We start from the raw sequence: 144,179 nt of genomic DNA on the forward strand, positions 1-144,179 counted from the left end.
ACCTATGTGTCAGTTGGCCATTGCCATACTAATGTTGCATAATAAATTATCCCAAAATTCAGTGGTTTTAAACAAATTATTGATTTGTATCGATGTGTGATTTACTCACAGCAGAAAGACCAGCTGATAGATGAATGCAGTAATCAAAAGTGAAGTGATGGGGGTGACTGGGCGGCTCAGTCTGTTAAACATCTGCCTTCTGCTCAGGTCATGATCCCAGCATCCTGGGATCAAGCTCCTAGTTAGTAAGGCTCTCTGCTCAGCAGGGAGCTTGCTTCTCCCTCTCCCTCTGCCTACTGCTCCACCTACTTTTGCGCTCTTTCTCTCCTTCTGTCAAATAAGTAAATCTTAAAAAAATAAGAAAAAAGAGTGAAGTGATGGTGGCTCAGGCTAGGATGATAGGAGCGAGGACTTGCGTAGTGACTGGATTTCAGTATATAGGTCAATTTTGCTTCAGACTGTGGCAGCTCAGGGCCAGCTAATCTGGGTTCCATTCACCTGACACTCTACTCTGTGTGTCTCTCATCTTTCTCATGGGTCCAGTGGGCTACACAAGGACCTGTTTTTCTCATAGTGATGGTAAAGGCTCTGGAGCATAAGCAGAAAAACTGCAGGTATCTTTAAGCCATGGCTCAGAACTAGCATGTACTATCCACATGCCCCTGGCCTAAGTAAGACTGGAGGTGAGGAAATAGATTCTAGTCAGATTGATAGGGCTGTATATTAAAAAATAATAATAATTAAAAAAAAAAGATTTGGGCCAGTCATTCAATCTATAACACATTTGGAAGCAATGAGCTCAAAAAGAGAGATATTTGAAATTTGCTGTGGTCACACATAATTAAGGAAATCCCTAAAAGTACAATGCTGTATAGTCAAAATAGAGGATGCAGATGTCAAAACTAACACATTTTAAAGTTTGTTCCCAGAGCAAAGTACTGTGGGGGATAAAATTTGGGGGAGAAAGCTGATGTTAAATAAATGGAAACATGCCTCAGCCTTAAAGTACATGCTTTCGTGTGCTACTCATTAGTAGGATTTTAAGAAATATTTGAGGCTTGGAAGACAAAATTTGTAAAACAACCTAAAAGGCCTGCAGTTTAATTGAACTTCTTTAAAAACAAGTAAACAACAACAAAAAGCCTCTAAATTTGGCTTGTATTTTGTACAAAATTAAAGTTGAAAATACTTAATGCAAATTAAACAATAAAAACCTTCAGCTTTTCAAGGTTTTATAAAAATAAAATTATTGAGAACAATGTTAAAATCGGGAAGGTATTACCATGTATTTGTACAAAAGCAAGGGAAAGACTGAGTAAATTAATGATGAGAGCTCAAACAGGGTACAAGATTTATGTTTTGAATTCTTTTTTTTTTTTTTTTTTTTTTAATTTGTATTTATCTATGATAGTCACAGAGAGAGAAAGAGAGAGAAGCAGAGACACAGGCAGAGGGAGAAGCAGGCTCCATGCACTGGGAGCCCGACGTGGGATTCGATCCCGGGTCTCCAGGATCATGCCCTGGGCCAAAGGCAGGCGCCAAACCGCTGCACCACCCAGGGATCCCTGTTTTGAATTCTTTAGTTGCACTTTGGAATATGTCGATTTGTGGGGTGAATCGTTTGATAAAGTTCTTAATTTCAATGGATAAATTTATAATTTCTATCAAAGATGAATGAAAGTCCTACAATCTTTAAATATGGTGAAATAACCCAAAAATAATAAAGAGAGAACTTATCTGATAAGTTTTTTATGACAAGTTTTTTCCTATAAAATATACATCAAAGAGAAGTTTTCCAAATGGAGACAAAAAGATAAAACCTGTCCAAATATTTAGGTTAGATATTTGTACCTTTGCATTGCAAAAATAAAGGAATCGACTGTATCCTCCATTTAGCAAAAGTTGACCAAGTCTTACAAGGAATCTGAACATCTGTAAAAAGATCATTTGTTTAATTAAAAAGATGATCTACAGAGAAATAGTAATCTAAATTGTCAACAATTTCAAATTTAGTAATCATAAAAATTATATGAAAACTGAAAATAATTAAGATATTCTTTTAAAAATGCTGAAAAATACATTCTTAAGAAAAACATCAATGGGGGTGCCTGGGTGGCTCAGTCTGTTAAGTATCTGCCTTCAGTTCAGGTCATGATCCCAGGGTCCTGTGATGGAGCCCCTGTCTAGCTCCCTGCTGAGCAAGGAGTCTGCTTCTCCCTCTGCCCCTCCCTCTACTGATGGTCTATCTCTCTCACTTATTCTCTCAAATAAATAAATAAAATATTTTTTTTTAAAGAAAACCATCAATGGCATTATATGACAAACCAAAGAACATGAATATGTGCCAAGAATAATTATTTTGCTTACATTTGTAATATTCACATAATCAATATAAATAAATGTTAAATTTTTTGCTTTAATGAATATGGATAGATTCTATTTTTATTTTTAGAAATCATTATATAGTTTCAGCATTATAATGAAATAATTTTGGGGATAGAGAGGAAAACGTTTCAAAAAACTACGTAATTATCTTGGCACCCTCTTTAAGTCTCAAAATTATACCAGACTGAGATTTAAAATAAATGGGCAACCTGTATTTCAGTGATATAGGAATGACAATGATAGTTGTTTGCACTAGATAGATAGATGATAATTGTCAGAACTATAGAAAGAGTTTGATTATATTTAAGAAAAGTCAATAGGAGGTGAAGTAGACATCTCTAGGTTTTATATTTTGATTAGTAGAACTAGTAGGCTAGTAGAACTAGTTCATTATTGGAACTAATCAGTTAATAGACATTGTTGGCCTTCGTAGGATTTTTTTTTTTTTTTAAAGGAAAGGAATAAAGGTATACAGTTTGGCAGGAGACCATTTTCAAATGCGAGCCTCAAGAGATGTTGAGGCTCTTGATGGTGGTCTGAAGCCTCAGAGATGATCACAGTTTTGATATTAATTGAAGGGACAGATTCTTCCCTAACTGACCATATCAAAGGCATTTCTCCTATCAAATGTACAGAGTTTTGTTCATTTTAAACCTCTGAATATATTTACTTTAGGTGTTTTGAATTAAGACTAGGAAAGAGATAACATTTTCTGTATTTCTGTTGGTATGCCAGATAGGTTACAGTTCATTAAAAAAAATACTTTCCTATATACTAATTTTCTATGAGACCTAGGCAAATCAATTAAGAGTCCAATGAGATAATATAAAGAATTTTATAATTCCACTTACCCAGTAAACATAATGCATAATTCAACTAAGTAATAAATCCATTAGAATTCAATGCACTAAAGAAATTAAAAATTAATATATTTGCATTCTCTATTGATTTATTTTGTTACTCACGAAAACATATATACACACACACATATACTGAAATCACAATCCATATATAATATTCCAGTTGAAAATTCACAGATACAGCCTGTAAAGCTGGGTCAATCTGGCCTTGTAAAAGTACTTTTAGAAGACTTTTTACATCTTAACCTGGTTAATTTTATTTATCTGATATATTTAGTAAGACAGTATATATTGCTTTAGCACACATTAGGCTTTTTATGATTTTCTAAAATCCATGTTTTTATGATTTCTATCCTTCAAGATCTTAAATTACTGTACGGTTTATTTTATTGATTTATTTGCATATTTTGAAAAGAAATTATCATGTGTGTGCATATGTGTATACTTTGGAAAAACCTTGTGGAAAATATGATGCCGACCCTTCAATAATATAATGCCTGAATTGACAGGACAGTAAATGGTAGTTCTAAGACTTCTCATTGTATCTGAGGAAGTGTATTTAAATACTCCTCTTTATTGAAGATATTTAGACATTTAGTCTGGCCAGATGTCAGTACATATGGATAATCAGGTGCTTCCCAGAGCACTAGAGATTGATTGGAAAATAAATGAGCTACGAGGAAACAGAATCGATTGGATTCTAACAGTTATTAGAAAGCTAATTCTGGAATTAACATGGGGCTTTAGTTTTCTGAACCTTTAAAAAGATATCAGTTGTATTACTTGATGCACTCATGTTTTCTGTCTGGAAAAGTAAGTTATTCATTATGACATTAAAATACAACAGAAACCTCTCTTCCAGTGCCTGGTGAGAATATGCCCTCCCCCACCACAGTCATCACTTTATACTCCCCTCTCCTCTCCCACAGCCTTTCCTTCTCAGCTGATGCCCATCTCACCTCCTGGTTCACAGAGAAAAGTCACTTCAGGGAAACACCCTCACATACCCAGTGGCCAGTCTACCCCTTTCCTTGGCCGGTTTCTACAGATACAGAGGTGCGGCCCTTTCCAATCTACTCTCCTGAGTATTGGATTCCATTCCCTCTTGCCTTTTCAAGGACTTCACTGCCTCAGTGAGCCTTCTTCTTTCCAGCCTCCTCCAACTCTTCATCTTTCCATCATCCATCTTTTTCTGCCTGTTGGAATAATTCCATCAGCACACAGATGTTCTCTACTATTTCCATTCTTAAATCTATCCCCTAATCCCTCATTTCCTCCAGTGCCTGGCCTGTTTTCCTAGTCCTCCTCCTGGCAAAGGTTCTCTGTCTGCCTATCTATGTATTTTAAATATTTTATTTATTCATGAGAGACACAGAGGCAGAGGGAGAAGCAGGCTACCCGGAGGGAGCCTGATGTGGGGGGGACTTGATCCCAGGACCCCAGAATCACAACCTGAGCCAAAGGTAGACACTCAACCACTGAGCCACCCAGGTGTCCCCAGATGTTCTCTATTTAGTTGCCTTATCATTTCCAACTGACCCAACAGTTTTGGGCTTTTCCTCCTGCCTTCCTATGGCCTCAGAGTCAGCCTCTGATTTGGTCCTTTCTTCTATTTCTGACCCAAGATTGAGTTTGCCACCTCTTCTTTATCATCCACATCTTCCCTAGGCTTTCTTTCTCCTAGCTCTCCATAGCATTTCTGTGCTTCCCCAGCCCAAACGCACGTGTCCAGGTCAGACCTCTCCCCCCTGTCTGAATTCTAGGTCATGCATTCTAGACTCATACGTTCACCTGCCTGGCATCTTCCCTTAGATGCCCTTGAATTTGTCTAAAAGATGTCAGTTCTAATTCTGAGCCGCACTTATCCTTTTCTAAGTTATCTTCCTGTGTTTCCTAAAGTAATGCAAAAACTTTCTAATTATTCTCTCTGCTCTGATTAACAATTCTTACATTCTCCAAATTGTGGCAAGAATATTCTTTCAAGATGAATAAGATCACATCACCTCCCTGTTTATTCTCTTCTAATTGTTCCCTAGTTTGTCTTTCCATGATCCAGCTCCTGCTCACTTCTGCAAACAGGTCTTCTGGATCCCCCTGGGCTCACATTCCATGCTTTAGCCGCCCAGCCTGCATCCTGCTCTTCCAATGTCCAGTGTTCCTATCTCTGCTTGACATAATCTTCCTCCCACCTTGACCCTTCACTGGGCTCATTCTCATCCATCGTATTTCACCTTAAGTTCTCATTTTTGAAGAATCCTTCCCTCCCCCATACCACTTAAAGTGTCCCCTGTCTACTACTCTTTATCTTCTCTGTTTATTTTGCCCTACACTTATCACCACCTAAAAACATTCTGTTTGGTTTCTTGTTCATTGCCTATCTATTTGAATGATCATTTCAATGGAAGTTCCCAGAGAACAGGGACATTATTTCATTATTTCTCTGGGTCAGTATTATATTTCCTTAGGCCCAGGCCAGTGTCTGCTCTGTATACCACTGGTAGGTAATTACTGAATAAATGTATGACTAAATAAATAGATTATTTATAAAGCATTTTGTTACATGAAAAAAGTCAAGGAATGTGAGATTGGATAGTATGACAGCCTAACCCAAAGTAAGTGCCCCAATACCCTCAATTGTGTCAAAAAAATCAGAAAATAAAAATAATCCAAGAAGACATGGAATCACAGCATACTTGAGAGAACAAAAATAAAACAAACACATGTATTAAGTTTAGAGGGATCTTTCTCCTCCCTTTTTGAAAAATTCCAAAGAAATGTATATATAATTGCAGAAATCTTATATATAAGAAAAATAATTAAGATTACCTGCTAATCCATCAACTGATTAAAGCCTCAATTCATATTTTATTAGACATTTTCCAGACTTTTCCCCTGGAGATGTACATATAGTTATTGAGCACTTGAAACTTGGCTCTTGCAAATGAGGAACTGAATTTTTAGTTACTAAGTCACATATTTATTTTTAATAATATCAAAATTGAAACTAAAGCAGTATAAAATGTTTTTTCCAAAAACCACTTTATTATTTGGTTTATGAGTACATTTTGCTTTAATGAAAATATAAGATCTGACTTGAGATGTGCTGTGACTGTAAAATATACACTAGATCTTAAAGACAATATAAAAAAATAGTGCCAAGAATCTTACTAATAACTTTTTTTTGTGGATTACACAAAGAAAATTTAAATTATACATGTAACTTACATTATATGTATATTTAATGCAAGTACATATACAAATACTTTTATATATATTCATGTGTGTTTTTTATAAAACATATTATTTTATGGATTATTTCCTTGGTTTAGTGCTCTTGTATAAACATTTTCTGAAGTCAATAAATATAGGTCTATGTTTAGCCTGTTTTGGATGATTGTTTAGCATTTCACTGTGTGGAATACTAGATACATACGTTTTTACTGAACATGTAAATGGTTTCCAAATTTTCACTTTTATATACAAGCTAGGGGAAACACATTAAGGGATATTTTTTATTTGTGAGGGATGGTTACAGAAGACAAGTGCCTTTTAGGATAAATTTTAAAAGAATTGTAGAAGGCCAGGAGAAATATTGAGAAAATTATTAAAGCAATGAGAATAATGGAAAGCAAAAGCAATAGTGGATTACTGTGTATAAAGAGGAAAGAATGGGATGCAGGAATTGGTCATGATGGGTTTCAGGAGGAGCATAAGTGGTTGCAAAAAGAGTTTTCAATGGCAGAGGGAGCAGTAACAAAGAGGGGGCAGAGGGGCTACAGGAAGTGGTCTGAAGACATTAGGTTCAAGTGACCTTACCCAACTCTTACACGTATTATTGTAATAGAAGGAAGTTCCTAAGGATAACAAATGAGATCTGACATGCTTCATACCTTCTGCTTATTAAGATGTAATGTAGTCTCTAAAGGCAAGGGAAACAAAAGCAAAAATGAACTATTGGGACTTCATCATGATAAAAAGCTTCTGCACAACAAAGAAAACAGCCAACGGAACTAAAAGCCTATTGAATGGCAGAAGATATTTACAAATGACATATCAGATACAGGCTAGTATCCAAGATCTATCAATAACCTTTTAAACTCAATAGCCAAAAACCAAACAATCCAGTCAAGAAATGGGCAGAAGGCATGAACAGACATTTCTCCAAAGAAGACCTACAAATGGCCAACAGACACATGAAAAAATGCTCCATATCACTTGTCATTAGGGAGATACAAATCAAAACCATAATAAGATACCACCATTGGCTAAAATTAACAGGACAGGAAATGACAAGTGTTGGTGAGGATGTGGAGAAGGGGAACCCTCTTACCCTGTTGGTGGGAATGCAAGCTGGTACAGCCACTCGGGAAAACAGGGTGGAGGTTCCTCAAGAAGTTAAAAATAGAGCTATCCTGCGACCCAGCCATTGTGCTACTGGGTATTTACCCCAAAGATACAGATGTAAAACAAAGGGGCACCTGCATCCCAATGTTCATAGCAGCAATGTCCACAATAGCCAAACTGTGGAAGGAGCCAATATGTCCCTCAACAGATGAATGGATAAAGAAGCTGTGGTTTATATATACAATGGAATATTACTTAGCCATCAGAAAGATGAATACCTATCATTTACATCGATGTGGATATAACTGGAGGGTATTATGCTAAGTGAAATAAGTCAATTGGAGAAAGACAATTATCATATGGTTTCACTCATACATGGAATATAAGGAATAGTTCAAGGGACCATAGGGAAAGGAGGGGAACTGAAGGTGGAAAAATCAGAGAGGAAGACAAAATATGAGACTCTTAAATCTTGAACCAAAAAGGTTGCTGGATAGGAGGTGGGCAGGGAGATGGGGTAACTGGGTGACAGGCATTAAGGAGGGCACTTGATGTGATGAGCACGGGGTGTTATACTATATGTTGACAAATTGAATTTAAATTAAAAAATGCAAAAAGACAATGTAAATAGCACATATTATAAAGATTTCTATCAATGACTACATTTATAAAAAAATCTATGAAAGATATCTCTAATTAGGAAAATGTGCTATACGATGAGTTCACCACTCTGAGAATACTTCAAAATAATTTTAGATAAATACTGCTATCTAAAAAACAAAATACAGGTTCATGGATATAAGAGACTGAAAGCTCTGGCCTATACCTATCATTTTTGCCTGTCTCTCCTGAGTACAATCTCAGAAGACAAAGCCTACCTGGACTGGTACCCTGGTCCTGCCCTCCTGAGAAGTGTGTGTTATCTCTATTCTGATGCTTACCCATTTATCTAGGCCAGCCCCAGGGGGTGGTGGAGGGATGTGGAATGGAATTGTTCTCAGACCAGCTCAGGAGGCTTCTACTCTCTGTTTCATTCTAGAGATCTACTTCAGTTATCCAGAATCTGGAACAGTGTTACCTGCAGAGAACTTACGATGCACTCCATGCTAGGAGACATAAACAGGTAGGACTTTCTTGATTTTCCAAGTATATTTAGTATACCCTGTGCTTAGTGTTTCTGTATTGTGTGAATCACATATTCTCCATTTTTCAGGGCCATTGTTTGGTCCCTAGACAGCAAAGAATTCAAGTTTAATACAGGGAAAATCAGGGACGTCTGAGATTTGTTATCTCAGTGGTTGAGAGTCTGCCTTTGACTCAGGGCATGATCCCGGAGTTGGAGATGGAGTCCTACATCGGGCTCCCTGCGAGGAGCCTGCTTCTCCCTCTGCCTATGTCTCTGACCTCTCTCTGTGTCTCTCATAATAAATAGATAAAATCCTTAAGAAAAAATACAGAGAAAATCATAGATGCAGAAGAAGAAATAATTTATGGTATTACCTAGAAATAAAACATAAATACTATATTTGATATTGCTAGAAAAGCCTTTTAAAATTTGAACCAGTTATGCTACTTACCCTATAAATAAAATCATGTGATTTTCTTGAATAAGAGCAGTATACTAGAGTCTTTTTCATTCATTTGTCTCATCGGTAAAGGTTTTGCCTCCTATGTCCTACACTGAAATTTTATAACAACTTTCTGCAATTTAATATGTAATAAGTACGATTTAAGAATTGTTAAATTTCTAACAGTTAAACCTTTTATACTAGTATACTGGAAATTTAGTTAAAAACCACTCCTCTCTACATTATCTCTGGAGTGTCACAGTGCCAGAAGCTCTGTCCTCTCCTTCTGGCTCTGCTAGTTACTGACTATTTTACCAAGTGTATGTCAGTTGATCTCTCTGAAAGTCAATTTCCTCATTTTGAAAATGGGACAATAAATCTTATGCTGCCTATATCACAGGTTGTCATGAGAATCAAATGAGGTAAAACATATAAATACATTTACAAACCAAAAGAGGTATTATTCCAGGAAGCTTAGAAAAATGTTAGTAGTAATAGCAAGTTCTCATTTTGTAAATACTTCTATTAGGAATCTTATGATTGCAAGCAATAGACTTCAACTCAAACTTGCTGAAGAGGGAAGCAAAAGGGAAACAGAGCGTTGGACTATAAGGCTATGAAAGCATCTCTTGGTACCTGAAACCAGGAGCGCATCAAGTTCTTGGGAAAGAACTAGAACCAGTTACCTTCTCTCATCTGTTCATTCTGTTTCTCTGAAGCATTTTTTTTAAATACCTAAAGATATATTGTTTCTTCTTCTTGAATGAAAATGTGGCTACCCACAAAGCCAGAACATATATTACAGATCCAGCCACCTAAAAATGTTGATCTCTCATTTCCAACTACAAATTCACAGGGAATCTCATTACATTTGGGTTACACACCCGTCCATAGCCCTACATTGTGATGAACAACCAGGACAGGTTACAATGGCCCCTGAGAACTGCTCTCTGTTCTATTATCCACTAGACTGGAAAGGGAGACACGTCTTCCCTCCCAAGAAAAGGGACTGTCAAACATAAAATCCCTAAAGTATCCATTGCTACCCTAAACGTCGCAAAGCACTTTTTCATGTGAATGAAATGAAAAAAAAAAAATAGTATCATCTGAACAGATAGAAACAGAATTTCTCCGAGGGATAGAACTATTTTTGTAAAGGGGGAAAAATACCTTGGCAAGCTCTTTGAAAGAGAAGTGAGATCCTGAGGGTGTGGGTGCCAGCTGAGTCCCAAGAACAAAAGAGTGCTGAAGGGTCCTCTGCTTCACAAAAAGAAAGCCATTAGATTTTTCTCCTAGGAGGATTGGAGAGGACAAAAGAGGAGGTGGGGAGCAAAGAAACCAAGAAAGGCTGGGCAAGAAGCTGTAGGGGACAAAGAACTTGTAAAAAGCTCCCTACTCCTAGGATACCCCCAGCCCTCTCACCTGCCACCCACTGTGCCAAACACCCTTTAAGAGAAATAACCCATATGAATTTTTAGTTGTTTCTGTAGACATCACATGAATGAGGGTGTGTGTGTGTGTGTGTGTGTGTGTGTGTGTGTGTGTAAGTAAATTAAGTATGTCTGGACCAAATCAGTAAGAAACAGAGGAAACATGCAGAAAAGCAGAAGCAGAGGCACTCAGGGGCAGAGAGGGAGCAGCTGACTCAGGGTTATAAATGCATTATTTCCTATGATCCGCCCAACGACTTGTCAACTAATTAAAACAGATCTCATTACCGTGTGACAGATGAGGAAACTGGAGATACTTATTTGCCCAATGGCTTACAGCAAAGCAGTTTCAGGGTAGAACTGAAGCCTATGTGTCTCTCACTCCCGGGCTCACATTACTGCATTGGATTTACTTTGCTTCCTTCAAATGGTGTGACAGCAACGGAACAGTCAGTGGTGGCACACGTTACCGGCAGGATGCGAAGACATTGCTTTTAATGAAATGCTTTCAATGCTTTTTAATGCTTTTAATGAAACCACTAAGATTACCTCTTGTCCATTCATCCACTCATCTAATAGGTGTTGGTTGAATTCCTACTCTGTGACCAGCACCATGATGTGGGATAATTCTTTATTATAAATAAAAATAGTTTGACCAAAGTGAATCATAAAACTGAAAAAGAAAATGACCAAATGAGTAACAGAAGACCATGCAATGTACAATTTTCTTTTTTTCTTTTCTTTTTTCTTTCTTTCTTTTCTTTCTCTTTCTTTTCTCTCTTCCTTCCTTTCTTTCAGTACTCTTTGAAATTGCAGTGTCACAAGAAGTCTGATCTGGTTTCAGCAGCAGAACTAAAGTTACGATCCCAAACTAACCACATCAACCCTCATATACTAACTGCTGGGACTATGATGGTGCAGCCTCTTTGGCATACAGCTTGGCAGTTTCTCAAAAAGTTTATACTATAGAATTACCATAAGGTCCAGCAATCCTACCTCTAGGTATAAGCCCCAGGGAAAGAAAAACCGGGTATGTGAACCAATACCTGCACACGAATGTACTTATCAGCACATTTTGCAATAGCCCCAAAGTGGAAATAACCCACATATCTACCAACTGATGGAATGTAAAACAAAATGCGGTGTATCTATACAATGGAATAATATTATTGAACAATAAAAGGTTGTGAAGTACTGGTACAGCATGGATGAGAGTTGGAAACATTATGCTAAGTGAATGAGGCCCCATACAAAATGCACATCATATGATTCCATTTACATGAAATGTCTAGAGTGGGCAAATCCACAGAGAGAGTGCAGAGTAGTGGTTGCCGAGGGCGGGAGTGAGTAGGGAATTGGGAATGGCTGCTAAAGGGGGGAGGGTTTCTTTTTTGGAGTGATGAAAATGTCCTGGAATTAGCGGTAATGATTATACAATCCTGTGAGTGTATTAAAAAATGTTGCATTTTATACTTGAAAATGGTGAATGCTATACACAAATGATCTCTCAATTTAAAAACTAATCACATCACAGTTCTACATGTGTACAAATTTAGGACAAATAAAATTACTTTCAAAATGAACCACACTGTAATGGCAGCACTTTTGTGACATTTGTCTTCTCATTGTTTTCCTGTGCTATCCAAAATGCCCTTCAGTGAGTTGCTTTCTGTTAAAAGTCTCAATAACGTGGGATGCCTGGGTGGCTCGGTGGTTGAGCATCTGCCTTCAGCCCAGGGCGTGATCCCAGGGTCCCGGGGTCAAATCCCATATCGGGCTTCCTGCATGGGGCCTAATTCTCCCTCTACCTGTGTCTCTGCCTCTCTCTCTGGGTCTCTCATGAATAAATAAATAAAATCTTAAAAAAAAAGTCTCAATAATGTTATGGAAGCCACACTTCTAAAAAGGAGCCAATGCCCTACTTTACCTTTTTCAGCATTCTGGCTCTATCTCTGAATAAACTTTTTGTTAGTGAAAAAGCAATTGTTAATGGTTCAACATAGTATAGGTCACTTGTCCATCTCTGCTTTGAGAGTGCTAGAGATTAGGGTAAAGCTTTGAAATTATTTTAAGTTTTACTCTCCAGGACCAAGAAAATGCTTGAAAGTCCCCTGGCAATATAAACACTCTTCTTCTTCTAGGAGTTCCCAAAGAGCTGTTTTGGGAGGGAGTAGGAGCACTTAGAAATCAGAGCCCCTCAATGTCAGAAGTTGTGCAGCTCTGGATGTTGCAAGCAGAGCTTTGTAGAAGGATGTGCTTGAACCCGGGATGGAGGTTGAGGGCCAGCAGCACCTCCCAGTCAGCATATATTAAAAATGTATGTGGGTTTCTTTTTTTTTTGGGGGGGGGGGTGGGTTGCTCAGTGAGTTAAGCATCCAACTCTATTTCAACTCAGTTCTTGAAACTAGGGTTGTGAGTTCAAGCCTCAAATTAAAGCCAGGTAGCTCTTTCCTTCATATGCTTCCTTTGCTTCAAGCTTGGCCCAAGTTTCGGTTTATCCACACTGGCTGTGGAGTCCGCTTATATGGAAAAAATGGGGAAAAAAACTATAGGCCAGTATGGTATGTTCAGACTTACTTGTGAAAAACAGTGTACCGTAGGCAGGCCTTAAAACAACACGTATATTTTACCCCCATCTTTTCACAAGACACTTAGGATTTGATCTTCAGCATCTGACTAATTAACTCTCCATTTTGCCTGCTGCTCTAATTGGGTACATGGAAAATGTGGAGAGTTTCATGTCTTAAACTCCCTCGTGTGATTTTTTTTTTCCCTTATTCACTGACCTTGAAGTCTTACGAAGAGCTCAATTCTTAATAACTTAATATGAAACTTATTTTGTCCCATTTAGTCCCTAATCTGTACATAACCTAATAAGGTACTGATATGGAACAAATGCTTGCAAAACTCCTTACTACCATTATTTGGAATAATATTGCCAATAACTGTAATTAGGACAAAAAGGCACTCCGTGATTCTCTGGATCCCTTTGGCCTGGCTCCTACTCCCAGTCCTGATCAGTCCTTCTGTTGCATTTCCTGCTGAGCTGAACAAGAGACACACATGTCAGTTCCACAGCTTCAACAGAGAGCTAGAAAAACAACTGAGCCAGCAGGAAACATAAACTGAGGGGGAGGTGTCATTAGAGCTCTGTTTTAATCCAATGTAGTAAATAAACACATAGACTTTAATAAAGCCAGGTAGCTCTTTCTTGGATATGCTCGCCTTTGCTTCAAGCCTGGCCCAAGTTTCAGTTTATTATCAGAACAGCATTTTAGGAATTTTGGCAAAGCCACACAAATAGGGTAGAAAGAAAAAGATGGGCCCTCATTCATAGGCTTATTCTCAAAAAGAAAAGTAGAAAACTTGACACTGACAGAAAAACAAGGCAGATAAGAATCACAAAAATACATTAAAAAATTTAGCATTGTCCATCAAGATACAAATGGATACTGTGTCACAAATTTGTCGGTAACCTAATCTCTCCTCTTTGGATTTTATGCAAATCCCTTGTCTTGGCCCACAAAGCCCACAGTTGTCTTCTCTACCTTAATCTCTTCTCTTTCCAAGTCGGCTAAAGAGTGAAATACTTAAACTCTTGGATCTGACAAAGCAAAAAGGAACTACTGTAACTCCAAGCACACGATGTGCCAGGAATTAGGTTATACATTATGGTATTTAATCATCGCAGCACTTCTGCTTACATACGTGAGGCTTCCAAATTCTAATTTAGAATAAAGTTGTAATAAATTCTGCCCATATTTGAATGGTCTATACGACCCTGTAGGACCTGGCCCCTGCCTACCTTGCAGCCCTCATCCTTATCTCCTACACCCTCATTTTCACTTTTATACTTCAAACTGCCCTTTGAACTCCTTGAGTGGGCCGACCTTAGTTCTACCCCAGGGACTTTGCATTTGGACTTTACCAGTGAGGGAGATTAGAATCCTCTTCCTTAAATCTCTTGCACAACTAATTCCATCTTGGCCTCTTCTTCTCAAAAGACTTAAACTGGTGTGCTCCCTTATAAAACACTCTGTTTTGTTATCTTCACAATACTCATAACTACTTTTGAATGTATCCCATTTAATTGGTCAGCTTACCTATTTATTTAACATCTCTTTCGAACCACTGCCCCCATTCATACGTCGATGTAATACATCCTATTTACTTATTCCCAGTGCTAAGAACATTGCCTGGCTCACGATGGCCCTAGATTAATTTTGTCGAATGAATTAACAAATGGTTTAGGAGACTAGATGTATGCTCTAAATCCAGCTTCTTCCCTTTATCCATTTACAGTGGGTGTTTACTGTTCTAGCTATTGCAGATAAAACAGAAACAAAAAGACAAGACTGCTTTTTTGAATTTATATTCCAGTGAGGGAAGGCAGGCAATACACAATCAAAAATATGTGTGTTATGTGCTAAGAGTTACAAAGAAGGAGTAGTGCACAGGAAGGGAATGAAGAGTGACAGGTGGATAGTTAGGGAGTCTATTTCCCTAGTAAGGTGACATTTGAACAGAGATTTGAAAGCAATAAGGGAGCGAGCCATGCAGATATCTGGCAGGAGACTGTTCCAGTCAGGGAGAGCAGAAGTGCAAAGGCCCAATGATGGACTGTGTTTGGCACGTTCAAGGAACAGCCTGGAGGTAGTGAGGCTGAAACACAGAGCGCAAGGAGCGTGGCAGAAAATAATATCAGGGGTGAAAGAGGTAAACTTGACAAATCAGGTGACTCCTTGTATGTTATCCTAAGAACTTTCAATGGGACTTTTCTCTGAGTAAGATGGTAAGTGAATGGATGGTTCTGAGTAGAGGAATGAAGATATCTGCTTGACGTTTTTTTTTTAAGATTTTATTTATTTATTCATGAGAGACACACACGGGGGGGGGGTGCAGAGAGAGAAGCGGGCTCTTCTCAGGGAGCCCGATGCAGGACTCAATCCCAGACTCCGGGATCACGCCCTGAGCTGAAGGCAGACGCTCAACCACTGAGCCACCCAGATGTCCCTCTGATTGACATTTTTAAAAGATGGTTCTGGTTGCTATCTAGTCAACAGTAAGAGGCAGTGTTAGAAGCAGAGGCAGTAGGAGCAGGCTATTGCAATATCCCATAGATAATGTGAACTACAGTGGATCAGTGGACGTTGATATTTGGCCATTTTCTGGATTCATTTGAAGGCAGAGTTAACAGGATTTCCTGACACATTGGATATATAGGGGTTGGGGGAATGGGAGGAATCAAAGCTGACTTTGCATAACGGGAGAAATTAGCACGTGGCAGGGGAAAGCTAGGTGCTCAATGGATGGAAGGCCTCGATGGCATTGAAGAACTGTGGTGAGAAGGTATCACTGGGAGTGAGATGGAAAAATCAGAGGCTGAGGTCCAAAAGTGGCGCAGCTGTGTTGCTTCCTTTGTACCATAAGCTCTTCCATTCCTTCCCTTGCGTAACACTTGAGAAGATTCATGGCTAAAACAAAACCGTAAACCTCCAAACAACTTCTCCATCCATCATCCCATGTGTCTACCACCCTTCATGATTAAAATTCTTAAAAGTTTCCTCATTAAGCTCTGCGTCCACAGCACTTACCTAACCCGAACCTTGCATAGTATGGATTCCATTTGCAACAGTACATCAAAGTGCTTTTATATCTCTGCCAACCACCTCCTGATGAAATGATAGACTCGTAGGAACTCAGACTTATTGGGACCTTGCAGGTGATCTCATTCAACGAACTCATTTTTACAGGTAGGAATACTGCAGTTTAGAGAGGTGAAGGGACTTTCAAAGACAAATATGCAGTTGAAAACAGAGCTTTGAACTGCTCTAAGGTTATGAACTGCCTAGAGCTGCCTCTGCCACTACCACTATTGCCAATTCTTTTTCTTTATACTTGTCCCTCGGGATATTTTTTGATGTATTTGAAATCATAGATTACCCTTTTTTCCCTCTAAACCTCTCCCTCCTTCACTGTGTCCTATTCTAATCAATTTCCCCTGGCTCATCAACAATGACTTCAGGCCTTACCTGCCTTAGCAGGAACTTAAGCCTCCTGAAAGCGTTCCCCGAATATGTCTGAGAGTCCCCCAACGTGGCCTCATATTCACATGGGCTCACGGGCCAGCCTGTTGGTTGGTCATTTTTTTAACATCCTGCATGTTTTTCTCTTCTTGTCCAGGTCACTTTTGTCACAGCCACAGTCCACGAAGCTACTTGAGGGAAACTGAGTATTCCCAATGGTGCGGTGTCCAGCAGGAGAAGGTGCATCTCCATACCCAAAGCACTGTGTCTAGAGGTTTCAGTCCATCAGTGCCGGGTGCCTGAGAGGTGGTATGTGTCCATGCAGAGATGATAGAGTCCACATTATCTCTGCTCCACATATGTAACTTGCACACCCAGAGTGCTGCTTGTCCTATAAAGTCTCAGTGGGCTTTTCTTTTTCAATCTTTGCTTGGAATTCCACTTCTCTAATATCCCTTCTGTTTTTCTTTTTCTTTCTTTTCTTTCTTTCTTTTTCTTTTTTTTTTTTAGCTTCTCCCCAAACCAAACTCTTTCCTTCTCACACAGAAAGCAAAAACTCAATCTAGGAAATGGAAAAGTGTCCACGTGCCACGGCTGTTCTACTCTGCCAACCAAAGATACACACTGCCCTTTCTCTCTCCCTTTGTGTGTTTGTACATGTCAGGTTGTCCTGACTCTGCCTTCTATTCTGATTCCTCCTTATCGCTATACACTAATCCATCAACACACCAAGCCAACACATCTTAGATAGCTCCCTTTTCCCATTTTGCTTGTTTTTCATATAGTAGGATAAGTAGGGAAAAGGTTGGAGGCCAGGAGTTGCAGAATTTTAATTTCAGTTCTGACACTAATCCCATCTGACTTCTGAATAATATAGCATCTCAAGGTTGGAAGGGATCTTAAACGCTTATTTCTAGATCTCTCCCAAAATGCATTCATCCAGTCTGGGTGTAGACTAGTCAAGAATGAGTAAGTATCTAAGGTTGCCTATTTCCTTTGGGGGAATTGTACACCATTTTTCTCTACGTCAAAGTAAAATCTGTTTGCTACGGCTTTCTTCCAATACTTCTAAATATACCACCTTGAGGTCAGGCAGTCTTGAGTTATGACACAGTTTTGAGATACTTTATGACCTAGATGCTCTCAGCTGAAAGTGTCCCAACTGGTCTTTATAGGTCTTTAACTTTTTAAGAAATTTAATTCTAGTATAATCAACATACAGTGTTATATTAGTCTCAAGTGTACAAAGAACTCTCTTAGCATATGATGCTTATTAGTGCTCAGCAGTAAAAAGAAATGAAGTCCTGATCCATGCTACAACATGGATGAACCTTAAAAAACTTACGCCAAGTGGAAAGAAGCCAGTCCCAAGAGACCAGATGTTATATGATTTCTTTTCTAGAAAATCTCTAGAATGGGTAAATCTATAGAGACAGAAAATACATTAGTAGTTGCCTAGGACCAGGGGTCAGTGATAGAAAAATTGGGGATAATGGCTATGGGTTATGGGGTTTCTTTTTGGGGTGATGAAAATAATCTCATTGATTGCCATAATGGTTGTAAAACTGTGTGTATGCTAAAAGCAATCAAACTGTATACTTTATTTTATTTATTTTTTTATTTTATTTTTCAAACTGTATACTTTAAATGGGTAAATTATATGGTGTGTGAATTATATCTCAATATAGTTGTTTAAAAATACAATGTCCAGAAGGAAAAACAGTCCTCTGAAGAAGATTGCTTTAACTTCTGTAGTTCAGTTTCACTCTATCAAATAGATGAGTTAATAATATCTGCTCCACCTCATTGACAAGGTTGTTAACTCACACTTTGCAACATGATAATTACGTAAGTTATTAGTTTGAGTGACTCTCACCACCTCATATCTACATTACTAACACAATCCACTTACTGGTAACTCATTTGTTTTGTGGGGTAAGAGATGATTTTTTTTTTTAATGCCTATTACGCAACTTGGGAGAATATAAGGAACAATTAGCACTCGTTGCACAGTCTAACACTTCACCTTAATATTTAAAGCTTTCTTCTAACATTGTTTCACACCTTCTATCATTTTTTCACAGCCAAAGGACATCCCAATTATAAAACAATGGCTTTCTCCAACACATAGTAAGCCTTTTAGCTGGTTGTGCCTCTCAAAGTATACTATGTTGCAGATTGAGTATCTTCCCTTCCCCCTCTCCCCCAAATTCCCATGTTGAAGCCCTAACTCCAATATGATGGTATGTGGAGGTGAGCCTTTGTGATGTAATTAGGCTTAATTGTGGTTATGAGCCTGGGATTCTTTTTTTTTTTTTAACGACTTATTTATTTATGATAGGCAGAGAGAGAGAGAGAGAGAGAGAGAGAGGCAGAGACACAGGAGGAGGGAGAAGCAGGCTCCATGCCAGGAGCCCGACGTGGGATTCGATCCCGGGACTCTAGGATCGCGCCCTGGGCCAAAGGCAGGCGTGAAACCGCTGAGCCACCCAGGGATCCCCTGAGCCTGGGATTCTATGGTGAGATTAGTCCTTATAATGAGGGAAGGAGAGACTAGAGCTCCGAGCAGTAATGTATATAATTTTGTTGTACCCTCTTTTCTCCAAAATATGAATTTTATAAGCACTTCCACCAGTATCAAGTCATGGCAGCTTGGTCTTTTGCTGTAGTTGGCCCTACACTCAGTATGGCCTGAAGCCTGTAGGGCCAGGCCTAATAGCCAATAACCCAAAGTGGCTAATTCACAGACACTATGTTGAAAGTTCACTCCATCAAGTTTAACTCGAGGGTTTCTGACCAACATCTCAAGTACCAAGAAATACAAAGAGGGTAGAAGGTGATTACAGGTTAAAGGTTGCTCCTTTTTGCTGTTAGGTCACAAAAGGTCACAGGAAAAGTTGAGCCAGTTCTTGAAGTTACAGGTCTGGAGCTCAGCAGGTTGGGCCAGCGCGGGGCATGGGGCACGTCCAACCAGGAGGCCACCGGGGCCCTGCTGGCCCGCAGGCCTGGCGCCCAGCGCTCAGCAGCTACTCTGCCCTTGGCGGCGGCTCGGCCTTCCCTTCCTGGAAGACTCAAGCCGGTCGGTCTTTTTTACAAAAACTTTTAACAAAGTAAGACTTCCAGGTGGAAACCAAGGAGCAATTGCCTGATTTTTAATACACCAGAGCGGTTGTTTGGCTCTGTGCCACCGGCGCCCTCCTGTAACCAATGATCCTTTCCCGCAAGGCCTGGAAAGTGTGGTGTCGGGGCCTCAAGGGTCCAGCCCCTAAACCTGCGCTTCTTTGGGGGTGTCGGGCTCAGGCCCCCGCAGCTCCCGGGCCGCCAGCCCTAGAAGTCCGAGGCCCACTCGGGGGCCGGGAGCCTGAGGAAGGCCTGAGAAGGGGTCCTGCCGCGGCTCCGGCTCACCCAGGTGCCAGAGGGTCACCAGGTGCCAGAAATCCGGAGCCAAAATCTGCGCAGGGGTGGGTTCGGGCGGGGGCAGGCCCGGCTGGGGAGGCGCTGGGGGTTCGAGGCTCCGGCCTTTCAAACTGCAGGCTGAACAGCCAAGTTACCAGAAAATCCACGCAGATGGTTGGTGCTTGGAAACAACTGTGGGAATGGACAGGAGAGGGGAGGGGGGGACGGGGAAGGGAGGGGGAGGTACCTTCTGCGGGTCCCTGGCCCCCCTCCTCCCCCGCTCCCTCCCCTGCTCCCCTCCCCCCTCCTCTGCTTCCTGGTTCCCCCCTGCGCGCCTCCCCTGCTCCCTGCTCTCCCTCCTTGCTTCCCACTCCCCCCTCCCCTGCTCTCCCCTCCCCTGCTCCCACTCCCTCCTCCCCCACCCTCCCCTGCTCCTAGCTCCCCCGCTCCCTCCCCTGCTCCCCACTCCCCCCTCCCCTGCTTCCCACTCTCCCCCTGCTCCCGCTCTCCTGCCCCCTACTCCCCGCTCCCTACTCCCCTGCTTCCTCCCCTCCCTCCCTGCTCTCCCCTCCCCTGCTCCCTGCTCCCCCTACTGCCTCCTCTTCCCCTGGTCCCCTGTTCCCCCCCACTTCGCCCTCCCCCGTGCTCCCCCTGCCCCTCCCTCTCCCCGCCACCCCCCTCCCCTGCTCCCCCCCCCCCCGCTGCCCCCACCCCCTGCTCCCCGCTCCCCCATCCCCACTCCTCCCTCACTCCTCGCTGCTCCCCCGCTCCTCCCTGTTCCCCCCCCCCCCGCTTCCCCTCCTCTCTGCTCCTTCTCCCCCCGCCCCCCTCAGCTGCCCCCGTCGCCCACACCCCCCAGGCCGGCAGCCCCTTACCCCGGCCCCGCGCGGCGGCGGCGCAGGCTCCCACGCCCGGCGGCCTTTTCCCGGCTCCCAACTTCGGCGCCGCCCGCGGCCGCCCGGGGGCAGGTCGGCTCCGGCCGGGGGGTTCGGGGTGGGGGGGGGGCGCGCGCCCGAGCGAGGGGCGCTGTCCGGGGCACGTGCGCGGGAGCGCGCCCGGGAGTGGTCGCGGGGGGCGGGGCGGGGCGGGGGCGCGGGGGGCGGGGGGCGGGGCGGGGCGGGGCGGGGCCGCGGCGGCGCGGACGCCGGGCTGGGGCTGGGCTCGGGCTGGGCTCGGGCTGGGCTGGGCTGGGCTGGGCTGGGCTCGGGCGCTGGCGGCGGCGGCGGGCGGCGGGGCTCGCGCGGGGCAGCGGGAGTTGGCGCGGCGCTGCGGGAGCGGGCGGCGGGCGGCGGGCGGCGGGGCGGGGCGGGGGCAGCTCGCTGGGGCGCCGGCCCGGGAGCCGGAGGAGCGGCGGCGGCGGCGGCGGCGGCACCATGGGCTGCACGCTGAGCGCCGAGGACAAGGCGGCGGTGGAGCGCAGCAAGATGATCGACCGCAACCTGCGGGAGGACGGCGAGAAGGCGGCGCGCGAGGTCAAGCTGCTGCTGCTCGGTGAGCGCCCCGGGACCTCGGGACCTCGGGATCCCGCGCGGACCCCGCCCGGACCCCGGCCCCGACCCCGGACCCGGCCCCGGCCCCGGCCCCGACCCCGACCTGCGCCGCGCGGGCCCGGGGCGCGTCCTGCGGGGCCCGAGCGCCCTCCCCGGGCCGGGCTGCTGCGGGTGCTCGGGGCTGGCGTCCCGGAGACGCGCGCTGCGGAGCTCTGCTCCAGCTTTCGGAAAGAGCCAAAAAACAAAAAAAGAGTAAGCCAGGGTTTTGACGGGAGGATGCATTAGGAAAATGCCCACAGCGTAGGATTTGTGGATCTGACTTGGGGTTTCTTTTGTTCCCTGCCCCCCCCCCCCCCCAGCTCACATGCACCCTATGGCTACTTAGGCAGGTGCAAGGTTTCTCAGAACCTTCATTTGCCCCAGCAGCGACTGCTTCTGCTTTACACCAGCCATAATAAAAGAAATATTACACAAACCTGTTTTCAGTAAGCTCCTGTCTCATTGGTTTAATGACTGCAGGAAAAAATGGTGGTTTTTTTTTTTTTTTTCTCCATTACTAGTAGGCTTAGAAGCAGCAAACTTGGCATGACTAAAAGTAATAATGATCTGAGTCATTTTGCTAGCAAGCTGTGAAATAACTTTGCATCTTAAAGACCTGCTTGGTTTTCTTCACCCTTGTCCCCAGTATAGATCTTTCTCAGTTAGCGCTGTTTACCTAAGTTTTTATGTTAACAAGAAATACCATATTTGGCGGAGGTCAGTGTATTTTCAGTGTACGGAGCATAGAAGAAACACACCTTGACAGGGAAACAGGTAGGTGGTCCGCTTGTGCTGGGAATGTGCCTGAGACATAAAGGAAACAAAAGGAAGATCCCAAAGTTCTTTCCCTGCAGTTTCTGCACTCCTGCTCTGATACGTCCTTTCCGTGGATTTCCCTGTGACCCCAGTTTTGAGCCAGCCATCCACCATGTTTAGAGCCATTGGAAAAGGAGTCCTCTGCTGTCGTTTGATGCTTTCATTAGATGTCTGTTGGAAAGGGATGGGCTGGGATAAAAGTCAGAGGAGTTGGTGTTTGCTTCTGTTTGGAAGAGGTCGGTGTTTCTCAAACGTTAGCTCTATGGGCGTCTTAGGCTGGGTGGTTCTTTGTTGGGCAGGCTGTCTTGTAGGTTGTGGGATGTGTAGCATCCGTGGTGTTCTCTGGCATCTGCCCACGGGATTCCAGTAGCAGCGCCCGCCCTCAACCTTTGATCCTTGAAAATGTCTCCAGATAGTCGGGAGAGTCCCCTGGGGGTAAAGATTAACCTCTGATGAGCAGCGCCTGCATGGACAGGAATAGCTCAATGGGTGAGGTGGAAGTAAAAGTTGCACCTCTACAACCAGCTATAGTGAGAGTGAGGAGGAGGGTGTAGAAGAGTCATGATTTTCAGAAGACATTATGAGATTTTTGTTTTTCTGTACCAGCAATGTTAGATTTCAGAATGATTTTTAAAATTTTTTTAGGTAACTGGATTCCATCAGCTATGTTTTCTCTAGTGTTTTGCTTTTCCCCTTGCATCTCCTCTCTCTGTAGAAATCCTTTGCACCCCTGTCTTGTTGGCCCAGCTCTCCTCCTTACTCCTTATTTTAGTCCTACTCTACCCTTTTGCCCAGGGTCCCAGCACTCTAGTTCCTATAAACAAAATGCTGGCTTATTTCGTAAATGTTATTCTTGGAATGTTTCAAAACATTTTTTTTTTCCCTAATTTGTCTTTAGCAGTGAAGTTTTGACCTTCGGTTCTTTTTTAGATGTTTAAAGTCAAATGTGTAAGTAGCTCGATGAAATCGTCCCATATAAAACACAACTGAATCAAATAGAAATAGAAAATGGTTTTCTAGGTGGTCTATAACCATTGTCACTTCCATTTATATCAGGTCATCTTCCTCTTAATTATTTTAGTTTTTTTCATTACATGAATTCCATTTAAGGCAAAAAGCATCCAAAGTATATTTAAGATAGTAAATAGTTCATTATATTGCATTTTTAAAAAAGATTTCATTTTTTTTTTTCATGAGAGACACAGAGAGGCAGGGGCAGAGGCAGAGGGAGAAGCAGGCTCCTCCCTGCAGGGAGCCCGATGTGGGACTCATCCCAGGACCCCGGGATCACGCCCTGAGCCAAAGGTCCTGAGCCCAGGACCCTGGGATCACGCTGTAACCGCTGATCCTCTCAGGCGTCCCTGCATTTTTTTTTTTTTTCTTGAGGCATATATGTATCGTCTTTTAGACATCTGGGTTGAGAGATTCAGGTATGAGATGCACATTATTAGTAAAAAAAAAAAAATGGTACTGTCTATTATAATTAATTTTTTTTAAATCATATATTTTACTATCCATGTTAGGAGCAGTGAATTAGGCCTTCAAAAAGAGGGACTTAGTTTAATCATTGACCTAAAGGAAATTAGGTCAGGGTTTGAGTGGTTCAAGTCTTTAGGTTTAGTTTTCAGGCATTGGTATGGGAATGATAATCCTAAATAGAAAAACTTATTTTTATAATGACCGTTTCTTTCCATTAGAGATGGCCAATTGCCTGAGGGGAATACATTTCTTATAGTCATACCTTTGAGGATGTTATGGTCTCTCATTGTTTTAAGGGCTACATCATTAGGTTTTGGCTGTGTTTTCAGTGGGACTATATTGCACATATGGGTATTAATTAAATATTGGTATGATTTTCAAAGATGTAGAGGGTTAGATTTACAGAAGTTAAACATTCATTCATTCTTCATAAATCATTCTACTCTAAAATTATTTTAAATCTCCTTTAGTCCACCTCACTGTCCTCTGTACTCCGCTATCCTCACAAAGCCCACACCCTATCTCTTTCTGTGGTTTGTTTTAAATATTGTAGGTTGAGTGAAAATTAGGTGAGGGATAAGATCTCTTCTGCTTGGTGATTATTTTTCCATTGGAGCCAGCAACCAGCTCTTCGAGAAGCTACATCATTAATCTTTTTTGTTTCCTTTAAACTTGCCCTGTGACTTCCTTAGTTGGGAAATTCTGGCATTGCAGGAGTTTGGATTTCGAATTGCTTTAGCTATTTCCTTAGCATTGGCTCAGGATCTTAGATGTCAGAAAGTCTGTTTCCTTGAATAAATGGACCTGGTATTTGAACATGGGTTCTGTGCTTCTCTCTCACTCCCCTACCTTAATATTAACAATTACAATGTGGGCACTACAGGTGGTGTTAAAGTGTCTTTTGAAAGGGCTGATTTTTCTGTATCTTCTGTTTCTCATTCTTAAAATTTGCAGTTTCAAGTTCTCCGATGCCTCAGGCAGGCTAATTCCAGAAGACTTTCCTGCTTCTGTCTTTTGCATCTAGCCTACCCTTCCTATCATCCTCATTCCTTGCTCAGAAACCTTTGTTGACTTCTCCATTGCCTGCACAATAAAAACTTTCTTCCAGGCCTCGTTTCCCTGCATCCTTACGCTCTTTTCCTCAGGGTACCCTCCTCCTCCAGATAGGAACGGTTGGCATATGGCGAAGCATATTGCACTCTGGTTTCTAGTGTTGTTTAGCCCTGTGCCCTGCCTGTTTCTCTGACTGGTGTGAGCACTTCAGGGGCAGGATCATTCTAAGTTGGATTTGTATCCATCCCTAACAGCCATCCACTTTGTCGTGTGCTTAATTAATTCCTAATTATGTTAATACCTTGTATAGAATTAGGACTTCCCCTAGAATATAAACCATATACTTTGCCATTTTCAGTATTGATGGGAATAAATAATTACCCAGCCAAACAAAGTAAACCAAAAAGGAATGTTAACAGTATGTGATGACCAAAAGAAGCACGTGGTATCTAAAAGCATATTGGTTTAAGAATTGTTTCCGATTTTTGTGAGAACTTTTTACGAGTTGTATTATTTGTTAGAGAAGATGACAGTGGATATTCATTGGGGGATAGTTTGCTAAGTTGCAGTTGTAGTGTCATTCCTTAAGTTTTTTCTTTTCTTTTGTACAGCTCTCATTTTGTGACCTTTATTTTTGGCCTCTTTTAGCCATAAGTAAAGAGCATGAGTCTTGTTAAATGTATCCATGATAGGAAGTATAATGCCTGTGTTAGAGAATTTAGTTGAAGATGTTTGGAAATATAATGCCTACCTTATAGGATTTAGTGGGAGATGTTATTTAAACCTGAGAAAGATTGCTGTAATTTTTTAAACAAAAGGTGAACATCCAACCACGATCTTAATGTTTTTGTTAATGTGGGCCTCAGCCTTGGAAAGTTTAAGCGACCACAAATTCCCATGGGAGGACCTGGATGTATTTGTTGCACTTCTAGGTCACATATTTTTTGGTCACATGTTCTGGCATCCAGTTACCCAATGTGTGACTTCCCACAGCGTGACATTGGTGAAGCTGAGATCCCAGATGGCATTTGAGCCTAATGAACTAAGGTCAACAGTGCCTAATCTTGTAGTGTGTAGACTGGCTCCTGTTATAACATGTTAAATGCTAATTAAAAATCTTAGCAGAAATAGGCCAAAATTAGTTTTAAAGTGAATGTCCATTCCATAAATTTAGTGGCTTAAAATAAAGTATAACGTATTAAGTGTACATTCCTGGAGGTCAGAAGGCCAGGTTTCATCAGGCTAGGATCAGGATGTCCGCAGGACTCATTTGCTCGGGAGAACTCACAGGAGAATCTTTTTCTTTGCCTTTCCCATCCTCTGGTTAGGCGCTGTCTGCTTTCATTGGCTCATGGGGATCTTTCTCCATCTGCAGAACCAGCCATGGCTGGTAGAGGCTTTCTCCCAATGCATTGCTCCTGTGTTGCCTCCTTTTACTTACAAGGACCCTGTGATTACATTGGGTCCCCCTGGATGATTCCGGCCACCTACCTACCTCGCCTCGGGAGACTTGCCTTAATCACATCTCCGCAGTTCCTTTTGCCACGTAGGGTGACGTGTTCGCAGGTTCCAGGGATTGGGACATGGGCATCGTTGGGAGCTATTATTCTGCCTCCCACAGTCTGCCCTCTGGCTGCCAAAGATTTATGTAAAATGCATTTACCGAATCCCAGCATCTCCCACAGTCTCCACCCAGTACATCATCAGCGGTGCCCAGGATCTCCTGTACCTCAGTTTGCGTGGGCTTCTGGGGCTGGGCCAGCCTGGGCCAAAACGCATCTCTACCTGTGAACCAGTGAAACTTGAGAACCTGTCCTCTGCTTCTCTAATAAGATAGATAAGCCTGTTCAAAAAGAAAGTAGAACAAAAAAAAAAAAAAAAAAAAAAAGGGAGTTGTCCCGTCCTCTGCACTTTGCAAACTTAGGTTTCAAGGCCTGGGGGTAAGCCTGTGACCCGGCTCGGCCTTCTGGGTGCTCCGCTCCACCCTTCCTTCGGCAGGGAAGGTGGCACGTTTGCAGCTGAGTAATTCTATCAGCTGGTTTCTTGCCTCTAGAATTATTGTGACCTAACAGCATTCTGTCATTTTGGAGTCTCTTAATTTATCTTTGCTTCCTGTCCCGTTTTACTGTAACCCGCGAGGAAGGAAACAGCCTGGACCTTCCAAGGGTTTACTTGGGAGTCTTCTCCTCTGATATCCCAGTCCTGAGCTCACGCTCTGTTCTCCCACCCGCGGGACGAAATTCACTTGGGCTCCCTGCCACTAGGCAGCAAGGGTCCCTTTCTGCTAGTTGAGCACATCACGTTCTCCTTTGCAACCACGTCCTCACCGGCAGCACAGTTAGAGTCCATGTGTCCTGCGGCAGCCTGTTTCCTGGCATCTCCATGTAGGTTTCCTGGGATCTCCATGTAGGTTTCCTGGGATCTCCATGTAGGTTTTCTCTAATACATATTCACATGGGTGTTGGCATCTATAGTTCCAGTAGCACATTGGCGCAGTACAGGCTCTTGCTACCACGCTCCTCAAGATTTCAGCCTCTGCCTGGTACCTGATTCCAAACCCATTTCTGCATTTTTAGTGTTTTTTTTTTTTTTTTTTTTTTTGCTGCAGCACCCCACTTCCTGATATCCTCCTTGATAATCTCATGTATAACTTTAGAGCATGCAGAATGATTAGAATTTCATTTTCTTCAGTCCTTTGCCTGTGACTCTCGTGGTAACAGCAAAATCACCAGGTTCTAGTGCTTCATGTTGAACCCATGGTATTTCATTCCAGACATAAGTGTTAAAAAATAAGACTTTTATTTTTGTTTGCCTCCGCCTCAGTGAAGTTTTTCCTGACCTTCCAGTCTAAATCTGTCTTCCTTCCTCTCCCTTCCTAATTATACCATTTTGAAATCATCTTGTGCATTTACTTTTTTATTGTCTGTTGTGCCTCTCTGTGGGGCTGGCTTCCTCAGAGCAGGAATCCAGTTCGACTTGTTTATCATCTAAAGGCACAGAGTAGTCCTTCCATAAATGTTGTTTAAATGACTAGGTAAATTATTGAACATTAATTTTAACTAATAGTCTTTTAAAGTGAAAAAGTTGGTACATTTTTTTCTTGTGCCTTGAGTAATTTTAATGAGTTTTGGCCCAGTGTATTCTCATTTATTTCTTTTATATCTTGCTGGTTAGAGTAAGTAATACCTACTATATTATTACTATCTTCTATAAACTGAAATTAATTTAGGGTACTTAATTATTATTGCATGGTCAGAAAGATATGACTGTGGGTATGTTAGGTGTAGAGTGAAACGTGATTTCTATATTTGTGTATTCCAGACACTTTGTTTTCAACAGGATTGTTGTACTGCTATTTCCCATGTTATTTGAGAGCTTTCTTAAACTGCATACAGTCATACAAGGTGGCATCGCATGAATGCTCACCATCATATCTATCACAGCGGGGCAGTAAGATTGTAACTTTGGCTTTCTGGAGCCAGTAGGATGCTCAGAAACTGACCACAGTGTATTCTTTATGTCTTGCCTATCCTTAAGTGGCAAGAATTATCATTGATGACATTTGCAAAGGGCGTTGTATATTTTTTGGTTTTGAGTTATACCTTAGGTTTACCAAATCCTTAGGAGACTTTATGATTTACATAGGGAAATAAAATATGTACCTAAAAATAATTCCTCATAATGGCGACATAGGGAAGACATGGTATAGTAATAGCTGTGAGGGGAGGTAGGGAGGTAAGCTTTAACATTGGGGTCTTCATTGTTGATCAGAGATGAGGGTGGACGTCACATACCTTTCAGAAATTACTGTGGTTATAAATCTGTCTATTTCCGTGCATTTCTGAGCTTATTTTTTGATCCTGGCTGGCTGTACACTCTGTATTATATAGAAACCTGTAATCTAGAAGAGACTTTGCTCTCTATAGCTTCGTTTTCTTACATTTTCCACATATAAGGAATTTTGGCCCTCCAGGGTTTGTTTAGCTCTGTCCAGAGACTTGCTGCACAGGAAAAGACGGTTGACCTAGAACTCTGGCAGGAAAATGTTTTCCTTGAGAACTTGGGCAAGTTATCCTAATTCTTTAAGCTTTAATTTTCTTTTCCATAAATTCCAGATAATAAATGTACCTACCTCGTAGGACTGGGGGACAAAGTAAGCCAATACCTCCAGAGTGCTGAGAATAATACATGGCACAGAAGTTCTTAATAAATATAAGCTGTTACGATAAATACTTCAGAGATTCTTTGGAGTCAGCCTTCTCTGTCTCCTTCCAGTTTGATCCATGTATGGTCATTGAATCCTTTTGTTGGCTCTTCTTAGCAAAGGGTATGTATGTACATAGCAAAGATATCAAAAAGTATAAAATCAGTCTTAATTACTAGTTTCTGATTCAACCATGACATCCTTGTAGGACTTGGCTTTCTGTTAACAGTATCCCCATTGGGAAAAGACCAGGTAAATAACTGTGTTGTGTTAGGAATTCTAGAGAGAGTGGATTTCAAGTAATTGGAAAACTTTACAAAAGAGTTAAAGGTATTTTTTTCTCTCTTTTATTACCCATTTTTTAGAATAAATGTAATAATTTCCTGCAAACTTTCCTTTTATCTTCCTTGAAAATAAAACAAGGCTGTTAGTGTTAAGTCATGAAACATCATTTGAGTTGACTGAAATGAATGTGCCATCTCTCTGGGGAATTTATGATTACTTCCCACAAATTTAAAAACCTTTTTGAAACTTTCTGTACTGATGACTCAAACAGATTCCTAATAAAACTCCAAAATTACCATGAATTTACTTTTGAGAGAGAAGGAGCACCTCTTGAAAAGTGGTCTTAGCCTTGATATAGAAACAACGAAGCATGGACTCTGATAGTTTTTGTGTCTTTTACTTCACTATTGCAGTGAAGTCTTTTAACACTTAGGCTTAAATTACCTGGAAGTTCCTTTTGTTTACTGTGATTTTCTAAGGCACAGTCTAAAAGTTTTTCTACTAATTTACTTATCTATATCGTATGTTTTTTTTGTTTGGGCACATAGCTTTTATTTGACAGCTAAACATGGGATCTGTAATGAAATGGCACCTAAGATCAATATAATATAATGGGAATTAGAAGAAAACTGCATTTTTATTGGTAGTTCTGAAGTTAATCTAATTTCAGGAGTAACGTTTACATTTATTTCAGTGCAATTTAAAATTGATCTGTTGAGTTTTCACAACCTGAGCAGTCCATGTAATCAGCAACAGGATCAAGAATTATACGCAAGGGATGTGCTGTGACTGTAACCAGTCGTCACTCTGGTCAGTTAAGTTGCTGGAACTGATGAGCTGGTGCTCATCGGGGCCAGTGCTGCGTACCGCCTCCCCCCTCACTCATCCTCTCTTGCCTCCCAGAACCTTTCATGTACCCTGGTTCTCTCTGCCATCTTCACATTTCTCTAAAAACTACAGTGCCCTGGTCCATAAACATTCTTAAGTCAGTCCAGCATTAAAAATAATAAAATACAAGCAAAACTGTTCATACTCTCCTTAAATCATTTTTAACCTCTCATTTTTCATCTAAATTTTTTAAAATAGGCTGCATTCCTATTTTTACTTTGTCACTTTTTTAAAAGATTTTATTTTTTTATTCACGAGAGACGCAGAGAGGCAGAGACACAGGCAGAGGGAGAAGCAGCCTCCCCGTGGGGAGCCCAACGTGGGACTCGATCCCAGGATCCTGGGATCAAGACCTGAGCAAAAGGCAGACGCTCAAGCACTGAGTCACCCCGTGCCCACTTTTTCTATTCACTCTTTAAATTCCTTTTTCTTTAAAATATTTTTTCAATTATATAGGAGTATTGAGAAATAAAAGAGGCACTCCTATAACCCACAGGAATATATTTTTTTAGAGATTATTTTATGGTTGGTCTCTGTCTTCTGGATTTTCTTTTATAATTAGGTCAAGCTTCTCATTCTAACTTCCTGTCTCTTTTCTCATTTTTGTGAAGGTTTTATTTATATATTTGAGAAAGCGAGTGAGCACGTGTGCAGGAGTGGGGGAGGGGCAGGGGAGGAGCCAGGGGCCCAAGGACTGACTTGGGGTTCAGGGGCTCCATCCCAGGACCCTGGGATCATGACCCAAGCCAAAGGCAGATGCTTAAATCAACTGAGCCACCCAAGTGCCTCTGCAATTTTTTCAAATCTCCTTATCTTTTCGTGTTACTTATATATATCCTTTAGTTCACCTTCTCTATCTAGCGGTAAACTGATCTGCCTTTTAATAAATCAAGTTTTTAATTTTATTAGTGATACTTGTTTTTCTAGCTTTTTAAAAAAGTCACTTTCATCCTACCGTACTTAATTCATAGTCTCTTTATGAAATCTTTTTTTTTTCTTTATGAAATCTTTATAAAATTCTTAGGGTTCAGATAGTTGTAGGGTCTTGACTGTATTTCACGGTTGGTAGATTGTGTCCTCTAGTAATTTTTTTTTATTGCCAGCACATATTAACCAGCACATCGTCTCTGTGAATCACGTGCACCCCACGTTGGCTATAATTTTCTTCTTCGTCTCTCAGGGTTAGAGTAGAGGGCAGATGTCCTTCACTTACCTTATTAACACAGTGTTCCAAAGCAGAAGGCATCCTCTCTCACCCACTTACTCAGCTGCTTCCTCCTTCTCCCTGTTGCCTCTGTTTTATTGGTGGCCCCACTGATCCTTGATTTCTTATTTGCTTTCACACTCCGTCAAAAGCTCCATCAGCTTTGTTTTCTGAATATTTTGCTTATTTTCCTGTTTCACTTTTTTTTCTCATCCAGCAACGTTGAATGTAAGGTTTCCCTTCATTGCTGTGCAGGCTTTTTGCCTCCTGCCACCCTTTGCTCATGTGGTCTGTGCTTCTGAGGCATATGTGAGTGTGTGTGTGCGTGCACACGTGGGTGCGAATGTGTGTGAGTGGAGGGGGGATTGGCTCTCCCAGTACTGCCCTGGTGCCCCTGGTCCTGGCAGCCAGTTTTTTGCTTGCCTGCCAGCATGCACTGCTTATTGGTCTCTTACGTCTCATTCTGTTCACAGCCGGGACCATCCCTCTTACTGTCTTGGCCCTCCTTTGTGTCTCCTGGATGCTGTGGACCTCTTGATCCCTGTGTTTCCTGGGCAGCCCTCGGCTGCAGAGCCAGTATTAGTAGCCAGGCTTTTGGCTGCCTTGAACACCTGTCTTCTTGGTCCCATCAAGCATATGGTAAATTCCATATCCTGTCCATCTTGCAGTGGTGCCAGTGTGCCACCAAGAGATGACTTCAGCTGTTCTTCTGCTTAGCCAGCCTTTTCCTCCAGGCTCCTTGGGGGTGTTCATGCTGAGGTGGCTCTTCTCCCAGGACCTCAAACAGGCCTCTCTGCCTTGAGCAATCTCTTCATCGTTTCTGACATACTGTTCACCTCTGAAGCTGTGGCTCAAAGAGAGGAGAGCAAGGTAGAGGGGACTCCCAGCCTCTCTCATCCCTAGCTGCCTTCTGCAGTTGCCACTAGGCCACCAGCTGCCCTGTGGCTGCCAGGGTCTCTGCCCTGTGATGCCTGGAAAGTAAGCCACCTGTGCTCCTCATTTTCATCTGATGGCACTAATAAATCCTGTCGACCTCTTCTCCCATTATGCATGTAAGAGCAGAGGAGAAGAGAGAAAAACACATCTGTAATTTTAAAAAATTCCTCATGTTATATCCTCTATTGTTCTTTGCATCCCTGCTCTGAGGTTAGATTTTTTTCACACTGTCCTTATCATATGCTTTTGCTGGTCCAGGTGTGCTCACCTTATTTTCCCAGAGCAGCTCTTCTTAAATTCAAACTTCAGTAAGCGTGGAAATAAGCTGGAGTATTTTAAAATGTAGATTTTCATTCTGGGTCTGGGATGGAGCCTGAGATCCCGCATTTCTCACAGGCCCTCGGGCTGCCTTTGCAGCTGATCACCGGGCTGGTCCATATTTTGGGCCGCAGAGTCCTAAAGTAGGTGATCCTCCTGGATCTTTTCCATTTATCCATTGGATAAACGTTTTTCAAGACTTATCCTCTCTTTGCCACATTCACGAAATCTCCTATAACCTCGTCTATAAGGTATTAAAAACAGTGCTTTGCACAAAGTAAGAGCTCACTGTAATTTATACACATGCCTGTGTGCACATGCATATGCAAAGCCTATCAGACTTATATAGTTAAGCTCTTAAAGTTAACCTGAAATGGTTTTTTAGTAGCACATTTTGAGAAAAACTTCTTGATATTATCTTACATGGAAACATGCACTTCCTGGAGAGTGATCAAAAACTATAATTAGTCATAATGAATCTTCTGTGTACTTAGCAAGAATTTTTAAAGTGGACTTCTTCTTTTGATGATATGATTATTCAAGGTCAGGTTGAGTGTGACCTTATAAATATGTTTTTATGAACATTTTCAGCTGGTAATGTTCATGATGACATTCTTTTCTCGGAAGTAAATAAAGGGCGGTTGCAAACTCTGAGAAAGTTTACAGTCATTGGTCTTGAAATAACTGATCATACTGTTGTTATGTAACCTCATCTCTCCTAATCTGACTACATACAAGGTGATTTCCATTGCCTTTAAAAGGCATTTCTGATCCTAGAAAACGATCCTTTACACTCATATTTACTGACAAGTACTACAAAATATGAAACATTTTGTGATTAAATATCTCATAAATGATCTATCACTTCTGCTTTCGTTTGCTGGTTAGCCCTAACTTCAAGTTAGTTATGACACCTGGATCTTACGAAATGTGTAAATTCATTCAACAATATTTATAGAGGCCAACTATATGGCCTGCATTATCTAGGTATCTGGAAATGAAACAGTCTTTGAGAAGCTGTTATTAATTAAAATAGAGGAAACATTCTTTAAGTGTTTTACTATAGGATTAAAGCAATATGGTTATTTCGGCTTGTTTACTAATAAGTTTAAGAAAATGAGCTCTGGGTTTCTTCTCTCTTTTTGTCTTACTGTAGCTTCGTAGTAAATCATTTTAACTTTGTTTTGGATGATTGCATTTTATACATCAGGCTGAATTTTATTGCTTTTTGCTGAAAACTATTCAAAAGCTTTCAGAGCAAGGAATAAGTAAGGAATTCCAAAGTAACTTATACTGTGTGCATGGAGATACTTAGAATTTTAGGACTAATTTCTTGAAAAGTTATCAACCAACACTGCAGCCCAAGGGATTTTTAGCAGTCCCTTTTCTTTTTTTCAAGAATTTATTAATGAGAGACACAGAGAGAGGCAGAGACATAGACAGAGACAGAGAGAGAAGCAGGCTCCATGCAGGAAGCCCGAAGCAGTCTCCAGGATCACACCCTGGGCTGAAGGCAGACGCCTAACCACTGAGCCACCCAGGGGTCCCTAGCAGTCACATTTGAGATGACTTAAACTCTACTATAAAATGTAGCCAGTATAAAAAGAGTAGTTCTGAGGAATAGAAAGCTCTAACAGAATCTGAGTAGTGGCTCTGTTTGGAGAGCCAGTCAACAGAACTTAAGCTCTATAATCCATAGACTTGTGTAAATTGTATTTGGGTGTATGTGGATGTTTTGTCTTCATCAGTGAACAAATGTTGTTTTAAAAAAAACAAAACCAAAAATGTTAGAATATTCAAGCATCAGAATAAGTCTTTTAGATAACTCACTTTTTTTTTCCCTGAATAAAAGTAGAAAATGCTATAACATTTTTAAAAATGGATCCATACACCTGGGGGACTAGGTTAAGAAATCAGCTTTAACGTTTTCAGAGTCGTGTGGTATCTAGAAATTGTTTGGCATAATGGTTTGTCTGGATTTCTGAAAGTTAAGATTATTTAGATTTATTATCATTTTAATCATTAAATATCAATCAAAAAATCATTAAATATCATGTAATCATTTAATATCATTAAATATCATACGTTTGCAATGAAGATATCCAGCGCATCTGATACGACGTTTTGAGTGAGAATATAGAGATGGCACTTACTTGTCATTTATTTCTCTTTTACGTAGTCTGTGATTTAAGAAAGGTGGTCTTTTAATAACATATTTGTCATTTATCTTTGCAGCATTTTCAGGGATTAGTTTGAGATTCTAAAACTTGATATGTGTGTGCCTTAAATGGAAGCATTCAGCTGGAGCATTTCTGTTCTTATATTGTGATTCTGTTATTCTGAATATGTCTCTTGTAACAATGGATTATATGGTGCAGATCCAAGATTGTTTCATACTTTAATACAGCAGTAGTGTGATAACTTCAGTTTAGAGACTTCATAAAACATACATTCTGCAACTTTCTTGCACAGAAAATATTCACAAAGTTTTTCGTCCTCTTCTATTTTTCTATTTAACATTTACATATTATTCTCTGATAACAATGGCATATGTGCTGGTAGGTATGGTAAACATGTGGCATGGAAAGTGTGTGAGGGGTGCCTCTGTTTATAGATAAGGCTTTTTCTGTCTTAGGAAGAGATACCCCTTGAGCTAGCTCCAACAGAGAGTGTTTTATGACACAGCTCAAGGGAAACCCAAAGAAGACAAACATTAAAGCTGATGGGTTCAGAACCAGACGATGCCTTTGGCTCTGGAGCTGACGGCCTTGCCGTGGCGGTTTCCTTCCTGGCTTCTGATTTCCACACTCTGTTAAGTCTTATGCCCAGGTTATATCATTCACTGCCTCAAACTCATACCTGGTTTTCCAAAATCAGACAACTCTGATCTGCCCATCTCAACTTTTTGTCCCTGCAAGTACAGTCCTCAACCTTTGGCAGGTGGAGATCGAGCTACCTTTTGGTCAAATCCTCGCTCTCCTGTGGTCTGGGCAGCTCTGGTAGGAGAGAAATGCGGGGCCCTGGCACCTGCTCCTCAGGAAGCCAAGGGAGGAAAGGGCTACCAGACTCCGTTAAACAGAAACGTTTGGTGCTGCCTCCAAGCCTGTGTTACATCTAGTATCAAAAAATAGTTCGTTATACCTAAACAACAAAGAAGTGGCTTTTTCTATTAGACTGTTCCATCGGCGGTGGCGTTTATGTTCATTGTCCTACATGTTTTGTGTCGTGTAGTCTTGAGCCTTACCTGAGATGTTACTGATATCTCAAAGTAACTTGAATATCTGTGATTATATATAGCATTATTTTATTGTGGGAAGAGGCATTGCTCTGGTTTGTTCCAATATCTAATTATTTTCAAAGGCTGATTGTCTAGTTATTGAGTATTGCATGTGTTCTTTGAACATTTGGGAAAATAAACCTTTGAGTAAGTTTCTTTCCTCTGTGCATCTTGAATAGTTGACATGGTACTGTATATCGATATAACCGTGTACTTCTGTGGCTTATATATTTACCCATCATTAAATATTTTCAACATATCTCAAGTTTAGTGCCTACATAATGATCATCTTACAGATCTTCCATAATTTATTGAATCACACTGATGTTGAAAATTGAGGTCTTTTAGTTTTATAATCGGATATTATACCATGATGACTGTATTTTATGCATATATCATCACCTATATTCCTGATTATTTCCTTAAGTTCTTGAGTTAAAAGTTGGGACTTAACGATGTGTACAGCTAGATTGCTTTTCCCGCACGTTCTGGTTTCTACCCCTGCAGGTGTCATGTGAGGCTGCTGTTTCACCTCACCTTCATTAGCATTGAGGGTTCTTGTAATTATCTGTACTAAACTGATGAGTAAAAATGACTTCACATTGTTACTTTAATCTGCAATCTAATTTGCAGAGGGGTGGTGGAAGGACTGTCTCTTCTAAAGAAGTGAGTCTGGTCCATTTTGAGATTCATCAGAACCTGCCCTGTAAAACTTTGCGTATTTGTTCCATATAACGTCCCCTCTTGTGTGTGCTTCTTGATTTTATTACTTTGGACAGAAATTGCTTGTTTTTCTTCAAGTTCAGTAGGAAGATTTAGAATTGCTTAAATATGCCTTGAGTGATTTTGACAAATGATATTATTGTATTAAGTTAATTATATATGCATTTAGAATATATGACCTGAGAACCTTTTCATCGGCAATAGAGAAGACTTTCCTCAACAAGGAAAAAAATGTAAACTTTTGTAGACAAAATTGGTTATTTCATTCATGTTAACATTGATGACCTGTGCACCATAAACAAAGTGGGGCAAAAAGCATACTATGTACAACCTGTTATGATGGAAGTGCAAAATAAAATGAGATACCATTTCACGCCTATCAGAATCAGACAACACCAAATGCTGACCTGGACATCTTTAATATCCTTTTCAGTGGGAACATCAATTGCTACAAGCTTTTGGGTAAAGATACACATCCCTTCAATGTAGTAATCCCCTCCCCCCCATGTATAGACTCCAGGGAAAGTGTAGTAGTTGTACCAAAAAAAAAGTTCCCTGCAATATTGCTAGTAGTAGCAGAATTTAAAATAGCCTAAATTATTCACCATCGTATATGAATAAATGTGAGAGAATGAATAGGGTATATGTTAAAAATGACATACTTGGGGCACCTGGGTGGCTCAGCGGTTGGGCGCCTACCTTGGGCTCAGGTCGTGATCCCTGGATCCAGGATCGAGTCCCACATCCAGCTCCCTGCAAGGAGCCTGCTTCACCCTCTGCCTATGTCTCTGCCTCTCTCTCGGTTTGTGCGTCTCAGGAATAAATAAATAAATCTTTAAAACAACAAAAAATGAACTACTCTATACAATTATGCAAATGAAATATACAGAGAAATTGTGTGATAAATCTCAGTGGCAATGTTAAATATGCAGTTTGCAAGATGATATACTCTGACACTTCCATATAAAGTTAAAAAATATCCAAAACTGTATCATATGTTAGAACATAGGTAGAACATACTAGCAGAAGTATGAGGAAGTGCATGGGGAGGCTAAACATCAGAATCAGAGTGCTGGCCATTTTGGGGGGTAAAAAGGGAAGTAGATGAGGGAGGGCTGTCCGGGGCACTGTAATGTTTTATCTTAAACAGGATCCTGAATGGACAGATGTTCTATTATTTTCTGGATACTTTTGTATGGCTGAAATATTTCATAAGTAAACAAGTTTTGTTATTATAGGCTAATTTGTAGCAATTTTGGCATCTTCGTTTTCCGTGCTCCCACATCTGGTTATTTCCCAAGCCATGTTTACTCTCATTTCCATTGCCTTGTCCATCCTCCTCTTCCTTCCATTTTCACATAAATTAATCTGCTGTAATACCTGGTCTTCCCACCTACCTGGTCTTCCCACCTACACACTTTCCGCCCTTCATTCTAAATTAATCCTCCTAAATGACAGCTTTGATCTTATCAGTAATTTCTCAGAAGTCTTTAGTAATTCTGATTATTTACAGAATATCACCTGTTTATTAGTATAAACAGGAGAGTTTTGTGGTTTGGCTTCCACCTAGCCTTTCCATATTTCCCATGACTCTCCCTTGGCAAACTCTGGGTACATTCCATACTTTCTTATCTGTGATACTCTTGCTCATGCTGTTCTTCTCTCTAGGAATACCTTTTCATCCTTAGCAATTTCCAGTCCTGCCCACATGTATTTATGAGCTGAGTTTGGCCCAGTGTTTGTCAAAGTTGAGTAATATCTATGTCTTTAATAAGGAGGAAACAATTCTTACAGATTCCTCATATTGACTTACATATATTATGCTATCACTTAACTGTATTACAATTACTCAGCACGTAAATAAGTGTAAAAATCATACATTTCAAAATTCTAAGCAGTCATAAAGACAAATTAGAAATCTACAAAACTATACAGTTGTTATGAACATTACTTGTTCTGTGCTGATTATGATATGAATCCAGTAGAGACTGTTTTTGCATTTGGCCTGCCTGTACTACCAAATGCCACAAGATGTCTCAAATCTGTCCTCCACTTTCTGTAAGTGAGCTGTTGTAAAACCCTCATTCCCGTGGTGCTCCCACCTTCTTTGGAATAAGTGCCTCATTGAGGAATCATCTGTGAGTATCATGAATCATAAGGCTCAGTGATGTTCCTACCATGTAGCCTGATTTTATACATGAGGAAAATCTCTCTGGACCTTCATGCGGTATCATTCAATAAATGTTAAATCAGCTACTGTCTCCTGTGCACTATGTCAAGCATGTGGACCCAGACATGTGTCAAACATGGGTCCTGCCCTCAAGGAGTGTAGTGGCAAAATAAAGCGAAAGGAAACATTAGTTATGGGGGCAGTAAATGCTGGGGGTGGGCTTTGAACTTAACAAGGAGGGGCAGGCACTTGAATTTCAAGTTCAGAGATGTTAACTGTTCAGTACTTTCACTACTAAAGGGCACAAACAATATTAGATTGAAATGTTTATATTGAGTTGATTACTTTTATATTTATGTTCTTCATTCTTTTATTGCCTCTCCTCATTTCTCTTTCATAAACCCTGTTTCTTCAATTGTTAGAACTGGGGTAGGTAATATTAATCTCTTGTTGCAAAGTAGGAAATCGAAATTGAGGCTTAGATAGATAAGTAATTTGCCCAAGGTTATACTACTAGTAAGTGACCAGGCTCCGTCCTATCTTCTCATCAAATTCCAGGTTCTTAACCCTCTTCATATATTGCTTGTCAAGTACTTATTACGGTTAGATCTAAAGTAAGCTTCTATCCTTGCAGTAAGTGGGCTTTTGCATTTGTTAAGTTAAAGGTATTTTTCCTCCCTTAGGGGAACAGAGTCTGGTAAAGAGTAGACATTCAGTAAATGTCGGTTGAATAAATTAGTTATATCTTATGTTGGAAGAGTTAGTAACTATAACTTAAAATACCAGTACTAACTGATATATAATCAAGTGTTTTAACTGAATTTTTCTTAACTCCTACTGTACATTAAAATAGTGTCAGTGTTTTGTTTTTTAAAAATGAGAGAAACCAACTACACGATATAATCTGGGATTAGTATAGAGTCAATCTCATCTCATATCTTTATCTAGGGCTGAAATATTTCAAATGTAAAATGGAATATATTTTAAAAATAGAGATGCAGCTAAATATCCTAAATCTTTGAAGAAAGAGTTCAATCTATATTTACCAAAGAATTAAATGTGGATTATTATATTTTAGATTTTTTCTGTGTCAATGACTTCCCCATTAACCAAAGTAACTAAAATATTTTTTCAAGGTGTGCCGCAATGTAAAAATATCTCTATCATTCACAAACTGGCCCCAGCATGATGATGACAGACTCTAAGAGGGCCGATTAAATTAATCAAGCTTGTCATGTCAGATGTACTCTTCAGAAAGAGCCAAGTATTCATTTTAATTTAGTATCCTTTTTTTCTTTGACAAAGGCATAATACACAGCTTTACATTCCCAATTTAAGGTTTTGATTATAATGTGTGTATCTTCAAAATTGGGAAGCTGTAGTTATGCTTGTACAGTATCTGTCTAATAATTTGGGAAGTCTGTTTAAACACTGATAGGTCTGATTATCAAATTGAAGATAAGACCATTTCCCTTTCTGCCAGTTAGCCAGGAATATGTTGGTGGTACTCTTGCTTTGTTACAATTGAAGAAAAAGAGATGATTAATAAACAACTCCTAGGTGTCTTGCATAGACTGCTTATTCCATCCAAAATGCTAAAATATCTTAAATATACAAAGGAGTGCTTCTGGTCAGTTTATTCTGAGAGGTCATACTAGTTAATGGCCTTACCATCCTGAAACAGGGCCCTGGGTACTTCAGAAACTACAAAAGAAATCTGTCTTTTGCGCCATGGGCAAGAAGGAGAGGAAAAACTTTTTCTTGAACTGAAGATGCTTTATTTCCTTGCGTTTAGAAAATTGTCTAGTTTTCTTAACCTTCTTTTGTGCCATCTCTTCTGTTTCCTACACTGTAATTCTTAGAAACATTTCATGCAGCCAGCTTATATAAGCTTTATGGAAATTAGGTTTGTATACTCACTAAACTGATTTTTTTAAAGAAAGCAATAAAGAGAGGCACACCTTTTTTTTTTTTTAATTTTTTTTTAAATTTATTTATGATAGTCACAGAGAAAGAGAGAGAGAGAGGCAGAGACACAGGCAGAGGGAGAAGCAGGCTCCATGCACCCGGAGCCTGATGTGGGATTCGATCCCGGGTCTCCAGGATCGCGCCCTGGGCCAAAGGCAGGCGCCAAACCACTGCGCCACCCAGGGATCCCAAGAGGCACACCTTTATTTTGTTTTTATGCTTCTCATGTCTTGTGTTTGAGTTCTGGACTGTAAATGTTTTGTTAAGGGTGTGTTTTTAAGTCCCTGTGAAATTTGCATATTTTGTGTTTGGTACAGTTACGGTAAACTAGGATTGAACTCATTGAACCAGTGACTTTAGAAATAAAGCTTTGATCTTTTCTAAAGTCTTGGGAGTTTGCTCTGGAAGGAGTGTGGGGGGGAGGTCAGGGGATAGGATGATAGAACGTGATTCTGTGAACTCTAGTGTGTATGTTGATTTCCAGACCGAAATTATCTGGCGCTTTCATTCTTTATTTGGGTACTTCTTAGATAAATAAGCTTCTATCATAATTTATATTCTTTACTAGAGTAACGCTGTTTAGGTTTATGGTTGACAAGTAATAGTCCAATTGTTACATAATTGTTTAGGGTTCTTGTCTTTATAGTAAAGCAAACGATGGGTACATTTTACATTTGAGAGAAAACTATAAAATATCCTTTGAAAGTCGTATTTTCTCTCAGTTGCAAGAACTTAGAAAGATTTCAATTATTGTAACTAGAGCTTTGACCTCAGCAATAGCTTTCTGGGCTGTGTTCCAGAATTGTTTGTGGGATCTAGTTGTGAAAGATGGGGATGTACAGTTTATTAAGTTACAAATACAGTATTTTTTAAAGTAAGTAATTTTTATAAAATATAGTTGAATCTTTAGTGAGACATATTAGTGCAGCAAAAATACCTATTACATATTATAAAAATTAAATAGGTCAGTTTTTTATTTCATTTTAGTATGCTTTTGAAAATTCATTTATATATGGGTTGTCTCTGAATGTTGTATTTCTAACCAAAGTACAGAGATTTTTCAAAATTATTGACTCAATAAGTAGGATTATGAAACTTATGAATTATTGAGCTTTCCTTGGTGAAAAGGAAATTTAATGCTTTGAGTCTCCTTACATGATTAAGAACAAACCATTAGAGTTGCTATTAATCAAACATAAATTATTTGCTTTTTGGACATTTTAATCATAACTGAATTATTTTTTTCTTGCATAGAAAACGAAACAGATTTTTTTATAGTATTGCCAATTTAAATAATTTCTAATTCTTTATTTCTGTGACAATATAGAAAGCGTAAAAATGAATTTTGGGTGTGTATGCATGTGTGCATGCGTGCACGCCAGGTCTGCAATAAATGTTTTAGTGATTTCAGAATTGGATTGTTAGGAGTGTTGTTTTTATTTTGAGATCACATGATTTCGTCAAGGTTAAACAAAAACTCCTATGTGCTTACATTCTTTAAATATATTTTATGTAGTCTAGTTTTTAAGACTTTGCACTCTTAGTCATTAAGGTGTCAAAGTCAGTGAGTAGGCTGGTGTCTTTATTATTAAAGATCAGTGATTATAATTGAGGTTTTGAAATTTTAAGTAGCAGTGGCATTCCAGAAAGAATGATAACAGAGTTATGTAGTTAGATGTTTAAGTAAAAAAAAATTCACTGTCACTGAGTAGACTATTAGAAAGCTAATGTACGTACGAGCAGGCAAGTCTGTTGGAGCTTATCCTTAGTCTCTTAATGAAGGACTGTTGGAGCAGGACGTGGTTGTTGAGAATGCCATGTTCATTGGCATAATTTTCCTAGACACTTTTCCCCTGTCTTAAATACATAAGTTGTAGTCTGTAAGCACATATTGTGTGCTTATAACGTGTCATGTATCCTATTGTAAAAAGTGGAAGAAAACAAGAAAAGAGAAGGTGGTTGTACTTTGGGTCTAGTAGTGAATGAGGGATTTAAGGTATCCTTTGTAGGGTGAAATAAATCCCCAAGTCTGTATTATAAGTACACTTCTTCCTCGTCAACATAATAAAGGCCTCTGTGGAGCTAGCCTCATACTGTGGTGAAAAGCTGAAAGGTTTTTTCTAAGATCAGAAGTAAGACAAGGATGCCCACTCTTCCACTTTTCTACAATATGGTATTGGAGATCCTAGCCAGAGCAAGTAGGTAAGAAAAAGAAAAAGGATCAAATTGGAAAGGAAGAAGTAAAACTATTTACAGATTACAGATTAGATGATATTATATATAGAAAACTCTAGTGACTCCATTATGTAACTGTTATAACTAGTTAAGTGAACTCTTAAAATCTGTTGCTTTTCTGTACACTAATAATGAACTATCAGAAAGGTAAATTAATAAAACAGTCTCATTTGCAGTTGCATCAAAAAGAATAAAATAACTAGGAATAACTTTAACCAAGGAAGTGAAAGACCTGTGTATTGAAGACTATCTCAGACATTAATGAAACAAATTGAAGACACAGATAGATATTCTGTCCTTACAGATTGTCAGAATTAATATTGTTAAAATGTCCATGCTACCCAAAGTAGTCTACAGATTCAGTGCCATCCCTATCAAAACTCCAATGGCATTTTTCACAAAACTAGAAAAAATATGTATATGGAAGCACAAGAGACTCCAAATAGCCACAGCACTGTGGAAAAAGAAAAACAGAAATATCATGTTCTCTGATTTCTATGTTACAAAGCAATAGTCCTCAAAACAATACAGTATTGTTATAAAAAAGAAAAAAGACACCTAAATCAGTGGAACAGGAGAGAACCCAGAAATAAACCCACACGTATATGATTAATTTATGATAAAGGAGATGAAAATATACAATGGAAAATGGCCAGTGTCTTCAGTAAATTGTGTTGGGAATATTGGACAGCGACATGCAAAAGAGTGAAACTGGGCTACTCTCTTAAACTATACCTAAAAATTAATTCAAAATGGGATGCCTGGATGGACCCGACTGTTTAGTGTCTGTCTCTTGGTTTCAGCTCAGGTCATGATGTCAGGGTCAGGGAGTCAAACCACGCATCGGGCTCTATGCTCCGCCTGGAATCTGCCTTGGATTCTTGCTCTTCTTTCCTTCTGCTCCATCTCCCTGCTCGCTTTCTCTAAAAACCAAATACATCTTTTAAAAAATTTATTCAAAATGGATTAAAGACAGGGCACCTGGATGGCTCAGTTAAGCATCACCTCTTGATTGCAGCTCAGGTCATGATCTCATGAGATGGAGCCCCATGTGCGCTGCATGCTTAAGATTCTCTCTCTCCCTCTGCACACCCACCTCCCACTCTACATGAGTGCATGTGCATGTGTGTGTGCGCTTGCTCTCTCTCTCTCTCTAGAAAAAGAAAATATTAAAGGCTTGAATTTAAGACTGGAAGCTGTAAAACTCCTAGAAGAAAACTTGTTATAATTGTTTGAATCTGATACCAAAAGCCAAAATAAGCAATGAGACTACATCAAACTAAAAAGCCTCTGCATAGCAAAGGAAAACATCAATAAAATGAAAGGCACTTTACCAAATGGGAGAAAATATATGCAAACCAAATATCTAATAAAGTGCTGATATCCAAAATAGATAAGGAACAGTTACAATTCAACAGCAGAAAACAGTATGATTTAAAAATGGGCAAAGGATCTAAATAGACATTTTCCCAAAGAAGACATGTGGGTGGTCATTCGGTACTTGAAAAGACACCATGCTTACCAACCACTAGGGAAATATAAATCGCAACCAAAAGGTAACACCTCGCACTAATCAGAATGGCTAGTCTCAAAAAGAGTAGAGATAACAAACCGTTGGCAAGGGTGTGGAGAAAAGGGAACCTTGTGCATTGTTGGTAGGAATGTAAATTGGTGCAGCTACCTCAGAAAATAGTATGGAGGTTCTTCAGGATATTAAAAATAGAACTGTATGATCTTGCAATCCCATGTTAATTGCAGCATTATAGTAGCTAATAGTTATATAGCATTATAGTAGCCAAGATATGGAAACAATTTAAGTGTCCATCAATGGATGCATGGATAAACTATGATACACACAAATGCACACTAGAATATTATTAAGCCATAAAAAAAGAGTGAAATCTTGCCATTTGGACAACATTGTTGGACTTTGAGGGTATTATGCTAAGTGAGATAAGTCCAAGAAAGACAAATGCCTAATGATCTGTTATATGTAGAATCTAAAAATCGGTCAACCAACCAGCCCACCCAATAGACTCCTAGTTAAAGACAGCAGATTGGTGGCTATTATCCACAGAGGGAGGAAGAGAAATGAGTGAACCGTTTTTGTTTTTTGTTCTAAGTTTAAACTGAATTTTAAAAAAAGACAATGGGTAAAAAAGTTGAAAAAGGATAAAAAAGGGATTGACTATAAACAAGATCTTTAAGTTAAATATATATTATGTGATACGGCATTAGATTCTCTGGAAGAAAAATGAAACAACAATTGCAAAAAGTATTGGGGCTGGGAGTTGAAATTGTAAATAGTTCATGGATTGCTTCAGTGAGAAGGTTAACATTTGAGCAAATACTTCAAAAGAGATGATGGAGTCAGTTACGCTAATAACTGGAATAAAAGTTCCAAGGATTAGAAACAGCGAGTGCAACGGCCCTAATGTGGAAATATGCCAGATTTAGGAATAGTGAGGAGACCACTGTGGTTTGAATGGACCAACCAGGGGGAAATAGGAAATTGGACTTCAGAGAAAGTCCACATTAGAAGAAAAAGTTTATATTTAAATAAAGACTGAAAACTGTTCATCTGAATTACCTTTGAGGTCCTGAGAAGCATTAAAATTCTAAGATTCCTTCTTAGAGTACATAGTCAGCCTTCATTCAATGCTGTTAACTGTCCCCCCCTCCCCAACTAATATCACTCCTTAGGGATTATATGTTTATCCAAGAAGTGCTTCTTAATACTTTTGTGGAAACTCAACTATCTTATTTTAGGGGCCAATAAAATGGATAACCTGAGCAATAGTATCTAATTAGGCTTTCTGGAAGTCTATTAATCCGTGGCAGTTTGTTTTAGAAACTCAAATATACATTGTTTTTGTATTTCCGCAGCTGTGTGTGTCCATCTCAGGTCCCCGAATGAAGTCATCATAGGTTATAAGGGCCAGTGGGTAAATGCCAAAGCAAGTACAGCTAACTCTGGAGAACTTCTTGAGCATCAATCAAATTGAAATTCCTTAGAAGGTATTGGAACATCTGAATGACCATGTGCTGTGGCACTTTCCCCTTCCTCAAAACTAAAGAGCTGTTTCATTTGAAAGTTGAAAGCATATAGAAATTCCCTGAAGAGAAACTCTCAAGTTGTAGGGTGAACCTACACTGTCATACTTTGTGAGTAAATGTCATGTACCTACTGAAATCATTAAAAACAACAACAACAACAAAAACAAAAACAGAGAACACTTACTCTAAAGAACTTTTGAAGACTGAAACCAAACCATTCTTTCTAATTCCAGAACTCTTAATGAGGGGTTTATATGCTTAATCATCTGCTAATGTTTAACAGCGTTTCTAGTTTTTTTTTTTTTTTTTTTTTTCCAGACAGTGACCTTTAAATAAAAAGTCCCATTGCCAGTGGGGAGGCTGATCTCAGCGTGCACCAGCTCGCCTTCCCAGCCTCAGCCTCCATCCCGTCCACATCCCTGCCAGCCCCTCCTGGGATTAGTCAGGGGGACTTTGGCTCCCCCCACAGACCTGTCCCATCCTCCCACCCTGGTGGGCCTCAGCTCCTGGTGGGCCTCAGCTCCTGGGGAGCCTCCTGGTGGGGAGGTCGTCCCCAGCTGGGGACATGGGAAGCCCAACAACAGTACATTGCAGGACTGGCCTGCTCGGGCCTTGTGCTCAGTCCCGCAGACGTCTATGCAGCAGCCCCTGAGGCCTCCCTCGCCTGCTGATGGTGCTGCCCTCTCCCTGGTGCTCCTGCACCAGCCCAGGGGCTCTCTGCCCAGTGACGCTGTGCTGAGAACCATGGCTCGGAGTCTGGGCAACTTTGTTTTTGAGCCGGACTGTGTGACTTGATTCCTCCCCACTCTTCTGTCTCTTTAGAAATAGTGTCTGTGAAGTGTCTAGAAAAGCCTAAAATCCTCGATGACCACAGCTCAGGTTCACATAATACACTCACTGGGAGGCTCCTCACAGACACTTGACTCATTTCTGTTTATTGTTTTCCTTTTCAGCAAACTGTTGGGATTTGGGGAGGTCCTGGTTTCCTGTGTGGGAGGCCAGGAGTCTCTACTCGAGGCTGAATGCAGGTAGACTCCCTCCAGCCCAGTTTCCTGTAGGAAACTATCCCTGTCTCCGGCAGGGGGAATCCTGTCTGAATCTGCACCTCAGCACCTCAGCCAGCGGGGCAGTGACCAGGACACATTCCTCAATTCCTGGACAACTCCATCTCCTCATCTGTGACATTGGCAGAAAACCTCAGTCAGGGATTGTAAGGAGGGTGGACATGTATCGGGGCCGGGCACTCGCCAGGTCCTCATTACCTGCTAGTTAATACAGACCGTCCTGGCTGGTTGGATCACTCATTAACCATCGGTAAACACCCCCCCCCCCCCCTTTGTCTCCTAGATCTCTGCTAGGAGACAGCTTTTTATGTATTGGCTCCTGGCAGGCCTCTCTGGAAGATGAGTTTCTCTTTTAAATGATTCTGCCAGTACTTCACAAGTAACTTTTTTTTTTAAGATTTTATTTATTTATTCATGAGAGACACAGGCAGAGGAAGAAGCAGGACTCGATCCCAGGACCCCAGGATCACACCCTGGGCCAAAGGCGGGCACTGAACCACCCAGGGATCCCCCACAAGTAACTTTTATACAGTATAGGTAGCCTTTCTTTTAGGTTAGCTCACTGCAGACAGTTTTCCTTGAAAATGGGGGAGTTAATTTTAGAACTGTTTGCCCAAGATGTGAGCATGTGACTGTCGCAGAGTGTAGAGTAAAACACAGGCGCTCACGAAGCCCAGTTTCTCTGTAGTTCTCTGGACCTCAATGTAGTGATTAAGAAAAATGGCAGCAATGAACCAGGTGATCTTTTAAGAACTTGTATTTGTTTAAAAAAAAAATCTGTTGGGCAACCCAGGTGGCTCAGTGGTTTAGCGCCTGCCTTCAACCCCGGGATCGAGCCCCACATCGGGCTCCCTGTATGGAGCCTGCTTCTCCATCTGCCTTTGTCTCTGCCTCTCTCTCATGAATAAATCTTAAAAAAAAAATCTGTTATTCTAAAAGTTCTGCTATGTTCAACTTTGTGTTTTAGGAAGGTGGTTTAGGGAGGAGACATTCTGGTATTCCCATCCTGGAGTAATTAAGTGTCCAGGAGAAACTCAGTAGAACTAGTCAGAGTTTGGAAATTGGTTAGACAGCTTCCAGCCCCTTGTGGTTGTGGCCTTCAAAGATTTTTATTTTAAGATGAATACCGTGACGTTCATTTGGAGATCAAAGGTTTCATTTCAAGTTATTCGCCAATGTGTTATCTGGACTGATTGTACCAGTTAAAACTTTAAAGAAGAAGAATATTACCTTGAAGTGTTATAGTACATTATATTCTTGAAAGCAATGTGAAAATCCATTAAAGATGTTTTGGTAGAACCATTTGAGTATTTCCTGAGAAAGGCAGGGAGCACATTTTTAATATGCTTTCCATTTAGTAGTAGTATTTTTCAAAAAATGTTTTGATAGCTAGCATAATAGTTGATGCTGTATGTTATCTTCCAAACACTTTTCTCCAGAACACTGAATTTCCATAAATCAAGTAAACTTGCTTCCCACATCTAAGAAGTACTAAGTTAAAGGTAACAGACTTTATACTGTAGGTCAGTTTGAATCTTTAATATGCTAATGTGCATTGTGAATTCTCAGAAAGTACACACTTTATTGTACTCTGTAGCCTGGTATTCACAGAACACTTCTTGGCGTGCTTCCTAATGTTAGTATTCCAAGGATACAGTTCATGAGCCTGAGAAGCTCCTTCATATATAGTACTTTGCAGTTTATAAAGTACTGTTGCATTATCCCCTCATTTGATTCTCTCAACCCTGTTAGGTGGTGTTTTACTGGTGCTTTACATGAGCATTGGGGAAACTGGCTACATTATAAAGGCACATATTAATGCAGTTGGAGATGATTTTATACTGAGAAGGAAATTAGATCCTAAATCAGCATCAGCATGTTGTTTTGAGAAGCATTTGAGAAGTTAATTGAGTATGGCTTTGGTGATTAAAGAGAAATCTGTTAGAAGACATTGATTTAGAGAATGAGAGCTTAAGAATGTCAACTATTTATCACTGGCATACTAGTGAAATTCTCCACTCCTTAATTATGTTTGTGTCAACAAGAAAGAATATTTTTACATGACATATGTTTTTAGAAATGCACCGCATGGCTCTGCATTATAACCTCTCTGGGTTCTTACAAAATTTAATGTAAAAATATAAGTTAATCTGTAATGTTTCTGTTTGTTAAGACGGGCTATGTTTGTTTATCAGGTGAGAGCTGCATGCTGAATCATAGAATGATAGGGAGTCCAGAGAGATTTTTTTGTCCCTTGCTTAGTCCATCCTCTTTTCTAGAAAGCTGAAATTATCCCTGCGACATTTCTAGTAGACCATGGAATTGTATGGCATGATTGAAAGTCACTGGAAAGGTGCTCAATTGTTGTATTTGTTAACAGGTACTTCTACAGTGCTCACCACTGGCCAGGTGGTCTCCTAAGGGATCTGTGAAAATACCAGTGTATTTCATTAGTACTCGTTGAGTGCCTGCTAATGTGCTAGGTGGTTTGCCTGGATCTTTACGTTATTTTATTAAATCCTACAGCAACTTGCTGAGGAAGTGTGTGTACTCATAGATCAAGAACTTGCTGAGGAAGTGTGTGTACTCATAGATCAAGAAACTGATACTCTTCTCCGGGTGAGATAGATCAGGAAACATAATCTTCACAAATGGAGGGTAGACCCCTGCATGCCATAAACTGCAGGAAGAGAACTATGCTACATCTTCTAGAGTTGGGTTTGTTGATGCATGAGCAAAATCATTAGAATTCTCTTTTTTTCAGTTTCATATTTTCAAAGAGGTTTTGCTCTTGGAAGTGTCGTTTCAATAATCCCTTAGTTCAGGGAAATGTGTCTGCCTAGAAAGAAACTCTTCTTGGGTTGAATGAATGCTTTGAAGAGCTCCTTAAGGTTGGTAGAGAGAAATAAGTGGTCATTGTTCAAGCACGTACTTGGATTTGGTGTGGCTGAGTGTGGTGGATGGTTGTTGAGACAACGTCTGAGATCAGAATGGAAGAGAGTTGGAGTGGCTTTCGGTGAAGAGAAGCAGGGAAGGAAGAATGGATGTGTGGAGGGAATATTGTTAGGTTTCTGGTGTGCACAGTGTGATAGAAATCTTATTCCTTGTCTCCCCATAAAATTTTTGTTAGACTTAAAAAAAGTAGTTTGTGAAGCTGGACTTACTTTAAGGAATGTGGCCATGTACTGACTACAGCCTCGAGGGAGTCAGAGCTGGCTTGAGACTACCTAAGGGAGGCTGACACATCTAGGTCTCCTTGTGTCTGTAGTCCTTGTATTCATTTCCCTCTGGCAATGTTTGTGTCACTTCCCTTTTTTATAGCATCTGGACGGGTTTTAGATATTTGAAATACAAAAGTGTCCCTACCCTAGAACCCTTCAATTTTTTATTTAAGATAAATAATTTTAGCTCTGTAATTATCTTTATCACATGTAATTATCTTATCACCCCCAGATACCTTAGCATCCTAGTGGCCCTTCTATGGGGGGTAGGGAGCATACTTTTTGTAAAACCAGGTATATTTGAACAACAGCAGGTACTTAGCCCTTGTATGATCTCCAGATGTACTCATAATGTGGTCTGTTTAGGGTAAATTCATCATTCTATTTTGTGTTTAGTAAACTTCACCATTGGCAGATTAATTCTATTCTTCTGAAATTCATGTTGTAACTACTTAGCTCAAAACCATTAACACATCTGAGAAATGGGTCATTTTGTATCTAACTTCTGTATCTTAAATCCATTTTAGCATATGTGAAAATATTTCTGAATTTTAAGATATTTAGAGATCGAAGTTTTCCTTTTATCTTTTACCCACCTTATGATTAAGGTATGGATTTTGTAGCACATGATTAATACGCTGAAAATAATTAATCAATATTCTTTAAATAGTTGCTAGATACAAACCCACCTAAATGAACTATGGTCTAGCCCTGGATTCTTGCACTGAAGCACGAGTATATTATGGAACATTGTTAAAGCTTTGCTGAAATGAAGTTACCCTAGGATGCAGGTATACTCCTGCCTTTTTCTTTAGTAATCTTAACAAGACAGGACTGGCTTTTTTTAGTGAACCTGCCACTTCCTTATGCCAGGGGCTTTCCTGAGTACTCACAGTTTACCTTTTAACAAGTGGTTTCACAATTGTCAGAAATTGATTCCAGGCTTACCTCCTTTTCCCATCCCTCCCTGCCCACCTCTTCTCAAACATTCTCCATGATTTCCTAGCTTTCATTTGATGACTTTACAAAGGTACTGGCGATTGGAGGAGCGAAAGTGATGGCTGAATAATAGCTGATTGATGTTTCAGAGCATTAGCATACCACCTGCTTCTTCCTCCTCCCTTTAAGAGTAATGGGGGGGGGGACCCTGGGTGGCTCAGCGGTTTAGCTCCTGCCTTTGGCCCAGGGCGTGATCCTGGAGACCCGGGATCCAGTCCCAGGTCGGGCTCCGTGCATGGGGCCTGCTTCTCCCTCTGCCTGTGTCTCTGCCTCTCTCTCTCTGGGTCTCTCATGAATAAATAAATAAAATATTAAAAAAAAAAAGTAATGGAGGGGCATCAGAGAAAAGGATTTAGAACAAGTTAGGACATACAGCCTATGAGAAAAAGCTGAGGTTGGCATATTTGTCCCCCCGCAAAAGAGGAAGCTGAAGACTTTGTGAGGCTGTGTTGTAACTGTTTTGCACATTCCACAAAGACCAAACAGAAGGAAATGGATTTAAGCTGTTCAGGGATTTATGTGGAGTATTCTTAGGAATTTTATGATTCTAAATATTGTTGATCTCTGGAGTGACTTTTTAGAGGAAGTTGGGTTTTTTTCTCCCTCAGTCTCCAGAAATGAGAGTTTTCATTTCTCAGTAATGCTGTAGTCTTATTGTGCTCCCAGAGGCTAGCAGAGATGCTGCATGACCTCTACAAGTCCTTTCTTGCTCAGTGATTTTGTCTTTTCACAATCTCCCCTCACATCTAGAGATCTGTTGCATTAGTCACTTTTATTCTTTTTTCTGTCATTTAAAGTGCTGTTAACATTCCATCATGTATCTGCTAATGGAAAAGTGACTGTGCAGTTAGTGTGCTTTTCTTAGGATAAAAATAAAACTATATGTTTATATAAAGTAGAAAGACCTCATGTAATATTCCACTAATTTAAGTGGCACAAAATACTTGTTAGTGACAATCTTTATTTTTCAATCTATCTTCAGAAATTTGGCACAGTATTTTTTTGTGTCTGTTGCAAAATTGAATATACCATTCATTTATTTTTATTTTCTTCAAATATGTCATTACTAGTGTGTTCTTTTAGCTAAATTATTCTATAATAGGAGGTATTTCTTATTGTAGTACTTTTTGAAAACTAGATTATTCTTAAATATGTCATATTATCTATCCCCAAAGAACAGATGCTATCTGGGAATATCATCTTTAATTTTTTTTTTTAGAAATGAAATAGGCATAGCTATAATCAAAATATTAAATACACAAAATAATCCTATTACTGTTGCTGCATCATTAGGACAGTGTCACCTCATTGACCTTCATTATATTTTATTTCATTGATTATTAATGACAGAGAAGGTAAGTTTTTTTTAAAGACTTTATTTATTCATGAGACACAGGAGAGGCAGAGACACAGGCAGAGGGAGAAGCAAGCTCCCTGCAAGGAGCCCGATGTGGCACTCGATCCCAGGACCCCAGGATCATGGCCTGAGCTGAAGGCAGATGCTCAACCACTGAGTCACTCAGGTGCCTCAGAGAAGATAAATTAATATGAAATCTTTGATTCCTGATCTCTGTTTACAAGTGGTGTAATCTTGGGTAATTTAACTTTTATTAAGCCTCAGTTTTACTATTTATGATAGAACATAGAAATGTCACAGTGCTTGTTAAGATTGGTGATAAAATGAATGCACAATGCTCAGCATACTGCTTGTCACACAGTAAGAACTGTAAAGGGAGCCATTTTTATACATTAACAAAAACAGATATGATTTGCTCACCGCCATCTACTAGGCATTGTACTAGGCATTGAGCACATAAGCAAGAGAAAATCAGCCCTTTTTCTGGGGGAGCTCTCCTACTTCCATGGGAAACATAGGTAGAAAGTAGTAATTGTGATACGAGACCGATCACAGAATGCAGTCTTTCAGAAAAAGAAGTTGGATAATATCCAGCTTAACCTGCTCTTTGGGAACAACAAAAACTCCAAATTATTTTTTTTAAAAAGGTGCTATTTAGATTGCTTTTCTATGTGCAGAGTAGATTGATAAATTATTCTGGTAAACATCAATAATTGTAGGATTAGTAGTAGAAATGCATTTTGTATTTGCTTGGCTATAATGACTGTGGAGCACTATTGGAAGTGAAGAGTTTCACAGATAATACCATTGTGAATATTTGCATATTGCTGTAATTTAGTATTCTAGATTGACTTTATGATTCCTCATATTGAATTCATTCTAATTTTAAGTCTACATATTATAATTTTATTGCTTTCAAACTATGGGAGTTCTGAGAATAATACATATTTATAAAAATAATACATTTATATTTCAGCTTCATTTCCCTGCATTATTCCTGACGTCACTGGTTGGTGATGGATATGGATCCTCTCTTCCACATAATGCTCCATAAAAGTATATACCTATGACTCTTAAGTGATTTGCTACAGTTCCCCAAGCAGGCTTCAGATCCTCTTTTAAGTCTTCAGGTTTATAAGTTGGTGTACTCTTTAGAGGTTTTATGACAAGTTTATCTGTCACCAGTGGTGTATATCACCTGGGGCATCATGTTGGTTGTGAGAATTGATGAGGTGGATGGAATCATTCTAAATGTAACCAGTGGGAATGAATGGATTAATGGATTGTTGTTTTCTGGTAGTGTTCCACAACCCAGAATCACCTGAGAACCATCGGTAGTTTTATAGAACTCTTGGAGTTGGAACAAAACTTGCAATTGATCTTTGTCCAGCCTTAGAGTGAATGTAAGAATGACCTTTATCATTCTACATCTCATCCTGACCCTGAGCACTGCATATGGCTAGATGCATTGCTTCACATTCTGTGGAAAACAGATATGTACAGTATCTGGAATAATCTCAATGCCACCTGTAATACCCTGAGATAAAATGTATAGATAATTGTAACCTATCTATGTATACTTACTAAAAAACAAAAAACAACAACAACAAAAAAAACAAACAGTATAACATAACTAATGTATTGAAGAAATAAAAGAAAGTAATTTATAATACATTTTTTAGTATGTGGATGATCAGCTGCAACTACAAGTCATTAGAAAACTCAAGGACTTTTTTCATATGTAGAATTATTTGTGGTTTGCTACATATGCGAACTGCAATAGGTGTACCTCTGAGAATGTCATTGTCAAAACCGATGCTCAAATGTTGTGAAATTTCTTTATTTGACAGAGAGAGAGAGAGGGAGCATGAGCTGGGGAGGGACAGAAAGTGAGGGAGAAGCAGGCTCCTCGCTGAGCAAGAAGCTGGACCAGGGGCTCCATCCCAGCACTCTGGGATCACGATCCTCGTGGAAGGCAGATTCTTAACCGACTGAGCCACCCAAGTGCCCCTGTTGTGATATTTCTCAGTGATAAGGATATATAGCCTTTTCTCCGTTTGTGAAATAGTTGCATTCTTGGAAAAATTTGGTATATATATAAGGCAAGCAAAAAAGATCTTGTATCTATATGCAAAGTGGGGTCCTAGACTCAGATTATGACCCTTCTTTTATTTTTATTTTTACTAACAGGGATGTCCCAGAGGGTCGTTTGAAAATTTTGCAGCACAGAGGGCAATGTTTCATTGGTAGGATTATTCTGTGTATTGCACATAGCCACTCTTAAAACCACAAATGCTCTCCTAAATTTCCATTATACTGCCCATGGGGCACCCCTTTTCTTTTTGAGGATCGTTGTCCTATGTTGACTCCAGTAGGACATCATGTAGCAACCTGAAGCCCTAGGGGCTACCTTAGGTCAAAAAACTTAACATGAATCTTTGTGTATGAAAGGTGCTCTAGAAATCTCTAGGTATCTATTTGACCCCTTTTTACTAATTTACTAGATTTTAATTACTGTGAAATTTATTAGAATCAAGCCCCCATGCACACAAAGTCCATACCTACAGCACTCGATACACTTAACATTTTTTTTCTATTATGATAAAATGTACATAACATAAAATTCACCATTCTAACCATTTTTAAGTGTATAGTTCGGTGGCATTAGGAATAGTCACCCTGTTCCTGGGTGGCTCAGTTGGTTAAGCATCCCAACTTTTGATTTTGGCGATTTGACTCCGGTCATGATCCTCGAGGTTGTGAGATCCATCTAGTCCTTGTCAGACTGTGCTAGGCATGGAGCCTGCCCTACCTCTCCCCTCTCTCTTTCTCTTAAAAAAAAAGGAATAATTACACTGTTGTTCAGGCACCACCACTGTCCATCTTTGGGACTTTTACATCATCCCAAACTGAAAGTCTCTACCTATTAAACATCCTCACCCCACCCCACTCCCAGCCCTAGGCAACTACCGCCCTCCTTTCTGTCTGTTAGTGTAACCGCTCTGTATACCTCATAGAAGTGGAATCATACAGTAATTGTCCTTTTGTGTCTGGTTTATTTCTCTTAGCATAATGTCTTCAGAGTTCACCCATGTTGCATGTGTCAGAATTTCCTTCCTTTTTAAGGCTGATATTCCATTGTACACATTTACCATATTTTGTTTATCCATTTGTGTATTGATAGACATTGGCTATGGTGACTAATGCTGCTGTGAATGTGGGTGGTACAGATACGGGTATCTCTTCTGTTTTCAATTCTTGCAGGTTATGTACCCAGAAGTGAAATTGTTAGATCTCACAGAGTAATTTTATTTTTATTTTTTAGAATAAAGATTTCTATTTTTCTTATTTTAAGTGGCCAGATTGTTTTCCATAGCGACTATATTGTTTCACATTACCCCCAACAGAGCACAGGAGTTCTGCTTTCTCCACATCCTTCTCAACATTTGTTATTTTCCTTTTTTTTTTTTTTTTGATAGTAGCCATCCTTATGGGTGTGAGATCTATCTGAGTATGGTTTTGATTTGCCTTCCCTATTAATAATGAGTGATGCTAAGGATCTTTTCATGTGTTTCTTGGCTATTTGTATATCTTCTTTAGAGAAATGTCTAATCAAGTTCTTTGTCCATTTTTTAGTTGGGTTATTTGTCTTCTTGTTTTAAGTTGTGGATTTTATATACGTGTGTGTGTGTGTGTGTGTGTGTACATAGGTATTCTGCATATTAATCCCATGTCAGGTATATAATTTGAAAACATTGTCTCCATTTGTGGGCTGTCTTTTCATTTTCCTTTTAGTATTTTTTGATGCACAGGTTTGTAATTTTTATGAAATCCTACTTAACTATTTTTTTTTTGTTGCTTCTCATTTTCGTGTCATATCAAAGAAACCATTGCAAAATGCAAAGTCTTGAAGCTTTTCTTGTGTTTTCTTCTGTCTTATAGTTTTTTTTCCCTTACACTTAGGCCTTTGATCCTTTTTTTTTTTTTTTAAGATTTTATTTATTCATGAGAGAGAACAGACAGAGAGGCAGAGACACAGGCAGAGGGAGAAGCAGGCCCCACGCAGGGAGCCCGATGTGGGACTTGATCCCGGGACTCCAGGATCGGCCCTAGGCCGAAAGCAGATGCCCAACCACTGAGCCACCCAGGCATCCCTTTGATCCATTTTTGAGGTAATCTTAGTATAGGTATAAGGTAATGATCCAATTTTTTTGTCATGTGACATCTAACTAGATTTTTCACTTTTTCAGATTTATTTATTTATAGTTTTAATGATGTTACCATTTTAATGTCTTAATATCTTTATCACATATCTTTATTACTTTTTTCTATTTAATTTTTAAAATACTCTACTTATTCTAATTTGTTATGAGGTCATTTTTATTCTTAAAGATGTGCACATTTTTTTGTGTTTATGAAACTAACTTGTCTCTTTTCCACTTTCTCTTTAACCATCATATTTTGGGATCCCTGGGTGGCGCAGCGGTTTGGCGCCTGCCTTTGGCCCAGGGCGTGATCCTGGAGACCCGGGATCAAATCCCACGTCAGGCTCCCGGTGCATGGAGCCTGCTTCTCTCTCTGCCCCTCTCTCTCTCTCTCTCTCTCTCTCTGTGACTATCATAAAAAAAAAAAAAAAAAAAAAAAAAAAATTAACCATCATATTTTTATCTCTTACCTTTTTTTTTTCTTATTTTTTTTCTTACCTTTTGTTATTACCCTCTAGATACTTTTATAGACGTTGTTTAAATGTTTTCCATTGTAAGCTTATTGTTTTTATTATAAGATATGTGATTATTATAAAAATAATTTACAAAAAGATATGTAAATGAGAAAGTGAAAACCACTTAAAATCTTAGCCTCAAACGATTAACAATTTAGTGTATATCCTTTCAGATAGTGATTGATTATATATGTATGTATATATTTATATTCTAGTCACACACTTTGGTAGCCTGCTTTTTTTTTCACGTAATGAATCCTGTACGTTTTCGATGTTGATTCATGTAGAATCATCACCTTTTTAATGCTTATATAAAAACATATTCATATGGTTCTATCATAACTTGTTTAATAAACTCCCTCTTCCTGGACATTTAGGCTAACCATATTCTTGTTGTGTTGTTAAAACGCATAAAAGTGTTAAGGACAAATATCCAGGAAGGATCATCGTGTTTGGATTTAGGCTGTTTTTAATGCTTTTAAAAGATATATTGTCTGTTGCCCTCTGAAAGGTTGTTAACAGTTCTATTCTCAGTAATAGTATGTGAGCATATGCAGACTCCCACACCATTTCTTAAAAGTCACCATACTGATTTGGCTGAAAATATTTTATTCTCCTCTTTGGATGATCATTGAAATAGACTCTTTTATGTTTACAGAGCTTGTAGATTTCCTCTTGTCAGTTCTTGTGTTTTGCCTTTTATTTCTTTCTTGGTACTTATTCTGTCCTTATTCAGTGTTTATTGGTTTCATCTTATCTGTTTTAAATAATATTTTTTTCATTGCCCTCTTTCTGTGCTGCATTCCCTAATTATTTTCATTATTTGTCAAATTTTTTAAAGTATTTTTTTCTTGGATTTAAAATAGCAAGAAAAAAATAGGGAGCAAGAATTGTGAATTGAGAGATGACAATTTTAGGAAGATCCTCTGCTATACATTTGGCACTTGGAGTGACTTTCCACCCACTTGGTTCTGTAGGAACCCTCTGGGCTCTCTTTAATAAAGTTTTAAAATGACTGTGTTTGAAATACTATCTTAAAAGCTTTTAACTTTGCAAGTCTACAGACATACAGGCTAAAATTTCCTCCTGAAGGAACATTTTGCTAGTATTGGAATCATACTAAAGTAGTGGAAATACATTGTTTTCTCATATCAAACACCACCTATATGCTTAGGTATAAAATCTTTGGACTTCTGCTTTAGATAAAATCACTAGTCTTTCAGCAAACTGTGTTGTCAGACATGCTACACAGTGGAAGGAGGGTGAGTGGAATAGATGTTCCCCTTAGAAAAGGTTTAGTCTTCCTGAACAAGGTACAAAATGTTATTGAATGTTTGGGAATGATTTCATGGAAATGAGGTAAATGGAATATCTATAAGCAGGTTTTTAAAATATTCTTAAATGACCTGTTGATTATTTTCACCAAACTTTTTATTAACTTATAAAAACATCTTCATTGAGACACCAACCATATAAGTTGCCCATTTGAAGTGTTATATGAGTCAATGATTTTTAGTATATTCACAATGTAATATAGCCATTGCTACTGTCTATTTTAGAACATTTCTGTTACCCTAAAAGAAACCCCATAGCCTTTGTCTGTAACCTTCCATTTCCCCTAAACCCTACCCCAACCCTAAGCAACCATGAATCTACTTTTTGTCTCTAGATTTGACATTTCTAAACACTTGATATAAATGGAATCGTATAACATGTGGTCTCTGTGTTTGACCACTTTCCTCAGAATAATGTTTATAGGGTTCATTCATGTCATAGCATCTCTCAGTACTTCATTTCTTTTTATGGCAGAGTAATGTCTATTGTTTGCATATATGGATATGCCACATCCTGTTTATTCATCAGTTGATATTTAGGTTATTTCTGTCTTTGGACTATTAAGAATAATGCTGCTATGAACATTCAAGTTCAGATTTTTACCTGGGCTTATGTTTCATTTCTCTTTGGTATGTATTTAGGAGTAGAAATGTTGGGTCAAATGATATCTCTTTGTTTAACATTTTGAAGGACTGTCAGAGTGTTTTTCAAAATGACTGCTCCACCGTTAGTGTATGAGTGTTCTAGTTTCTCCACATCTTCCTCCATACTTGTTACTATCTCACTCTTTGACTCTAGCCATTCTACTGGGTGACAAGTGGCATCTTCTTGTGGTTTTGATTTGCATTTCCCAGATGACTATTGATGTTGAGTATGTTTTTATGTTTATTAAGTCTTCAAACTTAAGTCTAATAAATCCCCAGTAGAGGCCTGAACCTGGTATTTAGATCCATTAGTGAGGATGAAACAAGGGGGGACACATTATATCTCATTAATTCAGAGATACACATTTTTTGCTTTTAACGTCTCTGATATCAGTGAATCTTTTTGCTTTTATAAACCTTCTGATTAGTTGCCAGTGCTTGTGAACTTACTATGTCATGTCCTAGCCAGTGATTTGGTACATTATTTATCCTCATTTTTGAATAAAAAAAATGATTCCCTATTTCCTTGTAAAACATTTTATTTTTTTGGATATTACTCAAAGGCTTTTGCCTATTTTCTTCTTCTTAAACTTTAGATCTCTATGTGTCCATGTGCAGGAGGAAGTGCAGGGATTTGGTTAAAGCTGCCCCATCATTTATCATTCTTAGACTCACTCTCATTCCGTGGAGACAGCTGCTAAGAAAAAGCAGAGAAGCCTTGTCTTTTATTGATCTCTGTGGAACTTTAACCCTGAACAGAAACCTGGGTATGACCAGAACATATTAACTCAACCGAGTCTTTTAATATTGTTATTTATGTGAAATCTACATTTTAACACAACTGCATGAGTCAGAATGGTACAAATAATTTTGATGATTTCCAGCAATGTAATCCAGAGCTCTCTTGTGCCCCATTTCCTCCCTCCTTACACCTCATCTTATTATTGTGATAGGAATTCCTAACAAGGGATTGATACTCTTAACAAAATATTAAGTGTACAATACAGTACTGTTAACTATGGGAAATGTGGAGTTGCCCCACTTCATTTTAATTCATATCTTATGTAAAATTACATCTAGCAAAAAAAAATGTGTATATCTATATATATATGCCTTCTACAGTAGAGAACTGGGAAGAATAGCAATCCCATTGACAGATGATATTGTTTAATAGATCTGGCAACAGATTATTAATAGATTATTACTTTTACTGAGCCAAATTTTCTTCTCTGTAATTTCTGTTATTGATCTTAATTCAGCCTTCTTGAGTGTCACACAGAATAAATAACTTCTCTTTCTGCATGAGGGCTCTTTAGACATTTATCAGACAGCCTATTTTCCCTGATGTTTTTCTTCTGTTAACATCTTCAGCCCTTCTCGGAACCAAGCAGTTCATAGGCCTGTATGCCACCTCCGGGACATAATCCCATTTATCAATGTCCTTTCTAGAAGAGTAAAGTATTTCAGATGTGAGTGGAGCAATGGAAAAGTCTAACAGGGTATAGTTCTTATATTTTGGAATTACATGTTTGTATTTACTGTAACTTTTTACTGTCATTTTCTTATTAATTTAGTTCTTCTAGTGAATTACTAGATGCATTAATTTGTTCAGATGCATTTGTAGCAGGTGTTGATATTTTAAGTCAACTGTCTGCATGTGTTAATCACTGGCTCCGAGTGCCTTTCCTTACTGCACAATCTATAGCGTTTCTTGACACTGATTTCTCCCCCTCATGAGACCAGGGACCACAGCTCTTATTTCCACTCACTCTGTCTTCAGGGTCTGGTATTGAGCCTGCCATATAGAGGGTACCTCATATTTGAAAGAAAAACACTGTGATTGTTCATTCCCTTGACTTAGATTCTGGAATCAGAACCCTGTTTTATTTAACTTTGACTTGATTGCCTAACATAGTTGTTGACACCGAGATGCTGGAATTCTGGTTGTGTGGATTAGATGGATTCTTCTGAAGATTTCCGTGGCTGGAGAATGGTTGCAGGCATGTGAAAGAGGGGAGACTAAAAGGCATTGGCGTTCAAATCCTAGGATCCTTGGAATTTGCATTGAAGAGTTGAACAAAATAGTTTGAGAAAAGTAGTTTTGGGAGGAGTATAAAAATTGGGAGATTGAAGTAATTAAGTTTTGAATATGTTAATTATGCAGGGAGGTTTCCTCTGTACCGATGGGATTAGAATTTGTCAAAAGCTACCCATCTTGGGGCACCTGGGTGGCTCTGCTGGTTAAGTATCTGCCTTCAGCTCAGTACTCAAGTCAGGATTCTGGGGTCCTGGGATTTAGCTCCCACCCCTTCCAGCTCAGCAGGGAGTCTGCTTCTCCCTCTTCCTCTGCCCCCACCATGGATGCACTCTTTCTCAAGTAAATAAATAAAATCTTTAAAAAAAAACAAACAAATACCCTTCTTAGGGAAAGTCCTAAAAAATGCAAACATACCTTGAATATTTTCTTTTAGTTAAAAATATATAAGTATACTTTTATTCAGCAGTCTTTTGATGTAGGATTCTATGAAAAAGCCACAGCTAACATCATGCTCAGTGGTGAAAAACTGAGGGATTATGGCCTTTTTTGAATATGCTTCACTCATTACAGTTCAGAGTTGTCTTTTTTGCATATCCAAAATAGAGATCTTATTTCCAGTTTCTGTTTCTTTCAAGTGAGAATTTAAAGATACCTGCAAAGAAATTCGAATGAAGAATCCTAGATTTTAAAAATGTTTTCCCCTCTAGTTAACAGTATCTCTCTCAGCTGATTCAATAGCCTTGATTAGACCTTGCTTTATTGCGTCTTTCCAAGGCATCCAATTGAGTTTTCAAAAGGAAAACCAAAACAAATTAAAAAAAAAAACACACCAATTGTTTTATTTTGCATATGTCAACTGGCATAATGTTTAATTTTTGTTTCTTAAAAGATAAGCAGCAAAGGAAGGAAAAGAAAAGACTTGAATACATCAGAGACTTCTGGTTATCCCCGATATCCACTGTCTCTCAGTATTTATTTGCTAGACACATAGCCGCACAGCTAGGAGCCAAGTGGGGCCAGGAGGCTAGGTTGTGCTCATGGAGATGTGAGTGGAAATGATGGTTACACTTTTTGGATTACACACTTTAAAGGAAAGAGCATTTCCTCCACTTGCCTTACTTGTTCTCCCTCTCACTGCCTGCAAGGCTCATGTACAGGTGAGATCACAGTCAGATATCTACAACTGAGTCGGGAGCCATGATGTGAAGATGGATCCCTGACGTTGTCACGCTGACCGTGAGCTCTGAACAAGCTTACACTTGGACCACTGAGTGAAAGAGAGGTGCCATTCTTTCTCTTGTTTGTAAACCACTTCTTCGCTTGAATCAAAATTTTATTGAACACTTTAAGCTACATGTTTACATGCCAAAAGCATGGGGTCACATAGAAATGATTTTTTTTGCTTTATTTTTTTCATCATGATAAGTGTACTCTTTAATCCACATCTCCTATATCCACTAACTCCCCACTCACCTCCCTCTGGTAACCATCAGTTTGTTCTCTGTGGTTAAAAGTCTGTATCTTGGTTTATATGTGTTGTTTCTTATTTCTTAAATTCCTCATATGAGTGAAGTCATACGGTATTTGTCTTTCTCTCACTGACTTAATTTTCCTTAGCATTATACTCTCTGGATCTATCCATTATGCTGCAAATAACAAGATTGCATTCTTTTCAATGACCAAATAATACTCCATCGAATAGTATTTTATTGCATTCTGGTATACTACCTCTTTATCCATTCATCTGTTGATGGACTTTTGGGCTGTGTCTATAGTTCGGTTGTTGTAAATAATGTTACAGTAAACATAGGGGTGCATGTATCTCTTGTCTTGATGTTTTTTTGGTGAAAAACTTAGTGTAATTCATGGATCATAGAGTAGTTTTAATTTTGGGGGAAAATCTCCGCACTCTTTTCCATAAGAGCTGCACCAGTTGTGTTCCCACCATGAGTGCATGAAGGTTCCTTGTTCTCCACATCCTCATCAACACTTGTTTATTGTGTTTTCAAGTTCAGCCATTCTGAGAGGTGTGAGGTGATAGCTCATTGTAGTCTTGATTTGCATTTACCTGATGATGAGTGATTTTGAACATTTTTTCATGTGTCTGTTGGCCATCTGGATGTCTTCTTTGGAGAAGTGTCTGTCCATGTCTTCTTCCCTTTTTTAATTGAATTACTTGTTTTTTGGATACTGAGTTGGATCAGTTCTTTGTATATTTTGGATACTAATTCCTTATTGGCTATGTCATTTGCAAATATCTTCTCCCATTCAGTAGGTTGCCTTTCAGTTTCATTTATTGTTTTCTTCACTCTGCAGAACTTTTTATTTTGATGTAGTCCCAATAGTTTATTTTTGCTTTTATTTCCTTTGCCTCAGGAGACTTCTCTAGAAAAATGTTGCTACAATCTATATCAGAGAATACTGCTGGTGTTCTCTTCAAAGATTTGTTTTCAGATCTCATTTAGGTCTTCAACCCATTTTGAGTTAATATATGTATGGTGAAAGAAAGTAGTCTAGTTTCATTCTTTTACATGTGGTTGCCCATTTTTCCCAACACCATTTGATGAAGGGACTAATTTTTCATTGTATGGTCATTTCTCATTGTATGGTCATTTTCCTTTGTCAAAGGTTAATTGACCATATAATTGTGGGTTTATTTCTGTTTATTTTCTGTTCTGTTCCATTCCACCAAAAGCATGGTGTCACACAGAAATGATTTAATCTGGGTTGGTGAAAATAGAAAAATAGAATGGAAGTATATGTATCAGATTACTTGAGGGAAAAGTATAAAGTGGTTAGAGAACGATGTTAGTTCACATATGGTGTGTAACACATGGTCATCCACATCCCTTTTGATAATTCTTCAGAGCAGGTTGTGTATAGTAGGTAAAATTTGGGGTGTTTCACGGGGGAAAGTATAATATCCATGTCTCCTCCTAAATAGCTTAGAAACCATTACTTATGTATTAATAATGAGGGTTACAGGAGTTAATGCATACCATTTTTGTTTTAATTTACTCTAAAATCAGCCTACCTTCTGCTGAACGCCTACCTGCTGATTAGTAGAGAAAATTACAAAATGTTCAGTGTTGCTTAAGCCTTAGTCCAGTCTGATTCTTTAAACAGCCCATTTATTTTTTAATTGAATTATGATTAACATGCAGTGTTCTATTAGTTTCAGATCTACAACATTGATCCAAGAAATCTGTACATTACTGAATCCTCACCACAATAAGTATGGTCACCATACAATGTTTTTGCAGTATTATTGACTGTATTTCTTATGCTGTACTTTCCATTTCCATGACTTACTCATTTTATAACTAGAAGTTTGTACCTCTTAATCCTCTTCACATACTTCATCCTTGCCTGCCCCCCCACCTTGCCTCTGGCAACCACCGGTTTGTTCTCTGTATTCAAGAGTCTATTTGTTGTTGTTGTTGCTGCTGTTGTTGTTTGGTTGTTTTTTAATTTTTATTTTTTAATTTTTTTTAGATTTCACATATAAGTGAAATCATATGGGATTAGCCTTTCTCTCTCTGACTTATTTCACTTAGCATAATACTCTCTAGGGTCCATCCATGTTGCAAATGGCAAAATTTTGATCTTTTTTTTGCTTTATGGCTGAGTAAACAGTCCATTTATGTAAGTGTTCAGATGAGGAGGTTTTATCATTTAGCATATTCCCCTCCTGGTTATTATCCCTAATTGGTGTGGGGGGTTAGTATGTGAATGGGAAGAAAGGGCAGAGTGACTTACTCCCAACTCATTATAGCAGGGACAAAGTTTAGTCCTTTAGGATTCCTATGCTTTGCCTCTTCTTATCTTGAACATGATGGCTGTTGCCTAGGTGGTCCTGGCATCACATTAGAAGTGTCTCGTGCGATAAATCATGGCTTGCATAGAGCCTGCCTGCTTGCGCTGCCTCTGAGTGCAGCTTCAGTCTGTTACCTGAGTCTCTGTAAGGCTATGGTCACCCTGCCTGCCATAATGGACCATGTAGTAGACCCAGGGTCTGTCATCTTAGTTTCCACACTCCCTAAAAATTAAAAATGCTTTGGTTGGGAAGGCTCAACCCCAGATACTCCCCTCCCTTAACATGGTGTGGTCATTTTTAGTGTCCATGTTGATAAGGAAGGTGCTCCACTTAGGATAGAGTAAGGGGAGGTGGGAATGATCATGAAAGTTTTGGCAGTAAAAGTAATTTGCTGTGATTAGAATGAGAGATTTATATGCATGAGTGATGATATGGAAATGTTGAGTTTGAAGCAAATGAGATTTTAGAAGATAATTTTATTCAAATTTGATCACAGGAGAGATATGATCAAGTTTTTCTAAATGAATTGCATAATTTTGAGTCCGTGCTATGTACAACATAAAAAATTTGAAAATTGTAGAAATATTTGAAGAATAAAATTACCTAACTCAGATATAAACACTTATTGATATACTTCTTTTAATGTATTTTTAATGTATATATAGATATAGCCTTAAAATGTTTGTTTTTTCTCTTTAAATTGTTATCTTTTTGGTCAATTAATGTTAATTCATTATGCATTAAATCTGTGTTTTGATACTCATTAATTACTGATATTTCCCCTATTCTGTACTTTGCCTTTCCACTTCATATAGGGTGATTTTTAAAAATGTTTCTAGGTTTGGGGACTTATTAGTTTGGCTTATATATCTATATGTTTATATATTTGCTTATATTTAAACCTAGACAGCTTTTAAAAAATGTGTCAGCCTAAAGTCCAAGCTCTGTACCAGAGACACCTAATTTGACCTTAGCCTAATGAAGATGGATGCTTATTTCTTCCCTGTAACAGATCTTAGGTTAAGTAGTGTTGAGATGCTCTCCTCACATGGGCATTCAGTGACCATTCAGCCTTCTCATTGCCCCAGCATCCCCTGGGCATTGTCTGAATCCACATTTGGAGCAAGACCACAGGCACACCTAATTTCTGGTTCATACGAAGGACCAGGAGAAAGAATCCAGGGCTGCATTTTCCTTTTATACATCATAGGCTTTTATGGGAAATGTGATATTACACCTAGCAGCAAGTGAGGATGGAAAATATGGGCTTTAGCTGCCATGTTCCCAGCCACTACTCCTATTATGGTAGAAGACAATCTGTTTTAATGGGCAATCACGAGTTCCCACATTTCCTTTATTTTTTTCTGGTCTTCTAACAGAATTCTCCCTTTCTACAGTTCATGGAAATATTGCTACATTTTCTCATACTTTCTTCATGGTGTATTTCCTGCCTGCCTGCCTGCCTGCCAGCAAATATGTTTACTGCATTTCTACCATGTACTAAATATAGGAGAAAACTTTGGGGATATCATGGTGAAAAAAAACAAGGCTCTGGGGGGCGCCTGGGTTGCTCAGTTGGTTAAGCATCTGACTTGGCTCAGGTCATGATCTCAGGCTCCCACAATTGAGCCTGCTTTGGGAGGGCTGCCTCCCCAGCAGGGAGTCTGCTTGCTTCCCCCTTCCCCACCACTCCCCCTGCTCATGTTTGTGTGCTTGCTCTCTCTCCCTCTCCCTTCCTCTCTCTCTCCCTCTCTTTCTTAATAAATCTTGAAAATAAAACAGGCTCTCCTCCATCATAGCTTATAGTCCAGTGCTTGAGAAAGACATTAAATCAGCAATTCTAGGAGTGATCCATGGACTCTGAGATCTCTAAGACCATTTTCATAATAATACTAGGTTGTTGTTTGTTTGCCTTTGTTATCGTGTTGTCATTTGTTATGAGAGTACCAAAAAAATAATTGGTCAATCTACTGAGTCAGGTCAATGGCACTGAATTGTGCCAGTAATCATTATAGTCTTCACTGCTATGCATTTGTGATTTAAAAAAATTCTGAAGTTGTAAAAATCATTATTTTTATTAAATCTTGACCATTAGGTACATATCTCTTTAATGTGCTGTGTAACCAAAAATGAAGTATATCCAAAGGACTCTGCGTATTCCAAAGCATGTTGATTATCTGGATGAAAAGCAGTTGTGTGATTGAGTAGTGAATTGAACTAGTTGCTCTTTTCTTGAAATACCATTTATACTTGAAAGAAATTATGGTTAGTCCTACTTGGGAATTTGGCAGAGTTAGTCTGTCACTTCAAGGAAAACAACTAACTGTTTCCAATAATAAAACTAGAGATTTTAAGCAAAAAAAAAAAAAAATTTTTTTTTGAAATTTAAAAAAATGTATGCCTAGCACTGAGAGTCTGATACCTTCCCAAGACCTAGTCTTTTCTGAAGAAATTACAGGTAATATTAAAAAGATGAAAATACATATAATATGTATCATATGTTCATATCATTATGCTATTATCATTTTGTATTGAAAATATATCAATATTGAATTCTGCACAGCTCAGTGAAATAATTTCCAGATCTGACATGGGTAAAATACTCCTCCAAGTACAAGATAGACCAATGAACTTTAAAGTATCAAAGTGTGAAAAGTTCATAGAAATGCATTATAACCAATCTTTAAGCTGCTCTTTTCAAATTTGGATATAGAATCAAAGAAGACAATCAACAGTTATCTATAAATGCTATTAAATTGCTTTTCCCTTTTCTAACTACAAATAATTATGTGAAAATAGATTTTCTTTATATACTTCAATCGAAGTAACTGTACCATATTAAATGCAGAAGTAGATATGAGAATTGAGAAGCCAGCTGCCTTTTAATAAGCTATTTGCAGAAATGTAAAACAATATTACTTATATCATTCTTAGGGGGAGGAGGGAAATATAGTTACTTCATATTTTTATAGGTAGTCAACAATTAAATGATGTCAGTTATTCTGATCACTAATCAAGGGAAAAAAGGTGACCTTCATTTCTTCTGCCTCACTTGCTCATAGTGTTTAGCTTCCATCAGAATCACTTAGTTTGTTAAAACACAGATTGCTGGGCCTACTCCCAAAGTTCCTGATTCAGTAAGTTCTAGGTGGGGCCTGGGAAGGAACATTTCTTAAGTGTTATTGTTACCATACACGTTGCTTATACTGTTGGTTCTGATTTTGAGGATGGTAGTTTGGACTTCAGTTTGAGGTCCATAGTTTGGGAACCACTGATCTGTTCCTTTGGATTTATTGGGCAAACCTGTTTGAGCTGCCATTTGTGGGAAGAAAAAGCAAAAATTTAGAATTTTTAAAAGTAAAGCAGTACAGATGTAGAGATAATGGCTGGAACTGCCTTTAGTTGCCAGAATTTGGGAGTTAACTGAAAATGAAGCAGAACAGCGTGTCAAGAACTCTTCAGTATCTGAGGCTTTACCCTACTTACAGGCTAACAACTTAGCTTACTCTAGTTTTATGCTAACTCCTGTCTCTAGAAGATGGGAAATTCCTGGTTCAGAGACAGAAAGCACTATGATAAAAGTGACTTTATATGCACTTGTAATTTGGTCTTACTCTAATTTAAACTAAATTATACTAGCTTTATTCAGTGTGAAAATGTGAAATTATTAAATTCTATTTAAAAATTAGGATTCCTTAAAAGTAGAGTGGTAGTGTCAGGAATTCAGAAGAAGATAACGAAATCACCATGTTAATAGCTAAATGGCCTCTGACATCAGGCAGCTGAAATCCTGAAGCCAGGAAATAAATGTTCCAACTGTGACCCTAAGCAGAGAATTGGACAAAGAATCTTCTTAGAGGAAAAAAGTTTTCTTAGAGGAAAAAATTTGTTTTCCGAGTTCAGAGGGTCCTTGTTTTTAAACTGCTTACAGTTAAAACTTCAAATTTCCTGTACTGCTCCTCCACAAAATCAGGGGCAGACATCATTTGATTATTATTTTTTAAATGGCAAATTATATGATTCTAGGCAAAGAATTAGAATCTAGCCAAGGGTTACTTTACTAAGGTCATAATTTGTGGTTCCTTCCTCCTGCTTACTCCTTGCTTGCTGCGTTTCCCTTTCCCAAATCTCCTTGACAGTAGGTGGCTGTGCACATGTGACCCTGAACTGCCAGTGAGTTTCCTCTCCGTGTTACTGTGACGATGCTCTTTGTCCTTGCACCATCTGTATGGTGAGTTACCATCATATGCTGAGCTCCCTTTCCCCACTGCCCAGATGGTGCAGTTAGCTGGGCATCCTACTCTTTGTTTTGGCTCAGGTCACGATTTCATGGTCATAAGCTTGAGCCCTGTGTTGGGCTCCATGTTCAGTAGAGTCTGCTTGAGATTCTCTCCACCTATCTCTCTGTCCCTCTTGCTTATGCTTGCTCACGCTCTATCTCTGAAATAAATCTTAAAAAAGAAAGAGACTGAAGGACCCCCTTAATGATTCCTCCTTTGGCTTTATAGCCATTGGCTTACCTACCATGACCATGTTGCACACATTCTTGGTCTTCTGGGAGTTAAAATCTCCCTTCCTAGTACTCTGAAGTCTCTCTCATTTGACAGTGACCAGCTTGTTGACAGTTACATTGTTGATCACTTAGTCACCTTGACCAACCTGACCTTGTGACCACAATGGTCATACACTTTGAACTTTTCGTACATATTCATATTCCTTGGTTCTCCTTGAAAGCAAGATGCTTCCAACCCTTTTAAATGCTGCCCCTGGACTTAAGGAAAAAATAGCTGTTTAGTTGAGTACTGCTAGTAAAATTTACCTTTTCTCCCTTCCCCTGCCTCTCCACTAGCTCTGAGATTTTTTTTTTCAATATTGTTTCCTGTCAGTCTCTCAAACATAATTTGCTGAGATTTGTAGAGAACAACATTTAACTCTTTCCTGTATGCTGTGTGGAAAGCATAAATACCAGTATTTAGTATGTTGGAACCCTAACCAGGTAGCATTTCTGATTTTCCTATTAGGAGTCTGTCTACATGGAAGTGAGAATTGAAAACTAATTACATAAATTGCTAAGCTTTGAAAGACTATTTTCAGCATTTCTGTGTCTAGAATATCTATTCCTCAAAGAACACCTTGTGACTTGCAAAGAAATTGGGTAGAAATACAATTAATAACACTCCCATCCTCAATCTTTAATGTTAAACAAATCTCAGGATATTTTGAACCACAATCCATTAATTTAAGATGCTCACTGCAAAGTAAGCTAAGTGTCCCATGCTATCAATTATTTGAAGAGATGTGAAATGAATTAGAACTTAAAGATAATGTCAGGAAAATTTTTTTCTTATTAAGATTATAAAACTCTCATATATATGTGTATATATATAGTTTAACTGGTAATCTTAATTTTTTTTCTTTTCTTCCTTTTTTTTTTTTTTTTTTTTAACTATCTCTGATTTTACCACACTTGTCTCTCAGACCTTACTGGCTTATATCATGTGAGCCTTCCTGGTCCTTCTAGTTGTTGAGTTATTTCAGTAAGAGAATGGTCCTTAGGTGGCTGTTCATTAGAGGTCACTGTGCCAATGGAATCACCACTTCTGTGTATGATTAAAGGGATCTAGAAGGTCTCATCATCACAGCATGGCTGCTGCTGACTCAGTTTGCAGTGGTGTAGAAACCCAGAGGGCTTTCTTGAAGAGAGCCCTGCTGGAAACTACCTAGGGTACGTTAGTTGGGTGGATCTCTCTTCAATGAGAGAAATAAATGTGTGAGCCATTACAGCTACAGTGGAGCTTTTCACAGAGCCAAATACACTGTTGTTGATTAATAAATAATGGGTTATCTTGGAATTGTTTTTATTGGCAGATGCCTGAAACATTCAAAGGCTGTCTGTAAATGAAAAATGCCCTCATTGTTTATTCAGCTCCGGCTTTTCTACTTAATGTGCTGGTATCTTGGGAAAATTTCTTGAGTATCAAATCACAAGTAAAATTTAAGCAGTCTTTTTTCCCCCCAGATTTTCAAATAAGCTATTTAACTATGATCTGTTCTCAGAAGCTTCTGATGATTTGGGAGTGTGTGTGCGTGAGTGTGCATGTGTGTATGTCTATGTGTGTGTGTAGCGGGAGAGGGATGGGGCAAAGGGAATGAAGCCCAGAAGTTTGCCATCTAATGTGTAATAGACACAAGTAACTTAAATAAATATAGGTACATTTCTGGTTGATTGTGTGTCTAGCACAAGTTAGCTGCTGAGAATTTAAGAAATACTCATAGAAACATGTGCAAAGTGTGGGGCAGCAAGAATCCTTGGGTGAGTGGGTCAGGAGAGGTTGATGAGGAGCTAAGTTTATGGTTGATGGAGAATAACCAGATTGGTAAGAAGCAGCAGAGTAAGTTAGATTTTGTCGGGGAAAACAGTATATTTGAAGATTTGTGGTGTGGTCGCAGTAGGTGTTCTTGGACTGGTAAGTTCTTCAGTAATGCTGGATCACATAGTACTGTAGGAAGGGCCCTGGGAAAATGGGAATACGGCGTCTGGATAATAAAAAATCCTAGCTGAGCCTCTCAAACCATGCTAAACACCTCTATGCTCTGTAGCCCCAGAGAAAGATAACACGAAGGCAAATGATAGACTTGTCATATTTTCTTTATTTTGTGTCCTACCCGCAGATGTTCTCTGCATCTAACAATCAGAAGGAGCCTGACAAGTAGTTGACATTAATGTGATGTAAAGATATCAGCTACTGTTAAATGTGAAGGATAGGAGTGCTCTACCTTTATAAAGGGCCATAGGATTAGTAATATTTTTTATGCTGTGGTGGGATAATGCTAGGGACCCAGATTGTGAAGAGACCTTGCATATGGAGAGAGTGAAGGAGGGTTTTGAAAATGGGTTTATGACTCGAGTGACAGAGAAGCTAAAAGAACATGGGGGAGACAATTCTGTCCTGCACACCATTGCATCCCCAGTGCTAGCAAATTATGCTGGCTGTGTGTCATGTTTAATAATAGTGATTGAGCATACATCGCAGGAGACCCAGCTGTTGTAACATATACTGTTTTTTAATTGCTAGATGGCTGCTTGGCACCACTGCTCTCTACTTCGTTCAGCTGAAGAAGCAAAGATTAAAATTAGAATAACTGACCAAACAGAGTATCTTCCAAGGCGGAGCAAAATTTTGACTAAAACTTCTATATAGTGCTTTAAGTTACAGAAGGTTGAATTTTTTAATGCTTTAGAGAAAATACACAACCATAAAAGCATTTTTTTTCAGTTAAGTTTATTGAATTTAAGTATTGTGAATAAACAGATGGGCCTTATTTTTGACAATTTTCTATGTTTGGAAACCATTAAAGATTGTTTTGATAAAGGGACACCTGGGTGCTTTAGTTGGTTGGGCATCTGGCTCTTGGTTTTTGTGCAGTTCATGATCTCCTGGGTTTTAGGATTGAGCCCTCCTGTCAGGCTCCACACTGAGCAGGGAGTCTGCTTGAGAATTCTCTCCCACCCCTCCCGCCTACTCACACACAGTCCATCTTTCTCTCTCTAAAATGAATAAATCCTTTTTCAAAAAGATTGTTTTTATTTAAACAAAATTTAGGGGATCCCTGGGTGGCTCGGCAGTTCAGCACCTGCCTTTGGCCCAGGGCGCGATCCTGGAGTCCCGGGATCGAGTCCCACGTCGGGCTCCTGGCATGGAGCCTGCTTCTCCCTCCTCCTGTGTCTCTGCCTCTTTCTCTTTCATTCTCTCTCTCTATGTCTATCATAAATAGATAATTCTTAAAAATAAATAAATAGATAAATAAAAATTTAGCTATAAGACAAGACAGAGAAAATGTGTGTGTGTGTGTATGTGTGTGTGTGCACACACAATGAGTGTACCTATTTTGGGGAGTTGGATATGCCTAAGTAATGAAGTTAGAAATCCTTTATTTTATTTTTTGTTGTTGTTTTTTTAGGTGCTGGTGAATCTGGGAAAAGTACAATTGTGAAGCAAATGAAGTAAGTAGATTGAAAACATTAAATTTATTTTTTATGTTTAAGTGGACCTTTACATCAAAGGAAGTAAGTGGTGGTGTTTTTTTGGCTATTTTTTTTTTCTTTTTGTCTCCTTAGAATTATCCACGAAGCCGGTTATTCGGAGGAGGAATGTAAACAGTACAAAGCAGTGGTCTACAGTAACACCATCCAGTCCATCATCGCCATCATTAGGGCCATGGGGAGATTGAAGATAGATTTCGGTGACTCAGCTCGGGCGGTGAGTTGTTACGTGCGTTAGAATAGGCCTGATGAGTAGTAGAATAACTGGCGCGGGAGTGCCGGACTACAGAACAGAGATTTCTCTGCGGTCTTAAGACCATTTTGTAAAAGGAGTCAAAAGGATGGTAGTGAGTGAGGTGAGTCAGAAGCTTCAGAAGTGATGACCTAAGCATACGGAGGACTGGGTCATCCTGTCTTCATTTCCTTATCCATCAGCTGATTTGGATGCCTCAGTAACTATTGCAATATTTTCTATGTCAACATGTGATACTGGGTACTCCTGCATCTCATAACGAATTCTAGTACTTACTACTGAGTTTAATGCCGACTCTTCAGAATATCATACGTTTTATAATTTGGAATGCTGCAGTGATCTAATTACTTGTATTGCTGCCCAGCCTAAAAAGCAGGAGATTAAACTGCTTTTTGTCTTCTTGGTGTATAGTAGAATTTTTTTTTTTAACTTTGAGGTTTAATAGGAGAAAAATGGATGAATGAAGGCATTATTAGAAAATATATATTGGGGAAATAATAGATTATTTTCAATAATTCATTACATCCTTCTGAACCATCTTTTCTGGAACAAGATTGGATCGATTACAGACATTTCTGCCTTATCTGCTGTGCCCTTAATCTTTTTTCATCTTTAATTGATTCATGTATCGTTGATTCATTCAACAAATGCTTTTTGAGCTCTTAATCGTACACAGGAGGAGCCCTTAGAGGAGAGGCAGTTGTTACGGATTGTACTTTTGGCCATTCCCCGCTACGGTGGTTTAGATCGTTCACCCTCTCATGCATGGATGCCATCCTGCATTTAGATGTTTTATGTGATTATTAGAAAGGTTCCATACGTGGCCTCCTATTTTTGGTGGCAGCTAAAGGTCAGTGCAGGCAGTATTTTATGGATCTTTCTATTTTCTGTTTTCCTCTCAAGGACTGAAGGACAGGATTGAGTGGCAGTAACTGCTCTGTTGCCACAAACTTTTGTAGACATTTTTATTTGCTTTTTACTGGTGTTCTGAGACTTTGAAGTCTACACGTGGGACCTCCTTTGTCCTCTGGGTTTCACTCAGTGCTTGTTTGAGTCACTCTGTGTAGACTGTCTAGCTGTAGCCTCGTAACTCTTGGCCTCCCGCCTTCGACCCTTCCTTCCGTGTGCCTTGGCCATCGTTGCTAACTCCTTCACACAGGTGTCTCCATGCACTCCCCCTGGCTTTCGTTGGTCTGCCCCATGTCTTGGGTTGCGTTGCCTCCACTTAAGCTTTAAAATACCTGCAGGCTTTTGGAATTGTCCTGAGAAATACAAAGGTGAACTAAACATGACCTGGACCTGACGAAGGGACATTGGAACTTGATGCTGAAATGCATGGAAGAGTTTTCTAGACAAAAAAAAAAAAAGGAAAAAACATTCTGCGAATAAGAGACAGTATATTCAAAGGCTGAAAATATTTCTATTCCTAAAGTACCAGTTCTTGGAAATATTATCCCTGAGTTGAAGGATAACCAAGTATTTAATTTTGATAGGAACCACAGATGTGCTTTCAGAAAGAGGCGCGAATAATCATTTCTAACAACTGCATTGGTGTTTACCAGAGTCTCGCCAACTTAGATATTATTATCAACACTTTAATTTTTAATATCTCATGCCTGAGAGATACCGTCGTCTTTTCTTTTTTTAGTTTTTATTTTCCTGATTGTTACTGAGGTGGGAAATCTGTGTCTTTCTGTTTTGCCTCTGTGAATTGCTCCTAGTATTCTTGACTCAGTTCTGTTCATTTACTTGTTCTTTTCACATTGATTCTCTTTAAATAGAAGGCATATTAACCCTTCTTTAAATTTTGCAAATGTTTTTACTCAGTATATTTCTTTTTATTTTTTACTTGAAATAGCTGTGTTGTTTTAGAATTCTTAAACTTTTTGCAATCAATTCTGACTTCAGTTTGTATCCTATTAGATTTTCCTCAGCTTATAATTATTTTTAAATCTACTTTTAATTTTCTAGAATGTTTATAGGGTTATTGTTAAGATTTATCACTTCACCCCCCCCTGGAAATGTTATATATTTATGTATCCTGGTAGATGGGATCTAAGTATATTTTATGAACTGATCATCCCTTGCCTTACGGACATTTATTAAATACTCCATTCCTCAGTGACATGGAAACAATTGACATGCCTTTAGCATCAAATCGAATGTATTTCTGAGCTCCATTTTTCCCTCATTGATGTGTTTTTTTCCCAGATCACTTATTGAATTTCTTAACCTTTATAAGTTTCTTTCATTATAATAATATGGAAATAATATTTCCCCAGGAGGGTTATGAGGAATAAGGACATAATGAACACTGAACACTTTTCACATGTTTTGGTCATAATAGATGCTCATTAAAGTTCGTTGCTAGTATTGTTGCCATTTATAATTATTATACTACTATTCTTGTCAGAATCCTTTTAGTTCCTATTGCCTTATAGGGTTAATTGGCATTTGGTAGGGAAAGAACACTCATCCCATTGTTCTTTTACCAAAGTGTGAAGGTGATTATGCATTTTCTCTTCCAGGTGAATTTGAGAATCAACTTAATGCCCCACATCCCTGTAGAAACAAAACAAAAAAAGTCTGGTGTTATCTTGACTGGAATTACACCTGAGTCTGTAGGTTAATTTAATGAGAATTGACTAAATAGCTGTAAAATTTTTAGAGATGGTGACTAATTCGCTATGGAATGCTTCATATTTGACAGTTACCAGATTTGCAAAGCAGATTACCCATTAGTTATTTAAAATCAGGAAACAAAATTGTTTTCAAGGATGGCATAAAGCAACCAAATTTTGTGCTGAATATCCTTTCAAAACCCTCTCAGAATGAGTGTACTCAATCTGTGGATGATAAATCATTGTTTCTTATAATGTAAAGTTAGAGAAACATTATGTAGAGGCCCATTAGCATGTCTTAGGCACTGCATCCTTTAAAACAGTGCTGCTCAAAGTGTGGCTCATGGATCCATGTCTTTCCACAAGCATGCACCTAAGATGAAATTAAGGGTAAACATTTAGATTTCTAACAATTGGCAGAGTAATTTATATGTTAACCTTAAGAGTTTAGGAAAATGGGTTGATATTTAATGTGACATAAATCTTTAATTTTTCTAATACTAATAGTTTTGAAATCGATTGTAAATAAAATAAAAAACAGGACTGATCCTTTGTAACGTATACTTTAGGAAGCACTTACTTGGAATAATTTAAGATAGAAGGTGCAGAAAACCTTGTCTTGAATTGAAACAAGTTCCCTTTCTCCCCATGCCTTAGCATGAGCCTGCATAAAGGCCACTTTTCTGTTTCTCTAATTTTGTAGTTTATTTTGTTAGTTTCTGTCTGTCTGCCTGAACTGCCAGATTGCCTTTGAGAAAAGTTGCATCAATTTATCTTCCTGTCCTGTTTACTTCAGTGCCTTTTCTTAGCACTCTGAGTAGCCAACTTTAGAAGTCTGATGAACATTAAAAAATACTGGATAATTTATTAGTAAATCTTATCTCAATTTAATTTGCATTTTCAATTTTAGTATAATTGCACCTTTTCCATATCTTTAATAACTGTATTTTTCTTACTCTGTGTCTGTGGCCAATTTTATGCCTGATTCATTTACCTCTTGGAGTCTTGGTGTGTTGATGATCTATTTGCTTGTTTGTACATAATACATTAACCCTTTGTCCACTAATAGAAATGTTCTTTCATATTTTGCATACTGCCTTTATTTTTTTAAAGATTTATTTATTTATTTATTTATTTATTCATGATAGACATAGAGAGAGAGAGGGGCAGAGACACAGGTGGAAGGAGAGGCAGGCTAGGCTCCATGCCGGGAGCCCAATGTGGGACTCGATCCTGGGGCTCCAGGATCACGCCCTGGGCCAAAGGCAGGCACTAAACCCCTGAGCCACCCAGGGATCCCCTACCGCCTTTATTCGTACAGTTTTTGTTTTTTAAATCTTCCTCTGTTCTTTCTTCTATTATGTTTAAATTTAGAAAATCTCTCAAAGATTTACTAAATATTCATTTTAAATGTTTTTTTAGGGGAGTGAATTTTAATATTATTCTTGTATTTGTTCTTTAATCACTCCAAAACTGTGTTATGCATGGAGTAGAGATCTACATTATTTTTTTTTCTTCTTCAGATGGCTATCTAATTATTTAGTAGGGTTATTTTTTTAAATATTCATATCTTTTCCTACTAATTTACCTTGCCACCTTTGTCATATAAGTTCAGATTTGGAATTTTTCCCCTGTTGATTTGCATTAATACCAGAGGGTTCTACATATTTAGGTTTTTAATACCAGAGAATTTTAGCTCTCCTTCCCCAGTATCCTTGGTCAAAATCTTCCTAGTTTATTTCTACTTGTTATTTTTCCAGATGAATGTTTGAATTAGTTTTGTATTCTGGCTTATGTTTGAGAACTAAGAGATCGTTATAGGATTATGTTATTTTTGATTCTGAGAAATACTGATTGATGTATGTGGCAAAGTGGTAGGTACTAGCCTTCATTTGAAATGTAATTAACCTTTCCAGCATAGTATTTTTTTTTAATTTTCCTTAATTCATATATCAGGTAGCACATATTTTTATATCTCTTTTGACCATAGGTTCTATTATCTATCCAAAAAACGCTGAAATATTTATTCTATTAGCTTAAAAATAAACACATATTTATGAGTCAAATATATGTATAAAACTTATATTTGTCTATTTATTGTAATCTCCTTTCTTGATACAGAGAAGCTCATGCTCACTGCAATTTAGTCAGAAATTTTGCTGTCTGCAATTTAGTTAAAATTAACTTAGATTATTTTATTTTTAGGTTCCCCCCAACCCTGTTAAGCACTGCTATGGGAAAAAAGAAAAATGACTTCCTCTTTTCTTGCCTCAGTCATTTTAACTTTGATTACATTTGTGTTTTGAGGGGGAAAAATGTTTTACATTTATGTATTTCTGAAAGCAGCGTCTTTTTTTTTTTTTTTTTAAAGATCTTTATTTTTTGAGAGTGTGAGCAAGAGCGGGGGTCAGTGGGTGGGGAGGGGTAGAGGGAAAGGAAGAGAGAAAATCTCAAGTAGACTCCCTGCTGAACAGAGAGCCCTGTGGGGCTTGATCTCACAACTCTGAGATCCTGACCTGAGAGCCACTCCGGCACGCCCCCCAAAGCAGTTCTTGAAATATCTGGGATTGGCACCATGAGCCATGGAGTAGTGACTCCACTATTCTTAGGATTTCCTTAAAGATATACTAACTTTTTCTTTTTTTTAAGATTTACTTATTTATTCAGGAGAGACCCAGAGAGAGGCAGAGACAGAGAGGCAGAGGGAGAAGCAGGCTCCTCGTAGGGAGCCCGATGCGGGACTCAATCCTGGATCCTGGGATCACGCCCTGGGCCGAAGGCAGATGATTAACTGCTGAGCCACCCTGCATCCCAAAGATATACTAACTTTGATAAAAGCAATATAGTTATCTTAAATTTATAGGAGTGATTGTATCCTATAGAAATGTGGTACATTAAGTATATGAGTACTTCTCATATGTGGTATTCAGTATTGTTGACTAATGTTATTGCTGAAAAAATTGAGCTAAGTCACTGGAACAAAAGATTTCCATACACGTATCAATCATGACAGTAATACATTATCCTTGTGGCCAAAAATTTAGAGTTGTCCCTATTTTTAAGACTCCTATATCATATTGTTTAGTTTCTATTATAGAGGACTTTCTGATATTTTCTGTTTAAATCTCTAATCTCATTCATGAATTCTGTTTGCTGTATTACCATAAATAATCATCTGGCCTTTGCTTAAACACTTCAATCTTTGATTCCTCCCCCCCCCCTTTTTTGATGGCTTTAATTGTTAAAAAGTGTTGTTCATATGGAATTGAAATCTGGTATTTTTTGCCTTAAGAATTCGTAAAAGCCTTACATCTAAATACCTATCTTACCTTTAATGATCCTTACTTAATATGTCAGAAGACAGCTGTCACAGTTCCTGTCTTCCCTTCCCCAGCCCAGAAGGACTCTTCCTAATTCTCATAGAGTGGGTGACAACTTTTAATAAAATGCACAATCACTAAATAAAGCATGCCAAGTGTTCCCTGACCATCAGTGGGAAAAGGGGCCCTATTACATGTCTCTTGACACCGAAGCATTTCATAATTCCTTTCTGAGTTCCCAGAGCACATAGTTATGTGAACTGGAACTTATATTTTCTCCATCATCTGATTTTTTTTGTAGTAGTTTGAAAACATACTAACTTGGCTACTCCTGGATTTTTCCTTGCTACTCACAAATTGCCTGGCAAACGCTTCTTTCAGCAACATAAATGACTACCTGTTCTGCTTTACTAAGCTGTGTCCCTTCTGATTAAACTTCAGTATTGTCTTTGGTGATGCCAATATTTTTCTACCCCACGTCACACTGTTTTGATGCACTTATGTTTAGCTTTCTAAATGTTTTAAGAAACATTATTTTACATAAATTTTGAAAAGATCTCGTTCCATGGCCAGGTAGGATCATTGTTATCATTCTGCAGTTTTAACATTTGTCTTGTCTTGGGCAATGGCTGTTTACTGACTCCTTGCTGATTTGTGTGATTGGGTGAGCAATTAGCTGTGAAACTTTAAATGAGTTGCCTCATCTCTCTGTGCCCCAGGGTCTTTTTATACAAAACAATAATATAGGTAGAATAATTTCTAAAGTACACTCCTGCTTAGATTTATTACCTTAAAGTTCATCTACAGACATCTGAATGTCCTCCTAATGACATGGAAGTGAATATTTTAATTAGCCTCTTAAGAAAAAGAGACCAAAAAAAAAAAAAAAAGAAAAAGAGACTACATTTTGTGAAGAAGACATTTTTGAATGCAACAGAATATAGTTTATAAATATACTTTCCAAAGTCTCTCATGTTTTTTCTTCAGGCTTCTTTGTAGAAAGTTTGAAGAGAATGTGATCTTATGACCCATACCACAGGGCATTAGTGTTTTCTACCAAGAAATTTTATTGAAATTGAATAAATATGAGGAAAGCTCATTAAACCTCCTAAGTAAGGGATGCCTGGGTAGCACAGTCAGATAGCAATCGACTATTGGTTTCAGCTGATGGTCATGATCTCAGGGTCCTGGGATCAAGCCACACGTGGGGCTCTGCACTCAGCATAGAGTCTGCTTGAGATTCTCTCTCTCCCCTTTCCTGCCTATCCCACTCGTGCTGTATCTTTCTCTTTCTCTCTCAAATAAATCTTAGAAAAGTATTTTTCACTTAGTAGACTTTTTTTTTCTTTTTTTAAGATTTTATTTATTTATTCATGACAGAGAGAGAGGCAGAGACATAGAGGGAGAAGCAGGCTCCATGCAGGGAGCCTGATGCAGGACTCGATTCCAGGACACCCCCGGGACCGTGACCTGAGCTGAAGGCAAATGCTCAACCACTGAGCCACCCAGGTGTTCTGAAAAATATTTATCTGAAATGGATGGAGAAAATTATGTTTGATGTTCAATTAATAAAAATGACCAAATTTAAAAATTTCTCATATATAGGTAGTTATTTGGAAAAGTGAATAGTTGTTTACTGCAATTAGGTAAATGGTGCTAAGAATGACTTAAAACTCTATTATGTTAGCTTTTATTAAGGCTTGTTGTACATGCATTGCTTGCGTACATTGCATTTATCTTGTAATTTACTAAAAAGGGAAACATATGCTTGAATAAAAGGTTCCCATGCTGAGTTACTTAATTATTTTTCACTGTGGGTTCTATGGGAGGAAAAAAAAATTCACAAATTGGCAGCAAAATGAATTTATACTGTCAGCAAGTACTCTGCTATCCTGTGTCACCAAGTGCTTCTCTACTGTGTACCTTCCTTGTGTTTGCCATCACTTTATAAAAATGTACTCTAATACTTTGGGGAAATGCCCTTGAGAGAAATTAGGGATTGTCCACCCAGTTAACATAAAGCTACAAGTCTCTGGCTATAGAGAATCTCTGTGAAGTTAGCAACTTCACATCTCCCCTATTTTTGGATTAACTGTATTTTTACCTGAAAACTGGAATTGTGTTATGCAGCATTATAACTACTCCCCACATATAGTTATTGAGTATTGGAAATGTGTCTAATCTGAATTGAGGTGTGTTGTCTATATAAAATAAATGCCAGATTTTGAAGACTGAATATGAATAGAAATATGAAATGTTTCAATAATTTTATCTTGATTACACATTAAAAGGCTATCTTATGTACAGGTTAAATAAAGTCTTTTTATACTAATTTCATCTTTTAAAAAAATATGGCTAGTAGAAAATTTAGAATTGCATCCTTGTCACAACTCCTTTGGAAGTGCTCACCTACTGTGGTTGGTTACCTATGGATCAGAATAAGTATTTGTAGTCTCAAAACTTAAGGAAAATTTAATAACTTTATATGCATCATTCCTTCATTTAAAATATTTTGCATGCTGTCTTCAATATGCATCATGAGTATTTCTACTTCATAGCTGTGTTTGTATCCTCTGCCTGCATTAACAAACACCTGCTCCCACCTCCTGCCCCTTGGCTTTAATGTATACACATCTTAAGGTCTCCTGAAAATTTCAGATCATTCTGTAAAGCTATTATCGTTTATTCCACATTGATTTCTCCCTCTCTGAATTTCTTTTGCTTCCATAGAGAATATCAGAAAGCCAACATTTAATGAGATTCTCCCTTAAAATAATCTCTAGCAATGTTAGTGTGTTTCTTAGAAACATTTTGGGTGGGAGGGGTAAGGCATACATTAGTTCTCTGTTTGTAAAACTGATGAGTGCACAATAAACCGTCAGTGATAGCAAATAGCTGGTTAATGTGTCCCCTCATGACCTGTAGGTGTAAGTCATTCTTCTAGTTTCCTGGAGCCTTGACCGCTTATTACTAATATTACAAAACATAGACCTGCGATTTAAGGTTATGCTCTTTTGGTTAAGCCATTTTTTTAAGTGGTGCTTCAGAGAACTAAAAGCCATGACCCCAATGAAAAACAAAGGAAATGCATGATTGCACTTTTCGTAATCTAGAATGCCTCCCTCTGTACTTTTAATCTGTAATGTCTCCCTTTTTTACTTATTAAAAAAAAAATGGTCTTTGAATGTTCAGGATGATGCCCGCCAACTCTTTGTGCTTGCTGGAGCTGCTGAAGAAGGTTTTATGACTGCAGAACTTGCTGGAGTTATAAAGAGATTGTGGAAAGATAGTGGCGTGCAAGCCTGTTTCAACAGATCCCGAGAGTACCAGCTTAATGACTCTGCAGCATAGTAAGTAATCATGACTTCAGAACTAAACTATCATGAATAATTTCTTGCAAGTCAAATATACCTCCAAGTCAGTGCTATTGCAGAACTGGCTGACACATTTCTTGTAAAACTCAGGATATTCAGGATGACAGTATTTGAAAACTTTTCTGGATTTTTTGGTGTGTTTGTAGATAGCATTGCTGTTATTTCCTTTGTGTTCGGAGGTGTCTCAAGAGACTCACCCTTATGTAACTCTAATTGAAACATTCAGAATAGACTGTTGGCAGCATATTTCCAAGAAAGTAAACTGGAACTTTGCAAAGTTCACCCTGAATTTGAGCGTATCTCAAGTTTGTGTGGGGCCAGCCCAAGGGGAGGGGAGCTGATTTGGTTCTTTTCACTAAACTTAAAAGTGCCTGAGAAGAATTATTTGTCCAGTGACAGGCACCCTGCATGAGATGTACCTCTTTTAGAGGGGTGTATGGTGATCCCAAGATGTTTCCTCATTGAGTAAAATATCTCTACGCTTGAAAATTGTCAATTGTATGTGCTCTGTTGCATTAGATATCATTTACAGATAGCTAAGTACAGTATTTTGTAAGAAAAACCTGCCCTGATTTTCTAAGTGGTGGCCACTGAGAGTTCATAAAGCAAAACCTGGTCAGGGAGCTTTCTGCTTGGTGATCTAGCTACAGTAAAAAAAATAAATAAAAATTAAAAAATCAAGTGTTTGTTTCCATAATCTAGCAGACACAGTCAAAAATGTCAGATATGAGTAGCATTAACTGGTCTTAATACATGTGCTCTGTGCTCCTTTTACTTTATTCCATTTTCTTGACAGCTACTGGTGTTCAGGGACACAAATGAGGGTGAGAGAGAAGATGATGGTTACTAGAGAGGACTAGGTAAATACACCCATTTCACCACAGTGAGAAATAGGTTACGGCTCTCCCCAATTATCACTCAGCAGGTCATTGGCTACACATAAGAATACTCAGTTTCTGTTCTGTGATTTAGTGTGAGGGAGTAAATACACCTTACTGTGTAACCCATACCAATTTTTATTAGTATTTCCTATTCTATATATTTTTTTTAAGATTTCATTTATTTATTCTTTGGAGAGACAGAGACAGAGGCAGAGGTTAGAAGCAGGCTCCCTGCAGGGAGCCCGATGTGGAACTTGATCCTAGGAACCCTGGGATCACGCCCTGAGCTGAAGGCTCAACCACTGAGCCACCCAGGCGACCCCTAATCTGTATTTCTAATGCTTTATGACTATGTAAGCTATATAATATATACATATTATTTTGTATGTATTTTCTATATGTATATGTAACATGTTACTGAATATGTAGCTCCCCTCTCCAACTGGTGTCATCTTTTCTTAGGATATATGCCTTGACTCACAGATAGGTCTTTGCCTCCCTGTCTTACATACTTAAAATACAAAATATTTCTTTCAGAGCACTCACAGATTTACATTTGAGGTAATTTTTATTTGTGTTGAAATGATTTTCTGTCTCTGCCACTACACTGTAAATTCAGTGCGGTCTGTTTTCACCCTGTGTGCTTTCTCCATGACACACAGTTGTCATTTGCTATGCTCTTGTTTAATAATGAGTGAATGAATAAACCATACTTTACAGAAGCTCGAAGAGAAATTAGAAGAAAATGATTTACAGGAAGAACACGATTCTTAGACCATATTATTTGCTTTGGCACCACCAGCTCCTGCAGAAAGAGCTAAATGGGAATCACTCATGTTGAGAAGATTGCTCTGAGTAGAGCCCAGCTAGGGGAGCTTTTGCAGTAATTAAGGGGTCCTTCTCAGAGATGATCGGTTGAAGTCACTTTCCCTGTATGATGGGACTTCCTGGACCACTGCAGTCTAATGACCAAGACTTGTCCCGTGTGCTCAAGTATCGGGGTATGCACTGGAAAAATAAGTCATTTTGGTTCCCCAGTATTTCATTACTAGTAGTTCTGACTTCACGATGGCAACAAGGGAGCCACTTTTCAAGAATGAAGGAAGTCCTAGAAATCTTTTTCTCCATAGTGGTCACAGAGCCTCTTGATTTCTGAGTTTTGGGCTAGAGATGGGAGATGTTGCCAAGTTGCCCACTGGGACTATCTAACTACCAATTTACTTGAAATTCATGATCATTTTAAATAATTGGAGTTTTTCCCAATGCCGGATTAATTTGTGTTATTGAAATATGAATGTGCATTATTTTTAGAGACTATTGAGTAGCATTTTTAAGCAAATAAATGTATGGGAGTAATCAAAGTGCATTTTAAATAAGATTAACACACTATTTCAGAGGGACAATTCGTAAAATATTGCCATGTGTTTATTAGATTTTTTTTTTTACAATACTGTATATCATTATATATGTGGAATTAAAAACACAGAGTACTAGGGGATTATCAGCAATGTGATAATAAGATTATTTTAAGTTCAATAAATACAATGCAGATAACTCCAGGTATGCTCTATGAATTCTGGTATCAATATCACATACATATACTTAACTGTCTAAAACACTGTTGATTACTAATTCAGTGTTTCGATAGCTTTTCAACTCCATCTCTACAAATCAAATATTTATTGAGCTCCTTTTGTTTGTAAGATCTGTTCTAAATGGCTAAGGAACAGTTTCAGAAGATAACGTCCATTAAAGTTGTAGTAGTTGGTGCCTCTGTAATAAACACAGATGTGAATCTTCTAAATTATCTTTGACCACTGCACTCTAGTATCAGAAAACACTGTTGGGAAGCTTCCCATTTAGAATCAATTCCAGACTTCTCATTTGAGTTTATGCACAACTTCCTGGGGGCCTTACTTTGTGAGAAGCAAGATCTGACAATTCCTGCCTCCTCATACTGTTTGACTACTCTCCTGATCTGGATTGCATTCTTTTTTTCTGTTCACATCCCTCATCATTCAGATTTCTGTTTACAACCCTCCCCACCCATGAAGGCTTCTTTCACCACTCAGGTTCACATTACTCTCTTCATACCTGGACTTTCTATAACATTATTTACTATATAAAATGACACAGAATAATTTACAAAAATAATCGCATGGTATGACACCACTGCATTTTAGTAGCATAACATATTTGACATTGTTGGCAAAGAGTATTGAACGGGTGGGTGGCTAAAACCAGTGAGAAGTAAAATATGAATATATTTTTTTAAATATTTATTTATTTATGATAGACATAGAGAGCAGAGACACAGCAGGAGGGAGAAGCAGGCTCCATGCAGGGAGCCTGACGTGGGACTCGATCCCGGGACTCCAGGATTGCGCCCTGGGCCAAATGCAGGCACTAAACCGCTGAGCCACCTAGGGATCCCCAAATATGAATATTTATTTAGAGAACCAGTAAAATGCAGAGTAAAAGAGCGTGCGTAGTGTTTTCCTATTTGTAACTTAAAGCTGGCTGAAAAAGAATAGTATTGAATTTAGCCTTTGGCTGGAGATCTACTCATTACTTTCTCAAAAACTTCAGTCTTTGTAACTCCTCAACAAGAGTAATGTCCAGAAAAGAAATACATGCTACTTAAAAAAAGTGTAATAAAGACTTTTAAGAAGCTGACTCCTAGTGTACAATTGGTTGTGTGTGGTTTTTAAGAAATTATTCTGTTTTGTTTCTAACAAGGAGAATTACTAATTCGTGTCCTTAGGAAACAAAGTACACAGTACTTAGAAAATGTTAAAAGGGCTTTGTGGCTGGAGAAGTATACATTTTCATTTCAGTGGGAATTGTATAACATATAAACTTAAATTGGTTGTATTTTTACATCATTACACAGAAATATAAAAATTTCCATTGATTTATGATATTGCATGCATCAAAATGTTTTACTTCTTGATGTAGATGATCTTTAAGGGCTATATTAACTATTATTTTATTTATTTCTTCAGCTATTTGAATGACTTGGACAGAATAGCACAACCAAATTATATCCCAACTCAGCAGGATGTTCTCAGAACCAGAGTGAAAACAACAGGAATTGTCGAAACCCATTTTACTTTCAAAGATCTCCATTTTAAGTAAGTAGCTTTAAAGCATATCATTTACAAATTTAGGTATAAAATACCTTGTTCAGTAAAGAAAGGTGATTAGACAGACAATATTTTGGATGAAGAAGGACAGGAAACATTCTTAGGAATATTTAATTTTTATTTAAGAAAAAATGAACATGCAAATCTCTTGTTTATATTTTCAAAGTGATTTAAATAAAAATAATTTTTAGCTTTTATTTCTAAATAGAAAATATTGCTCTGATATTGCATATTTGGAGAAAGTGTTAACATGTATTCTTAGAATTTTACTGATTGTACATATGCTTATTTATGGAAATGGTAAAAATGAAGGGTACCTTTTAAAAGTTTTTATTCATTCAAATGTTTGCACTTTTTCATGATGAAAAATGTCATTTAGAGTATGCTAAATACTAACTTAATGAAGTTTGAGCAGAGAAGTACTGAATTGTAGCCTGTAGAAATGCAAGGGATCTCAGAACTTGTTTTGTCCAATACACTCATTTCATAATGAATGAGACTCAGGGAAGTTTAGTGAAACATTAATTTTCAGACCTATGTTCCTCTTTTTTAAAGTATGAAAAAAGTTATTGGACTGTGCTTCAGATAGCCCTAATGCTCTGAAACAGTTTTAATGAAGCAGAATTTCTGAAAGCACCTAAAGTTTCCTAGTCAAAGATGAAAATATTCTTGAAGGTCACTGTTACAAGTCGTGGGAAGTACAGTTACATATATGCAACTATACTGATGCAAATGTACTTCTGATTCCTTCTATAAGTATCTTATTTTTTAGGAGAGAGAGAGACAGAGCAAGAGCATGCGTGCACCTGAGGACATGGGAAAGGAGGAGGGGGAGAGAGTCTTAAGTAGGCTCAATGCCCAGGATGGAGCCTGGCATCGGTCTTGATCTCCCAACCCTGAGATCACGACCCAAGCTGAAATCAAGTCAGAGGCTGACCTGACTGAGCCCCCCAGATGCCCCTCTTCTATAAGTATTTTAAATATGTTTATTATCATTAGTCACTAATTTATCCCACTAATTTATCAGTGGTTCCTGTAATTGATTTTCCAGAAAACCAAAATTGAATTTTAATTTTCCATAGCAGCTTCCCTCCACCCTCCCCCAAAAAAAACATTGCCTGCTTTTTTTAAAAAACAGAATTACAATTCATAGTTTATCTGACCATGTAACTTTGTACTTAAATACATGATCAACTTTTTCATCTCCTTTTAATTCCTTTCTGTTTTCGCCAGTTTGTAAGCTGGCAGTGGACATTCTTTGGCTGGCAGTAGCTCTTACCAAAATCATTTACTTTCTTTTAATCTGTTCAGTACTTCTAGGATATTAAATGACCAAAGTGGGGAATAGTAAAACATTAATATTTAAATAGTCTGATAGGTCTGATCTGGGAACTATTATTATTACATTTATCTTAAAGTTATAATTTTAAGGAAACTTCACTGTCAGAATGAGGCTTCAAAGTTTTGGGGGTTTTTTTGTTTGTTTTTACTTAGATTCTGATTTTTTTTTTTTTTGCTTTTTGTTTACTCTTTTTTTAAACACCCTATTTTAAAAGCAAGCTTATATTGTTATGTTCAGCTAATGGCTTTAACAAATACAGTCTGAGGAGAAAATGCACGGAGCTGGGGAGAACGAGGGCAGAAGGAGACTTAGAATGATTCTGCAGGAGTTCCTGTGTTTCTCGTTTTCGTGTTTTGTATTGTAATTCGTTCTTTCATTTTAACAGCTGATGTAAAATTTCGGTTTCGCTTAGTATTTTGTATGATCAGAATTAAATTCAAGAGGAGGCAATAAGGCATTGTAATTTAAGAATACATATTCTCACCTCTCTGACTAGGCGTTTGTGGAAAGTGTCTGCGTGGATCATTTTGCTTTAAGGAATCAACCACTTTACTTTTTGCCAAATAGGGAATTATAGCATCCCTTCTCTTATAAAATTGTAAGATAGATTTCTCTTCCTTTTCTATAGTCGTATAAATGTGAAATGGGTTTTGGAGTACGTTATATGTATAGGGTGGATATGCCTGTAGGGTCATCTGGCTTCGTACCAGTCGGTCTTGGTCTCATAGGACAGTCTGAGAATATCAGAACATCTCAGAATCTTCAATATCCCTGTATACCTTTTCCGTCCCCTCCCCGAAAAAAAAAAAAAAAAAAAAAAGAAACCTAAGAAAACTCAAATTCATTCCCTCTTTGATGCTAGAAAAAAAACTCTCATCTGTTCATCTGAAGGAGAACATATTATTTTGTTCTGTTTTTGGTTAATTTAAAAAAAATCGGAATTTTAAGATAATTCTAATGTGTGAAAAAGGAATACTGCCTTATGCACAGTTATTTGTAACATCAGATTTTAGTCATTTTTGCTCCTTGGCTTAATGAGTTAAGACCAGTGATTCCCAAAGTATGGTCCCCAGATCAGCAGCATCAATTTTGCCCACCTGGTGATTCTGATCTACACTAATGTTTGAGAAGTACTTGTTTAGATGGAAGGTTCTTTGTTTATGACAAATCTATGAATGACCCTCGTTCATTGTTAAAATAAGCTGAGATTTCTTCTGTAGTTAAAATACTGGATTATCAAGGTAAAGCTCCCTTACACGTAACATCCCACAGCATAACTGGAAGACCTAGATCTTGAACAAGGAAATAAGGTTTGTCTATTATCATTTGAAGGCATTTTAAAATATTCTGTAGACGTAGTTCATTCACTCAACAAATATTTATGAAGTATGACAAAGTCTTGTCTTTACATTGTTGGGACAGGAGGAGGCAAGAATGAAGTAAATATTATAATTATCAGGAGGTAATAAATTGCTAGAGTGAGAAATAAAAGCAAGAGGGATATATTCATTCCTAGGGTAGCTGTCGCAAGTTTCCACAAGTGAGGATGGTATAAAGCAACATAAATTTATTCTTTCATAGTTCTGGAGCCTCCAAGTTTGAAATCCACATGTCAGCAGGACTGTGTTCCTTCTAGAAGCTTTACAGAAGAATCTTCTCTTGCTTCTGGTACTGGTTGGAAATGCTCTGCGTTCCTTGGCCTTGGTCACATGGCCTTCTTCCCTGGTTTTCCTCTGCTTCTCTCTCTTTCCTCATATTTTTTACGATAGCAACAAGGAGAAACAAAACCATACTCTGCACACTTTGCTAGGAAATTTCCTCAACTACTCTTCAAGTTCATCTCCTAACATCCAGTACTAGAGCCTTCTAGCAGAGGTTTTGTGACTCTACACCAAGGATTACCTTTTCTCCAGTGTCCAAGAATGTGTTTCTCACATTCCTTCTGAGAACTCCTCAAAAACATCTTTAACATTCACGTATCCTCTAAGGTAGGAAAGGACCCCACCATCCTTTGCACTCCCGAGATCTCCAAAATTGCTACCTTCTGTGTTGTATTTCTAACCAACCATCTTTTCAGAGTAGTCTGGACTTCTCTGTTGAGTGATTCAGGATCCTTCCAGCCTCTGCTTCTTACCCAGTTCGTTCTATAGCCACTTGTCACAGCAGCTCCCCACTGTGGGTCCTAAAATTTATATCAGTCAGGCTGGTCCATTTCAAGGAATTGACTCACGTGACCAGAGGGCTGGCCAGCGCAAGCTCCTAGGGCTCAGACAGGAACTGATGTTGCCATCCTAGGGTAGAATTTCTTTTCCTTCTAGGAAGACCTGTTTTTGTTCTTAAGGCTTCCAGCTGACTGGAGGAAGTCTCCCCACATTATCAGGGATAATCTTCTTTACTGAAAGACAACTGATTATAGTTGTCAACCACAGCAGTGATATCCCTTCACAGCGGCACCTACGTCAGTGTTGGACTAAATAACTGCTTAGCCAAATTGACACCTAAAACCCACCATCACAGGAGGAAATTGTGGGAGGGGGTGAGATGGGTTTGGTTGTTACTTTATATTGAGTGGTCAGGATATTCGTGCCATTGGATCAAAGAAGTTACCCAAAATAAAGTCTTTTGGATAAGGTTATCTTCAAACTGTTTTCCTTGGCAGTTTAACAGATGGTAACCATTTAATTTCTTTTCTATTTTCCTTATTTGATCTTTACCGTCAGCTCTCTTTTTTTAGGTCTTACCCGTTTTAATTTATTGTGTGGTAGAATCATTTTGTGATATAGCACACTTAATAAACAGTTCTCTAACCCAAAAGAATGAAGGGCACTTGAATGATGATAAAAGTAACAATATCAGTTGAGGTACTCAGATTTGGTTTATAGGCCAATACTACTCTGCAGGGAAATTCTTTTTGCCTGAGAATTAAATAGGGACTGTTTTAATTAGTGCGACATCTAGATAAATGGAGCCTCTTAAAATGTACCAGTTTGCATAGTGTTTCCATTATATAATTGGCTATTTCTAGGTTGCATAACATCCATGTGAATTTCAACTTTTGCTTAACGTAATAAAAAAAGTCTTATAAGGAAAAGATGAGGAAAGACCATTGTTTTCACATGGTTTGTCTTCCTACCCTGCACTAAGCTACAGTGGTCTGTTGTCATATATTGTAGAAAAATTGAGTATTTTCACTCTAAATTTTGAACCTGTTCAGTAGGGCAACACATTTATGTCCTGTTTCATCTCTTTTGTTCCTTTAATATGGTTTTACTTTTTTAATTTAGGTAACCTGTTTGCCCCATGTAAATATCACTTGCTTGCTCAGCTTTTCCTTACCTGGAATAAGGTTTCTTCTCTATGTAAAAGTCCTACCTGCGGCCTCTGGGAGAAAGGGCAACATTTTAAAGTGGGGCAGAGGGGACCATGTACTCTGACTGTAATGTTCTGTGACTTTGGCAAATTGAATATACTCTATTATCTCTGCATTGCCTGGCTGCTTCCTGTGACTTCTTAGTGTTTACTCATAGTCCAGTCCACTCATTTGTATCTGCTTTAATGTTCTGATCTAAGTGTTCTCATATGTTAATGAATGTGTTGTTTTTTGAGGGTATTTTGGGCTTTGTTTTCAATCAAAAATTTGAAAACCAGACTTTTTTCCCCTTTGCCAACACCAATTTGTGACATCATTTTCCTCCCATAATGTTCCCCTTTCCATCCGACATCCCCCTGAAATTTGGAGTCTTTTCGGGGGGGGGGGGATGATATTATAGAACCCCTCAGAGCTTTTGAACATTTAATGCGATGTCAAACTCACTGTTTTTCTGACAGAATGTTTGATGTGGGAGGACAGAGATCAGAGCGGAAGAAATGGATTCATTGCTTCGAAGGGGTGACCGCCATCATCTTCTGTGTGGCCCTGAGTGACTATGACCTGGTTCTAGCTGAAGATGAAGAAATGGCAAGTAGAACCACTGTTAAAGAATAAGCATGAAATATAAAGGGCTGGAGATGTTGCCAAGAATTTTTCTGAGAAAAATTGAGTAATTCTTGCTAATGCGTGAATTATTTGAAAGTTCAGCTGGCTTTTTTTTTTCCCCTCTAGCTCTTCTGTTTATATAATAAGAGAAGTATACTCACTCAAGAAGCACAGATGAACCCCTAAAATAAGAAAAGACAGAGTTAATCTCACTTCAACCCTATGTACTTACCTGTGCACTTCCTATGTCTAGTATCTACATAGTAACTGAAAGTTAGTTCTCACAATAATCTAAGGCTCGTTTTTTCTTTTTAAGATTTTATTTATTGATTGATGAGAGAGACACAGAGACATAGAGGGAGAAGCAGGCTCCCTGCAGAGAGCCCGATATGGAACTCGATCCCAGGACCCCGGGATCATGACCTGAGCCAAAGGCAGACGCCCAACCACTGAGCCACCCACATGCCCCAGAACTCTGTCATTTTAAGTTAACTTTAGTTCAGATGGGGGGGAAAAGTTCGAAATGTCACTTTTTGTATTTTTAAAGTCAAGTACATACAGTTACAGTGCAGCAGGTACTCTGTACCATCATTCGTTCATTTTTCTCCTTTCGATGCTATAAAATTCATCGGTGTCCTTTTAGAAACCACAGATACTAGAAGGGCAGGAAACAGCATTGGAGGTTTCCTTCCCTGATACATCATTATATTTAGAACGTTGGGCTAATCGTGTTTCAGCTTGTTCAGTTTAATACATTAATCTTTAAAAACCCTCCTTGTCTTTTATTTATTTATTTATTTTTCCCTCCTTGTCTTTTAATGGAAACTTTGATTCACTCTGTAACAGTGAGGTCTCTCTTCAGATGTTCGCACTTGGCATCTGTAGGTTTCAGGGTCCTGCAGCAGGGTGTTTCTGGGCACAGTGACACACAGTGGGCGCTCCACAAGTACTGGTTGAATGCAAAAAGTGATGATTGGTGTATACATTCACCTCACCTGTAATCAAGTGTACTTGTTCCTAAATGGCAGGAATGTGTTGCTTGGTATCTTACTTTTCAGCAGACTAAGCTCTATTCTGTTCTAACACTTTTTTAAAAGTAATAGTCCTCAAAATCCTTGCCATTGAGACAAACGGATTATGTTATTTTCTGTTACAGAATCGAATGCATGAAAGCATGAAGTTGTTTGACAGCATTTGTAACAACAAATGGTTTACAGATACATCTATTATACTTTTTCTAAACAAGAAGGATCTCTTCGAGGAAAAAATCAAAAAGAGCCCTCTCACTATTTGCTATCCTGAATATGCAGGTATTTTACTCTCTGTGGATAACTTGTCAGGTTATGTATTTATAGTGAAAGTCCCCCTAACACAAGATTTCAGTAACAGATTTTTGAATCTTTTGCCTTAATGACTCTTACTTTTATGGGAAATTATTAAACACACTGAAGGACAAATATTTCCTTGAGATATAGCTAAGATTATTGAAAATAAACATAGGCCTATAGAAAAGGTGCTAGATAATTTTCTGTGACGAATCTTAGGTCTTCGTAAATTTAAAACACTGATTTGTTCATCCAGTGACCAGATCTCATATCAGGTAGGTGTGATGCACAGTAAGACATGTCTGTGCTCACAGTCTAATCTCAAAAAGATAAATGTACTCATAAAGTAGGGCAACATGTTACTACAAAGGAGTGTGAATGGTGATTATAGAGGGATAAATGAAGAAGGAATCCATGAGTCATTTTCAGGGGAGTCAGGCAAAAGTTCACAAGAACTTGCAGCACTGGTAATGAGACTGTTAATGGTACTGTAATTTCCCAGCTCTGGGAAATGGTTCACACTTCAAAAGGAGACCTGAGGTACAGTCCTGGCCTTTCCATGATTAGCTCTTTGATCTTCAACAAGGCAGTTAATTTACCTGGGTTTCAGTACCCCATTTGTAAAATCAGAAGCTGAGCTAAAACTTGGTCCTAGTTGAGTTCCTTGGAACCTCCTGGGCTGCTGTTGAAAAGTGGGTTTCGGGAAGGGAGACACCTCTCTCCTCCACCAGACATGCACACAGGCAGCATCTCTCTTATTAAAGCAGAGTGAGTTCGTTTTTAATCTGTTTTGCATATTGGGTTTCTGAGTAAGATTTTATTTTAATGAGGAGAACTCTGTGCCTCAAAGAATTTAACTACCACTGGTTTATAGGATCTCTAAACCTAAATATTCTGAAGAGTTTGGTTCATTTAGCTAATGATACAAGTTACCCTCACTCCATCCTTTAAAAAAAAAATTCTCAAGAACTCATTTCATTATGAACAAAATTTGAGTCTTGTATTATGTATTTACCACCTTTTTCCAAAGGCACTGATAAAACCCCCCTGGGAGGCCAGTCCTCTTTCATCCTGCTTAGGCAGGTGGGAGCGCTCAGGCTTTAGTGACAGTCCAGGTCCAGACCCACGTCTGGGGCACTTCTGCACCTGGACCATTAACAACCAGACCACCAGAATTAGATCCTCATTAGAACCAAAGGGGAAGGTTCTTTGATAAGTTAATCACACTGTTAAGTATTCCAGGTCTTTCTGTGGCCTCCAAGGTTATACTTCATTTCAAAATAATTTGACATAGTTGCTTGTTAACTTTTGTTTTCTCTCTGAAAGTCATAGTTTCCTGTCACCTTGTCCAGAAACATTTTAGTGCTTTTAAGGTATAAAATTATTTGTAGTCCTGTGTCCAAGTTTGAAGCTAGCCAGAATCAAGGTGCCTCATCTTTCAGTTTTTTTGTCATTTTCTATTATGAAGTAACCAATTTGTGCTAATATTATCAGAGTTCCCAAATGAATCCATAAATATCATATGCCTATAGGGATTTCAGAGCAGCAAAGAGTATTTCTTATGTTGTCAAGTTAGTAAGAATCTGTGATATCACAGTCTTTGAACACAGAGAGTATTACATAATTTTTTCACATGCCCAGTGTTAGGATTATAATGTCAAGTCCTCATTGCGCATCCTACGTTTTGATTCCCTTGCTTCTTGCTGCAACCTTCCCTTTTAATTCCTGACTGTTGACTCTGTATAGAAGCAGCCTCTATAGCCTCTAAACTAGTCACTTGGTTTCTCTCTACCACTGCCTGCTCCTATTTCCTTCTCTTTCACTTAAATATCCATATGTTGGCATTTCAGCACATTCCATCTGCAACCTGTGATCTTTTCGCGCACTCTCCTTTCATAGTCCTGTTTATTCTCACCATGTTAAATTCCATGGTCGACTCATTTCTCTATAGAGCTTTAGGCTCGCATTTCCAACTGCTTGTTGAACATGTCTGTTTTTTTAGCACCTGAAACTCAAACTGAACTCGTGTTGTTTGTTTTCTCAACTCTCCTCTATCTTCCTTTCAATTATATCACCACCCCCGCTTTCAGGTCTCCATTCGTGAACTAGGTCATCACCTATACCTGCCTTGATAACTTGACAGTTCTAGTGTATGTAGAAAAAAATCTATCACCCTCCCACCACATCTTTGCCATTCTTAAGAATTAAAATCAGATTAAGAAATGTGCTCATGAATCTATTCGTGTATCTTGTAGCTCTTGGCACTTAGCAGTCTAGCTATGCATAATATATACAGCAGGTTGAGCTATCCACTAAGTGCAAGCTGTTTCCCCAAAACATATTTTTAATTGACAAGTTGCATTAATTTCTGTAAATAGGACACAGTTTATTGCTTAAGAATTTCAGAGCACCACTCTTTTGTGATTTGATAATACTAAATTTTGATTTGTTAAGTATGTGGTGATCTCCTAGCAAACTAGGTTATTTAGACAACCTAGAAAAAGTAGAAAAATTCTTAGAAACATACAACCTAACAAGACTGGAACATGAAGAAATAGAAAATCTGAGCAAACCAATTACTTTGTAATCAAAACCTCCCAATAAATAAGTCCATGACCAGATGGCTCTACTGATGAATTCTGCCAACGTCTACAGAAAAATTAATACCAGTCCTTCTAAAACTCTTGTAAAAATTATATGTATATAGGAGGGAACACTTCCAAACTCATTTTATGAGGACAGCACTACCCTGATACCAAAATCAGACAAAGATGACTTAAGAAAATTGTAGGCAGTACTCCCTGATAAATGTAAATGCAGAAATCCTCAACAAAATCCTAGCAAACAGAATCCAGCAGTCTGTTAGAAGGACCGTACACCATGATGTAGTGGGGTTTGTTGCAGGGACATAAGAGTAGCTTAACATTTGCAAATCAACATGCTCTACGACCTTAACAAAACTAAAGATAAAAATCTTGATTTTCTCAAACACAGAAAAATCCTTGACATAATTCAACCGTAAGTAATGATTGATAAAAACTCAGCGAAGTGGGTACAGAGGGAATATACCTCAACATACAAAGACCATACATTATAAGCTCATACTTTAACATCATACTTCAACAGTGAAAAGCTGCAAGCTTTTCCACTAAGATCAGAAACAAAACAAGGAATCCCTGTCTTGCACTTTTATTCAACATAGTATTACAAATCCTAGCCAGAGCACTTAAGCAATTAAAGAAATAAAATGCATCCAGATTGAAAAGGAAGAAGCAATACTGTCTCTTCACAGATGACACATATATGTATACATGTATGTGTGCATATACACACACTCTTCCAAACTACTATTAAACTAATCAGTTCAGTCACATAACAGGATACACAGTATATATGCAGAAATACTGTGCATTTCCATACACTAGTAATGAAGTATCAGAAAGAAATGAAGAAAATACCATTTACAATTGCATTAGAAAGAAAAAATAGCTAGGAATAAATTTAAAGGGAGAAAGATCTTTACACTGAAAACTACAAGACATTAGTGAAACAAATAGAAGACGATATAAATAAATGGTAAGATGTTCCATGTTCATGGATTAGAAAAATATTGTTAAAATGCCCACACTACCTAGAGCACAATCTACAGATACAGTGCAATCCCTATCGAAATTCCAATGGCATTTTTTCACAGAAATAGTATAAATAACCCTAAAATTTGTGTGGAACCACAAAAGAACCCAGATAACCAAAGCAGTCCTGAGAAAGAACAGAGCTGAAGACAGCATGTACCCTGATTTTCAACTGTATTACAAAGCTATAGTAATCAAAACAGTATGGAATTGGCATAAAAATAGATGCATATATCTGGGAAACAGCCCAGAAAAAAAAAACCCAGACATATATGATAAAATTTAGAACATATGAGCCAAGAACATACAATGCAGAAAAGACAGTCTCTTCAATAAATCATGTTGGGTAAACTGGACCACTATATTTTACCATACACAACATGAACTTAAGACTCCACTGCTTCTCCTCCTCCCCTCTGCTCATGCTTACTTTCTCTTTCTCTCTCTCTCTAATAAATAAATCTTAAAAAAAAAAATCAAGACTCCAAATCATAGAACTCCTAGAAGAAAAGAAGCAGTAGCTCCTTGACATTGGTCTTGGTGATGATTTTTTGGATCTGACATCAAAATTAAAGACAACAAAAGCAAAAATACACAAGTAGGATCACATCAAGCTGTAAAGTTTTTGCACAGCAAAGGAAACCAACATAATGAAAAGGGAACATATGGAATGGGAGAAGATATTTGGAAATTATGTATCTGATAAGGGATTAATATTGAAAAATTATATGAAGAACACCAACTCAATAGCAAAAAAAACACAGTCCACTAAAAAATGGGCAGAAGATCTGAACTGATACTTTCCCAAAGAAGACCTAGAAGTGGCCACCAGGACCACAAAGAGGTACTCAAAACCACTAATCATCAGGGAAATGCAAATCAAAACCACAGTGAGCTAGCACCCTTATCTGTTGAGAATAGGTATTATCAAAACAACAAGTGTGGTGAGGATGTAGAGAAAAGGAAACCCTCTTGCACTGCTGGTGAGAATACAAATTAGTGCAGCCACTATGGTAAACAGTATAGAGAGTCCAACCAAAAAATAAAAGTAGAAATATCCAGCAATTCCACTTTGGGGAATTTTTCCAAAAAGAATGAAAACACTTAAAAAGATATGTACACCCCCATATTTTTTGCGTTATTTACTATAGCCAAGATACGGAAACAACTGGTGAAATGCACTGGAGTATCACAGGTGGGAGTTGGTGCCTAAGGTCCTGTCTGACATGGGGTGAGCCACCAGTGGGAATAGAGAATAGCTTTACCAATCAGGCTGGGTAACAGAGGACCTTGAAAGCCAAGCAAATAATTTTTTAGTGTCCCCACAAAAGATTTAACGATAGTTTTCCAAATGGAACAGTTTTTGAGATGTTATGTATGTACATATATAAAATACATATGTGTGCACTTAGCCTAAATTGAATTTTAAGAAGTGAAAATACAGATATATTTGCCACTCAGATCAAGGCACTGAGTATTTCCACGTCCCCTGAAACCCCAACCTACCTCTCCCAGTCTTAAGCAATCACCACCACCACCATCCCCCTACACACCGAGTAATGACTTTTGTCTTCATAGATTTTGTTTTCCACCTTCTCTTCCCAAACATCAGTTGAATCATACAGTTCTGTGCTCTTTTTGTGTCTGGCTTCATTGGTTCCACAGTATGTTTCTAGAACTCATTCATGTGGTTGTACATCCAACAGTACTTCATTCTCATTTCTCAGTACTGTATGGCAGCTCATTGTACGGACACACCAAACTTTATTTGCCAGTCTGCAATTAATGAACTTTGGGGTGGTTTCCTAACATGGAGGTTACCTCCGCTATGAACAGTCTTTGTATGTCTTTTGGTGCATACGTGTGTATAGTTCTGTTAAGGGCAAGCTGAGGCACTGTATTGCTGCCCCACAGAGCGTGCATTGTGATTATCTTTAGATACAGACCACTTCTGGAGTGTCTGTACTTAGAAGTCTTCAACCGCATGGCCATAAACCACATTGTAGGCCTGTGTACAGTTTCTGAATAAAGAAAAATGAAAAAAAAAAAAGAAATGCTAATTAATATGTATAGAGAAGAATAAAAAGTACAGATGGGCATTCAGTCAGCCAGCATTTCTTGGTCAGCCACTAGGCTAGAAATGAAATGGCGTGCCACCATCAGAGAAGGGAGTTGGCTCGGTGTTGGGATGGAGAATATAAAGGAGAAGAAAATGAGGAGATCTGACATTTAGATCAGGCAGGGAAAAATACCCTGGGGAGCATGTTTGTTTGTTTTTTTAAGGCTTAGAGTCATGAAAAGGTCATTAACGTCGGGTGTTTTTCATTTAGAAGAAATCATTTTTCTCATTCCAGAACAGAAAATAACAAAATACCCCACATATTTTGTATGTATGAAATGGACTTCAGTATTTCCAGGTCCATTTTGCTTATTAGCCATGTACTCATTTTAACTTTTCGCCTTCTGTCTTGCCTTTTCCCATCCCAGGCTCAAACACATATGAAGAGGCAGCTGCATATATTCAGTGTCAGTTCGAAGACCTCAATAAGAGAAAGGACACAAAGGAAATATACACCCACTTCACATGTGCTACAGATACTAAGAATGTGCAGTTTGTTTTTGATGCTGTAACAGATGTCATCATAAAAAATAATCTAAAAGATTGTGGTCTCTTTTAAGTTTTGCAGTTAATGGGAAAATGTATTTTCAAACCAAATGAGTGCTTATATGTGGATCTCTCTAAACTAGAGTCTTGCAGCAACACAGAATGTAGTATATGGCAAATGCATCTGGGACCTGACGAAAGTTGTGTTTTTTTTAATGGAAAGCAAGAGAAGGACCTTTCTTAAACGTGAAAGGTGGTCCTACGGTGTGAACCTAAGGGCAGTGTTAACGCTCGGCTCTAGTGTATTGATGATTTCTGCGTAAGTGTAAATATGCAAATGTATGTATACATGTATTTATGACTTTAGTTTTCCACATTACTTTTAGGCTTTAAGAGTGGCAACTTAAGATTCTAAGCGCGATGGCTTTGGTAATAACAGAAATATTAAGTACTTTGTACTGAATGACAGACTATTACTGTGTTTGCCAGTTTTAAATAGCTTTATTTATGTTCATGTCCTGTAAATTTTTAAGTACAGTAATTAATATTAGGAAACATTGCAGTCTTTATCTTGATTCTATGTATACTTATCCTAAAAATATTTGTACAAACCTTGCACAGACTATTTTAATAACATGATTTGTTCTTTAAATTTAACGTGTTTTATTGAAATGTTCTTAAGAGGATGACTATACCTGCCTTTGGATCAGTTATGTAAACACTGTATGCATTTTAATTTTTCTTCAAAGAGTGCATGCTGATTTGATTCTACATTGAATTGGGTTTGAAAAACTAAAATTTCAGATTTTTGAGGATATACTCTTCGACTTAATATAAACACTTAATTTTTATTCAGTTGGTTTGTTTTCACTTTGAATTTTAATATTTGAATGGTATTCATGCATTTCCTTAAAGGCGATGCCAGATTAATTTTTATACACTTTAAATAACTACATTTTTATTTATAACTAAGCTTAGGTGGATTATTGAGAGCATTTTGTGGGTAAAAAATATGTCAGCATAATGAATTTTGAGACATTCATTTGTGTATTTCCTTTGGGAAATCCCTTGTACCTAGCATACATGATAGTTCCTTATTTGGAAGATAACAAGAAAGATCTTTGAATATTCTGCTGCTGATATAATGCAAGCTTTAAATTCATATATGTAACTAGTCTCAAATTTAATTATCACACTATAGTAAAATTCTTTTTCCCTTAGACTATTCAAATTTCCTCCACTTGCTTGAGTTAGTATCTTTTTAAATTGTGCTGTTATTTCTGAGAATGAAATGGGCAATTACACTTAGAAACTGAGTAGTAGTGTTAAGTAAAGTCAGTGATTGTATGTGTCCTGAAATAAGTCTTACGTGTTAGCTCGATATTGAATTTTGATAGTCATTTCTTTTGATTATTCACAATGTGTCTCTGTGACCTCGTTTCAACCACATGAACAGCATTCCCTACCCTCCTGTTTTTTCTCCTCATCTTGAGAAGTCCTTCAGTAAGCTTGGTGGATAAGTAATTTCTAAGTTGAGTTAATGTGCTGTCATTTTGTTGCAGTATACTTCTTGAAGTAATGTGTATGTGTGTGTGGGTAGCCACGGACTACATTTTCACCTGTTCTATTTTGGGGATTCGTTTTTCTTCTTTGTAAAGAAACTCCAAGTTATCACAGTTTCTTAAATGTGTTAGTTTAGATTCTTTATGTGCCTTCCATGAAAGATATGTTTTCATTAATTTCACCGATGGGAGACCTGTAACATCCATATTGTGAAGCTATGTATGAAATTCACCTATACTATGAATAAATTTGAATCATGAGAAATACTGTTCAAAAAGCCACAAAGAAGCACATCTTGGTGACCATCATTGGTGAATTCCTGAACTTTATTCTGTGTAATTGTGTTACTAAAAAATCCTAATAAATTTAAATTTTTAAAATTTTACAAACCTGTTGAGTAAATACATGTTTTGCATTAGGATTTAATTATCTATCTAGAATGTCCATTTGTTCTCTGTCTTTGCTATCCTTTTGCAATTTCATCTACTCCAGAAGCTTGAGTAGATTTTTCTGCCTCCAGTCTTCCTCATGAGCTGTGGTGCCACATTTAGGACTGCCTGCTTGATGTTCCCTGTTAAGAATGTACGGCCTACTTCAAGTCCATATGCCCCAAACCGTATTCATCATTGTTCTCCTATTAAACTAGTTCTCCCCTCCTTGTATAGCTAGTCAGTATCATCATTTATTCAGTCTCTCAGTGGGAAGCTTTTGAGCCACTTAGAACTCTTTTTAACCCTCCTCTCCGCCACCATTCCGCTCCCAATTCTACTTTTTTGGTGCCTTAATTTTTTTTTTCTTCCCATTCCTACTACCACCTACTGAATGCAGGTTTTTGCTTAATTTCCACAGGAAATGGCGCATTAATTAAATTCACCTCCCATTTCCCCTTTCTCTAATCCAGGCCAGTTATTCTAATATAGAACTGCAGTTGTGTTATCTTCTCTGCATTGACCTGCAGTGACTCTGATGGGTCAATAAAATCAAATTTAACTTAGCCTCCTATTCAGGGCTCTTCCATCATCTGAGCCCATGTCATTACATTTCCACTCCACTCCCAAACTACATCTTAATAGTAATTGTACTTTGTGCATAGCTGGGGTTTTCCTTCAGTGTTTACGCGCCATGTGAGGTATGCTCAAAACAATGCCTGGAACATGGGAAGTGTTCATTGATATCTGCTAGTTATTTTTACTAATTAGGATTTTGTGATACGATTTTTAGGTTTAACTGGTATCTTCTTTAGTCTGCCCTTTTGGGAACTGCATGGTTCTGGTAAAGCTGCCAGTCCTCCCTGGCATAGGCTCAAGCCTGACCAGACCTAGTCTCCCATCACTAGGCAAGTGACCCAGAATGAACCGGTTGTAGTCCCACTTATCACCAAGTTTCTAAAAACTGTTCTAGTTTCTAACATTCCCTTCATTTCAGTACTCTTCTAAAAGACTCCTTAGATGCTTGATCTAATTCATTCAAATTCAGTCACTGAAAAAGTCCTGAATAAAATGCATATGTTCTTACTGAATGTTAAAGTAACTAAGATCAGAAAAGGCTCAGAGAGGTTAACTCGAGCAAGATCAAATCAACATTTCAAACCTAGGACTTCTGACTTCATGTCTGTTATAGAACTCTTAATGCTACCTTATTTCTAGAAAACCTGTAAGTAGCTTATCCTTAACCTGAGTTTATCTGAACCACAACATGTTTTTTAGATTAAAAATACATAAGATAGAGCAAAGCTGGAGGCATACTGCCCGATTCCAAAATACATTACAAAGCGTAATCAAAATAATATAGTATTGCCATGAAAATAGACACACGGATCTGAGGAACAGCCTACAGAGCTCAGAAACTCAGGCATTTATGGTCAATTAGTTTACAAAACCAATAATATACAGTGAGGAAAGGATATTCCTTAAATGGTGTTGGGAAAATTGGACAGCCATATGCAAAAGAATGAAATGAAATGACCACTATTTTAAAACACATGCAAAAAATAAACGGATTGAAGACTTGAATATAAGATATGAAACCCTAAAACTCCTAGAAGAAATGTAGCTACCTCCTTAACATCAGTCTAGGCAATGAATTTTTTAATCTGATACCAAAATTAAGGCAACAAAAACGAAAAATACGGAAGTAGGACTACAAACTGAAAAGCTACTTACTGCACTGCAAAGGAAATAATGAAAAGGCAGCCTATGGAATGGGAAAATACACTCACAAATCCTATCTGATAAGGGGTTAATATTGAAAAGCTATGAAGAACTTTTACAACTCGATAGTGAAAATCACACAATCTGATTTTTAAAAGATGATCTAGACATTTTTCCAAAGAAGACATACAATTGGCCAACAAGCCCATGAATGTTTTCAGCATCACTAATCATCAGAAAAAAATGCAAATAAAAATCACAAAAATGCTCATACCTGTTAGAATGGCCATTATCCAAAAGACATGAAATAAGTTGGTGAGAGTGTGGAGAAAGGGAATGCTTGTGCACTCCTGGAGAGAATGTAAATTGGTGCAGCCACTACTGAAAACAGTATGGAAGTTCCTTGAAAAATTAAGCAGTAGAGCTGTAATATCCAGCAATTTCACTTCTGAAGAAAATGAAAATTTATTCAAAAAGACGGATACATCCTCATGTTTACTGCAGCATTTACAGTAGCCAAGCTATGGAAACAATCTAAGCACCAAGTAATAGATGAATGGGTCAAGAAAACGTGGTATATAAATATAGAATATTTTTCAGCCATAAAAATAAAACCTTGCCATTCGCAACAACATGGATGGATCTTCAGGGCACTGTGTGAGTAAAATGAGAGAAAGACAAATACTTTATGAATTCACATGTGAATAAAGAAAAAAAAATAGTAGTTCATAGATACAGAGAACAGATTGCTGATTGCCAGAAGCAGGGTGGTCAGCAAAATAGTGAAAGAAGTTAATAGGTACTAACAGCTATAAAATACATCACGGAGATAGAACGTAAAGCATGGCAAGGATCGTTGATACTGTGTTGCATATTTGAAAGTCAGAGAGAATCTTGAAAGTTTTCACCACAAAAAATTTTGTGACTATGTGAGGTGATAACTGTGTGGCAATTATTTCACAATATATACAAATGTCTAATTATCATGTTGCATACATGAAACTAATGTCCTATATCAAATATATCTCTATAAAAATAACAAGAAAACATAAATATACCTATTAAGTCTTATACACAAGCTATATTCTCTTAACATCCATTAGATTTGAAGCTAATATAATTTGTATGAACAAATTAGATGTTTTATATGAAGCTTTAGATGTTTTACATTGTATACTGTCTGCTGAACCAACCATGGTGCCTCTTATAAATGAATTTAATGCCGTCATCAGCGTTAAATTGCTACTCTTGTCACTGCTCAGTGTGCTATTTTAGAGGCAGGTAGAGAGTGGTGGTGGTGGCCTAGACCCTAGCATCTGGTCCGGGTTCAAATCCTGACTCTATGTCTTTTTAATTGGGCAAACTTGGGAAATTTATTTAATCTTTCCTCTGCTTTATCATCTGAAAAAATGGGGATTAACTAATCAGAACACTAATCTTAAAGGAATATCAGTATTTACTAAGTTGATAATGCATATTAAGCACTGAGAAGTGAGCCTGGTGTGTGGCAAACAATAAATGTCACTGTTACTTGATCATAAAGACTGTTTAATTTGGGGGCGACTTTAAAATCGTCATCAGTGTTTGACCAGTGGTTGTTGCTATGAGCCTTGGATGAAATGCCTCAGAAACAAAATAACCACTGTGATTCACCTTTATGGTTAAAAATTCTGAGTGTCTCACACTGATATTGATAAATGGAAAATGTGGAGGACCAAAAATGCATCTTTTTTTTTTTTTTAATTCAACTTCAGCATGTCTCTTGGTTTCACATAACCAAAAATATGAGAGATTTATGTCAAATTTGATTGGGAAGTTTTGTTCCTGTTAGTTGCTTCTCAAAACCCTATCTTAATACTTAAAATGCGCTTCTACCACGAGTTTTAGATTTCACAACTCCATTGGCCTGTTTCCCAGGCATTTTTCCCTTAACCAATAACTTGCTTTGGTGTCTGTTGTGCTATTATTTACTTGGATTTTTAGTTACATTAAAAGTTGTGAAACAGGGACACCAGGGTGGCTTAGCAGTTGAGCGTCTGCCTTTGGCTCAGGGCGTGATCCAGGGATCCAGAATCTGGGATCGAGTCCCACATCGGGCTCCCTGCATGGAGCCTGCTTCTCCCTCTGCCTGTGTCTCTGTGTCTTTCATGAATAAATAAATGAACCTTTAAAGAAAAAGAAAGTTGTGAAACACATTTCAAGTGCAGAAACACCCAAATGTGCCATCATGCAGACCAGGGCTGAAGAAGCCTGCCCTGGGACAGTCACCACCATGTGATGAATCTTAAGCGCCATATAAAAGGTCAGGTATTGCCAGCTTCCATGATTTACTGGCCATTCTCCTGAGCTCCATACCAACAGAGTGAGTGGAAACCCTGCCATTGCCAAGAGACAGTTCTTCAAATTAAGAATGCATTGTTTTATGGATTAAAATGGAGACAATATTATTGAAGCCAAGTGTGCATAAAAGATCAGTGCCGATGTTAACAACTATTTTAGCAGGTGATCAAGTGCCACTTTTAATAAAAGGAGGTGCTGTTTCCTCCTGAATTACATAGTGCCTCACCTAACAGAAAGCAGACTAGGGCATAGAGTAGGACTGCTGATAACCTGAGAAGGCCAAGGAAATTACTTTTCCAACTGCAGTGTCAATGAAGGAATTCTTAATCTTATCCCTGCACACGCTATGTATGTTTTCTCTATCTTACCAGGATTTTCTTTTTTTTTTTTTTTAATTAAGTTAGATCTGTGATTTGGGAGTTCATTTTTACTAAATTGAGAGTTGTTTGCATAATTTCATCATAAAGCTAGTCTTAAAAGTAAGCCATTTAGAAGATTAGCTATTACCTGGAATTTTATGTTTGGCATTCTTGATTTTTAATTATTTTCTGTGCAACTTCACAGTACAGCTTCAATCCTTTCCTTATGTTTTAAATAAAAAAGGAGGGAAGTCAAAGCCATTTCCAGACAACTCTGTCCTTAATTTTTATTACATTAAATAGTCCTGAGTTCCAGTTCAAGATGGCAGCATAAGAAGACCTTGAGCTCATCTCCTTTCACAGACCCACTGAATTTACACCTACATATGGAAAAATTCCTTCCAAAAAATCCCACAAAAACAGAACAAAACAACCAAAACCTCAAAAAACTAGCTGAGAAACTCCTAAACATTGCATGAATGAGGGAGGGGAGAAAAGCCCGTATTAAAGTGGGCAGGAGAGATGAAGTCACAATCTCACCATAAGACTCATTTGCAGCATGGGAAAAAAAAAAAAAAAAAAAACAACTCAAGACATCAAGCTTTTTTTTTTTTTAAGATTTTTATTTATTTATTCATGAGAGACACAGAGAGAGGCAGAGACATAGGCAGAAGGAGAAGCAGGATCCCTCTGGGGAGCTCAATGCAGGACTTGATTCCAGGACCCCGGGATCACAACCTGAGCCAAAGGCAGAGGCTCAACCACTGAGCCACCCAGGCACCCCAAGACCCCACACTTCTTTATGAAAAGCAAAGGGTTTAAACCTGGCATTGAACACCATAGCTTCTAACACCTGCACCTGAGAGATGAGCCCCCAAAGCATCCAGCTCTGAAAGCCACAGGGGCTTGCGTCCATGAAACCTACAAGACTACAGTGAACTGAGAAAACACTTCTTAAAGGGCTCAAGTGCAGACTCATCCACCCCCGCATCCAGTGCAGAGGCAGCTGACTGTAAAGTGCCCAGACTTTTATGAAAGAGGCTTATTTTCTTATCTTAAAGCATTAGCCTAAGGACAGGTATCTAATTAAACACACATCTAGAGTCCTGCCGTAATACTCTCTGGGAATGGAGGCCAGCAGGTGCCATCTTTGTGCTCTCCCTCTGCCTCACACCAGCTTGCTGTTGACTCCTGCAAAGGAGTTTGTGCCCTCATCTGGTACCCTGACTTGTATGGCTGCTTCCAGGGAAGACCTCCAGGATACTTGGCTCTGGTGGCCCACAGGGCTTCTGCTCAGGGTTCACACAGGACTATAACAGAAAGAGTGTTCTTAACTGGCTACTGGCCATAGCACAGCAGGAGGCAACAGACTGAGGCACCCAGTATTTCTGTGGAAGAAGCCTACTAGTTCTTCATTCCTGTAGCCTGAGGGTCAGGCTAATTACACACACATCTAAGGGCCAACTAATCCTCTCCAGAGACCTTTGAGGGCTGGCTCAGTCTTTGTGCTCTCTGTCTGCTGTGCTCTTGAGTGACAGTCTTCCAGAAGGGCGCATGTATGTGTGTCTGCTGTCCCAGTTTCTGTGACTGTCACCCAGGGATGCCTCTTGATTGCTTGTCTCTGGTAGGCCAGGAGAGCTTGCTTTCATGGGTTTCATGGGACTGTAACAAATGGAGAAATAGTTCTTGGCTATTGCACCTGCAGGGCACAGCACCAACAACAGATTGCAACATACATCAAGTCTTTCTTTGAAACTGGCCTATTTGCTTTTCCTGGAGCTTCAACCTAAGGGGCAGGATTCTAATATGACACAGATCTAGGAGTCTACTGAAGTGCTCTCTAGGGGGAGAGGCCAGTGGGCCATCTTCGCGTTCTCCTTCTGCATCACTCCAGGTCATCATTCCTGGAAAGGAGCTTATACACCAACATTTGACATCCTAACTGTTGCTGCTGCCACACAGAGGACACCTCTAGGACACTTGGCTGTGGTAGCCAGTGAGACTTTAGACTTGCAGTCCCACAGAACTGTACATATTTTCATACTTTAAAAGCTGCCGCCTGTGAGAACTAATACACTTAGTAAAGCTGCAGGATGTAAAATCAAAAAGGATAAAATACCTAGGAATAAATTTAATCAAAGAGGACACTGTCACCATGACACTGATGAGAAGAATTGAAGCAGACACAAATAAATAGAAATACTACCCAAAGTAATCTACAGATTCAATGCAATACCTATCAAAATACCAGTAGCATTTTTCACAGAAATATAATGAACCATCCTAAAATTTGCAGGGAACCAAAAAAGAGTCTAAATAGCCAAAGAAATCTTAATAAAGAAGAATAAAGCTGAAGTCCCTAATTTCCAACTATATGACAAAGCTACAGTATGGTATTAACATGAAAATAGACATATAGATCTGAGGAACAGAATAGGGAGCCCAGAAAGAAACCCACACAAATAAGGTTGATTAACATACAATAAAGGAGGCAAGAATGTACAATGGAGAAAAGACAGGCCCTTTAATAGATAATGTTGAGAAAACTGGATAGCTGCCTGCAAAAAGAATAAAACATCTCACAATTGTACACAAAAATTAACAGAAAATGAATTAAAGATCTGAATTTAAGAATGGAACTGTGAGACTCCTAGAAGAAAACATAGGCAGCAAACAACTTGACTTTGGCCTTAATGACTTTTTAGACTTGACACCAGAAGCAAAAACAACAAAAGTAGAAGTGAACAAGTGGGTCTACATCAAACTAAAAAGCACTGCAAAGCAAAGGAAACCATCAATGAAGTGAAAAGGCAATCTACAGAATCGGAGAAAAAAATCTGCAAACCATTTATCTGATACAAATTAATATGCAAAATATGTAAAGAGCTTCTCCAACTCAATAGCAAAAAAATGCCACACAATCCAAACAAAGCTCACAGGATCTGAATAGACATTTTTCCAATGAAAAGGTGCTCAACATCATTAATCATCAGGGAGATGAAATCAAAACAACAATAGCTATTATAAAAAAAATAAAAAGAAATAACAAGTGTTGATGGGATGGAAGCAACCAAGGATGAATGGATAAAGAAAATGTGAATGGTCAATTCTGTAGCCTGTGGAATGTGAACCATCCTGGCAGCAAATTCATTCATCTAATTTCTACTGGACTCATTTTCAGCACTCAACTAGAGGATAACATATATTTCCTTTCCTTTTTTTTTTTTTTTAAACAAAATTAAGTGTCTGTCAATATAAAGTGACCATTTCTCAAGCAATTACTTCACAAGAGAGTTAACATCTAGTGAACAGAACATTTGTGCAGGCTTAGGCATACATTTTATTCTATTCTTAAATTCTCTATTATAGTGGAATAATATAATTTTAACTGTGGCTCTTTTCTTCAAAAGGAAGCTAATCTAAAGTCTAAATATAGTGACTGAAGGTGGAGAGGAAACATTGGAGCCAGTATAAAGTGCCCTTTTTTCTCTCCAAGACACCACCTTTAATCTCCTGCACCTAAGTAAGGCTTCTACAGTACAGATTTATAACAACATAGCTCCAAACTGAGTCCCTTGAAAAATTTTACTATTGTAGTAACTCATTCAAGATCATAATCCTGTATATAGTTTCAAATATATTACAAATAATCTGTCTCCTCTAACATCATAAATACATATTAAAAAATGCATACATAAGATATCTACTCAGCACCCATAGTACCAGAGACTTATAGTGCTTTAGTAATGCTCTCATTTAGTCATTAAAATAGTCCTGCAAAGTCACTGATAAAAGTTTTATTTCTCAGATAAGTTGATAAATTAAGAAAGTTCAAGCATCTGATATAATGTTGACTACCTAGTAAGTTTGCAGAGGCAGGATAAAATCCAGCGCTACAGGTCATTTGTTAACCATGTTTTCAAAATCCAGTGGCATAAATCCATTTTTCCTGAGGGCCACAAGTATAGAGCAGCATATCCCAAATGTTGTTTAAGCAGGTGTTACTAAGTGTGCATGGTGCACACTAGCATGCCAATGGCTATGGAAAATCCTGCAGAAAAGAAGTCTGTGTTAATCTGCTGTGTTACAAACACTGGAGCTGTACTAACATGGCAGCTATGACCCAGATGTGACTATAGAGTAACATGCACACGGGCGTTCAAAGACTTATACAAAAAAGAGTGCACATGTTAAACTAATATTTTGGATATATTGGGTTAAATTAAATGTATCTTTAAAATTCCACCTCTTCTTACATTGTTAATGTGGTTACTGGAATATCTAAAATATACAAGCATCTAGAATTATATTCCTACTTGAAAAGTAAAACATTTTTTTTCTTCCACAACTTGACTTGCATTCCATGGAAAAGTTCCCAAGTTTTTAGAGAAGCATATACCATAGATAAAAAGCTTAGATGTGAAGACTATTCCAGTTCTGAAATGCTACTGTTTGATGTAATATGGCCTTTTGCTGTGGGCGGAGAGGGGACTGGCTCATTCTCACTTCAAATATGTCAGCTGTAATAAAAGAGAGCAATACACATTTTAAAATCCATACTCTAAAACTGAATTTTTAGATTAGCTGTGTCATTATTTTTAGTTCCGATACATGGAGTAGGAGTAGACCCATCAGGGTACTGGAAAATTACTAAGCCCTGGTTTACAAACCCATCTCTCTAGTGTTCTTTAGCCAAATCACAAGATTAGTTGTTTTTTTTTTTTTTAATGTTGTTATTGTGTTGTGTTGTGTTTTTTAATATGTTTCAATTCCCTTAGCCAAATTCCTTTCTTCCTCCACACCTCCCACAGGACTGGGCTGAGCATAGTCATGCATTAAAAAAGCTTCTGAACTTTTTTTGGAAAGAGTAGCTCCCTGGAGCTGTGGAGGAGGACAGGAATCTCATATTCTGCAGGACTTAAATCATGATAGTATATCAAATATTCCAGTGCCTTCGATGAATATTTTGTTTTTTGATAAAGACAGAAGATAGCAATAAAATCACATATGTTCTCAAAGTTTCAATAAAATCACATCTGTTTATCTATATAATTGAAGCTTTCTAGATTCTCAAACTTCCCTCAGGACTTGAGCTCATTAGTTCAATAGTATCAATCTGAGAAAGGTTATTATACATATGTGCATACTTTAGCTATACTCCTTTTTAGAATATACATGTGTAAGTCACTCCTTGAGAAATGTCACAATTTTCTACTTGGCACAATGTGCACCAAATAAAAGTCAACTATATTGGAATATGTGAATAATTTTATTTGTAATTAATTGAAATCATCAAAGCACTAGGCATTTTAGAACTATGTCTCGGTGTATTTTTTAAGTTTGGAAGATTCCAAATGATTAAAGCTTATTTAAGTTGCTCTAATAGTTATGAAGAAAAAATACTGGCTTCATATCAACTTAATTATAATAGATTAAATAATTATATATCCAATAGTCATTAAGATTCAAGCAAATTTATATTTCTATTTTTATATCAAACAATATAATGTTTGAAAGAATTTTTTAATCAAATCATCGTGTATACACTAATGCAGGTTTTATCTGCATTCTAGTAATTCCATGTGTTTCCATCCCTCATATCACTAAATCAGTAGAATGAACTAATCTTTAATTAAATACATTATGGTTCACATTGGAAGCAGTACTTTTCCATAGAGAAACAGCAGTATCAAATCCTGAGACCTAGTTTTTCAGAGTCCAGCTTCATATTTTAGGTCTCCTTTCTGTTGTTGTTACTGTTTATTTGGGGGTTTTTGTTTGTTTTTGCCTAAATGTGTGAAAAAGTAAAATCATGATACTCTGTTTACTAAGTAGCAGAAGACTTCACATACCTGTCTGGCAATCCCAAACCCAGAGTTGTATCTCAACATGATTTTTCTCAAATTTGGCCAAAGATTTTATCTAATAAGCCATATATGTTCCTGACTTTGCTCCTTCTCACAAGAACAAGTAATATCTATTCATGTGCAAGACAACATTGAGAGAATCCTAGAACACAGGGCTGAGACTGAAGCACCCTACTCTATAACAGAGACCACATTAGAAGGGTAAGAGGAATGGCTACACACTGATCAATTTCCCCTCTCCCATGCTGGTTAAAAAGCATGCATAGTGCCTAGGTCCTTCCAGTGGGAAAAGAGAGCCAAGCTAGACATCTAGATCCCCAGCCTTGGGGGTCAGTTTTTGGGAGTTCCCACTCCAGTCTCATCCCATAGAAACTGCAGTGGAATCTTCAGGGCTTGACCACTGGAAATATGGTTGGGGTGAAGAAGGGAGGGAGAGGCTTGCAATAACCAGCACTTGGATCTTGAGAGACTAAGTTCATACATGCAGGGCCTGAATTGTAGTCCCAACCAGCAGCTTTGCTAATTTGCAGTGCCAAGACAGTGGTGCAATCTCACAGGGAGCCTGACAGGATGTAGGTCTGCCTGATTTAGGTCTTCAAATAAAGACCTTGTGGCTCTAGAGCTGAGTCATAGTCCCAGCCCACTGCTAAGTGTAGCTCCTGGAACTGTTTTACCAGAAAGCCTGGCCAAAACATCTAGAAGGTTATTTAGCTCAGCAACACTTGAGCAAAATCCAGCAGGTAGACCTGATTATCAGCAGAGCAAACCCAGGGACCCTGTTCAGCCAGAGAACTTGGGGCATGGGTCAACTTGAGTTAAGACCAAAGAAACTTTCTGGCCTTGGAACCATATTTCCCACTCTGATCAGGCAAGAAAAGTAAAGTAATTCATAGCCCTACTCACATCCAAATACATAGCCTTCAGTCCACTCAACCATTGAATGTCCATATTGCACACAGAAGCTACACAGTCCCCCCAGCATCCATGTGTACTCTGATAACCTGAACAGAAAGCACAGACCAGGGCTTTCTCTGATATGCAGAGCAAAACCAGTGGCCCCAAGTATCAGGGAATTTGGTACATAGTCTTGCTTAATTCAGATTCTCAAACAATGAGCCATGCAGGTCCTCGGTGAGGCTGTTCTGCCCCACTAGGTCATGGAAGCTAATTTATATCCCCATCTATTATTCAGTATAGTTCCTAATCCTGAACAGCTAGTAAGCCTGACTAGAGAACCCAGGCAATTGTGGAGAGCATCCTACAGCCTTGCTTGGACAGGAAACAAAGCCAGGAGTTTTATCCAACTGTTCTCAGCCAGCAGTAGCCTCCCCTCCCCCACCTTAGAGCTTGGGAATGGGCCTCACTCATAAACCCTGACAGCAAGCTCCAACGTCCCAAGGACATTATAAGTGGACATATCCAGATGCCTAAACTGAACTGACTGGTGAAGAACTGTCTCTGACATAGTGAATCTGTAAAGTCTGAATGAAGATATGGCTTACTCAAGTGTACTGATACCAACACATGGAATCAAGGATCATGAAAAATCACATAAACATGAAAATATCAAAGAACTTAATAAATCTTTAGTAATTAACCCTAAAAAATGGAAATCTATGAACTATCTGACAAGGAATTCAAAATAATCTTCAAAAAGAAGTTTCATGAACCTTAAGAACACAGACAACTAAATGAGATTAGGGAAACAATGGATGAACAAAACAAGAAGTTCAATAAAATAGAAGCCATCAAAGAAGAAATAAGCCAAACATAAGTCCTAGAACTAAAAAGTACAATGACTTAACTGAGGAAATGATTAGAGAATTTCAAAAAGAGACTTGACCATGAAGAAGAAAGAACTGGTGACCTCAAAGACAGAATATTTGAAATTCTCCAGTTAGAAGGTCAATAAGAAAACAATGAAACAGAGCAAAGAAAGCCTACAGGATTTATAGGACAAAATCCAAAGAAACTATATCTGCATTATGGGAATTCTGGAAGGAAAAAGCATGAGAAAGAGACAGAAAGTATGCTTAAAGCAATAATGGCTGAAAACCTCTTGAACCTGGGAAAAGAAATGGACATCCAGATTCATGAGGCCCAAAGAACTCCCAATAGGTTGAACCTTAATAGGGCTACACCAAGACGCAATATAACTGAATTGTCAAAAGACAAAGACAAAGAATTTTGAAAGCTGTGAGAAAGAGACAAGTTACATATAAGGGAACCCCCATAAGACTACTGATGGATTTCTCAACAGAAACTATTAGATCAGGAGAGAATGAGATGATATATTTAAAATTTTGAAGGAAAAAAAAGCCTATCAACCAAGAATTCTATACTGGCAAAGATGTTCTTTAGAAATGAAGGAGAGAGAAAGACTCTATTGAATAAGTAAAAGCTAAGGGAGTTCATCACCACTAAATCTGCCTTACAAGAAATGCTAAAGGGAATTCTTGGAGGCGAAGTACTAATTAACCTCATAAAAATATAAGGAGGTAGTATAAACTCACTGGTATTAGTTAAGTATATAGTCAGAATTAAATTCTGCATTATGGTAATGGTAGTGCATAATTCACTTACAATTAAACTCTAAACTTACACCTAACCTCTAAAAGTTGAAAAAGAAATGTAAAAATAGTCACAGCTAAAATAATCTGATATTGGACTCACAATATAAAAATATGAACACAGTAATGTCAGTAACTTCAAATGTAAGGGGGAGGAAAAGTAAATGTGTAAAGTTTATAAATGCTATCAAAATTAAATTACCAGTTCAAAACAGAGTGTTCTAATTTAAATATATGTCATATAACCAATCATAATAACCACAAGGCAGAAACCTATAGCAATTACACAAAAGAGCATGACACAGTAGTTAAAGCATACTGATACCCAAGGGACATGAAAGCATAGAAAAAGAGAGCAGGACAAGAAATAAGAAACAACATATCTACAACAAATCTAGAAAAGCCAGAAAACTATTAGCAAAATGGCAATAGGAAATCCCTAACCATCAACGTTTATTTTAGACATGAATGGATAAAATTCTCTAATCAAGACACAGAATGTTTAAATGAATAAAAAAGCAAGATCCAATTATATGCTGCCTGCAAGAGACCACTTAAGCCTGAAAGGCCACAAACTTAGAGTGAGGGATCCTAATACTGAAGCCATAAAATGACATCATTAGGAAGACAAAACAAACTATGGTCTACTATCCCTGATGAATATAGATGTAAAATTATCAATAAAATACTAGCAAACCTAATTCAGTAGCACAATTAAAGGATTATTCATAATGATCAGATGGGATTTATCCCTGGGATGCAAAGATTGTTCAACATACACATGAATCAACATGATGCATCCCATTAACAGAATAAAAGAATCAGAGGATCATTTCAGATGCAGAAAAGCCATTTGATAAAATTCAACATCCATTTCTGACACAAACTTTTTACAAATTAGGTATAAAATAAATGTGTCTCAACATAATAAAAGCCATATATGACAAGCCCACAGCTAACATCATACTTAATGGTGAAAGGCCAAAAGCTTTTCTCTAAGATTAGGAACAAGAGAATACCCCTTCTCCACTCCCATCCAACATAGTACTAGAAATCCTAGCCAAACCAACTAGGCAAGAAACAGGAATAAGAGGCACTGGAATTGGAAAAGAGGAAGTAAGACTGTCTCTATTTGCAGGTGACATGATTTTATATATAGAAAATTCTGGAAAAACTGAACCAAAAAAACTGTTAGATTTAATCAACAAATTTCATAAAGTTGCAGGGTACAAAATTAACATGCAAAAAGTAGTAGCATTTTTATATACTAACAAATTATTTGAAAAGAAAGTAAAGAAAATAGTCCTATTTATACTACCATCAAAAGCAATAAAATACTTTGAAATAAATTTAACCAGAGAAAAAAGATTGCTACACTGAAAACTATATGACATTGATGAAAAAATCAAAGATGACACAAATAAATGTAAAGGAATCCTATGTTCATAGATCAGAATAAATAATATTGTTAAATAGTCATAGTGCCCAAAGATATCTATAGTTTTAATGCAGTCCCTTTCAAGGAAACAGTGGCATTTTCTTTTCAAAAGTAGAAAAAAAAACCCTAAATTTTTCTAGAATCCGAAAGACCCTGAAGAGCCACAGCAATCCTGATAAAGAACAAAGCAGGAGGCATCATACTTCCTGATTTCAAGTATACTATAAGGCTATAGTAATCAAAATGATATGTACTGGCATAAAAACAGACACAAAGATCTGAGGAACAGAATCAGGAGCCCAGAAATAAGCCATGTATATAAAGACAACTAGTATTTGACAAGGGAGCTAAGAATACTCCATTAAAAACATAGTCGTCAAAAAAATTAGATATTCCTACGTAAAAGAGTGAAACTAGACTGCCCTACACTAGTCACAAAAATTAACTCAAAATGGATTGAAGACTTAACTATAATATCTGAAACCATAAAACCTTTAGAAGAAAACATAGGCAGTAAGCTCCTTGACATCAATATTAGCAATTATTTTTTAAAATAATACACCTAATACACAAGCAACAACAAGAAATTAACAAGTGAGACTTGTTAAAAAGCTAAAAAGTTTCTGCAAAGCAAAAATATCCATCAACAAAATGAAAATACAACCTACATAATGGGAAAACATATTTGGCAAACCACATAACTAATAAAGGGGTAATAACCAAAATATATCAAGAACTCATAAACTAAAAAAAAAAAAAAAAAAAAAAAAAAGAACTCATAAACTCATTAACAACGCCCCTCCAAATAATCCAATAAATGGGCAAAGGACCTGAATCAACATTTTTTCAAAACTACATAAATGATCAACAAGTACATGAAAAGGTGCTCAACATTACTAATCATAAGAGAAAGACAAATTAAAGCCACAATGAGATATCTTCTTACACCAGTCAGAATGGCTATCCTCGTGAAGAAGACATAAATTCTGACAAGGATGTGGCAAAAAGGTAATCTTCGTGCATTGTTGGTGGGAGTATAAATTTTAAAAACACTGTATAAAACAATATGGAGTTTTCTCAATAATTAAATATTGAACTACCATATATGATCTAGCAATTCCACTGCTGGAAATATATTTGAAGGAAATGAAAGCACTATCTAAAAGAAATACTTGGATCCCCATTTTCATAGTAGTAAGATTTATAATACCCAAGACATGGAAGCAACCTACGTGTTCACTGATGGATGAATAGATGAAGTGGTGGGCAAGCAAGCATGCATGCACACGCGCACATACACACAATGGCATATTTTTCAGCCCTAAAAAAGAAAGAAATCCTGCCATTTGTGACATAACCTTGAGGTTATGATTACTGAAATAAGTCAGAGGCCAAAAAAAAAAAAAAAAAAAAAAACAAGTTCGAGAAAGACAAATACTATGTGATCTTGCTTAGATATAAAACCTTAAAAAATGGAAAAAAAAAAAAAAAAAAACAACCAAACTCTTTGAAAAAGACATCAGACTTACGGCTACTAGAGATGAGTAGGGAGGGAAAGGGGGGTTGGATTTAGGTGGTCAAAATGTATAAACGTCCAGTTATAAATAAATACTGGGGATATAACGTGCAACCTAATAACTATAGTCAATATTGCTATATGGTGTATTTGATAGTTGTTAAGAGTAGATCCTAAGATTTCTTATCGCAAAGAAAAAATTTTAATTAAAAAAATATGAAATGATGGATATTAACTAAACTTCCTCTTCATCGTTTCACAGTACGTGTAAGTTGAATCATGCTGTCCACTTTCACAGGGCTGTATGCCATTTATATATCTTAATAAACTGGAAAATAAAATAAATATGCATATCTTCCTTCTAGTAATTCTTATTTCCTCAATTAATTCTAATAATTGCAATTCACTTCTTAAAACATCAGGGACAACATTTTGTGTGGATAGTTTTAATTTGCCATAGATGTCTAGATAGAACACAAATGATTATACTAAAATTGTTTCCTAAACCCTTTTTTCCATTAACATTTAGAATTAGGGGTGTAAATGTGCAAAATTCTGTGTCCTTTACTTTTCAAATGACTACATACACGGTGTCAGTATTAGAGTCCTACTTGGGTTGGCGACAGTAATAACGAAGCCAGCCTCAAACTGAATCCTGGTTTTGCCACCTCCCACTGTGTGACCTTGAGCATCTTACTCAGCCTGTCCCTACCTCGATAATCATCTATAAACTGAGAAGAACATTAGGGCCATCCTGCAGAGTTGTCGCAAGGATTGAGTTATTACATGTGAGGTGTACACTATGCCTAACACATAGTGGAAACGATGGGAGTTTTAATATTATAATGACAATGAGACTGATAGCAGTGATGAAGATAAACATGTCATGGAGAACAGAGAAAGAGGAAAACTTTCCTGATCTCTGTCAGGAGAAAGGAGATGGGGTGGGGTGGGGTGGGGGTGGGGGCAGACAGACAAGTGTCTAATTGTAATCCCAAAGCAAACTGCAATGAGCACTGCAGTGGAGGTATAAGTAGGAATGACCACCCATCCCAGGACAGTTCCAGTTTTTCCCTGTTTTCCCAGCGTAGTTTATTAATTTTATCCACTGCACCTTCAGAACTGACCTACGGTCACTGTAGATAAAAGCCTCCTGGTATGAGAGGCCAGGGGATGGACTTAAGGCCTCGTGAAGGGAAGACATTTGAGCTGATTCAATAAAAGGAACAGTTAGAAAACAGCAACCATTTCTCTGTTCCTTGCCAAGCTCCTCCTAACAGGGACCTGGATGGAGGAAATTTAAGTTTTCCTTGTGTTTTCAGCAGAGCAGAAAATGGAAAAAAAGAAAATTGAAACAAGACTGTATTGGTTTCCTCTTGCTACAGCAAATTGCCACCAAATTAGTGGCCCAAAGCAATACCAACTATTCTCCTACAATTTTGGGGTCAGAAGATGGGTCTCTGGGACTGCATGTCACCTGGAGGCTCTAGGGGAGAATCTATTTCCTTGCTTTTCAAGTTTCTGGAGGTTGCCTACGTTTCTTGTCTCACAGGCCTTTCTCTCTGCAGCCTAACCTCTCCTCTAGGACATCAACTTTCATCTTTACAGTTTCTATATATATTGGCCCTCCTGATTCCCTCAGGACCTTTGTGATTACATTGGGCCTAGCCAGATAGGCTAGGCTGCTGTCCCCCATGCTAAGATCCTTAACACAATCACATCTGCAAGGTTTTCTATTCTGTGCAATGTGTCCACTGGTTCCAGGTTTTGGATCATAGACATCTTTGGGGAGCCGTTACTCTGCTTACCACAGAGACTTACTGTTTTCATTGCTTTGGTGTCAAGAGTACAGTACTTGGACCAACCTATTAAAAATGAAAGGTTCAGTATTTTAGCAACCTCAGGCACATGGCTCAGTCAGCTAATTACAATGTCCAAAACGAGAATTAGAAACTCATTTACTGAGGAAAAAAAGGGCTCTGGACTACAGTGTGACTTTTAGATTTATCTCTAAACTAGGAGAATACCAGTGTAGGAAATGGTCATTATCTGAGACACAGAGAGAGGCAGAGACACAGGCAGAGGAAGAAGCAGGCTCCATGCAGGGAGGACTCGATCCTGGGACCCCAGGATCACGCCCTGGACTGAAGGTGGTGCTAAGCTGCTGAGCCACCCAGGCTGCCCCTGGAAAAGGCTTTTAAAATGAGTCCTTTTAAAATAGGGAGAAAAATGCATAACAGATAATGAAAAAGTTAACTAGATGTGTTCGTGATAGATGAAATTTAAGGTTCTGAAAAACAATATACAGCTTATATTTAACAAAATTTAGATTACATTTCAATTGTGCTTTAATTTGTTGAACAAAGAATAAAGGGATATATGCTTTGGGTAGAGCATTTTTCCAAATAAACAAGTAAATGTGATAGAGTCTGATTGCCATCATGTTAGGCTTTTACAGAATGATCTTAAAGAGATATTTTGAAAATATATTAGCTTACCAAATTTCCCAAGCATCTCTCTCAATAACTCCTCCCTGAATAATTCATTTTGTTATTATTCTTATAATTATTTTTCTTTATTTGTTAACAGTTCTTATTCGACCAGAACACATCATTTCTATATCAGGTTTGAGTATAGTATTTTTCCTTCATTATTTTCATTCAATTGTGTTAATTCTCATTCTCAATAACATTGGTAATTTGACTTCACAGTTAATTTGAGTACATTTGTGTAGAACTTCAGATAATAAAAGGCAAAGACAATAATTAAAAGCCTGGATGGATGAAGGTATTGCTGTCCTGTGATGCAATGTGCTCCTATTAACAGAAGAGGGATGTTTGAACAGGGACTAACTAAATAAAAAGTTCTAAGTAAATTTTCTGTGTCAGGATGACTTTTTCTTCCCTATGCAATACTTTCGATATTTTTCAAATAATAAAACCAAGGTAAAAAAATCCAGGCTTTTACTTGAATATAGTTGTAATAATTTGAAAAACATATTGGGGTCTCAAAATCACATTAAATTTGGCTTAAAATTGTATTCCTTATTTTATTGTTAAGTGCATATAGAAGAGAAGGGATTCATTTCTAATAATTTACTTTTCTTACATACAAGCTCCTTAAGGACAGTAATTAGGTCTATATTTTTCATGATTTGTCCCTAGCACTAAGATGGTACCTAATAAAGAGCACTCATTCAGTACTGGGGTGGGGGGGAAGCACGATGTGAGGTTTGTTTGTTTTTTGTTTTTACGATGTGAGTTTTTTTAAAGGGTGATTCCATTGAGAAAACATTAACTAAACTGCAGTATTTACCACAGAGAATTTGCTATCCAGATATCAACAAAAATCCCTTGAGGAAGTAGAATTAAAATATTTTATTACTAGTATTTCAATAGAAAAAGTATAATATCTAACTTCTTTTCCTTTTACTATGAAAACAGTACTGGCCATAATTCAAACTCAGTATTTCCCATAATTTCTCCATAGAAGAAAGTAATATTCATGAGAGAAAGGTAGAAAAAAAGGAATTTTGGGGGGTCAAATTTGGAAATGAATGGCATACTAGATCCTCCCCTTAGAATTTTAAAGATACCTATACGTCCTGATGCAAAACAAAGCTTTTTTTTTTTTTTTAACATTTGCTATACTCACTGAGTAAGAGAGGCTCTGTACCTCTCAAACACCTACTGCTACACAATAAGTATATTAAGAACATTATTTTAGGAAGTATTTTTTCTTTTTGTCTTTTTCTCACCTCACTTCTCTTTTACTACGTGTTTTAAGAATTTGGTTAAGTAGAGAAAGAAGGTAAAAAAAAAACAGGAAAAGAGGTGAAGAAAGAGAGGAGAAAAACAGGAAGAGGACAAATGTTGAACAAATATAGAGTAGATAGGTAGACGGGAGGCTACACTCTTGAGCCATGGTTGCTCGGTCAGGAGAGACCTGGAGGTAATAACTTTTGGAAGAAGATGTGAGTGGTCATCGTTTACGGGGAGACTTTTGTGGAAGGAGACTCTCCCAATGTCTCGTGATCTGGTCACAAGTATCTGTGGTTGTTTGCAGAGAACAGCTAGTTGGTATTTTGGGCTTTCCACTCTCAGAAAGCCCCCGAGATTCTTAGCAAATGACTCTTCACGCCCACAGAGTTTTGCAAACCAGGGAGTCAACAGGAGGCCAAGATTTCCTGATTAAACTTGGAGTTATTGAACTACAGAGCCCACTTAAATGATCCTTCAAGAGTTATTATGAGATTCTATATGTGTCTGCATGTAAATAGGTGCGTGCAAAATATATAGTGTATATATTATATATGTGTATGGTTTAAAGAAGACTAAAATGGATTCTTGTGTTGTCTGTATTATCTAAAGTTAGTATCTTTGGAGCCTCCATATACCTAATCCTGATCACAGCTCATCCTCTCCAGAGCTATCCTGGATCCTAAAGTTTATAGTTGTCAATTGTTGTGTTACTTTATTGACTTACCGCACATGTACATAGTCTTTATACATTGCTCAGTTTTTCTTATTTTTGAAATAATATATGATATAGGGCCTCAAATTGCATGTGTTCCTTTAGGGCTTCCTTTTTGTTGTTGTTGCTCAATGTTGTTTGTGAGGTTCATGCATGTTGACATGTGTATACAACCCTTGTTCATTTTCACAGAATTTTAATTCTATGACCATATAATAATTTATGTAGTCATTCTTCATTGCTAAACAGTTTGATCATTTCCTCTTCTCTCATCAGTACTGCCATGAAAATGCTCATCTTGAGCTTATACTTAGGAAGTAGAATTATAGAGTACAAGCAGAGTCACAGCTTGAAGAATTATCTAGTATGAGCATAGCCACATCTTGAACTCCGCTAAATGTGAAATTGTTTTTCAAGGTGGGTGTAGCAATTTGTCCTCCTACCAGCATTTATAAAACTTGCAGTTTATTCACATCCCCAAGAACACTTGGTATTGTTCAACTTGCAGCCAATTTGCAGCAGGGTAGTAAATGTACTCCCAGATCAGCTGCTGGGAGGCAGAGCTTGTGGAATTTTGAGTTTACCCTCAAAGAACACCCCTGTGCTCTAGCTTCCTTGGGAGGCAGCAGGAGTCAGACCCAGCCGCTGTGGTGTATGGTGGCCTGTTTTTGGAAACAATGTCTGTGAAAATAACTATTAACCTAGGATCTATATCCTTGAAGCTGAAACTGGTCCTCAATCCATCCTGGGCAGGTATCGGGACCAGCAAGAATACTTGTGAAGGAGGAGATGAGCGTTACCTGATAGTGTAAGATGCCCATGACCAAACCAGTGGTCGCTGTGGGTCAGTCTTCCTTACAGACCTCTCTCCCTGTGTGGTACATGGAAGCAGAACTACTTCCTTTGTATTGAGTGAGCCCTTTGGTTCTTCAACAATTCAGTGTGGGGTTGGGCTCGGAGTGTAGCAAGACATCTTAAAAAGGGAAATAGAGGAACAAATGTATAGAAGGAGCCTTGAAAACTCAAACAACTAACTAGAACATAAGGAGTGGGATGGTATTTATGTTGCAAGCAAGTGAAACAGGTGAGGCTAAATTTATACCATTTGGGGATATAAAAAAAAACCCTTGCCTTCTCCCTTATTTTATACTAAGTCTGATATAACCTTTTCTGACAAGCTGCATCATAACCCATCCTTCTTACCCTTAGCCAGCCTTATTTCTCTCAACCCCCTCCAAAACTGTCACCTTGTCTTGTCAGTCTGACATTCTCAGAGTAGTGGGAATACGTCAAGACTTCATTGTTTTTTCTTCTCTTTAGAATGACCTCTCCTCATTCTGTTCTCTGTGTAAGTCATCTGAGATTATGCTTCAAACTGTACCTTAAAACCACCATTGGTACGAGCCTCCACCATTCTTGCTTACAGAAATTAAGATATCTGTAGAGACTTCTATTTTTCTAGAGATTTCTAACATTTGCTTGTGGTAGATTATGAAATATGTGTCATTGGACTTACCCTTCAGACTCCAAGGGAGCAAAACCTCAAGTGAGGCTCCCAGAGGTCAAACTCCATTTCCAAATCCCTTCCTGCCATTAGCTGAACATGGCCCTGTGACACTGACACAGTGACCGATGGCTGTTCTTTCTGGAAGAACTTGTTCTTTCTGGTGCAACTGGACGTAGAACAGCACTGCTAGCTTTGCTGGAAGCCTGAGCAATGACTTCATTCTTATGGAAGCTTTTCTCCATGATGGGAAAGAGGACTGCTGTCACCCTCAGCTCCTTATCTCCATAGTTTATGAATTAAAAGTAAGAGAGCCTCTCTCTTTCCCGATTTCTAGCTAATCTCATGAAGGACTCAGATGCACTTGTCTACCCATTAGATTACCATACTCATTGACTAGATAGGTTATCCTGATGAGCCAGGCCAAACCCCCTGCTAGGAGAGGGTGGGGTTAGGTGATTGACAGGCCCCCTCAGAGCCACTATGAAAGGAAGAGGAACATTTCCTCAGTGGACATAGTGATGAAGTGTGAACATGTGTGGGCATGTATGCATGTACAGACACACATATACACACATGGTCCAGTAGGCCCCTCTAAAATAAGCCCTGTTAGGGATCCTACGCTAGAGACTTCCATGTCTCCATGTATAACAGAAACCTGAAATGGTTCTTCTGGCATGAACCCAACAAATTATGACTTTAATTTTCCCCTCAGTACCAGAATGGCTGCTTAGAAATGTAATAGAATTAAGAATACAATGTGCCTGAAAAGACACTTTTACCTGATAACTTAGACCTTGGCACACTCAAATGTTGCTCCCTGGCCCAGCGTCCCTTACTGAGAGGAATTTCTTTCTGAGGAACTCAGGCCTGAGAAAAGCAAGATTCACTCGGTCCCACTCAGGTCAGTCAGTTAGGGTTTCATGCCTTCAAATCCCAGTCATCAAAGTGTCATACTGATTTCTCCTAGGAGGCTCCTGTGGATAAATGTGCACACAGAGTAGAGGTGCCCACTAAAGCTACCCACTGACACCCAAAGCCTAACTTTGGAATTCAACGGTGCCTCACTCCACTGTGTTCGATATAAACTGAACCCCATGTTCCAAGACTCCAAAAAGGTCTCTTACTATTTTCCCTCAGGGCCAGTTAAGGTCTCTCCTAAATCTTTGTCTTGCTATATTTTGCTATATTTTTTCTCTGAACTGTTATATATTTATAGTCTTATGCAGGCAAAACATATAATGGCTACTTGCTCTCTAGGTCAACCACGGGCTGCATCTACTGCACAGACTACCATGTGGTTCTTCCTGTTGCCCTCTTCTGTTGACCCTCCTTCCTTGCTTTCCCTCATGACCTCATTAGCTGAAGCTACAGAGAGCCAAAGAGAGCATGGCTCAGCCACCAGAGTAGCTTCTGTGAGCTGTTCCTAGTGGGGGAACTCTTATGTTTAACTTAAAAAGTAGTCATACATATATACGGACCACCTCTTCTCCATCCTTTCACCTATCAGTGGCCACTTCAGCTGCTTCCACGATTTGGCTATTGTAAATGATGCTGCAATAAGCATAAAGGTGCATATATCCCTTCGAATTAATGTTTTTTTTTTATTTTGGGGGTTATTTTTATATATAGATTTTTGTTTTGAGCTCACAATGTTCACATAGTTCAGAAAATAATTGAAAGTTAGTTTCTTGAGGAATGGAGTGAATCTCTCTGCAACACCCCCCTCTCTTTTCTCTCTTGACTTTCTTAGCATGACAAGTTTACGGATTCTTTTAAGCCAATGTTTCTCAAATTATTTCAATATATTGACAATTCGTTCTGTAAGATGCCTCTCAAAAAAATATTTTGAGATTTACAAAGTAGGCTAGCATAATAAAGATTCTGAATGTGCCAGCACTAAAGAAAACTGTTTAACTTAGTGCTTCCCAAACTTCTTTGGCCAGAGAACAGTTCTATATGAAAGAGTTACTAAAATCTTGTAAATCTAGTAGCTTGAGGAACAAAGTATGGGAAATACTGACCAATAAAAAGATGTGGACTGGGGGATCCCTGGGTGGCTCAGCGGTTTGGTGCCTGCCTTTGGCCCAGGGTGTGATCCCGGAGTCCCGGGATCGAGTCCTGTGTCCGGCGTCCCGCGTGGAGCCTGTTTCTCCCTCCACCTGTGTCTGCCTCTCTCTCTCTCTCTATGTCTATCATGAATAAATAAAATCTTAAAAAAAAAAAAAAAAAAGGATGTGGACTTCCTTTCGATGGCAATGGCATCTTTGAAATGTTTGGCCAAAAGACACTATTTTCATGCAAGATGGAGAGAAAAGAATGGAAGTTATCAGGCTGGTGTAGGAACAAGACCATTTACCCAGGAGCTCAGCCATCTGGACCCTAGATATATCACAGCACAGTTAATGCACAACTTTCACTCTCGACTCTATACTGCCTTTTTGTTTTTCCTTTAGTGCATTTCTTGTTTATTTTTAATTCTATTTGGTTGTGTTGCCTGCCTTTAGGTTGTTTTAAATTCATTTTTTCATTTACTAAATGAAAGTTTATTGAAAACATTATGTATAGGCTCTGTGCTAGATATAGGAATAAAAATTTAATCATAAATAAATGAACAATGCTTTTTTTTTTAATTTTCCAGTCCACTGGGGATTTGAGATAAGCAAGCGAGCTATGTAACAAAATACCATAAAGCAGATTCTAAGGAACCTCAGTGTTATCACAAGCTTCAATGATCAGTTAAGATTTCTTAGAAAATATCATATCAAAGACTTGGATGAACGGGTGATGGTGAGGTGACCACCCATCAGGGAGAAGCATTCCAAGTAGGGAGACTAGTGTGTGATCTGGTGGTAGGAGGAGAGAGAAAACGTGCTGGGTTCAAACTAGCAGACCAAACAGTATGGCTGTAGCATAGAAGGAATATGGGGAGGAGAGAAGCGAATAGAGGAAGCAGGAATTTAGGCACAGCCTAGCAAGCCATTTTTAAGAGCTGACATGATCTATTCATGGAAGAACAAATATTGTTAAAACATACATGCTACCCAAAGCAGTCCACACATTTAATGCAATCCCTATCAAAATACCAATAGCATTTTTCACAGAACTAGAACAAATGATCCTAAAATTAGCAGACAATCATGAAAGACCCAGAATAGCCATAGCAATCTTGAAAAAGACAAAACTGGAGGTATCACAATTCTGACATCAAGTTATATTATAAAGCTGTAGTCATCAAAACAATATGGCACTGGCATAAATAAACACGTAGGTCAATAGAACAGAACAGAAAACCCAGAAATAATCCCACAATTATATGGTTATTTAATCTTTGGCAAAGCAGGAAAGAATATGTAACAGGAAAAAGATGGTCTCTTCAACAAATGTTGCTGGGAAAATTGGATAGCAACATGCAGATGAATAAAACTGGACCACTTTCTCATACCATACACAAAAATAAATTCAAAATGGATTAAATGACTAAATGTGAAACCTGAAACCACAAACATCCTTACAGAGAGCATGGGCAGAAATTTCTCTGACATCAGCCCTAGCAACATTTTTTCTCGATAGGTCTCCTGAGGCAAGAGAAATAAAAGCAAAAAATAAAGTTTTGGGACTACATCAAAATAAAAAGCTTCTGCACAGTGAAGGTTAACATCACTCAGCATCAGGGAAATGGAAATCAAAACTACAAGGAGATATCACTTCATACCTGTCAGAATGGCTAAAATAAAAAACACAAGACCAAGCATTGCTGACGGTGTGGAGAAAAAAGGAACCCTCTTGCACCATTGGTGGGAATGAAAACTGGTACTACCACTTTGGAAAATGGAAAGGGTCTCCTCAGAAAGTTAAAAATAGAACTACTTGCTTCCCCCTCAAAAAAAGAACTACTCTAAAATCCAGGAATTGCACTACTGGGTATTCACCCCCAAAATACAAAAACATTAATTCGAAGGGATATATGCACCTTTATGTTTATTGCAGCATCATTTACAATAGCCAAATCGTGGAAGCAGCTGAAGTGGCCACTGATAGGTGAAAGGATGGAAAAGAAGTGGTCTGTATATATGTATGACTACTTTTTAAGCTAAACATAAAAGTTCCCCCACTAGGAACAGCTCACAGAAGCTACTCTGGTGGCTGAGCCATGCTCTCTTTGGCTCTCTGTAGCTTCAGCTAATGAGGTCATGAGGGAAAGCAAGGAAGGAGGGTCAACAGAAGAGGGCAACAGGAAGAACCACATGGTAGTCTGTGCAGTAGATGCAGCCCGTGGTTGACCTAGAGAGCAAGTAGCCATTACTCCTAACAGGGTCTCTCAATCCTGCTGCTCAGTAGAACCACCAGAGAAATTTTTTTAAATGCTGAGACTAAGCCAGAGATTCTGATTCAATTGATCTGGGTTGGCATCTTGAAAACATTTTTGACTGGGGTCAGGGGGCAGGACTGAGATTCATTGAGAACTGAGAATCGCAGATGCATCTATTGTAGTTTTGTTAACTTACACTCCATAGTCTAAGATAGTTGTTCTCAAACTGTCCTAGGCATCAGAATTTCATGGGGGAGCTTGGTGAAACTCAGACAGTTGGGCTCGACTCTGAGCTTCTGATTCAGTAGGTGTGGGTGGGACCTGAGAACCTGCATTTATAAGAAGTATGAAGGGGATGCTACTGTTGGTCCAGACACCAGACTTTGAGGACCACTAGTGTTAGGCCATTATTTTGGAAATGTGATTTTTTTTAAATGATTTTTTCCCCTGGAGGAAAAGTTTTATTATTTTGTTATTTATGTATGTGGAATCTTGTTTCAGAATAAAGTCTTACACATGGCAAGGAATTTTCACAGAGTAATTTATACAAAATACAAATTTTAAAATTAAATTTGGCATGTTTTATACCAACTATATATCTTATTGCATCAATATTTTTAGTGGTAACAAAACAAAATCTACTCAAAGGCCAAAACATAATCATCATTATAGACTTATTTCTAAAAATGTACTTATATTAAAAATCACAGGAACTATGCATATAAAAGTAAAGCCATCAAAATGAAGTGAAATAGGATGCAATTTTGAGATTAAGGGACTGACTTCTCCTCAATTAGGAAAAAATCTGACTAAACAGATGGATCCTTAACTGAGCCCTGAAGGAGAATAGACTTAGCTTTGTTGGACCATGACCATTAGCCATGGCTTTGCCCTTTCCTTATCATTACAGCTTAACACATTACCACTACTGTGACTGGAATATTCCAGAAATAAAATGACTATTAAGTTAGTTTTGGGGAACATCTTAACAACTGACAAGAAAAGCCAACAAAGCAACACCTTTCCCCCCGCCCCCCTTCAAATTTTAATTTAAATTCTAGTTAGGTAACATACAGTGTAATATTGGTTTCAGGGGTAGAATTTAGTGATTCTTCACTTGCATACAACACCCGGTGCTCATCACAAGTGCCCTCCTTATTACTCATTGTACAGTCAGCACATCCCACTTCCCATGTCCCCACGACCAACCCTCAGTTTGTTCTCTATAATTAATAGGCTTACATCCTTTTTTTTGTTTTTCTATTCCCTTATGTTTATTCAAACCAACACTTTTATCATTTCAGAGTAAGTCACCAAACATGATAATTTTAAAAATATTTTATTATAATTATTATTTATTATTTTAATTAATTAATTTAGAGTGTGTGTGTGAGCAGGTGGAGAGGCCAAAAGAGAAGGAGAGCTAATTTCAAGCAGACTCCCTGCTGATCACAGATCCCAACTCAGGACTTCATCTCAGGATCTTGAGATCATGATCTGAGCTGAAATCAAGAGTTGGATGCTCAACTGACTGAGCAACCCAGTTGCCCTAGTATAGATTATATTTTTATAATAAAAAGTTACTAAAATTATATAAGAAATAAAATGGAATGTTTTGGATATTAAGTTTTTGGTGTTTAAGTATGTAATATTTTCATTTGGAAGTATAATCTAATTCATTTTTTAAGATTGTCCAAGAATGTGATTATTTTAAATATTTTGAGAAAAAAGAAAAATTTGTAAGAGATGGATCAAAGTATAAACAAATATTGAGACGATTCCTCTTTTTCCCCTTTGGTGCAAGTAAAGGCAATAAAACTAAATATTTCCCTCTAGCTAATGCAATAAATGACGTGGTCAAGCAGGATGCCCATGGAAAACCATATCACGTTATTTATGGTTCTTTGAAGTGGCTGTGTGTATAGGTTGAGAATACGCAGTCTAGTCCTACCACTTTATGAGAAATTAGAGGTAGTCTGTTTCCACACCCTCACCGACCCATGAAGAAACCGAAGCCCGGAGCCACTACTAGGTCTCTCTGTAGCTGTCCCTCTGTCACCTTTGCCCCTGTAGCACAGACGGCACCTCTGGTTCTGGCATACGTTCTGGCATAGTGGATATATAAACCATGGAAAATTGCCCGGTGGCTCTCAAGTTTTTGGTGGCTGCTGTGTTTGTTGGTAAACATGCCCCAGGCCCAGGGATGCAGTTCACTATGGACCGGAGCCCAGGTGGCTGCAGTTTCACCAGGGATGGTGAGGAGATCACTGCTGATTGCGAAGCTGTCCAGCCTTCCTCGACACTGAGAAATGCAGAGGCATAGAATGGAAAGTTTCCACAAGGGGATTTATGCTGAATGAACACACTTTTCCAAGCAAGTGACAGCTTTTTCATCAAAACTTAATGGCTTTTCCCTTCCTTTGAAACAACAAGGAAAAAGGAAATGTTGTTTAAACAAGACACCGTGAAGACCACGGAGCAATACGTGATCAACTTCTCACACCTGACAATTGGACTCACCTGGAGATACCTGGAAACGTACAGATTCATAGGCCCTTTTTCTGGAGAATCTCATTTATGGAGAGCTATGTGGTGGTACCCAGGAATCTATAGTTTTCATGATCACTCCTGATAATTCTGATAATCAATCTCTTTATTTATTTTTTAATTTATTTTAATTTATTTTTAAATTTATTTTAATTTATTTTAATCTATTTTAATTTATTTTATTTTTTATTATTTTTATTATTTTTATTTATTTTTATTTATTATTTATTATTTTTTATTTATTTATGAGAGAGAGAGAGAGAGAGAGAGAGAAAGCATGTGAGAGAACATAAGCAAGGGGAGAGGGAGAGAGAGCAGACTTCCTGCCGAGCAGGGAACCCAACATGGGCTTGACCCCAAGAGCCAGGGATCACAACCTGAGGGGAAAGCAGATGCCCAACCAACTGAGTCACCCAGGTGCCCCAGGAAGGATCTGTTGAATTAAAATAGACTTCAACACTTCTCAACTTTGGCAGGTGGAAGGTGAAATAAATGGAGTTGTTCATGGTAAGGATTTTAAAAAATGAGCCAGAGGGCTATAAAGGAGGTAGGCCTTTTGCTTCTATCACTGGGTGAAACCATGAACTTTTGAACTGGGCCAAGCTGCGAATATTCCAAGGACTCTGCATGATGACCTGCAGCTTGCTCTAGTAGTGGTGCCCTTAATGGCCAGTTATGTTAAGGTGAGATCAAATTTTCTGCCTCCAGCACCAATCAAAATGCTCTGTAAACCATTCACATTAGCATTCCTTTTTTGTTTTAAAAACCATTGACTTTTACGGGCACTTCGGTGGCTCAGTTGGTTAAATGTTTGCTTTCAGCTCAGGTCATGATCCCAGCCCCAAGTTGGGCTCCCTGTGCAGTGGGGGAGTCTGCTTCTCCCTCTCCCTCTGCTGCTCCCCATCCCCACTCATGTATGTTTTCTCTTTTAAATAAAAAAAACCTTTTCAAAAAAAAACAAACAAAAAATGACTTTTGCTCCCCTGGTGGGACATAATTTGCATTGCTACCCAATCTGTACTCTCTGAATTATAGTTCTAAAATGCCAAATATATGCTTTTGTTTTAGTTCAGTCCCACCTCTTTTATCAGTCAACAGGTAAATGAAGTCAAGTAGACGGCTTTCTAAAACACTTACCTCCACAGCTTCTGAGTGTGTGGGAATGGAGGGTGGTTCAAGAATTTCCATTGTTGCAAGTTCCCAAATGATGCTGATGATGCTGTGAAAACCACCAGACTGGATCAAAACTGTGCAAGGTGAGACAGGAACACGCCCAGAGGCTGCTGTCTCTGCTGAAACCCAGACATCTGCCCACTGAGGGGCAAATAATACGGCCTCTGCTGCTTTTCTTGCCTCCAAACCTCAAGCAGGTGTTTCTGATTCGTGGAACATAAAGTGGAAGTTCCTTGTAGGCTTCCTAGGTAGGTAGATAATTAAGTTCCCAGGCTTCTAGCTGTTACAGCCGCGGGTAGGTGCAGCCACGGGGGGGATGGGGAGGACAGAGGCGAGACGAGGGGATCCTAGACAGGGACACTGAAGCTGTCATCGATTAGGGGAGCCCAAGATCATCAGGTAATTAGTACATTAGTACAGAGCCGAAGTTTCAAACACTACGTTCCCTTCAGTTTTCTCTTGAATCCTTATTTTTATATTTATTACGTTATATTTTGCAAAGATGAAATGTAATATTCTTTGCTCACAGGAAGTGAAGTGCCCCACATTACTGCAATATCTAAACACATTTTAGGTTCCATGTACACAAGGGAAGAGATCACAACCCAGATTAAGTTAAACATAATTTAACTTATATTAAAACTTAAGACTTCTTTATGGGTAAAAATGTACATTGGAAGGAAAGAGTGTCTATGATTATTGAATGAACAAAGGAAAATGTAGCACTATATGTGTTCCTATAGCTGCATCTAATAAAATTAAAAAATAAATACATTAAACAGATAAGTGGGCATATCTGATAGACATTAAACTAGTATATGAAGTGAGACAGGACAAGCAGAAAGGAGGTACTTGCAGTTTAGATTACAGACTTTAGTTGCATTCAAGTAATATGAGCCTTCTGCTCTATAAACATAAAAGATTTATCATTTAAATATAAAAATACTGGATTTAGCAAAATTGATTACTTGCGCATTTCACGACTCCCCTGCTTTAGGTGGCTCCTCAGCATTTTAAATGAGAAACCAATGGAGTGAGATTTGCTGAGTTCTAAGGAAAATAATTTGTTTCACAAAAATGTGATATGAATTTAAGGCATCAGAAAGATGCTCTCCAATAAGCAAGTACCAGAGAAATATATAATTCCTGTACTCCTCAGTACTTACATAAATTCATTAATCAGAAGTCACTGTGTAAAAGTTCAGTTATGAATATGTAATCTATTGGAACACAATATTAATACTAAAATAATGTAGACTATGATTACACAAAAGAATGCAAAAGTTGCAATTCTTGAAGTAAAAGCTGCATGATAATAATTTTTTTCTAAAAGACCAAAGCAAAAATTCTGCTGTGTTCTGAAATGGAGACTAGAAATGGGAGATCGCATACAGGCAAAAATGACCTCGTCATTCACAGTAAGGAGTGCGGGGAATGCTATGAGGGGTTCCCCAGGGCCCCCTCGACTTTACTGTGATTGTATAACAACCCACCCTCCTGATGCGCCCAAACTGTTTTCTTCTTTCGTTTTCCACAGGTGTTCATCCATGAGCACCCCCCTCCAAATCTTCCCACACTCAAATCTCCACCTCAGAGAGCAGTATAGTAGGTTCTAGCTAATAAGGTCCAAAAGAATAAATGAAACCTAAATTACTGAAAAGAGAAGCATTGCTTTCAGAAGAACCCTAAAGAAAATTTAAAAATGCAAAAACTCATAAAAACTCCATGAAGGGATCAATACAAAATCAGTAGAATAGAATCTATAGCCCTCCCCATCCCAACAAACAAATATATAATGAAAAATTTCACAATAGCAACAAAAAAGATCAAACATCTTGGAAATCAACCCAAAAAGTAGAGGAAAGCCCATGGTGTTTATGAAGTAAATGTTGAAATTTAAAAAAATAAAGAGCAGTAAAGAGGAAGGGTTTTTTCCTACCAGTCATCAAAATGATTCATAAAACTAGAGTAGTTTTATTAATTTAATATTGGATGGCAGATCAAGAGGTCATGCAATAGAAGAGTATAAAGACAGGCTCATGAATACATGGAAATTTAATTTGAGATAAAGGTAGCAATTTATATAAATGGGAAAAGAAGAGTGTTGGAATAAGCACCGACCATTTACAGAGCGCGGGGCCAGGTGCAGAGCCCAGATGTGGGCCCCGCGCCCCGGAGCAAGCCCTCGCCTTCTTCCTCGCCCTCCTCTGCATGCTCAGCCCTTCCTGGCCCTTCCACCAACAGCTGAGGATGAGGATGCACAAGTCCTGCACCCTGCATACCCCGCCTTTCTCGAAGGCCAGTGAACATCTTGACCTTGTGCGGACCCGGGATCAGCTGGGGCAAGTGAGGCACTTCGGGTCCAGCATCTAAGGGAGCTGCTCAAGGTCAGGGCTGGGACACTTGCCTTGGCCTTGTCTCTTTCCTACAACAGGATGGACCCGGTCTACCAATGGGAGGTCTGCCCATCGGGGGGATTTCTTCTCACTGATTTCTTGTTGGGCCAACTGTGTTACTTGCAGTAGAGAAATAAACATTTTTAGCTTGCACCTACCAGGCCAGCTGAACCATCCATTAATCCTGCTCTCTTTTTCTGCTCTGTGGAGGCCACGAAAGACTTCCCCTGAGGGAGCTGGAGTGATCTGAGCAAGAAGCGCTAGACAATGTTGACCAATGACTAGGGATCTGAGCTTCATGTTCCTCCTGTTTACTAGTGCTTCCTGGCTCTGTTTGTCCTCAATTCCCCATGTCCTACTTCTATCTTACCATGGGTTTCTGCTGGGCCTTCCCCTACTTATGCCTTGATGATTACAGTCCATGAAGGAAACTGGCCACATAGTCACTTAATGCTCCAGGATCAGACGCTCTCTCCTACTGCACTTGTAAGATCCACACAGCGTCCATATTTACTACAGATGACACGAGCTAGAGTGTCCCAGATTGTATGGCCCAAGGGACAGCGCTGCTTGCACCATATCTTGGCCTTGTTCTTTCTTGCAAAGCTCTTTTCTTGTTCTTGTCTCCACTCAAAGATGGTAATATTCCGTGTCACCCGATACGGATTTAAGCAATATTTGCTATTATAGAGTTCTAGAGGATCTATCAAATGCTGTGATTTTTTTTAATATGTTGTGGAAGATGTAAGATGCAGTAAGTTTATTTTGGAGAAGATGGGCCTTTTTGCCAGGACATATTGTTCCCATCCTGCAGCTCCATCAGCGCCTAGTTCTTCTCTTCCCTTAGGTGGCCAAGTGTTTATCATTGAGCTGTGCTTGAATTTGGCCCTTTGCATGGTGGCCTACAGGGAAGTCAGAGTAGCAGCTGAAGAGGGAAAATACTGCATCGTGAGCGCCTGCCTTGTTTGTGTCCTCTGTGTGATCTTCAAGCAAAGGGGCAGCCACTATCTTCTAGTAACAGGAAATTAACCAAGTCTTCAGGCTCAGTGGTTTCAGGGGACTGTGGGAGTTCAAGACTCTCAGCAGCATTTACTCTTTTCCTCTTAGCTCACCATGTTATGAATGAACTTTCAGAGCTGAGAATTCAATCTATTAGAAATTTTCCTACTCTTGCCAAGAAATTAGGAGTCTGTTACTCCCTGGCTCTCCAAAATTCTAATAAAGTTTACCAGTCTCTTTATTATCTCACCACTCCTTACTTTTGTAAGCTCATTTCTCATCACTCATCAGGTTCTTTTTTTTTTTATGCACTCCAGTGTTTAACTAGACAATGATTTCTCAGCTCTGAAGTCTCCGTTAATACTCACTGTTGAAGAAATGCTAACAAACAAGAGTGATATAATGTAAGATTTTGGTTAATAGAATATGTCCTGAAATCAGTCTTCCTTAGGTCAAAGGCTTCACTCTGGACTGGCTGTGAATCCTTGGACAAGTTACAAATCTCTTTGTGTTCAGTTTCGTCTCCTGTAAAATGAGTACAGGTGTTCTTCACACTATTATGATAAGAATGAAACAAGATGGCATGTCTAAAATATTTATAATATGTGAGATACATAAGACTGAATAAATGTGAACGATTTAAAAATTGTCTCCAAGTTCTGTAAGTACATCTGCTAAACTTCACATACAGTATTGCAATCTCCTATTTTTTCCATTACATTCTTCCCAGGATTGTAAATTCCTGTGGAGCCTAATATATTCTCTTTTCCAATCACAGAATCTCATAATTATACAAAGTCTGTACAGAGTGCAGCAGCAATGCTCTCAGGACATCCAAGCCGTCCTGAGGAGTCAGGGAGTGTTCAGGGAAGGGAGGTGTGAAAACTTGAGCTCAGTGCTGAAGAATAAACAGGAGAGGTCCAAGGGGGGAGGAGAGAAAAGAGCAAGCAATCTCTGGGTAGAAGACAGGACTTGTGAGGGCCTGGATGCAGTACAGGAGATTAGAAGAGTAACTGATAAGACATGGGCAAGGGGCGATCAGGGAAGTGGTGGGAGATGAGGCCAGTGACCGGTAGTCAGCAGATGATTACACAAGTCAGAGCCCTGGTTACCAGGTACCCCGGTCAGCACACTGTGAGCCTGGATGGCAGAGGATTCTTTGGAAGCAGAGATTGGGTTCGTCAACATCCTGGCTGGATGGAGACTTAGAATTGTGTTTAATCGGGTTGAAAGAAAATAAGAAATGTTACTTATTTTCCCCCATGTGTTTGTCTCTAGATGTCTCACATCTGTTGCAGCTCTTCAGTGGAGCAAATTATTAGCTACTTCACCTTGGGGTTTAAATTAACTTGGAATGGAGGGAGGAATGATAATAGTGAATAATACTTCTTCAAGACAGTGGATGGCAAAATATAGGAAAGAGGTAAGAGTTAGCTAAGCTGGAACATGGGACCAAGGGCAAGCTTTTTGATTAAGATGGGTGGGAGATCCCTGGGTGGCGCAGCGGTTTAGCGCCTGCCTTTGGCCCAGGGCGCGATCCTGGAGACCCAGGATCAAATCCCACATCAGGCTCCCTGCATGGAGCCTGCTTCTCCCTCTGCCTGTGTCTCTGCCTCTCTCTCTCTCTCTCTCTCTCTTTCTGTGTGACTATCATAAATAAATAAAAATTAAAAAGAAATAAGATGGGTGGGACTTGTCAGTGTTTGAATGTGGAACAAAGAGGAAACTGGCAATGGATGATGAATCATAGTTTCTGAGGAGCACAAAGCAACATGATCTAAAGAATAGGAAGAAGAATTAGCCTTGAATGAGGGAAGAAGGAGTGAAGAGACACTTATTCCACTATGACAAGAGGGAAACAGAAGAAAGGGTACAAATTAGAGTTCTTACCTGGGGAATAGGAAGTTTAAGTACCTGGGAGGATGAGATGGACGGTAGTGGAGTGACGGTATTCATGAAGAATGTAAAAATTTGGAAAGTCTCCTGAAGGGGAAAGAGGAGTGAGCCGACTGGGACACAAGACCATATCTGGGTAGAACTGGGGGTAGATATAATACATTGGTATAGCACGCATCTTAAAGAGATTTTGTTGGAGGGTAGATGATCTGAAAATAGGGAAGGCAAGAAAATGCGTGGTGTCATCTCTTACTGACTTTCACCTTACCACACTAACATCATCTCCTTATCTACCTAATAGCCAGGCTGTACGATTTACAAAGACAATGACCACATCCTTCTATATTTTTGTTTCCCCAGTCCTAGAACAGTGTCTTCCACATAGTAAGTGCTCAAAGGAACTGACCTTTTGGGAGATCTGCTTGCAAAGAGAACATTCTGTTTTAAAAAAAGAAAGATTGAGGGTACATTTCCAGTGAAATAGGGGTTTCAGGAGACAAAATGGAAAAGATGTAATAAGAGAAGTAAGTTGTCAGGGCTTCGGAGTGGAGGAAGGAAGACAGAGCAAAGCTACAGCAAAAATACAAGTAGGAGAGACAGGAAGATGGCTCTGCATTGGGGACTGTCCTTAAGTAGGTGGAGGATGAGAATCAAAATGGAATGAAGTGACCTAAAGCTGGAATTCTGGCCTCAAATTTTCCCACACAGTAGCAGTTAAAGACTCTTTTGAGCTAATGCTAGATGGTATGTTTTGGGGGACTTAGCCAGCAGGCTTTTTTTAAGAATGCAAAAAGAATAATGGGTAAAAATTTTCATTAATCTCTCAGTAGGTAAACTATTCTAGATTGCAGTGAGTATATTTGATTCTGAGTACCTCAGTGTTGTTTCTAGCGTTTCATTTTCTTTTTCATGACATTCTCATCTCTTCTCTCTCTCTCTCTCTCTCTCTGGTGGTACCACTTCCTCTTGTATTTTCTTTTCTTTTCCTTTTTAAAAATTTACCCTCAGTTATTTTCTCTCCAGCCATTTCTCATTTGTTAGGAAGGGGGGAACATTTGTGAGAGAAGTATAACCGAAAAACCAAGATAAAGGGAAGAGGGGTTTTGAAGTATAATGAGCATGTCTTTCTCTTTTCTGGAATAAAATGTCCCCCTCCTCCCCAAGCTGTGTTTCATTAGAAATAAATTGCATCATTTGTCCAAGGTGAACTTTGGGCAGGAAGGGAGGAATTTCACAGTCAAGGGAAGGACTGAGCCTGAACTCAAACATACTTGGCCTCTCACTTTAGTTTTACCATTTGTTATCTGTGACTTATGGCAAGTTCTTTATTTTTTCTCAATCTCAACTTTCTCACTTCACAAAAGGAAATGTTATTATCTAACTGTGGTAAGAAGAAATTTTGCTTTCATGATTTTTGCTCTCTATGAATGTCATTTAACATGGCAAAGGATACTTTGTAGGTGTAATTAAATTTACTAATATGTTGAGTTAGAGATCAGGAGATTATCCCAAATTACCTAGGTTGGTCCACGTACTTGTATGAAGCCTTAAAAGCAAAAGAAAAAGGCAGAAGAGCAAGTCTGAGGTAGAGAGTCAGAGCAAGAGAAAGGTTTGATGTGTTAGTTTGGAGGTGAAGGGGGCCACATGGAAAGCTATCAGTTATCTTTGCAAAGGAGTCCCAGCAAATACTTTGATTTCAGCTCACCTTGGCACTGAGCAGAATCCAGCCACATAGTGCTATCACACCTGACCTACAGAAACTATGAAAAAATAAATTTGTGTTGTTAAACGTGCTACATTTGTGGTAATTTGTTATAGTAGCAATGAAAACTAACCCTAATAATATTATAAGATTTAAGGAATTGAAATATGGATTGGGATTCTGGGGAGTCAATAAATCACATCCTTTTAATTTCTCAAATATAAAACCAACCTCTGAGAAGTGTGACACAAAGGACAAATGAAAAGTTAATACAAATGTTGTTACCGATGATGGCTGAATTGGATGATATGACCTCAATGTGTGGCCACCACAAGTTTTCCAAAACTTCACTCAGGAGATAAATTCACACGTTTAGTCATCAACTGAGTCAAATGACCTTAGCCCCTCTTAGTAGGGGTAGACCACTTATCTCATGGTTGAGAAGAGATAAGATAGCAGCTCTCTCCAAAACTAGGTACATCTAGAAGACAGAGACTCTATATATTTTAAGTATGATTATCTCCTCTTCACACACTCACTAATCATATGGGTCATTCTTGTCCAATGGGTAGAAAGAGATGAGGAGAACCATTCCAAATGAAATTCCTCCACACTGAAAAATTTCTCGGGAGAATGAGAGTCTTAAACAAAGAATCTAGCATGCAATAAATGCCTCATTTATAGTTGTAAAACAGTGGCAATCATTTGGCTTTTCTAACATATTACATTCTAGTATGGCTTTTTTCCCCAGAATCCAATCCTACTCCTCACCTCGACCTCCCTACCCTGAATCAAGGTCAGAGGTCTTCATTTGGGTGCTCAGCTAAGGCTAACATCTCTTGCTTGAATTCTCATGAAACTGACCAGCTCCCTTCATCTTTTGTTCTGCTATCCTTTTCTACTGGCCTATTGAATCTAATGATCTTGGGGTCAGATTCTCCATGATTTTGTGAGCAGAAACTTATCAAAATGCAAAGCAATCACTGCAGACATAACAGGACTGTCTTCTCACCCCATTCCAGATATACTCAGAACTCAAAAGATCTCCCATTGAACCTGAGTATTCTTTGGAATTAATCCAATAATGGCAACCTTTTTCTAAGTTTAAGAAGCAAATAAAACTGGTAAATCAAACTTTATACATTAACTCTTAAAACTTTGGTAAGTATATGTAATAATCTAGTGAGCAATGGTCCCTAATTTGGCAACAAATCATTGGTGGTGTAATTTTTTTTAAAAGATTGATTAATTGATTTTGGAGACAGAGTGAAAGTGGGAGCAAGGGTACAAACACACGTGAGAGAGGGAGAGAAAGAGAGAGCATGAGTGGGGGTAGGGCAGAGGAAGAGAAAGAATCTTGAGCAGACTCCACGTTGAGCACACAGCCTGATGCGAGGCAAGGCTCAATCTCTTGACCCATGAGATCATGACCTGAGCCAAAAATCACGAGTCAGACACAACCATCTGAACCACTCAGGCACCCCTGGTCTTGTAATTTCATGGTTAAAATTGATCAGTAATTCATGGTGCAACACAATGACCATAATGATTTCTATGTCTTTTACCAGAACAAATTTGATTTAAAAAATGACATAACATAGAAGTGATATTAGTGGTGGGAATCTTAGGTCAGGTTAAAAAAAAGATGTAAGACTATTGTTCTCTGGTGAAGGATTCTGAGGAAGCAGCACGCATTGCAGAAGAGCCTCATAATCACAAACTTAGTCACTAACTTTAAATCTAGGCTGGCTATGACTGTAATACTATTTTATGCTCTTCTTTCCCAGCCAATTAAAATTCCAGCAATTACATGGCATTCCAGTTGGCTATTTTTGCTATCTGCGTAAAGGCAGGCAATCATCTTAGAGTCATAGGATTTGGAAGGGAAGTGAGAATAACACAAATTCCTTTTAGTTAAATAAAATGCATTTATTTTGTTGAGTTCTGTAAGTCCAAAAATGTATATTTATGTCATGGTACTGTAAAGATATCAGGGTCAGTTCCCAAATATTTGTGGAAACTGGTGCCTTCATTGAAAAATATTTTGTTCTTGCTGCATTTATGCAAAATATCTGTGAAATATCTATGGAATCCTTTTTTTTTTAATGTTTATTTTTTAATTTTTTTTTTTATTTTTTATTTATGATAGTCACACAGAGAGAGGGAGAGAGAGGCAGAGACACAGGCAGAGGGAGAAGCAGGCTCCATGCACCAGGAGCCTGACGTGGGATTCGATCCCGGGTCTCCAGGATCATGCCCTGGGCCAAAGGCAGGCGCCAAACCGCTGCGCCACCCAGGGATCCCTATCTATGGAATCCTTGACAGATTACCTAACTTCTCTGTGCTTCAGCCTTCTCATCCAAAAATATGGATAATAATATCAGCTTTATATGAACCTTTGCATATTAAATGAGTGTGTCTTTACACACTATACACATATACAAGCAATTGGTTAGAATAGTGACAAACATATAAAACTATATACACTATTATTGTTGTTAATATTTTGAACACTATTTAAATTGAATGACATATTCTGCGACATTATTTTTACAGTATTTACAAGTATTTTCTGTTTGTGGAGTGCTTTATAGTTTACAAAGCTTAATCCTGACTTGTAGTCATATAATGAGGCATGTAGAATCATTCATTCAATAGATGAAAAAATGGGAACTGTAAATTATAAGATTCAAAAAAAGTTAGGCAGGGGATTAAAACTTTCTTTTCAACTTCCAACCAGGTTTGTTTTTATTATATAGCTATAATGAAAACTATATGAAACTTAGAAAAAAAAGTTTGGTTTTTTCATTGCCTACACAGAAATTCTATTCAGAAAGGTGCATGTACAATTATTTTCAAAAGAAAAAAAATAGTTTAATTTCAATTTGTTGTGAAACCATTTCATTTTCAGTAGTCAGTATTTTTGACAGAGTAAAAGAAAACACATATTTATGTGTTCTATGAGATTTTTCAGCTTATTGTAAGCCCCTCAGCGAGTGGTTGCTAATGACAAATGCATACCATTCTCCAAGCTGAGAGGAAGGATTCCCATGAGGAGCAGAATTAAAGTTGTCTTAGTAGAGCAGTGACTATACTGACCTTTGCAAAATGCTCTAACCTTGACTTTAAGAAGCTAGACACCTCAACAATATAAATAAATAAATAGATGAAAGAATGAATGAGTGAATGGATGAATGAATAAATAAATAAGCAAGCTTTAAATGATAATAACAAATTCACAAGAAAGCACAGACAAATTAGAGCAAACTGCATTGAAGGCCAAAGAAATCACATATTGCTTAAGAAATCAGTGGGTGAGGTAAATATGAAAGAGCTATGAAATACATAATGCAACAGAGAACCACCCAAATGGGGACTTTTTTCTTCAAAGCCAAATGAACACAGGTACATTCATCAAGCAGAACTGTGATTCTTTGACTCTGTTTAGTAGGATCCTGTTTACTGTATAAAAAAAAAAAAAGCAAATTCCTGGGCTTCTCTCATGTTTTACTTTGTAGTAAGTGTGATCTCTAAAACTACTTCTGAGGGTATCAGATTCTGAGGGTACTAAACTTAAGAAGAACTCCTCTAACTATGGCTTTAATCTCTTCCTAATAATTTTTGTATCATAAGGGTAGATTCTGAGTTGGAAAAAAAAAAAGAAGCATAAGGTATCTTAGTCCTTGGGGCTGTTGTTGGGGGAGCAGTGCACGATGGAGACATAGAGGAGACTTCCACCTAAGGGATAAACAGGTTTGGGTAGGATTGGCCTAGAGGGTATGGTGGGACACTGAGGTCAAAAAGATGAAATATTGCCCGGGTCAGTATTAATAACATTTCTTGCTTTCAGGCATTAGAACCAAGCCTGGGTTATCCTAAGCAAAAAAAATGAATTTTATTATAAGAACATTGGAGGCTCACAAAATTCATGACAACCTGAAGGATTTGATTTGGGAAATGGGCAAAACCCAAGGAACTCTAGAAGGCTAGTTAATGGAAGTATGACAAGGTTCATGAAGCAAGAAGAGGCTGGTTCAGACTTGAGAGAATATAAACTCTAACTAGTGAATGAGATCTTTAAAATTCACAGTCTCAGGAGACCCAAATTCAAATTGTCCAATCCCAAATTATGTGCCACCTCTGGCTATGCCAGTATGGAGTGAGAAAAACCATTCCCTTGGTTATTATTTATGGGGTTAGGCACTACCTTCCGTCAGGGCGACAGGAAAAGGAGGCTTGACAACAGGGAGATAAAGTGCTCTTAGGAACTGGAAACTTCTATGGTAGGTAACAAAAATAAAAGTGTCAAATGTCTACTATGAGCTCTATCAGGGGTGATTATTGGATCTACCTATATTCCATAAAACTGAGCTTAAAAACCACTGATGGTAAATATAGTTATCCTAGCTCTTCTTAATCTACCTCTGGTTTCATTCACTTTAGGATATGTATGTTTCTGATATATTTTATTAATCAGAAATTTCTCTTTCCTTGTGTTCAATATCTTGTGAAATATAGCCATTCAGTATTTCTTTCTTATTACCTATTAGGATTATGTAATTTTCTAACCATATTTGAACAGATGGAGTACAACATTTATCACTTCTTTTATTGAATATTATCCATTTTGGAAGCAGTATATTGTAAGGACAGATACTGCACAAAAATAAATTGTAAAATTCTCAATTTTATTTTTTGGATTATTGCAATAGTGGTAGTTTTAACAGTAGTGCTTCAATACATAAGTAACTAACATAAAACTTATACAAAAATACTTTTATAGTTTGTTAAATGCAAGTCAAATTAGTTTAAGAATGGCTCATGAACTCATGTCAAATGGATCAATCAAATATTTACCAAATTCCACCGTGGTTGCCAAAAAATCTCTAGTCTTTATTCTAAATGAAATTCCAATTTATTAGTGAGATATGAATAAAATATTACACACACTTTAAGAATAATAGGGGAGGGGAACTCCAATCCAAGATGGGGAAACGACTCTGAACTCATCGACTCCAAGTATACAGCTACATAAAAAACAATTCTATCTGAAAAAGACCTGAAAACTAATGGAAGGGCTCCTTCACAAATGTTAAAGGGGCTACATTTAGATAGGTAGGAGAGGCAGAGACCTGGTCTCACCCAAAACTCCACCCTTAAAGTGGTGACCCACAGCAGGGAGGGATCTCAGGAATCTGGAGCTTCTCCCTGAGGAATGAGTGGCTCATCCAAAATCAGGCACCTCAACTCATAGACCTGCAACAGAGATGAGCCCCTCAAATGTCTGGCATTGAAATCAAATGGGGCTCACATCCAGGACACCCACAGAGCTGTAGGGAACTGAGATACTTCTCCCAAAAGGCTTATGCACAGATACACTCATCCCAGGGACCAGCACAAAAGCAGCAGTTTGAAAATCCCCTAGGCTATATGTAAAGGAGATTCATTTGCTAATCTTAAAGCAGTCCTATTGGTATGCTCTCTGGGGACAAAGGCACTGATGGGTGCC

At 38.4% G+C, this 144,179-nt stretch overlaps 1 protein-coding gene across 1 annotated transcript; it reads left to right on the forward strand.

Moving 5' to 3' along the window:
- The first annotated feature begins 21,319 nt into the window (after positions 1-21,319).
- Positions 21,320-101,817, forward strand: GNAI1 (G protein subunit alpha i1). The gene is made up of 8 exons (XM_038562833.1): positions 21,320-21,500; positions 73,309-73,351; positions 73,466-73,607; positions 82,777-82,934; positions 86,845-86,973; positions 92,156-92,285; positions 93,460-93,613; positions 99,748-101,817. Exons 1-8 carry the CDS (start codon positions 21,383-21,385, stop codon positions 99,936-99,938), a joined length of 1,065 nt encoding a protein of 354 aa, XP_038418761.1. The 5' UTR covers positions 21,320-21,382; the 3' UTR covers positions 99,939-101,817.
- The last annotated feature ends 42,362 nt before the right edge of the window (positions 101,818-144,179 follow it).

This window comes from Canis lupus, chromosome 18 (assembly GCF_011100685.1).
Source record: "Canis lupus familiaris isolate Mischka breed German Shepherd chromosome 18, alternate assembly UU_Cfam_GSD_1.0, whole genome shotgun sequence".
NCBI lineage: Eukaryota > Metazoa > Chordata > Mammalia > Carnivora > Canidae > Canis > Canis lupus.

Coding starts and splice junctions, on each gene's coding strand:
- GNAI1 (XM_038562833.1), top strand. CDS start 21,383: ATGGGCTGCACGCTGAGCGCCGAGGACAAGGCGGCGGTGGAGCGCAGC. Junction 21,501..73,308: donor GGTCAAGCTGCTGCTGCTCG/GTGAGCGCCCCG, acceptor TTGTTTTTTTAG/GTGCTGGTGAATCTGGGAAA. Junction 73,352..73,465: donor ACAATTGTGAAGCAAATGAA/GTAAGTAGATTG, acceptor TTGTCTCCTTAG/AATTATCCACGAAGCCGGTT.